Source organism: Phacochoerus africanus, chromosome 5 (assembly GCF_016906955.1).
Source record: "Phacochoerus africanus isolate WHEZ1 chromosome 5, ROS_Pafr_v1, whole genome shotgun sequence".
NCBI lineage: Eukaryota > Metazoa > Chordata > Mammalia > Artiodactyla > Suidae > Phacochoerus > Phacochoerus africanus.
Window position 1 is genome coordinate 81,409,600 of NC_062548.1, and position 121,896 is coordinate 81,531,495.

The following is a 121,896-nucleotide window of genomic DNA, read 5'->3' on the forward strand; positions in this document are numbered from 1 at the left end:
GTGACCAAGAAGCAAACGTTAAGAACTGCTGGCCCCCAGGGCATAAAACTGTGAGACTGCAGTGGGGGGGGGGCGGTTACTTCACACTAAACACTGGCTTATTCACAGACGGGTGGCCATTGACTTTCTGGAACAACATCCCTGTGGCTCCGGTGTCAGCGGTTTGGCTTTGCACTTCCGGCCATCCTCCCATTTCTAATAGCCTGCCTGCCTCCTCTTCAGCCCACACAAGAAACTGACTTCAGAGTCTTCTGATCAAGCTTGAGTGTGTTTGCAAAGACTTTCAGGTGAGGAACCACTGACTCCAATTCCTAGGCACCCAGAGAGGTTAGGACTGGGCTGTTCCCTGTAGACCTATTCTGAGAGGCTCCAAGCTGCCCTTTTATTTTTGTCTTTTTAGGGCCTCACCTGCAGCATATGGAGGTTCCCAGGTGAGAAGTCAAATCAGAGCTACAGCTGTCGGTCTACACTACAGCCACAGCAACGCCAGATCCAAGCTGAATCTTCAACCTACATCACAGCTCATGGCAATGCTGGATCCTTAACCCACTGAGAGAGGCCATGGATTGAACCTGCAACCTCATGGATGCTAGTCAGGTTTGTTTCTGCTGAGCCATGACAGGAAGTCCACAAGCTGCCTTTTTTATATATATATATATATATTTTTATTTTCCCACTGTACAGCAAGGGGGTCAGGTTATCCTTACATGTATACATTACAATTACATTTTTTCCCCCACCCTTTCTTCTGTTGCAACATGAGTATCTAGACAAAGTTCTCAATGCTACTCAGCAGGATCTCCTTGTAAATCTATTCTAAGTTGTGTCTGATAAGCCCAAGTTCCCTATACCTCCCACTCCCTCCCCCTCCCATCAGGCAGCCACAAGTCTCTTCTCCAAGTCCATGATTTTCTTTTCTGAGGAGATGTTCATTTGTGCTGGATATTAGATTCCAGTTACAAGTGATATCATATGGTATTTGTCTTTGTCTTTCTGGCTCATTTCACTCAGTATGAGATTCTCTAACTCCATCCATGTTGCTGCAAATGGCATGATGTCATTCTTTTTTATGGCTGAGTAGTATTCCATTGTGGATATATACCACTTCTTCCGAATCCAATCCTCTGTCGATGGACATTTGGGTTGTTTCCATGTCCTGGCTATTGTGAATAGTGCTGCAATGAACATGCGGGTGCATGTGTCTCTTTTAAGTAGAGTTTTGTCCGGAAATATGCCCAAGAGTGGGATTGGGGGGTCAAATGGAAGTTCTATGGATAGATTTCTAAGGTATCTCCAAACTGTTCTCCATAGTGGCTGTACCAGTTTACATTCCCACCAATAGTGCAGGAGGGTTCCCTTTTCTCCACAGCCCCTCCAGCACTTGTTATTTGTGGATTTATGAATGATGGCCATTCTGACTGGTGTGAGGTGGTATCTCATGGTAGTTTTGATTTGCATTTCTCTTATAATCAACAATGTTGAGCATTTTTTCATGTGTTTGTTGGCCATCTGTATATCTTCCTTGGAGAAATGTCTATTCAGGTCTTTTGCCCATTTTTCCATTGATTGGTTGGTTTTTTTGCTGTTGGGTTGTATAAGTTGTTTATATATTCTAGAGATTAAGCCCTTGTCGGTTGCATCATTTGAAACTATTTTCTCCCATTCTGTAAGTTGTCTTTTTGTTTTCTTTTTGGTTTCCTTTGCTGTGCAAAAGCTTTTCAGTTTGATGAGGTCCCATGGGTTTATTTTTGCTCTAATTTCGATTGCTTTGGGAGACTGACCTGAGAAAATATTCATGATGTTGATGTCAGAGAGTGTTTTGCCTATGTTTTCTTCTAGGAGTTTGATGGTGTCCTGTCGTATATTTAAGTCTTTCAGCCATTTGGAGTTTATTTTTGTGCATGGTGTGAGGGTGTGTCCTAGTTTCATTGCTTTGCCTGCAGCTGTCCAGGTTTCCCAGCAATGCTTGCTGAATAGACTTTCTTTTTCCCATTTGATGTTCTTGCCTCCCTTGCCAAAGATTAATTGACCATAGGTGTCAGGGTTTATTTCCGGGTTCTCTCTTCTGTTCCATTGGTCTGTCTGTCTGTTTTGATACCAGTACCACACTGTTTTGATGACTGCAGCTTTGTAGTATTTCTTGAAGTCTGGGAGAGTTCTGCCTCCTGCTTGGTTTTTGTTTCTCAGGATTGCTTTGGCGATTCTGGGTCTTTTGTGGTTCCATATAAATGTCTGGATTGTTTGTTCTAGTTCTGTGAAAAATGTCCTGGGTAATTTGATAGGGATTGCATTGAATCTGTAGATTGCTTTGGGTAGTATGGCCATTTTTACAATATTGATTTTCCCAATCCAGGAACATGGAATATCTTTCCATTTCTTTACATCTTCTTTGATTTCTTTGATTAAAGTTTTATAGTTCTCGGCATATAGGTCCTTTACCTCCTTGGTCAGGTGTATTCCGAGGCGTTTGATTTTGTGAGGTGCAATTTTAAAAGGTATCGTATTTTTGTATTCCTTTTCTAATATTTCATTGCTGGTATACAGAAATGCGACTGTCTTCTGAATGTTAATCTTATATCCTGCTACTTTGCTGAATTTATTAATCAGTTCAAGTAGTTTTTGGGTTGAGTCCTTAGGGTTTTCTATGTATCGTATCATGTCATCTGCATAAAGTGACAGTTTTATCTCTTCTCTTCCTATATGGATGCCTTTTATTTCTTTTGTTTGTTTAATTGCTGTGGCTAGGACTTCCAAAACTATGTTGAAGAGCAGTGGTGAGAGTGGGCATCCCTGTCTTGTTTCAGATTTGAGTGAGAAGGCCACAAGCTGCCTTTTTGACATGCAGGTTCTTCTGGAGAAGTGCTGTTTTCCTGATCATTCATGACTATGAAAGGTAGTGAATTCATCACTACCTTTCATAGTCAGCTTCTAGTGATACGTGCCATGTGAATACCTAAATGTCCTGCAGCTAGAAAAGCCTCCCACAGAGAAGTGCCAACCTGTGCTTTTAATGATGAGAATGTTGTTTTTTTCATTGAGAGAAAATTCACATACCATGCAATTCACCCTTTTAAAGCACGTTGTCTAGGAGTTCCCATCATGGCACAGAAACAAATCCATTTAGGAACCATGAGGTAGCAGGTTCAATCCCTGGCCTTGCTCAGTGGGTTGAGGATTCAGCATTGCTGTGAGCTGTGGTGTAGGTCACAGACGTGGCTCGGATCCCATGTTGCTGTGGCTCTGGCGTAGGCCGGCAGCTGTAACTCCGATTAGACCCCTAGCCTGGGAATCTCCATATGCCAGAAGTGTGGCCCTGAAAAGACAAAAGACAAAATAAATTAATTAAGTACTCTGTCTAGTAGGTTTTAGTATATTCACAACATTCTGCAACCATTACCACTAATTCACAGAAAATTTTCATCACCCCATAAAAAAAACCCCATAGACTCCCTAGCCCTTGGCAATTGACTTTCTGTCTCCATAGATCTGCCTATTCCGGACATTTCTTATAAATGAAGTCATGCAATATGCAGTCTTTTGTGCCTGGCTTATTTCACCTAACATGATGTTTTAACAGTTTATCCATGTTGTAGCACGTATCTGTACTGCATTCTTTTTTTATAGCCAAATAATATAGCATTATATGGATATATGGTATTTTGTTTATCCATTCATCAGTTCATGGACATTTCAATTGTTTCTGTCTCTTGGCTATTATGTACAACTGTGCCATGAACATACCTAGGAGTGGAATTGCTGGGCCAGAGAGTAACTCTATGTTTAACTTCTTAGAAATTATCTGTTTGCCAAAATTACCTCACTATTTTACATTGGCATAGCAGTGTATGAGGTTTCAAATTCCTTCACATCCTTGCCAACACTTGTTAGTGCCTGTCGTTTTGATTATGGCCATTGTAGTAGGTGTGAAACCAAGGCCATATTAAAGTCTCTGTTTTTACAGAGAAAAATCTAGGTTTGCAAAGAAACAGGTCTGTGAACCACCTACTGACCATGACCTGGAGTATAAGAATATTATTCCTGATTTAATCACTACCAAGCGATGGTGTCCCATGCAGGGGACGTGGACTAGCTTGGCTCCTCTTTGCCACAGGAACAGTCATCCATTGACTTGCATGGTGTTTCTTCTTTAATGTGATGCTTGCAGATGAAAAAGCTTTTGTCTCCTCCAGCAACCCAGAGGTAGTAGGTCTCTTTAATCATTTTTGCATTGTGTGCTTCCTGTCACACCAAGGTTGAACAAAGTCAGGCTGGGACAAGAGGCTGCTTGAGTCACAGCCCACGTATGGCCCCTCCAGAGGCCAGGCTCCCCTGCAATCTCCAGCCAGCTCTTCTGGCTGACCAGGCTTCACTGTGAAAGGTTAGTAGAATATGCACAGCCCTGGGCAGCATTTGGAGACTAGTGGAAAACACACATGATTAAAACCTGCAATAATCGTATAGATCTATATTTCTTAACTTTCAAAAAACTGTCTTCTATGGAAACAACCTAAATATCCATCAATAGATAAATGGATAAAGATGTGGTATTGTGGTATGTATATACACACACTGGAATATTATTCAGCCATTAAAAAGAATAAAATAATACCATTTGCAGCAACATGGATGGACCTAGAGATTATTATAGAAAGTCATAAAAAGACAAATATCATATGATATCACTTATATGTGGAATCTAAAATACGACAAAAATCAACATATCCATGAAACGAAAACAGATTCATAGACATAGAAAACAGACCGTGGTTGCCAATGAAGTGGGGGTGAGGAGAAAGGATTGGGAGTTTGGGATTAGCAAACTATTATATATAGGATGGATAAACAACAGGGTTTATCCATAGGTAACTATATACAATATCCTGTGATAAACTACAATGGAAAAGAAGATGAAAACATATATATGCATAACTGAGTCACTTTGCAATACATTAGAAATTAATACAACATTGTAAATTGACTATACTTCAATAAAATTTAACAAAAAGAGCAACCATCAAAAAAGCAAAACAAATCTTCTTTAGATCAATTTAAAAATCTCAAGGCCACTCCCGACCCAGCTGATACACTGAGAAGCAGTTCTCATCTGTGTCTCCCCTTTGCCAAGAATAGCTTGTTGAATTTTATATTTTGTACTTTTGTTATAAAAATACATTTACCCTATAAAATTATGTTATAAACTTGAATCATCCTTTAAGAACACCCATGTTTTTGCACACATTGAAAATATTCCCCCCTAAGGGTAGGAACCCTGCCTGAGAACCTAGGAACTTCAGCATAGACTGTGACAAATAGGTGATTTGGCATATTGATGCAGAGCAAAAATTTGGAGCCGAGCAAACAGGTTCAAATCCAGGTGCTGCCATTCAGTAAGTTGACCACAGGCAACTTCCATAACTTTTCCAGATCTTATTTTTTTCTTCATCTGTAAAATGGGAACACCATGCATAGTACATCTATTCCATGGGGATCACCAGGAGAAGCTGGATCAGATAACATGCACATAGAACATTTCACTCATAATGAACTCTCAGCAAAGGAAGCCACATCAAAACCTGTCTAACATAGAATATAACCGGTGACCACATGGAACAGAGAATTTTTACGATGCACTATTTTCACATCTCAATTCCTTTGGGTTTCTCAGTTTCCTCTTTTAGAAAAAATAGACCTCACACCCACTTGTTTTTCTAGAGGAGGATGACCATTGACCAAAAAAGAGGTTAAGAGGCTTCATATGAGCTCTTCATGGCAACAAAGCCAATAAAATACTATTTCCACGGAGAGTCACAGAACATGAATGGTAGAGCTATAGGACTGCACAGGACCTCAGAGATATGTTACTCTCTTCTGATTGATGAAGAAATCGGGACCCAGAGAGGTGAAAGTCCCACTTCCTCGGACCTCAGAGCTAGCAGTGCAGTCTCTATGAACAGCACCTCCTAGAGGTGGGCAGTGCACAACCACATCCTCCTGGCCCCAGGGATGGAATCAGGTGGTTCAATAAGAGGGCATCTCAGGACTTCCGGGGATGTTGGCACTTTGATTCCCACTCTTTCCCACTCCCTGGAATAATGAAGCCCAAGAAGCTGCCGGTGCTATGGGAGATCTGCCTGAGGAGAGAGGTCATCTGGAGGGGAGAGGTACAGAGTCTAGATGGCTTGGTTCAGTCCCTAATGATCCAACCACGCCTGAATGTAGATCTACCCCATAGACTGTTTTCTGTTCAACTGTTCGTTTGAGCCACTGGGTGTCAGATGTTCTGTCTTGTTATAATTAATAGAGGAGCTAAAAGTGCAGGGAGGAAGATTTCAGATTATAAGGAGGAAGATTTCATATAACAAGAGCCTTCCTGGACCAGGTTACATCAAAGGAGGATCCAAAAGAGAGAATGGGAGTAGACATGCTGGGAAGGAAGAGATAATTCAGGGAAGGAAAAGATCTTGAACAGGTGCCTGAGACAGGAAAGCCTGTGGTGGGGAGTTCTAGTAAGTAAATTTGGCTAGAATGTTGAGTACGTAAAGGGAGGAATGGGAATTAGATTGAAGACGTAGGTTCCTACCAGTCTGAAGTTTGTTTTGTTTCTTTTTGGCCATGTCTGTGGCATGCAGAAGTTCCCAGGCCAGGGATCAAACCCGTACCACAAGAGTGATAACCTGGATCCTTAAACACTAGACCACCAGGGAACTCCTGTGAAGTTTGTTCCACTCCTTATTACCTGTACACAAAACAATCAGAGCTGAGTTTCAGAAAGAATTCAGTAAAGAAGAGAGGATGAGAATGAAGTTTGAGACACTGTGTGGGAGTCTATGAGTAACTGTCCAAGCGAGAAAGAGTCCATGGCTTCTAGGCTGACCATTGTCCCAATTTTCCCAGAAGTAAGGGATTTCCCAGGATGTGGGACTTTCAGTGTTGAAATTAGGACAGAGTTTGGCAAACTGGAATGGTTGTTCACCCTAAACCATAAGGGAAAAGACTGATAAATTTCACTGAGTAAAAACAACATGGCCAAAAAAATCAAAGTGTCAGTATTTTTCTCCAGAGGAAATTAAAATAAATGAAAATCTCTTTGAGACTTTCCGATTCCTATCATCCAACCTCCAGGTGCTCTGAACACCATCAGCACCAGGAACCCCACCACCCCTGAATTCCCAAGTTCTGACATCCTACTTTAACCAAAACCATTCATATTTTCAGCACTCTTCTGCCCTTTCAGAGTCCTCCAATTCCTTCACTGCCCCTCTTCCTCCTGCCTGTTTTCACCCCCTTCTATCCAGCCAAGACCACTTCCTCAGTCACTCCAACAAACTCAGTCAATACCATGCCTTTTGGTCCTCTGCCCTTGAAAAACTCTGGACTCTGGGTCAGTTTCACCATCTGGCCCCCTCCTACATAAAGCCTGTAGAGAAACCTTAGATGAAGGCTCAGTACTGCCCACTGATGCTTCTTTCTGCTCCTTTTTCCCCACACAACTCTTCAAGCCCTGCTCTACTGCCCATCTGGCTATGTGACCTTGGGCTAGTTGTGATGATTAAATGAATTAACATGCATAAACACTTAGCACAGTGCTTGGCATGTGACAAGTACCCCCGAAGTGTTAGCTTTTTCTGACACAAGGATTTTGACCACACACTTAGAAAGGTTGAATCAGTGTTTCAAGTGGTGTAGGTCACAGTAGTGTTTGACAAATCAATCACATGAGGCAACAATGCACTGTGCAAAATTTTACTTTTGCAAAAATTTAAACAGATATTTCATCAAGGAAGATACAAATAAGCTCATAAGAAGCTGCTCAACATTACTAGTCACTAGGAAAAATGCAAATGAAAACTACAATGATCTCCCATTACACACATGCAGAATGTCTAAAATTAAAACAAAACAAAACAAAACAATCTTACCAAGTTTTGCCATGGGTGTGGAGGAATCAGAAATCATGCAATGCTGGTGGAATGTAAAATGTTTGGAAAAACAGTTTCACAGTTCTTTTCCTTTTTCATTTTCTGGCAAATTTCTTAGAATTTTAAATACAAACCTACCATAAGACCTAGCCATTCCACCCCTAGGTATTTGGCCAAGAGAAAAGAAAGCACATGTCCACACAAAGATGTGTACACAGATGAGCATAAGTTCTAACTGTAATAGCTCAAAGCTGGAAACAAGCCAAACTCTTTCATCAGGTACATGGATGATACACAAGTTGGGATTTATCCATGCCGTGTGAATAAGCTATCGATACAACACAACAATGTGGATAATTCACAAAGTTATTATGCTAAGTGAAAGAAGCCAGGCAAAAAGAGTACACATTGCATGATTCCACTTATATAAAATTCTAGAATGCAATTTATGATGTTGAAAGGCAAGTCCATAGTTTCTTAGTAATAACAAAGGAGGTGGACAGGGCAGGAATAATTACAAGTGAGCTTGAGAAAGCTTCTGAGGGTGATGGATGTGTTGTCTCAACCGTGGTGGTGGTTTCATGGATGCATACATAGGTCAGAACTTCCAAACTGTGTCAGTAATACCTTAACAAAGCTATTAAAAATGACTTTTGCAGATTAAAGTCTCAGCTTTTAGGAACACCAGCTGCAAAAGAGGGAACCTGGGAGTTTCCATTGTGTCTCAGAGGGTTAAGAACCCAACATAGCATTCCTGAGGATGTAGGTTTGATCCCTGGCCTCGCTCAGTGGATTAAGGATCCAGCATTGCTGCAACCTGAGGCATAGGTCACAGATGTGGCTTAGATCTGGTATTGCTGTGGCTGCGGCCTAGGCTGGCAGCTTCAGCTCCTATTCGACCCTTACCCTAGGAACTTCCATATGCCACACATGCAGCCCTAAAAAAGGAAACTGGCTGACTTGGCGGTGAAATGAGTGTCACCTTATTGTTTAAACACTCCAAACCAGTGAAATAGAAATCTGACAAAAATCAATAAGAATTAAAAAAAAGAAAAATGTATAATTACTATTTAGAAAATATTTCTTACAGTTCTTATAATTACATACAGAATAATAAACACTTAAGACACAAATATTTTCCAGTGCTAAAACATCTGCCCTTTGAACAGTCTTAAATAGATTAATATTTCTAAATAATTCTATATTAATTTAACAATAAACCTAGGATTAAGAGAGAGAGATTTAAGATAAACATAGCTCCAAAAGAAAAAAGATGAAATGAATGTTCCAACAGCAATTAGCATCAATTTAGTAAAATGAAGATTAGGACTCCTTGAAGGGAAGCCAACCCTGGGGTTTCTCCCCACTCTTGAATCTTCATATCAAAGACAAACTCCTCCTTGGTTTACTCAGGCCTCTTATAAAGAGCAGCAGCTGCTAACGAGCTCCTGGCCACGTGAGACAAATTGTAAGTAGATGGCTGCTAAGAGGTTGTTTTTCCCCAAAGGGGAAAGTGTGCCAAACCTAAGGAGGAGAAGGCGACCAGGAGGAAGAGAACAGGCTCATAACAAAGTGAAACAACAATGAAGGGAAAGTGTCCAGGCCACAGTGCCTGAGTGCCCTAAGAAGCCCCTGGGAACTGACACAAATGTTTTCTATAGGAGAGTCAGAGGCAGAGAGCACAGCTGCCAGCCAGCCCTGTGGCGTGGGTGAGCCGCCCTGCCTTCCATGCCTCCTCGGTTTCCTTGCCTGTCAAATGGGGGTGCTGGCACCCACCTCACAGGGTTGCTGAGATGCTCAAAATTGCCAAGAACCTTGAAAGTGTTTCAAAAACATTTTACAAATTAGCAACATCTGGGCACTTATCAGAAATCAGAACTTGGGGAAAGTAAGCCTTTATCAAGCTTCTCCATACTTTTTACAATAATATCCCACCAACCAAGAAGGCTGAGCTTTCATTTCTGCCTGTTGCATGATGAGAAGAAATAGGTATTTGTCTTATTTCCCTGTTGTGCAAACTCCTACGCCTCTGGAGACCTCAGTCCACTCCCCTGACCCCGCCCCCCGTGATGTGCTTATGTGAATTCAGATTAACTGAGCCTGGACTCGAGGACTGAATTGCGGTTGGTTTTAAGGTCTGTCTGGAAACCGCCTGTCCCACCTGGGTGCTTCCTCCTCTTCCCTCCCCCGAGTTGAAGCCACAGGCCCCCATGCCGGTCCTAGCCAGCCGCAGGGCCTCAGACCATCCTGTCCTACCTCTAGCGTATGTCTGTGCCAGCATCCTGTATTTTGTTAAGGGAGCAAGAAAGTCCCTATCCAGTCTCATTCCAGAGTCTCTGTCATCACAACCGGCCCAGGAGCTCCAGGCTCCTAGGTTGGGGACTTGGCAAGACTTTCATTTCCACACAGCGCTCACTTCTCCTGTCCCAGATGCAGAAAGTGGAGTCTGGCCCTGAATTCTGGCCAAGCCTCCTCTGTAAGGAGACGTGCCCAGTGAGCTGACGTGACCAGTGAGGCCCTCTGGATAAAGCGGGTTTCTCAACCTCAGCACTGCTGACATTCTGGTTCAGATAATCCTTTGTGGGGGATGGAGGGTGCCCTGCACATTGTGAGGGTTTAGCTTCATCCCTGGCCTCTATCCGCTAGATGCTCCCCTCCCCTGAGCTGTTACAACCCCAAATGTCCTCAGATGTTGCCCAAATTGTTCCTGATTAGGAATCACAGGGATAAAGCTTCTCTGACCTGCCTCCCAGAGCCCCTGTCCCTGGAGACCCCTGTTGCCCCTTGAATACCATCTGTCCCTGGTCAGTGAGCACAGCCCCAGAGACTGACTGGCTAGCCTTCTGCTCCGAGGGACATTTGTTGAGTTTTTGGCTGCCCAGCCTCTGAACTCTCTTCCTGGATGTGGGAAATCCCACCCAACATGAAGGGGAAGCAAAGGTCACTGGGTGGAACACAAAGACCACCGCTGAGGACAGGGCCTCTCCCAGCTTCTCTTGTGGTTGATGTTCACACCTATCCAGGTCCTCAGAGCACGGAAATGCCTTTTTTGTTTTTTCAACAATCTGTGTTAAAACCCTTCTAGAACACAGAAGGCTTGTAAGGGAGACTCCAGCTCACCATTGCCACCAGAGCATGGCTGCCATGGAAACTTGTGGAGAGGGCATGTATGTTAGCGTGGAGCTTGGAGGACCTTGGGTCCAGAGAAGGAAGAAGGATGAACCTGCTTGACAAGCCCTGACTCCAAAGAAAAGCTGTTCTTCTTTAGCCCAGTGATTTCTGAGGAGGAATGGAAGACCAAGAAAGCACGAATGGGGTGGGGGGGGTGGTTGGGGAAACCAATAGATTTTACTAAACAAGAGTGAACGTGAAACAATGCCTGAGTAAAATAAAACTGCTCGAAAACTGAGAAAAACAGTTGCAGTAAACAGAACATGCAAGAGTTTGCTAGTCTTAATGTATAAAGAATTATTTGATGCGCTAAGAAAAATATCAAAATACTTGATGGAAAATAAAGACAAGTGACACATCAGCTTATTTGTTGGAACAAAAATACAAAATACAGGTAAACCAAAGAAAAATGCTTAGGTACATGCTGGGCTGCACCCTGCAGGCCTGCAAGCCTTGCAGTTACCCAACCTCGAGAACAAAGAAAGAGCTCAGGGACAGTGACAGAGACATCCATGGCTTATTAGGCAGGGGGATCTTATACAAAGGGTCCTGGAGTGACACCCCCACCGTGTGTGGCAGATGAGACATGGCGGCAATCATCACTACCCAAGGGAGAAAGAGGCTACCATTTAAAGGGGAAACTGACTTCAGGTGGGCTCAGTTACCAAGAGCTAACTAAGCCCTATAATTAAGAGGACTGTATAGTTGTGTGAGTGAAGCAGGGCCTGGTGGAGCAGGGGACGTACAGAGAGCAAAAGAACAGCCATTTCGAATGGCCTGACCATACAGTACATTAGAAATGAAACAGGGCGTTCCTGTTGTGGTGTAGTGGAAATGAATCCGACCAGCATCCATGAGGATGCGGGTTTAATGCGACCTCAGTGAGTTGGAGATCTCCTGTTGCCATGAGCTATGGTAGCTTGCAGCTACAGCTCCAATTCGACCCCTAGCCTGGGAACTTCCATATGGCAGGTGAGGCCCTAAAAATAAAAAAAATAAAAATAATTAAAAAAAAGGAATAAGAAATGAAAGAAATCAAAATTCAATGATGAAATCTCATTTTTTCCCCACATAGATAATACGAACAAACACAGCACTCAGTGTTGGCTATGCTGGGCTGACCCTGGCCCTGTAGCTCTGCAGAAGGAGGGGGGTTGTGCCATTCTCTGGAGAGTGGCTTAAATGCCTGCATTGTGTTCTTCCCATGGGGAAATTCCTCTTCTAGGAAAGGAGGAATAACCAGCAATGCATTTCAACTTGGCCTGCTGGATTTGAGCACAGGGGCTGAAGCCCAACTACCTAAGCCCAACTACCTGGGTCAAATCCTAGCTGTGCTGTTTGACCTCTCTAGGCCTCAATTTCCCCGTCTGTTTACATGGGTCTTGTAAAACGTTTTAGGACTGTTATCCAGAATAAATATTTGTTAATACTTGCAGAGCACTTACAACAGTGCCTGGCACATAGTGAGCAGCAGGTTATTAGCTATAAATGCAGTGTTATCTATAAGAGCTACATACATACACAAGGAAATAAATCATCCCATATTAGGAAAACAAATACATCATGGTACACTTAAACACTATTGTTTCATGTGGGCACTGAAACAGTACTCTAAAAAAGTATTTCAGGGAGTCCCCATCAGGGCTCAGCAGAAATGAATCTGACTAGCATCCATGAGGATGCAGGTTCAGTCCCTGGCCTTGTTCAGTGGGTTAAGGATCCGGCGTTGCTGTGAGCTGTGGTGTAGGTCTCAGACACGCCTCAGATCCCAAGTTGCTGTGGCCCTGGTGGAGGCCAGCAGCTACAGCTCCGACTCAACCCCTAGCCTGGGAACCTCCATATGCTGAGGGTATGGCTCTAAAAAGACAAAAAAAAAAAAAAAAAAAGATTTCAAGACATGGTGATGACAAAAACTAGTAAGCCTCCCCACCATAATGAAAAGCACGTTATGTCCGATATTAGAAAAGTTTAAAACTTTGAACGAATATCATGATCTCTATCCCCCTTTTTTATTTTTTAAATTTTTTTATTTTTTGTCTTTGTAGGGCCACACCAGCAGCATATGGAAGTTACCAGGCTAGGGGGCAAATCAGAGCTGCAGCTGCTGCCTACACCACGGTCACAGCAACACCAGATCCTTAACCCACTGAGCAAGGCCAGGGATTGAACCCATGTCCTCATGTTCAGGTTCACTAGTCAGGTTCATTACCACTGAGCAACTATAGGAACTCCTTACCCCCTCCTTTTCTAAAACAGATTATTTTTAGAGCAGTTTTAGGTTTACAGCAAAACTGAGCAGAAAATATAGAGAATTCCCGTTTACTCCCTGTCCCCCGTCAGGCACAGCCCCTCCACTAATCAACATCTCCACCAGAGGGGTACATTTGCTACAACTGATGAACCTACATTGACATGTCACTATCACCTAAAGTCCAAGGTTGACAAGAGGGTTCACTCTTGGTGTTATACCTCCTATGGGTTTTGACAAACATATGATGACATATATCCACCATTATCATATCACACAAAACAGTTTCATTGCCCTTCAAATCCTCTGTGGTCCACCTATTTATCCCTCCCTTCCCCCTAACTGCTGGCAACCACTGAGCCTATTACTGTCCCCATACTTTTACTTTCTCAAGAATGTCATATAGTTGGAGCCATATACTATGTAGCATTTTCCAGCTGGCTTCTGTCAGTTAATAATATTCATTTAAGATTCCTCCATGTCTTCTTGTGGCTTGATAGCTCAATTCTTTTTTAGAGTTGAATAATGTTCCATTGACTGGATGTACCACATTCTTCTTTTTGGCCTCACCCGTGGCATGTGGAAGTTCTGGGGCCAGGGAGTGAACCCGTGCCACAGAAGCAACCCAAGCTGCTATAGTGACAACACTGGATCCTTAACCTACTGTACCACAAGAGAACTCCATTTTTTTTTTTTTGTACCACATTATTTTTATTCATTCACTCACTGCAAGACATCTTGCTTCCTTACAAATTTGGGCAGTTTTGAGTAAAGCTGCTATAAGTGTCTGCAAGGGAGGTCCTGCTGTGGCACAATGGGATTGGCAGCATCCCTGGAGAACAAAGATGCAGGTTCAATCCCAGGCCTGGCACAGCATGTTAAGGGTCTGGCATTGCCTCAGCTGTGGCATAAGTCGCAACTGTGGCTCAGATCTGACCCCTGGTCCAAGAACTCCACATGCTGTAGGAAGGCCAAAAAAGAAAAAAAAAAATCTGTGTGTAATTTTTGTATAAACCTAAATTGTCGATTAATTTGGGTAAATAACAAGGAATGCAATTGCTGGATTACATGGTAAGAGTATGTTTAGTTTTGTAAGAAACCTCCAAATTGTCTTCCAAAGTGGCTGCATGACTTTGCATTCCTATCAGTGCAACAGGGAATGAGAGTCCCTGTTGCTCCACATCCTCACCAGCATTTGGTGTGGTCAGTATCTTGTTTTAATTTGTAATTCTCTCACGAGCATGACCTCTTTTTAAAATTAAATTTATAATGTGTCTTCAAACTCTTTAAAATGTTTGCTTTACTTGTTTACTTGTTAGTTTTATATAGAATCTCTTTTCAAGAATGTATTTTGGGAGTTCCCGTCGTGGCGCAGTGGTTAACGAATCCGACTAGGAACCATGAGGTTGCGGGTTCGGTCCCTGCCCTTGCTCAGTGGGTTAACGATGTGGTGTTGCCGTGAGCTGTGGTGTAGGTTGCAGACGCGGCTCGGATCCTGCGTTGCTGTGGCTCTGGCGTAGGCTGGTGGCCACAGCTCCGATTGGACCCCTAGCCTGGGAACCTCCATATGCCGCGGGAGCGGCCCAAGAAATAGCAACAACAACAAAAGACAAAAAGTCAAAAAAAAAAAAAAAAGAATGTATTTTACCGGAGTTCCTGTAGTGGCTCAGTGGTAATGAACCTGGCTAGTATCCATGAGGACACAGGTTTGATCTCTGGCCTTGCTCAGTGGGTTAAGGATCTGGTGTTGCCATGAGCTGTGGTGTAGGATGCAGATGCAGCTCAGATCCTATGTTCCTGTGGCTGTAGTATAGACGGGGAGCTGCAGCTCTGATTCAACCCCTAGACTGGGAACTTGCATAGGTTGTGGGTTCCGCCCTTAAAAAGACCAAAAAAAAAAAAAAAAAAGAATACATTTTATTTTGTTTCTTATTACTCCATGTGCTTTCAAAATATCAACTTGAATTGTCCTACAAACATCTAATAAAAGTTTGTTTACTTGTAAGTACAAGACTTCCCTCTTCTGAATTCCAACACCATTTCTGGAAGTGGGTTGAGGAAAGAGGGTGTCTGTGTGGAGTTTTGGGGAGAACCTCTTATGTAAATGAGGACTCATAAAATGTTGGGTTGAAAACTGGGAAAAGATAGTAGTTTCAGGTTGCTAGCTCCTCCCTTCGCTTCTGCCCGCAGAATTTTAGTAAACTGCAAAAGTCACATTTTAAAATATTCAGAGATCATGGTCTTATTTCCACACCAATTAGAAAATGACAAGTGAAAACAGCACAGAGAGGTAAGTGACTTGTTGAAAGGCCACACACTTGGTTGGCAGTGAGCTCCCAGCTAGGCCACCTGCCTTGCCTCAATAGATTTAGTTCTGAGCCCTGAGACCAGGGTTTCCAGGATAAACACAAGACTAACCCTAGTGGACAGGGATGTGAATTTCTTTCCAGAAGCTCCTGACCTGCTGGGCCTTCACTGAGCTGCCAGAGCTATTTAACAGTTCAGCTACAATAAGCGTTAAATGGTGCGCTAGGCTGGAAGAATTGACCTGGTTTAAATTTTGGCAGGAAGGGTGATGGGGACTCAGCTAAGGTTGTCATCCGTTTGTTTATCGCTGACCTAGCAAACGAAGAGTGCTGGCCTGCAAAAGTCTTGAGAGCACCTTACAGGGTTTTGCTCCATACTTGCTCAGGGCAGGGATGATCAATATTTGTTAATTGATTAAAGGAAGGTAAAGATTAGGTAGGGGTGTCTTGCCCATGCCCTTTAGCCATTATCTGCGTAGATATTTAAACAACCTGGTGAAAGGGGCTGACCCCTGAAACCTGGAGGTTTTGAGACAAAGGCAAGGCTGACCCTACTGGCCCAGGGGTCTGAGTTTCTTTACAGAAGGACATGAGTCTCCAGTAGCCATTCACGGAAGCTGCTGGGTTCTGTCACTGGGCATTACAGGGACATTGCAGAGGCTGCAGCCATTTGAAAGGCTTGAAGAACAAACTCAAAATGGGCCCTGTTAGGCAAGATTTCATAGCAAGGTTCAGCTGTTTATTGGTGCTGAGCTGCAAAGAGTTGAGAAGGACCCAGCTGCCTTGGTGGAAGGGGGAGGCTGTTGGCAAAACCCATTTAGTAGGCACTCAGGAAAGCCCTCCAAGAGAGGGATTTAATTTTCCTTAGGTCTGAGGTCAATGGCCTGCAGAGGAAGTAAGGGACGGGATTCAAACAGTAAAATTACTGATTGTACTCATGACGACCAGGCATTTGCATCTACGGTATTAAACCTGCATAAGAAAACCTGTGAATCCAATAGGGGAAGGTCAAGGTAATGACTTGCAAAGGTCACCTAGATGGTCAAGTTGAGAGCCCTGATTCCAGCCCATCTGCCCTACTACAGGGCCCAGCTCCTTCCACGATGCCAACATCCAATGATAAGAACATGATTTAGACTCTGTATCAAGACAAAGGGATGATGTACATCTACAAATATAATAAAATTCATTGAGATAAAAAAGACAAAGGGAACTTTAAATGATAAATGCATAAAAAGACACAGGGAACACATCTTAGGTTCCCAAGGAACATTCTGTTGTGGAGTTCCCTGGCGATTCAGCAGGTTAAAGATCTGGTGTGGTCACTGCTGTGACTCAGGTCACTGCTGTGTCAAGGATTTAATCCCTGGCCTAGGAACTTCCACATGCTGCAGGGCGCAGTCAAAAAAAACCAAAAAAACAAAAAAACCATTCCACTATCTTCATAAAAATTTTCTTTCTCACCTTGGAAAACTTGCTTTGGTTATATCCACGTTGCTATGGAAAACAAACTCTCTATATAATTTCATGTATTTTCATAAGAAACAATCTGAAAGGATGCTTAGTAAACTACTAACTACAATTAGCTCAGGGAAGCAGGTGCACGGCTCTGTACTGTTTTTGTGTAAAGGGACCTCACATGTCTTCATTTCCATACTTCTACATCGTTTGACATTTTTATAGCAATTGAATTATTATTTTCAAATTTATATACAGTAAAATTCACTCTTTTTGGTGTACAGTTCTGAGTTTTGACAAATGTATAGATTTGTGTAACCACCACCACAATCAGAACATAGTTCCATCACTGCCATATGATCTAGTAACTTCATGTCTGGGTATTTTCCTGAAGAAAATAAAAGCACTAGGAGTTCCTGTCGTGGCGCAGTGGTTAACGAGTCCGACTAGTAACCCTGAAGTTGCGGGGTTGATCCCTGGCCTTGCTCAGTGGGTTAAGGATCCAGCGTTGCCGTGAGCTGTGGCGTAGGTTGCAGATGCGGCTCGGATCCTGCATTGCTGTGGCTCTGGCATATTTATTTAAATAAATAAATAAATAAATAAAAGCACTAAATCTAAAAAGTTATATGTATCCCTATGTTCACCGCAGCATTATTTATAACAGACAAGATATGGAAGCAACCTAAGCGTCTATCGCAGATGAATGGATAAAGAAGATGTAAAAAAAGGAGTTCCCGTCGTGGCACAGTGGTTAACGAATCCGACTAGGAACCATGAGGTTGCGGGTTCGGTCCCTGCCCTTGCTCAGTGGGTAAACGATCCGGCGTTGCCGTGAGCTGTGGTGTAGGTTGCAGACGCGGCTCGGATCCCGCGTTGCTGTGGCTCTGGCGTGGGCCGGCGGCTACAGCTCCGATTGGACCCCTAGCCTGGGAACCTCCATATGCCGCAGGAGCGGCCCAAGAAATAGCAACAGCAACAACAACTACAACAACAAAAAAGACAAAAAAAAAGAAGATGTAAAAAAAGAAATCTTGTTATTTGCAACAACACAGATGCAACAGAGGGTATTATATTGAGTGAAATAGTGAAATTAGTCAAAGAAAGACATACATACCGTATGACCTCACAAATCTATACATTCCACTTACACTCTCAGACAGAGGCTTCCAGAGTGGCCTGGCTCCTGAAAGAGAATGAACCAAGAGTGGCTTGCAATAAGCCCAGAATGGCTCTCTCTCTGAAAGGGAAGTGAGCCCAGATGGAACAGGTAGAATTTTCCCATCCTGCAAATGCCAGAGTAGCTCACTCCACTCTGATACACACAAAACCACAAACAGCAAATAAGGTTTGCTGCAGACAGAAAATGAGAGGAGGCACAGTCCAAAAATTGTACTTGCACTCCGACTGAGGCCTTCAAACAGATTGGCCCATCTCTCGAAAGAGAGCAGACCCAGAGCAGCTCAGTTCCTGCAAGGGAATGAGCCCAGAAGGAGTGGAGAGAATTCCCTACCTGTGTGCAAGCTGAAGCCCACTCACCCCCAAGCGACACAACATCTTTGAGTCCTGCAGAACTAAAACATCCAACAACTGAAAACAAAAGAGGAAGACTGCTAGAACCAGTCCTGGGGCCACTACACACCAACTCTGAAGAATGAAAGCTTGCATCTACCCAGATCCTTATCCGTGGCCCTATTTTCTACTTCCAAACTATAAAACCCCTTCCTGTTCTCTCCCAAAGGAGGGCCCAGTCTTTAGAAGATAAGCCTGCTATGGCCTCCTTAGCCTGGTAACGCCATAAAGCTATTTTTTTCTCCTTCACTCAAAACTCTGTCTCCGTGTTTCTGCTCAGCACTAGTGGACAGAGACTGAGATTTGGAAACACCAGTGCCTGAGGAACTCAGATGAGGGACCCAGGCTCTTTTCCTTTGTTTCCTCTTTCCCAGACAAGCATGCCAATCAGCCCATCTCAACCACTGGGGCCCTATCTGATTTGTCTGCACCTCCTCTGAGCTATCCAATACCCCCATCAAAATCTGGGCCCGGCCATTTCCACCTATTTATTGGGGAAAGTGACCCTGCCTTGAACTGATGGCAACAGGCAAAGAGCATGGTCTCTGCAGGTTTTGTGCTCAAAGTGGGGCTAACCATGCTTTGAGAGTCTTATCATCCTGCTTGGGACAGAGCAAGGATTATGAGTTACGAGCCTGTGGTGAAGGGGAGAAGTGGGCTCTCACCTACGGAAGAACCCTGGCTCCCAGCTCCCTGCCAGCCTTCTGGACCACATCAGGGTTCTGATGAGCCACTGCCCAGCCATGGCCTGGGTGTGCAGTGAAAGGTGACTTACTGAAACAGCTGAGGACTCCGCATGGGAAGGGATGGGGACAATGAAGGAGGTAATGGGGATGGGGATTTGGACTAATTTCCTTTGGAGTCACAGCCTTCTCTTGAACTGGGCTTATACAATTTGTTAGCTTTTCAGGAGTGTAGGGTCGTGGTTCTCAAAGGGCAGTCCCTGGAGCAGTGGTCTCTGGGCCACTTGGGAATTTGAAATGCAAATTATCAGGCCACCCCAGACCCTCCACTGAATTGGAAACTCTGGAGGTGGAGCCTAGCCAACTGTGGGTTTTTTGTTTGTTTGTTTTTAGTTTGGTGTTTGTTTGGGGTTTTTTTTGGCCACACCACATCATGCGGAATTTCCCCAGTCAGGGATTGAAGCTGCACCACAGCAGGGATCTGAGTCACATCAGTGACAACACTGGATCCTTAACCCACTGAGCCATAAGAGACCTCCCATCTGTGTGTTAAAAAGCCCTCGGAGTGATTGTGACTCAGGGGCTAGAGCTTGAGAGACTTTAGAAAATGACTCCTTAAAAAAAATACCCCACCAGCCCAACCCTGATTGCCTCATCCTCTTTCTCTCTTTCACATACACACCCACCCACACACCCACACACGTACACACACACAAGACTGGCAAAAAGCCAAAGCGTGAATCTGTGGGGTGAGGAGCCGGGGTCACGCCGACGCTGATTTACAGAATCATAAGGCGTCCCTCCCCTCTAGCTTTCCAATAGGGAGCCCTTGGCTTCTACGACGACTTTCACACAGTCCTCATTCAACTCTGTGCCGACCTTACTTTTGTATTCCAGCTGGGCTCAAAGCTGAGGCCTGTTTTCCCATTATCTGACAGATGAATGCTTGGATTGGTGTCTGGGCCGCCGGGTCGTGCTTGGTAATACGAAGCAGACCTGCAAGTCTCAGGGCCGGCTCCGGCTTCCGGCGCGGGAGCCTGAAGGAGAGGAAAGCTCGTTGGTGGCAAAGCGCCACCCTGTGGCAGCAAGGGAAAGAGCCACTCTGTGCCGCGGTCTGCCATGAGCTGGGGATTGGCAGGGACCTTAAACCTTATCAAATCCAAACATAACAAAACGCCCATTTAAAGAGCATTGACTATGTCTTAAGCACCTTAATCACTGCTTTACCTTTTCATAGCCTCAGATTTTCCTAGGCGGTAGATAAGTCAGTCACACAACTGCTAAAAGAGAGCCAGGCTATGAGTCCCTGGAATCTATAGAGGCCACAAACTAAGCACCACTCTGTCCTTCCACTGTTCTTCCCACTCCAGTGGAAAATGCTCCTTATCCTTGAGCTTCTCAAGCTCACACGTGCAGACAGCACCTTTGGCTACTTACCATTGCTTCTTGCATCCTGAAAAGCAAAATGAAGTCTTGGTTCTAGACTTGGAACCTACAGGTTTCTTTTTTCTTGAAAACTCAGTATTTCTAGGTGTTTGCAATAGGGTAATTTTCAAATCATTTAATTCTCATGTTGCTGGTAATCCCTTTACTCAAGTATTGTGGCAGGGCTAATATAACTTCTTCCTCTTGAAAGCCTTAAGCCCATTGATGAGATTATGTGTCTGAAGGGGCAGGTGGGAGGGGTCTTGAGGTGGCAGAGAGTTAGGGATGGAGGGAGAAGGAAAGGCAGGTTTGAGAGGAGGGAGGTGGCAAGACCTCAGAGGTGATGCTCCAGAGGGTAGGTCAAGGAGGCCAGTCTTCAGGCTCTCCAAGATTCCTGTGCCCAGAGCAGGCACTAAAGCCAATAGGGACCGGGTGAACAGAGGAAGTCTGCAGTGGGGCCTGTGTTCACATATGGTCAAAAATCACAGGAGCATCCTGGTACTTTGGTGCTATGGACCAGGAGCCCTGGAACAACTGTGGTGACAGAGAGGTCTGAGAATCACTGAGGGTAAATTCCCACCAAGATGAGGGAGGGCTTTGAGGCAGAATTAAGCTGATTAAAAGGAAATAAAGGGCTTAAATATTTCTTGCTCATAGAGTCTTCAGGCTGAGCTTCACGCCTACTACACACCCACACACACCCACACACACACCCACACACGCTCTTTTAAAACTGTAGTCTCGTAGTACTTTTGTGTCTTACTTTTTTCAACTAGCTTATGTTATAGTCATGATGCAATGTCATTATCTGTACTTACCAACCATGTCCACGAAGTTCCCATGGAGGGTGCCACACATCACTGCATGTCTTGCTTCCCTGGCTGGGAGTGTTTCTGTCACTCTTCAAAGACCCCAAGGGTAACTTCCATATGCTGCGGGAGCAGCCCTGTGGCCCTAAAAAGGGGAGAAAAAGGAAAAAAAAAAGAACAAACCCACATCCTCATGGATACTAGTCAGGTTCATTACCGCCGGGCCACAATGGGAACTCCTTGGCCCTATTATAACCTATTATAACCCCAATCCTGAACCCTAAGCCTCTCAGCTCAGAAGCCAGGGCCAGTTCTGGTCACTCTTCCCTGCATGCAGGTATACCTGCTCCTCTCCCCACACTGCCAGTAGTCAGAGGCTTCTTGGCTGCCACAAGATGTCACCAGCCGTTTGCCGGCTGGATGCATTTCCTGTCCTAGAGGATGGCAGTGACCCAGGCTGTTTCCTCAACCCTGAAATGGAGCTCTTAGTTACCTTACAGGTTTTAAGTGAATTTAACTGGGAGAGGGGGAGAAATTAAAAGTGCTTGTAGCAATCCCAAGGCGGGCACCCATGTTCTCACTCTCCCCCTTCTGGAAATGCAGTGGAACTGCACTTTTCCACCTGCTCAATGAGCCAAAGGAAAGGTACTGAAAGTGACATGGGTCATTTTCAGGTGGCAAAGGCTGAGAGCCAATCCAGAATGTGTCACATTTTTTTCTTCCTGCCACTGTCATCATTCTATCAGCTCCAGTTGTTGAATGAGGCCCACGGGGAAAGCCCTCAAGATGGGCAGGTAGAATGAATAGAAATGAAATCTCTGTTGGAGCACCAAGATCTGGGCATTGTTTTTCACCACAGCATAACCTAACCTACCCTGACCGGTTAAATGTTTTAAAAAGGCTGAACCTACCCCAGATTACCATGGCTACGTATTAAAGCAGAGCGGAGGAGAGTGTACAAACAGTCAAGATCATTTTAGGGTTCTTCTCTATTCCTCGCTCACTGACAGGGGGAGTTCCCTTCGTGGCTCAGCAGTTAACGAACCCAAGTAGAATCCATGAGAATGTGGATTCAATCCCTGGCCTCCCTCAGTGGGTTAAGGATCCGGCATTGCTGTGAGCTATGGTGCAGGTCACAGATGAGGCTCAGATCCGGTGTTGCTGTGGCTGTGGTGTAGGCCAGCAGCTGTAGCTCCAATTTGACCCCTAGTTGGGTAACTTCCATATGCTGCGGGAGCAGCCCTGTGGCCCTAAAAAGGGAAGAAAAAGGAAAAAAAAAAAAGAACAAACCCACATCCTCATGGATACTAGTCAGGTTCATTACCGCCGGGCCACAATGGGAACTCCTGAGATTCAGATGTCTGTGATCAGAGTTTCTTGATGCAGTTTCTGCACCATCCTGGGGATGGGTTGTGTATGGTATGTTTCTTGGACTCAGCTGTGTCTGCACAGAAGTCCAAGACAGAAGAAAAATTTAATTTCTTTTTTAAATTAGGAGGCAAAAAGTGAAACTTTTTTGGCCATGCCCACTGCATGTGGAAATTCCCTGGCCAGAGATCGAATCTGTGTCACAGCAGCACCTGAGCTGCTGCAGCAACAACGCCAGATCCTTAGCCCGCTGTGCCACATGGAAACTCCCAAAAGCCTCTTTGACGAGTCCAGCAGGTTCCAGAAAAGGCTATTTCTAACCTAGCCCAGGGTGCCACAGAGCCCTAACCATGGTAATGATCAACTCTGATCATAACTCCATTCCAGCTCGTGGGTCTTACAACTTCTGCCGGGAACTCTGGGATACGAACATTCTTCCCTGGAAGACAGGTTATGTAAAGGTGAATCTGTATTCCTACATAACTTGCTGCCATGATCAAAACCAAATGAAATCTTGGAGAAACAGAGCCAGAACCTTGACCAATGATGCCTGAGCCCTACGACTAGATTTTTGTAGCTACATAGCCTATAAATTCCTTTTTAAGTGTTAAAGCCAGTCTGGATTGGGTTTTCTAGTACTTTCAACCAAACTTACTGAAACTAAATGTACTGTTATTATCCTCATATGGACTTATGTAATTTTCTTCCTTTCTTTCCTCCAAACACTTTTGCAAACCTATACAGACAATAAATAGAAGGAGAAGTAGAAGTAATGAGTGTGGACAACTTTGAAAAATTGGACTGAGAAAGAGAAAATGGAGTTTGGAATACACTTGAGGAAGATGGGGCCTAGGGTGGTAGAAGATGCCTGTTGTACCCCAGCACCCATCCTCCTTCTTCCGTAGTAATAGAGCCTCTTTGTTTAGTTCAATATCAGAATAATGGCTCCATTCCCCAGCCTTTCTTGCAGCTAGGTATGGCTGTGTTGCTAGTTCTAGGCCATTGGCATGTAAGTGGAAGTTATACCCTTACAAGGAAGGGCTTCCTGTCCTCCTCAACCCTCTTTCCCATTCTGCCAGCAAAAATGTGCAGACAAGGGCCTCACCCTGGGGATGCTGGTGCAGAGAGACTGAAGAGGCTGAGGTCCCAACACCACGGTGCTGCCCCACCAGCCCTGGACACTGACGGGACAGAGAGTAAACTCCCATCTTTTAAGCTTCCATTATTTTGGGTCTTCATAGCAGTCAAAACTACTTTCTCATAATAGTGGGGAAAGAAAGTTCTTTACGTTTTTGTGCTTCATGAATGCTGAACATGTGCCAAGGTCCAATTGAAAGAAGCCAGGAGAAGGAGAGGTTGAAAACAAAGAGTCACCCAGGGTGATGGTTAAGTGCAAGGGTCTTGAGAAGGCAGGAGGAAAGGGGGTGCAGAGCCCAGCTGGAGGGGCCCAGCCTTGATGGCGGGAGGGACACCATCCACTTGGACAAGGGGACGGAAGATGGGGGATCCGGGCACAGGAGACAAGATTGGGAAGAGGAGGTTGAGGCAGTTTCTTCCTAACAGTTTCTGTTTTCTCAGGGAAGCAGGAGGGGAGGTCCTGCATGGCGAGAGAAGAAAATGAAGCTAGGGGAGTTCATATAAGTGTTCAGAGGTTGGTTAGTGGGCCGTGCATCCTGCCCGCAGCTGTCATGTAGTGTTGTCTAAAAGCACAAGAGCTAAAAACCAGACACAGAGAGTTTAACTCACTCCGTCAGGTACCACACAAGGCCATCCCTGAATAGGACTGAAGAACAGCAAGTTTTTTTCTGGAGTTCTCTGGTGGTGCAGTGGGTTAAAGATCCAGAATTATCATTGCTGTGGCTCAGGTTGCTGCTATGGCATGAGTTTAATCCCTGGCCCAGGAATTTCCACATGTTGCAGGCGAGGCCCAAAAAAGTTTTTTCTATGATTTCGTCATTAAAAATAAGAACATTCTTATAAGAGTTCCCATCGTGGCTCAGTGGGTTAAGAACTCAACTAGTATTCATGAGGATGTGGGTTCTATCCCTGGCCTCACTCAGTGGGTTAAGGATACGGCATTGCCATGAGCTGGGGCTTAGGCTGCAGACTTGACTTGGATCCTGAGTTGCTGTGATGAAGGCCAGCAGCTGCAGCTCTGATTCGACCTTCCATTAGCCACAGGTACAGCCATAAGAAGAAAAAAAAGAACATAAAATAGGTTGGTGGCCAATTCAAAGTATCTAATTTATCAGAAAGTTTCAAACCAAAATGTATGCACTGTCTGTAGTTATCAAATTAAAACAGTCTTTTGATAAAAGTGTCAGGATAACAGAGACCCAAATAAAACATATAAGTGTGGCCATTTCCGTTGTGAATCAGGCATGGCCAGACACCATGCTAAGCTTCTCACATGGCTTAGCTCCTGATCCTATGAAATAGGTATTTTTATGCTTGTTTTATAGATGAGAAAAATGAAGCCAGGAATGATGAAATAACCTGCCCTAAATCATATAGCTACCAAAAGAGAAAGCCAGAACTTGAACCAAGGTAGATCTGACTTCAAAACTCTGCTCCTCACCACTGCCCAGGAGGAATAAACCAGACTCTGTCAGTCCCAAAGTTTTGCTGCCCTTCTAGAAAGCTATGGAGACTTTAAGAATACAGGATTTCTGCTGGTCGGCCTGACATCTCAGAATGAGCAGTTGAGAAATCAGGTTAGACAAACCCTCCACTCCCTCACCAGCCCAGCAACTGTGCTAGAGTAACAGTCTGCAGCTCTTTACTTTCTTCTCACTAGTGGATGTTGTACGGAGAGGCCAAATGAACACTACTAAAACATGGCTTTTGTCATGTTACTCTCTCACTCCCCCCTGGCCCATAGGGTAAGGCCCAGACTCCTTGGCCTGGCCCTCAGGGATTCCTCCTATAATACAGGCTGGCTACTGCAGTTAAAAACAAATTCAGCTGCATGTGATAGAAAACCTCAAGTAGCCATTCATATAAATAAGACAGAAGTTTCTCCCTCATACCTAAATGAAGGTCACAGATTGGCAGTCCAGGGATGGTATGGCAGCTCCACCCATTATAGGGGCTATGGCCTCATCACAACATCATTTCTAACGTTTGGCCCTTGTACTCATGGTCTCGGATGACGTCTAAAGGACTCAACCATCACATACATCTCCCAGCCATCAGGATGGAAGAAGGGAGGGAGAAAAGTTAAAAGGAAATTTGTTTTATTTTAAGGGGGTTCTACAAAACATTTCTGCTTATATTTTATTGGCCAAAACCAAGTCACATGAACACACATAGCTGAAAAGGAGACTGGGAAGAGCAACCATTACTCTGGGAAGCCTTTAACTAAGGAATAGGGTAGAACGGATATAAGGATTGGGCACAGAGGCCTCTGGCACTTCTAGAGCTGCCCCATCACTAGGTCTTTCCTTGGGAATGCTCGCCAGCTGTCTGTTCCTACCTCTGAAATATGATCCATTCAGGGACTCCCCCTACAGTTCCCTGGAAGAATCCCAATCCCTATTTCCCCGCTCAGGTCCAGACTTGATCGCTTTCCGAAGCCCTTCCTCACCACCCTGACTTCTGCTTGCCTTCCTTCTTCCTTCTACAGAACCTCTTGGAAAAGAAAGGAGAACCATGGAACGTGCCCAGACCTTAGAGTTACGTCCTGGCTCTTCTCCCCGTCCCTGTGGAGTCTTGGGCACTTTATTTATCTTCCACGAGTCTCAATCGTCTCTTATCTTCAGTAATCTGGAAAAGGAAGCACAGTGAGGCAAGGTCTAAATTAATTTTTAAGAAGTTACTGACTCCTCTCTATAGTTAGAAGGAGAGAGTCATGTTGGATCAAGCCTTTTTGTTATAAGAGGAACAGATAATTTGTCCCTTTTAGTTAAAAAAAAATTTTGTTTTTTGCAAACAGTGCCCCTGCCCTGACTGTAAGAGCTTTATCTTAGACAATTAAAAGGAATAACAGGACTTTGTGCTTGATTTAGCAAGGCTATTCTTCCCTAAGATCCCGTGTCATGCAGCGTTCTGAAAAGGGAGGGACATATTGGCAGAACTACTCAGATCTTAAAGGAGGGAGGGAACTAAGGCCCCTTTACCCCCAAGCTCTCTGAGACTGAAACCTACAAAAGCTCATTGGGATGTCATTGATCAAAGTCCGGTGGTAGGAAAGGACACCCAGGGCCACAAAGGGAACGTTTGCAGGAGGTTATGGGGATTCTGGGATGGTGACCTCCATACAGGTACGAAAAGGCAATCCAGAGACAGCCACCCTGGCAGTGTCAGGCTTTGGGAATTCAGATGTATAGCAATTAAAAGTTCTGCCACCTTAAAACCTGGCCTGTGGCACTACTGTAGGCTGGCAGAGACCTGTACAGACAGAGCAAGTGTGTGCTGACCTATGCAAAACCGGTCTTCAACAGCGACATCTTGGGGTGACAACTGAAACAACAGCACCGTGAACTGGTTTGAGACACAATACCTACCTCTTTGGACTAAAATTATAGGGTTCTAGGAAGGTTTAAGGGGATGGCTCAATAGGCAGATAATTATATTTCCTGATAATAAAGGTATATGGGCATTATTAGTGGTAAAAATAAGAAATGTGACTGTATTTGGGAGTTTCCTGGTGGCCTAGCAATTAAAGAATACTGCATCATCACTGCTGTGGCTCAGGTCGCTGCTATGGTGCAGATTCAATCCCTGGTCCATTCTGCAAGCCATGGGCCTGGCCAAAAAAAAAGAGACATGTGACTGTATTTGTATCCTGAGGGAGTCATACATCATACTTGCACAGTGTCACTCCTGGTCTGTCCCTAGAATAGGACGCTGAACTTGGAGAGAAGGTATTTCAGCTGGCTGTCTATCCTGGCCTGCCTACCTTATGCACTGTCTCCTTGAACTTCCCCACTGTCACTTACAGCTTGGCAGGGGGCCTTGTGATCCCAAGGCAGGGCACATAGGAAAGCCCTAGAAGAAGGAATCGGCCCCAAAAGGTGCCACTAAGTCTCCAACTGATGGAATCCTTTTCAAGGTAATGACATTGCAGTTCATACAACTTTCTGGCTAGTTCCTTTCAAACTAAAGCTTGGTCTGTTTGTGGCTTCTTGTCGTACCCCTGGCAGGAAAGACCCACTTCTCAGTAATCAGATTTTAGAACCATGGGGCCTCTTCTGAAACAGGAAGCAAGCTCTTTTCAGAGTGTTCATTTTATTTATTGCACATTTTAGCAGATTAAGCACTTAGGGTTGGGATTTTTAAAATATTTATTCTTTGGGCCAAAGGAGTATTTTAATAAAGCCAAGTTCTTTGTATAAAGCTTCTCCAAACCCCAACTTAATTCCTAAAGAAGCAGCACGTGGCCCTTGATTATGGGCAGGCCCTCTTTCTATGGAGAATACCAGGGAGAGTGCCAACAGGGGCCCCAACAGCAACCCTTGCCCTGAACTGGCTCACAGATGTGTTTCATTGGGGACAATTCACATGAAAATCCAGATTTCTTACTCCTTTTGAAAAAGCAGGCTGGGATTCTCAGAAGGCAATAATGAGCAGTTGCAGGGGGGAGGGGTAAATTAGGAGTTTGGAATTAAAATATACACACTACTATATATAAAATAAATAAACAATCGAGATCCTACTGTATAGCACAGGGAATTATGCTCAATATCTTATAATTACCTATAATGGAAAAGAAATCTTGGAGTTCCCGTCGTGGCACAGTGGAAAGGAATCCAACTAGAAACCATAAGGTTGCGGGTTCGATCCCTGGCCTCACTCAGTGGGTTAAGGATCTGGTGTTGCCGTGAGCTGTGGTGTAGGTCGCAGACATGGCTCGGCTCTGGCATTGCTGTGGCTCTGGCTTAGGCCAATGGCTACAGCTCCAGTTAGACCCCCAGCCTGGGAACCTCCACATGCCATGGGTGCAGCCCTAACGAGACAAAAGATTAAAAAAAAAAAAAAAAGAAAGAAAGAGAAAAGAAAAGAAACCTAAAAAAAAGTGCATGTGTACTTGGCTGTACACCTGAAACTAATTCAACATTGTAAATCAACTATATTTCAAGAAAAAAAATTTTTTAAAAGCTAATGTCCTGCTCTGTCACTAGAGCTAAGCACTGAATAAATGTTGAATAAAAGAGTAAAGGAATAAATTGGCAGATATCCCTTGTGGACCTAGTATGTGCCAGGTATGGTGCTATACACCAAAAGGTCACAAAGGTGTTAGAAGCTGTGCTGTCAAGGAGTTTATAGCATAAAGAGATAGAAATATTGTGTAGGATGTGCATATGTGTCCATCCAGTATTTTAAACAAATGCAAAGCATAAACAATCAAATGTACAACTTTGCCAGCCTCCGATGCAAACTCCAGCTGGCTGATGGATTATCCTGCCACTCTAGGGAGTTGGCAGTGTTACAGTCCTAGCCCCTCTAAGGCAAAACCACAGTCACCTATTGGTAGCATGTTCGTCCTACATAGTCCCAAGTCTAAACTTGGGAGTTCCTGTTGTGGCTCAGTGGGTTACTAAACTGACTAGTAACCATGAGGATGTGGGTTCGATCCCTGGCCTTGATCAGTGGGTAAAGGATCCAGCGTTGCTGTGAGCTGTGCTGCAGTGTGCAGATGTGGCTCAGATCCCAGGTTGCTGTGGTTGTGGCGTAGGCCAGTGGCTACAGCTTTGATTCGACCCCCAGCCTGGGAACTTCCATATGCTAAGGGTGCAGCCCTAAAAGGCAAAAAACCCCAAAAAACAAAAACAAAAAAACCCTCTGAACTTGTTTTGGCCTTTTCATCTCTCTGGCAACCTGAGAAGGGAGGTGGGGTGGCTTTTTCTCCTCCCCTCCCCATCGGTAGGCCAGCATCGTCCCTCCCCATAGGGAGAAAGGGCAGAATTCAAGATAATGCCCTTGTCTTCAAACACCCAGGTCCTCTGAATGGCAGGTGGGTAAAGGTAACTCTTGAGCTCAGGGGCACTCTGGGCATTCCTCAAAGATCCCCCAAACCGGGGGCTTTCCTGCAGTTCCCAGGACTGTCACTGCGGACCAGGGAATCTGGAGGTTCACCTCCCACTTCCTTTTGGCTGCCCCTTACCATCCTGGCCATATTGAGTGGGATTTAAGATGCCCCCACAACAGTTTCCTTAGAGACTTTCCTTGGTCCACAAGGAAAGCAACACTCCCCTTGCTGTGCACCCTGGGTGAAGGGCAGTTTCTTCCCTCTCTGCCTGGCCCCAGGCTGCTTGAGCTCTCTCAGGCAGACTTGAACCTGGCCCTGGTCCATAGTGGCCCCCAGCTGCAGAGAGCCTCAAATTCATCAATCTCTCTAGGTTTGGCGGGGCGGGGGCGGGGGGGGGGGAGTGACACACCCATCTGATCTCACCTTTCCCTCATCAGGTTTGCTGCACAGCCCTCACCTAAGAAATTCTCCAAAAATCCTATCAACCCTTTTACAGACCCAAGGTAATCAGGGAAACCCCAAAGGTCTTGAAATCTCAAAATCTGCATTTATTGATCTCACCGACTCACTTTAGGGTCTGATATCTCCTTAACTAAATTGTAAAAACCAGAGCAGAAAGAGCCCCGTTTAACATCCCGTTCTAATAAACAACAGGTGCTATTAGAGGGCTATAGACAAACACTTGTATGAGAGCTTAAAGGAGCAGATTTCTTCCATATAGGGAAAGAACCAAGAAAGGCGGCCTGGAGGGAACAGACGTTGAACTAGTCCTTTGAAAAACAGAGGTCAGGGGTAGAGGAGTCCAAGCCAAGAAACCAGCACAGAGAAAGTCCACAGGCAGGAATTGTGCCGTATGGATGGTGTCTTAAGGAACATTCCCATTGCCAGAAACAGATACTCAAATTACTTCAGAAAATAGGAAAGAGCTCCTATGAATACCTCCAGAACAGTGGTTCTCAAAGTGTGGCCCCTGGACCAGCAGCCTCAGTGTCACCTGAGAATGCATTAGAAGTGCAAATTCTTAGACACCAGTCAGAGCCTCTGAACCAGAAAAGGAACTCAGGGCTTAGTTAGCATTCTTTGTTTTATCTATCTATCCATCTATTTATTTATTTTGTCTTTTCTAAGGCCACACCTGAGGCACATGGAAGTTCCCAGGCTAGGGGTCAAATTGAAGCTGCAGTTTCCAATCTATACCACAGCAACAGCAATGCCAGATCTGAGCTGCTTCTGGGATCTACACCACAGCTCACGGCAATGCGGGATTCTTAACCCACTGAGTGAGGCCAGGGATTGAACCTGTGTCCTCATGGATGCTAATTGGGTTCATTACCACTGAGCCACAATGGGAACTACCTAGCATTCTTTGTTGTAACATGACTTCCAGGTGATTCTCACCCACAGGGAAGTTTGAAGACTTCTCCCATGTAGGATTTCTGGAAGGATAGTCAAAGAACTGATAAGAGGGGTTACTTCTAGGGAAAATAATGGGGCCTTGGAGCCCAAAAGTAGGGGGAGGAGATTTTGTAATTGTGTACCTTGTGCATGTATTACCTATTCAAAAAATAATTAGGAACCCTCGTACATGTTGGTGGGAATGTAAATTGGTGCAACCACTATGGAAAACAGTATGGGGTTTCCTCAGAAAACTGAATATAGAACTACCATATGAATCAGCAATCCCACTCCCGGGCATACATCCACAGAAAACTACAATTCAAAAAGATACATGTACCTGTATGTTCATAACAGTGCTATTCACAATAGCCAAGACATGGAAAACCCTAAACATCCATTGACAGATGAATGGACAAAGATGTGATACTGGCGTTCCCAATGAAGCTCAGTGGGTTGAGAACACGATATATTTTTCATGAGGATGAGGGTTCAATCCATGGCCTCACTCAGTGGGTTAAGGATCCAGCATTGCTGCAAGCTGCAGCTTAGATTGCAGATGTGGCTTAGATCTGGCATTGCTGTGGCTATGGCATAGGCTGTCAGCTGCAGGTCTGATTTGACCCCTAACCCTGGAAATTCTATATGCCTTCTTTTTAGGTGTGGCCCTAAAAAGAAATAACAATAAAAAAGATGTAGTATATACATACAATGGAATACTACTCAGCCATAAAAAAGAACAAAATAATGCCATTTGCAGCAACATAGATGCAACTAGAGATTCTCATACTAAGTGAAGTCAGAAACAGAAAGACAAATACCATATGATATCACTTATATGTGGAATTTAAAATATAGCACAGGAGTTCCCATCGTGGCGCAGTGGTAAATGAATCTGACTAGGAACCATGAGGTTGAGGGTTCAATCCCTGGCCTTGCTCAGTGGGTTAATGATCCGGCGTTGCCGTGAGCTGTGGTGTAGGTCGCAGACGTGACTTGGATCCCACATTGCTGTGGCTCTGGTGTAGGCTGGAGGCTACAGCTCTGATTTGACCCCTAGCCTGGGAACCTCCATATGCCACAGGAGCGGCCCAAGAAATGGCAAAAAGACCCCCCAAAAAAAAATATATATATATGGCACAAATGAACTTATCTATAAAACAGAAACTGACTCACAGACCTAGAGAACAAACTCGTTTGCCAAGGTGAAGGGGGGGAGGGAGTGGGATGGAATGGAAGTTTGGGGTTGGTAGACGCAAACTATTACATTTAGAGTGGATAAGCAATGAGGTCCTGCACAGGAAACTATATCCAGTCTCTTGGGATAGACCATGATGAAAGATGATAATATAAGAAAGGGAATGTATATGTATGTATAACTGGGTCACTTTGTTGTATAGCAGAAATTGGCACAACAATGTAAATCAACTATACTCTTATAAAATTTTTTTAAAAATAATCAAATAGGAGTTCCCGTCGTGGCTCAGTGGTTAACTAATCCTACTAGGAACCATGAGGTTGCGGGTTTGATCCCTGGCCTTGCTCAGTGGGTTAAGGATCCAGCATTGCCATGAGCTGTGGTGTAGCTCAAAGATGTGGCTTGGATCCCATGTTGCTGTGGCTCTGGTATAGGCTGGTGGCTACAGCTCTGATTCGACCTCTAGCCTGGGAACCTCCATATGCCTCGGGAGCGGCCCCAAAATGGCAAAAAGACAAAAAAAATAAAATAAAATCATCATTATTCCCTTTTCTCCCTACCTCCTCACCATCTGCTTCCCCCTTCTCCCATAGCTCCTGCAACCCCTCCCTCCTCACACAGCCTTCTCCTCCCAGGCCACCTGGCTTTCTTTTCTCTTCTCTTCTTCCCATTTTCTCTTTCTAGGTCTTATTTCTCTATCTTCTAAGCCTCATTAGGAGAGTTGAGGGAAGGAGTTGAAAACCTGGGAAGTTACAGAGTTCTCCTTGGGGAGCTGGAGAGGGGCAAGAAATCTGTGTATCCCAACAGGCTAATATTTTCAGTGGAGTCCACCTCTACTGAGGAATTCAGAGAAAGCCTGTTTCCATCCTCTTTCCAGATGTCAAACAGGCATTATTTTCTTCTTTTGTTGTGCTTTTGTTTCTGTTCCACTCTCGTGCTGACTCAGCCCTCAGAAGCCTGAACTCTGTCTAACTCCAGCCACAAAGAAACCATGGACAGCTTTGTGGAGCATCTGGAAGATGTTTGGCAGCTGAAACATGTCAACCAAGAAGCCAGAAGGCTGAAAATTAGAAAAGAGTTTTCTTGGGGTCTTAGGAATTGCAATTCAGCAGATACAGATTCAGGTGAAACAGAAAGAGTTCCAGGGAAGGGAAAGAGTCAGGGGCTTATAAAGGTAAAAGCCACAAGGTTGTTAAGTTGTCTGGCAGGAACTAGTATGGACCCTGATGCAAGAAAGAAATATTTGTCCTTGAGGGATAGGTTGTCATGGGTTACTTTAGGGGAAGGGTCTGATAAGTATCTTGAGTTTCTGGAACATAGGGCAGATGTTCTGAATGCCTGAGTTAAGGCCATTAGTGGTCAAAGTTCAGATTCCATCCAGGCTGAGGTGAGGTGTGTGAAAGTCATACTTCCTCCATGGCCTCCCAGTCCCCCTTTTATTTTTTGCTTTTTAAGGCCACATTTGCGGCATATAGAAGTTCCCAGGCTAAGGGTCGAATCGGAGCTGCAGGTGCCAGCCTATGCTGCAGCCACAGCAACCTGGGATCCGAGCCACATCTTTGACCTATACCAGAGTGCACAGCAAAGCCGGATCCTTAACCCATAGAGCAAAGCCAGGGATTGAACCCACATCTTCATGGATCCTAGTCAGTTTCGTTTCTGCTGAGCCGCCAGGGGAACGCCCTCCCAGTTCCATTTTACAGAACATTCTTTGCCATGCTGACTCCATGTTGATTTTCCTTTCACAGGAACAAGAAGAGTCTTTTAGCAGGTCACCCACACCTCAAAGAAAGACACACGGAAGTGGACAATGTTGCAAGAATGTGTATCCAGGAAGAAGGGCAAATTCCTGTGGTGCCTAAACACATCAAAAGCTCAAACATCCCTGCTGATCTGTTGAGGGGCCCTCCAACTGTGTTTGAGACTGAGTTTACAGACACCACCACCACCCCAGGAACTCAGTACCTCTGATGCAGTGATATGCTAGTAAATTAACTTGAAAAAAAACCCTGGAGTTCCCATCGAGGCTCAGCAGTAACAAGCCTGACTAGTATCCATAAGGACACAGGTTCAATCCCTAGCCTTGCTCAGTGGGTTAAGGATCTGGTGTTGCTATGAGCTGTGGTGTAGGTCCTAGATATGGCTCGGAACCCAAGTTGCTATGGCTATGGTATAGGCCTGCAGCTTCAGCTCTAATTCAACCCCTAGAACCCCTAGCTTGGGAACTTCCAAATGCCTTGGGTTTGGCCAAAAAAAATACAACAAAAAAAATTCTGATTAGACAGTATGGAGGTCACCATATGACCCAGCAATCCCACTCACATGTATATATCTGGACAAAACTATAATTTGAGAAGATACATGCACCTCTACACTCACAGTAGCAGTATTTACAATAGCCAAGACATGGAAACAACCCAAGTGCCCATCACAGACAAATGGATTAAGAAGATGTGGTACATAAATACAAGGACTACTACCCAGCCATAAAAAGAATGAAAAAATGCCTTTGCAGCAACATAGATGCAAATAGAGATTATCATACTAAGTGAAGTCAGAAAGAGAAAGATAAATATCATATAATATCACTTATACATGGAATCTAAAATATGACATAAAAGTGAATTATCTACAAAACAGACAGAGACTCACAGACATAGAGAAGAGACTTGTAGTTGCCAGGGGGTGGAGGTGGGAAATGGACTGGGAGTTTGGGATTAACAAGTGCAAACTCTTATACATCAACAGATAAACAAGGTCCTCTACTGAACAGGGAACTATATTCAATATCCTGTGATAAACCATAATGGAAAAGAAAAATAAAAAGTCCTGATTTATGGTGTTTGCCAATTCCTGTCACATAAATACTCACACCTCATGTTAAATTTTAAGCTACCAATGCGTAGTCACAGAACCCAGCATGGGGAAGAGATCCACGCACCAGAGAACAGAGTTGGTGGGCTTCAGAGAGAGAGCGGGAGAACCACACACATTCTCTGGGCCCCAGAAATCAACTGCTGGGCAGGACTGACCTGCATGGTGCCCAGTACCTGTCCCCAGAGAGGAATTCAACATCTTGTGTCACCTTCCAGTCTTGCCAACAGCAAGCCTTTTCCCTGAGTCTCCAACATTTTTTAAAATGTTGTATTCATTGGGCCAACAGATTTTATTGACTTTTTTTTTCCGAGATCTATAAAAGAAATAAGCATTAATTATGGTTTTTCCCTCCTCCAGGATTAGCTGGTCAGTGAAGAATCATAGGAGGGGTCATTCGTAGAAAGCAATTGTTACACATGTCCTGATAGCAGCTAAGTAGGTACACTGTTATCAATAACACTCTTAACCATCAATGTTGATGCTGGCTGCTCCCTGCCAAGCCCTGTCATAAGTATTTCATGCACAGGGTCTCATTCCATTCTCTCAACAGCTTCTCACTGTGGGAAGCAGGTACCTACATTTCATCAGTGATTGTAACCTGTATTGTAACTGTATGCTCCCCTTAAAAAGAAAAAAAAAAGACAATTAATTGACACAAGAGTTTCCGAGTACTTGCAATTTTAATTTTGTACTCACTGAAAGAGTTTATTTACTTATTTATTTATTGGCTGCATCCATGGTGTGTAGAAGTTCCTGGGCCAGATAGAACCCACGCCACAGCAGCAACCTGCGCCACAGCAGTGACAATGCCTGATCCTTAACCCACTGAGCCATCAGAGAACTCCCTGAAGAGCTCTTTTAGATTTACTTAAAGATGTTTGCTGCACATCTTAAAAAGAAAAATACAAGGAAAAGAAATTGGTTACAGTATCCCCAAACTTGCTCACATTTAGAGTCTAATCTTCTTATCACCCTTTGACTCAGAGTCACAGTAGCCCATGTTTTTCCCCGCCTGGTCATCCTACGTGCCAATAGCTTGTTGATGCAGCATCACTAAAAGGAGGCTCCACTACCTCTTTGGGGTTTGTCCCCGGCAGCTGACACCTAGTCAGCAAGTTTTGATGCCCAGGCAAGTGACAACTATGTCCTGACTGCAGCCTGCAAGTTGAGACATGTCCTGATTTCAGAGATGGTAAGATGTGAAAGAGGTGTTTCTCAGAGTCCTTGACAGATGGCAACACCACTTAAATGATTTCCATCTTAGAGATGAGGCTTCGGAAGGTTTAGTAACTTGCCGGGTCACTCCTGCTAAGACGTGGCAGAACCAGGATTAGGACTCCATCCACATGGCTCTTGCCCACCGCCTGCTGCATGTCCTGGGTCCCAAGTGTCTCCAGGCCAGTTCCTGATGGAGGGAACAGGAGAAGTAGGACCACAGACTGACTCTCTCTTGCTGGCCTAACGTGGAGAGAATCTGTGTGGTTTACCAGCAAGAGCAAAGGCAAAGTCCAGCTCTGTTCATGATTAAAAGATGGATTAACCATAACGAAATACCTCTCCTCACCTTAAGAAGGGGTGTAATAAAAAACTAATAGACAATAATAAGTGTTGGTGAGGATGTGGGGAAATTGGAAACCTCATACATTACTTTTGGGAAATTAAAATGGTGGTGCTGCTGAAAAACAACCTGGCAGCTCCTCAAAAGGTTAAACATAGACTTGGAGTTCCCCAGTGGCCTGGTGGGTTAAGGACCTGGCACTGCACTCCTGTGGCACAGGTGTGCTTCAGTCTCTTGCCTGAGAACTTCTGCTCACCTCAGGCTCAACCAGCAAAACAAAACAAAACATAGATTTACCATACAACCCAGCAATTTCACTCCTAGGTATGTACCTAAGAGAACTAAAAACATAGGTTTGTACAAAAACTTATATAGGAATGTTCATAGCAGCATTATTCATTATAGTTAAAAAGTGGAGGGAGTTCCTATTATGGCTCAAGGGGTTAAGAACCCAACATAGTGTCAGTGAGGATGCAGGTTTGATCCCTGGCCTTGCTCAGTGCATTAAAGGATCCAGCATTGCTGCAAACTGTGCTGAAGGTCAGAGATGCAGCTCAGATCCAATGTTCCTGTGGCTGTGGTATAGGCCTGCAGCTGCAGCTCCAGTTTGACCCCTAGCCCCAGGACTTCCATATGCCACAGGTGTGGCCATAAAAAAATTTTTTTTTAAAGTGGAAACAACCCAAATGTTTATCAAGAGATGAGTGGATAAACCAAAGTGATATATCAGAGTTTCCATCGTGGCTCAGTGGTTAATGAATCCGACCAGGAACCAAGATCGATCTCCGGCCTCACTAAGTGGATTAAGGATCTGGCATTGCCATGAGCTATGGTGTGGGTCGCAGATGAGATTCAGATCTGGCGTTGCTGTGTTGCTGTGGCTGTGGTGTCGGCTGGCGGCTACAGCTCCGATTAGACCCATAGCCTGCAAACCTCCATATGCTGTGGGTGCAGTCCTAGGAAAAAAAAAAAAAAGACAAAGTGATATATCCAGTCAACAGAATGATTTAGCCATAAAAAGAAATGAAGTCTTGGGAGTTCCCTGGTGGTCAAGTGGTTAGGATTCTGTGCTTTCACCACTGCTGCTCCAGTTCAATCCCTGATATGGAAACTGAGATCCCACATCAAGCCACTGCATGCTGGGGGGAAAAAAAAAAGGAATGAACTCTTAATACATACTCCAAAAAGATGAACCTTAAACCTTGAAAATATTCTGAATAAAAGAGGCCTGTCACAAAGGCCATGTACTACCTGATTCCATGTATATGAAATGTCCAGAATAGGCAAATCTACAGAGGCAGAGAGTAGATTAGTTGTGGCTGGGGTGGGAGTCGGGGGTACTGATTACTAATAGGTATGGGTTTCTTTTGAAGGTGATAAAAATGTCCCAGAATTAGATAGTGGTGATGGTTGTACAACATTGTGAATATACTAAAAACCACTCAATTGTACACTTTAAAGTAGTAATTTTATATTACGAGAATTATATCATAATAAAAGTCATTTTAATAAAAGAACTTATTACTTCTCTGCCTGCACTCCTATGGGATAATAAAAATGTGACTGGTTGCCCATCAAATGGAAAACACTGATGTGGACAAGACCCTTCTACAAAGGGCAATACACAAGGCTGAGCTTTTAAAATTCACACTCCGTGTGATCTCTGAGGACCTTATGAAAGCGATGTTTGTTTCCATTTCCTCACCTCCAGTCACTCGCCATATTTTGATAATGCTCTAAATTACAGGACCCAGAACTGGTCTTTAATTACAGAGAGCTTTAATGGGGCTTGCTGGCAAATACCATAGAATTAAGGGAGCCACTAATGAAATACAGCCTCGTTTTATCTGTTCTCCAGTGGCAGCTTCTAAAACAATTTCTAAAACTAATTGCAATTAGTACCATGCAAGATATTTATTTAGGATTTTATCTCACGTATTCATTCCATCTCCAAAGGAGTGTTGTACTTGCAGCTGCTTTTTACTCCTTCACATGAGTATGTTCTCACTTTCAATCCACTTCTTTCTTCCCTCTTAGACTCCAGGGAGCCAGAATGTCAGCAGCCTAGGAGGCTGATTAAGGGGCGCGAACATCTCAAACATTTTTGCTTATCCCACCCCCTCCTCTTCCCTGGCATGGATGGAGGGAGGAATGGACACAAGGAATGGAGCAAAACACCTGCTGGTACTCAACCATCTCCTCCAGGAAAGCAGCACTTCTCCTGGGCGAAGCATGACAAGACCTGGCCAGCCTGGCCCCTCCCCTCCATCCCAGCTCCAGGCACACTTCCTCTGCGGACCACTCTCCACTCTCGGAGGGGGCCAGGCACTTCCTCACCTCTTCACGGTGCTTCAAGTGCCCACAATAGTGTCATATCCTCTGTAAAGCCCTCTTGACTCACCTTCCCACCCTAATCACTCAACCCACCTTCCCATTCCAAGCAGAATCCATTCCTTCTGGAACCCCGGGATCCACATCCAGGAACTCCTACTTTGGTTCCCTGATAGGCAGCATGTGTCTTCCCCTCCACAGCAGGACCCTCCAGGGCAGAGGGATGACTTCATCTCCACAGGCCCCCCCCCAGCTCCATAGACCACCATGTGCTGCATGCAGGAAATGGCCCAAAAATATTTGCTTCATGAAATCATTTCAAGTCTGGGCAAAAGAGCCCTTAATGAATCAGTGTCTCTTAAATCCCTCGTCTTCCTGAGGACACTGTTTCATCTGGCTGTGGCCTGTGGGTTGGCTACTTTGCAACAAGCAGGGTTTAATCAGCTCCACGAGGGCCTGTGTGTGCCACACACTGTTCTAGGTGTGGTGGACATCACAGAGATCAGGACGACATGGCTTTGCCTTTGAGGAATTCATCTAGTCATGGGAGACAAGTATCCATATCCCTGGAATGGCAACAGTGGAAAACTGGCTGTTATTTTATTTTGTTTAAAAAAATTGGGTGGCCATAGCATACAGCCACTTGATGCGAGATTTCAGTTCCCAGACCAGGGATTGAACCACCAGGGCTTCAGCAGTAAAAGCTCTGAGTCTGTTTAGAACCCACCTGCCTTGTCAGGCTTTCTTTTTCTTTTTCTTTTTCTTTTTTTTTTTTTCCCTTCCCCGTGAAGCCAGATGTGCGAGTTGGAGGGAGGAGCTGGGAAAGCTGAATTTTTTCCCACCATTGAAGGGAGAATAATCAGAGCTTCCCAAGTAACCCATGAGGGAGGAAGTCGAGTGCAGGGTTGGGAGGAGGAAAGGTTGAGACAAAGTGGCAGAAGACTGCAGTGGATGCCCACCTCACCAGGACTGTCTACATGAGGGGCTGTAGAAACCAGTGAAGGACCAAGAGTTCCCACTGTGGCTTAGCAGTAACAAACCCAATTAGGATCCATGAGGACTCAGGTTCCATTCCTGGCCTCCCTCAGTGAGTTAAGAATCCTGAGTTGCTGTGGCTGTGGTGTAGGCCAGCAGCTGTAGCTCTGATTCAACCCCTAGCTTGGCAACTTCCATATGCCATGGGGGTGGCAGCCAGGATCCAGGGTGATCATGTGAGGCAGATCTGATCATATCGCCTCTCCCTGGACTCTCCCTGCTTACACCTTGTAATGATTCCACTGTTCTTGGATAAGAAACAAAGGATATTTTTGGTCCTGAGAATCAGAAAGCTCTACCAAAACAGGCTTAAAATAAAGGCAATTTATTAGCTCCCTAACAAATAACTGGAATAGAGTAAGCTTCAAGTGCTGCATGACCAGGACTCTAGCACCAGATTCTGCTATTCTCTTAGCTTTGCCTTCCTCCCTAGGTATCAGCTTTATCCATGGCCCAACTTCCTTTGATCAGCATCAAATGGAACACCTCCAGGAAAAAAAAAAGAATATCTGCCCAGACATGTAATAAAATTCCTTCCCTTGGGAGTTCCTGCCGTGGCTCAGCAGTAATGAACGCGGCTAGTATCCAAGAGGATGCAGGTTCAAACCCTGGCCTTGCTCAGTGGGTTAAGGATCTGACATTGCCGTGAGCTGTGGTGTAGGTCACAGACATGGCTTGGATCCTTTGTTGCTATGGCGGTGGTGTAGGCCAGCAGCTACAGCTCCGATTAGACCCCTAGCCTGGGAACCTCCATATGCTGCGGGTGCAGGCCTAACCACCCCCTCCCCCCGAAAAAATTCCTTCCCTTCAGCCTGAGTGAGCCAACTGAGGCCATGTGCCCATTCCCAATCCAAAAATTCCTAGTGATATGCCTATCCACTCAGTCCTTCCCTTCCCTGCTCCTGGTGGGAAATGGGTCCTTGTAGTACAAAAAACACATTGAAATTATGCTAAAATATACAACCGATATTAAACCTAGAATGTTTTAGTTTGGTGATGCTCAACTATGGAAAATACAAAAGAATTATAAACCTTAAAGTTCTCCACTGTCCTTGATGAAGGATCTGAAACCAGAAGTCACCAGGGCCTTGACCTCCTGGCAATGAGCAGTAAGAGCAGAGGGATAGAGCCTGGACGGAGGAAAACAGGGAACCAGGTGTTGCTGGCCACATAAGAGATGGATTCTGAATGGATGGGCTGGAAAAGATAAGAAAATACTGCCTTAGCATCTTCTGCACCCTGGGTGGGATCTCAATCTGCTTACTGTTTTCTTTCTGAAAATGAACTTAACCAACAAAAGAACTGAAATCAGGGACTCAAACACCTATTTGTATGTCGAAAGTCATAGCATCATTATTCACAGTAGCCAAAAGGTGGAACCAAACCAAATACTCATTGATGGATGAATGGATACACAAAACATGTGTACATACAATGGAATATTATTTAGGCTTAAAAAAATGGAATTCTGAACCCTGCTTCAACATGGATGAATCTTAAATATATGAAATAAGCCAAACACAACAAATACTGTATGATTCCACTTACATAAGATTCCTAAGACAGCCAAATTCACAGAGACAGAAAGTAGAATAGTGGTTGCCTGGGACTGGGGGAACAGGTACAGAATGAGGAGTTGTGTGTAGAGTTTCAGAATATGAGGTGATGAAGTTCTGAGGGTGGTGACAGTTGCACAGAAATGTGGATGTACTTAATACCACCAAGTTGTACAGTTTAAAAACGGCTTGGGGTTTCCCACTGTGGCTCTGAGGGTTGCCAACCCAGGGAATAGCCATGAAGATGCAGGTTTGATCCCAGGCCTCAATCAGTAGGTTAAGGATCCGGTGTTACTCTGAGCTGTGTTGGAGGTGGCAGAGGTGGTTCGGATCCCACGTTGCTGTGGCTGTGAGGTAGGTCAGCTGCAGTAGCTCCTGTTGGACCCCTAGCCTGGGAACCTCCTTATGCTGCAGGTGTGGCCCTGAAAAGCAAAAAAAAAAAAAAAAAAAAAGAAAGAAAGAAAGAAAAGAAAAGACTTAGGAGTTGCCTTGTGGCACAGTAGGTTAAAGATCCAGTGTTGTCAGGCAGTGGCTTGGGTTTGATCTCTAGCCTGGGAACTTCCTAATGCCATGGGTGTGGCCAAAAAAAATCCACCTAGCTTTAATGGTGAAGTTTGTTATATGTGTGTGTATAAAGCATTATAATATTTCCTACAGGTTTTTTGGGTTTTGTTTTATGTCTTTTGGGGCCACACCCCTGGCATATGGAGGTTTCCAGGCTAGGGGTCTAATCGGAGCTATAGCAAGAGCTATAGCAACGCCAGATCCGAGCCATGTCTGGGACCTACACCACAGCTCAGGGCAACGCCAGACCTGTAACCCACTGATCAAGGCCAGGGATCAAACCTGCAACCTCATGGTTCCTAGTCGGATTTGTTTCTGAGGGAACTCCCCACAGGTTTTGTTTTTGTTTTGCTTTGTTAGAGGTGAGACCAGGGATCAAATCTGCATCCTCATGGATACTAGTCAGGTTTGTTTCCACTGAGCCACAACAGGAACTCCCTACCACAGTTTTTTTGTTTGTTTTTTTTTTTTGTTTTTTGTCTTTTTGCCATTTCTTGGGCCGCTCCCGCGGCATATGGAGGTTCCCAGGCTAGGGGTCCAATCGGAGCCGTAGCCACCGGCCTACACCAGAGCCACAGCAACGCAGGATCCGAGCCACGTCTGCCACCTACACCACAGCTCACGGCAATGCCGGATCCTTAACCCACTGAGCAAGGGCAGGGATCGAACCCACAACCTCATGGTTCCTAGTCGGATTCGTTAACCAGTGCGCCACGACGGGAACTCCCCTACCACAGTTTTTTAAAAAAGAATTTAGTTCACCTTTCCAGGCATCAAGGTTGATGACAAAGGGGTGACAGGAGATTGTTAAAGAATGATTGTTGGTTGATTGGTCTATCTGAATAAAAGACACATTTTTAGTGAGCTTCATTTTGGTTCCTTGATGATGATAAGATGATAAGCCTCAGCTTCTGGTGGAGGAAGCTCTGAGGCTGAGGCTGCCACGTGTGAGTGGGCTCCTCCTACCCACCGCTGCACAGACTAATCCCAGTGCACCCAGTCCCTCGGAATCACTGCAGCTCTTTGTGAGATGGGCGTGTTTCCCACTCCGTTCTCCGCAGGGAGGAGGCAGCGGGGAGGAGGGAGGGAGGAGTGGTGGTGAGGGGAATTTCCTTCTGTCAGGCCGGAAAACAGAGCTATCCCTACACTTTGAATGGAAAATGTCTCTTTCAGACCTCGATTTAGAGAGTCCCCTCCTGCCCTATTACCAGAGAGATGATGGAACAGCTGTCACCAGTTGGGTCTGACTCATTCCTTTATCATCTCTCCCCACCCCTCTCCCTAACCCCCTCCCTCCAAACCCACCCACCCAGAAAATGCCTGAGCACAGTCGACTATTTTAAGAACCGAATTCCCTGTCGGCATGGCAACTTCAGCTGTACCTCTTGTCCCGACTGCTGCCTGGATGGAAGAAAAGCCACCTTTCACCAGGATTCCAGCAGCCAACAGCAGAGATGGTTTGCAGATCAGACATGGCCAGGGGGTGGATACCTAGTCTCTGTCGCAGATTCTTTGAGCGTTAGCTTGTTTTACAGCCTTTTAACAATGTAAAAAACATTCTTAGCTGATTGGCCATAGAAAAACAGGCCCCTGACCAGAACTGGCCCAAGGACCATAGTTTACCCAACCTTTGTCTAGGACAATAGCAGCAGGTGTTCACACTGACTGAGTTTCTCCTCGTAAAAGTTTGAAGGGTTTTGAAGGGTGAGGGGGCTGCTGGAAAAACACAGGAAAGCATTGTGGAAGCATGATTAATTGATTTTTTTTAATATTAATGATTTTTAAAATTCCCCAAATATCAATATTTTATTATACTCTAAAGGTTTACCTATATTCTTCTTGTGCTTCAAGCTAACGTTTTAGGCCATGCCATCTTCACCATACTCCCTAATAAGGCCTAAGCTTACAATCTATGAGTTCCTTTTGTAGAAAATGGTATTTATTTCACTACCTCTTATCATTCTTCACAAAAAACAGATTTTCTTCAAACATGTTGAAAGAATGTTTCTTTTTCTTTTTTTTGGTAGAATGTTTCTTTTTCATTTGCAAATTTTTCAGGAAAAAAATTTAAATTTATACACACTGTAAATCAACTATACTTTAATAAAACTTTTAATAAATAATTTTTTTAATTTAAAATTAATTACTACACAAAAGTAGTAAGAATAATAAACTCCCATGTACCTGAAGGGCATTCATGTGTAAATGAAAGAAACACTTTCTACTTTCTTAAGACATGGATTAAAACGGGCAAATGGTAACCTTTGCAAATAGTATTTGTATAGAATCCAGTTCCAGGTCACATCTAAAAGCAACTGTTGTGGGGAGGGGTGGGAGAAACATCTGTAGGAAAGAAAAGGGGATCACTCTTTGACGGTTTCCATGGAAACCTCTAGGTTCAGACGGCTGCATTTGCTTATGGGGCAGTGAGGTTCCTGCTAATGGACTCTGGGTCAGAACTGTAGGAGAGCCCTTAGGCTGGTCCCCAAGGATACCTTGTTTTCTCTGAAACTCCCTCCCAACTCCCAATATGCTCAGTTTGAGGATATTCTCATTCTGAATTTCTAGAGTTTGATTAAAAGAAAGACACTTGTGTGTTTGATTCCTCAACTGCAGGGCTTTATTTTGTATTGAGTAAGCCAGGGTACGTGTTCATCTGTTTACCCACTTTGAGGCATTCTGGGATGTCATAGTAGACCACTTGAGTCCTATTTACAATAGGAGGACCCCTATGTCCCCGGAAAAAAAAGCCCTAGAAGAACTGGGTCTTAGGGTATGGACGCTCACACTAGAATGCATGAAGTATGACCACAGTGCTGCGGAGGAGTAAGGAATCCAGCCTAAGCCAATGAGATTCAGAGGGTCCAGACTCACTTTCCCCCTGCTGAAGGATCTTGACCCTAATGTGGAATATCCTTCAATTGCCAATCGCCAGAGCGGCTTTAGACATCAGATAATTTGCTCAAAGCCATATCGGTAAGTAATGGAAGTTTGGCATCGCACTCCTCGGACTCTGATCCAAGCCGCACCACACATTATTTCTCCCAGGCATACACTGTCACCCACTACTGGTTTAAGGGAGGGAGGGAGGAATTCCTAGCACCCATAAAGGGTAGGGACAGAGGCAGAAGCAGAATAGAATTAGCCACAAGTGAGGCTCTGCGTGACAGAAGGCCAAGGAAGACCGAGGTAGATCCTCTCAGATGGGGCCAAAGCGCCGCTATCCCCAGACTTGAGGTCTTAACCTAGTGCGCGTCCCGCAGCTCCAGAGAGAAAAGGCTACGCAGCGGCACGGCCACCAGGGGGCGCGCGGGTCCCGAGATCTTGGGAATCTGGGACGGGGGAGGGAAAGAGGCTGGAGGGTGGGAGCAATACCTAATTTCGCCCCAGGGTGTTACTGGCGGACTGGGAGGACAGGATTCTCCCAGGCAGCTGCTTAACCAAGCTGAAGCCCAACCTTTGGCAGGGAAGGGGAGTTTGTACACTTGAAAACAGTGGGGTGGAGCCTAAGGGACAACATACAATTTGGACAAGAAATAAGGCAGCAGTTCTCAAACTTCTTGATCCCAGGACCCCTTTACAGTCTTAACATAATTGAAGACCTCAGAGAGTATTCTATTTACCATATTAGAAATTAAACTGAGGAAATTTCCCGTTGTAACTCATCGGGTTAAGGACCCAACACAGTGTCTGTGAGGATGTGGGTTCAATCCTTGGCCTCACTCAGTGGGTTAAGGATCCTGCATTACCACAAGCTGTGGTGGGTCACAGTTGCAGCCACGCTTTCTGGCGTGGCTGTGGCATTGGCTACAGCTGCAGCTCTGATTCGATCCCTAGTCCAGGAACTTCCATATGCCACAGGCAGGCTCGGCTATGAAAAAATAATTAAACTGAAATTTTAAAAGTATTTATTCACTTAAAATTACAATGATCAATCTACTACATTAACAGATTTTTTATTTTTTTATTACTCAAGGAATTTATTACATTTATAGTTGTACAATGATCATCACAATCCAGTTTTATAGTATTTCCATACCACAACCCCAGTGCCTCCCCCCACCCCCCGAACTGTCTCCTTTGGAAACCATAAGTTTTTCAAAGTCTGTGAGTCAGTATCTGTTCTGAAAAGAAGTTCATTGTGTCCTTTTTCTCAGAGTCCACATATCAGTGAAAGCATTTGATGTTGGTGTCTCATTGTCTGACTGACTTCACTTAGCATGATAATTTCTAGGTCCATCCATGTTGCTAAAAATGCCATTACTTCATTCCTTCTAATGGCCGAGTAATATTCCATTGTGTATATGTACCACTTCTTGATCCACTCCTCTGTCGATGGACATGTAGGTTGTTTCCATGTCTTGGCTATTGAAAACAGTGCTGTAATGAACATTGGACTACACGTGTCTTTCCGAGTCATGGTTTTCTCTGGGTAGACGCCCAGGAGTGGGATTGCTGGATCAAATGGTAGTTCTAGTTTCAGTTTTCTGAGGCATCACCATACTGTTTTCCACAGTGGTTGCACCAATTTACAATCCCACCAACAGTGTAATAGAGTTCCTTTTTCTCCACACCCTCTCCAGCACTTATTGTTTATAGATTTTTTTGATGATGGCCATTCTGGCTAGTGTAAGGTGGTACCTCATAGTGGTTTTGATTTGCATTTCTCTAATAATGAATGATGTTGAACATCTTTTCATGTGTTTTTTGGCCATCTGTATGTCTTCTTTGGAGAATTGTCTGTTTAGATCTTCTGCCCATTTTTCGATGGGGTTGTTTGTTTTTTGGTATTGAGCTGCAGAAGATGTTTATAAATTTTGGAGATTAATCCCTTGTCAGTCGATTCATTTGCAAAGATTTTCTCCCATTTTGTGGGTTGTCTTTTCATTTTGTTTAGGGTTTCCTTTGTTGTCCAGAAAATTTTAAGTTTGATTAGGTCCCATTTGTTTATTTCTGTTTTTACTGTCAATACTCTTAAGAGATGGATCTAAGAAGATGTTGCTGTCGTTTATGTCAGAGAGTGTTTGACCTATGTTTTCCTCTAACAGTTTGATAGTGTCTGGTCTTATATCTAGGTCCTGAACCCATTTGGAGTTTCTTTTTGTGTATGGTGTTAGGGAGTGTTCTAATTTCATTCTTTTCCATGTGGCTGTCCAGTTTTCCCAGCACCACTTATTGAACAGGCTGTCTTTTCTCCATTGTATATTCTTGCCTCCTTTGTCATAGATTAGTTGGCTGTAGGTGCATGGGTTTAATTCTGGGCTTTCTATCCTGTTCCACTGATCTATATTTCTGTCTTTGTGCTAGTACCATACGGTTTTGATGATTTTTGATAAAAACTCTATCTATATTTCCCAAAATAAAAAGTTAGTAAGAAATGAGGCACCATTTTACATTCCTGAAAATTTTTTAAATGTTTAGCTTAATAAACGACAGATGGAATCTCATATCTGCTCCTGGACTCACTCTATTGTGCTATCAGCCTGAGTTTTCCCAAAGCACACAGCTTCGTATGTTCAGGAGAGTAAAAAAGGGAAGTAACATCTTATTATGAAAATAATTTTAATCTTGTGGACCCCCTGCCCATTTTGACATTGAATAGAAATTACAGTGCTGTTTTCAGCTAAGAATCGAGAGGCTTCTTGTAAAAGGAAGGTTACCCTAGGTAGGAAGAAAGCTAAGCTCGTAATTTTGCCTTTTTTGTTTGTTTGCTTTTGTTTAATGGCTGCACCTGAAGCATATGGATGTTCCCAGGCCAGGAATTGAATCTGAGTCACAGCTGTGACCTATACCACAGCTGCAGCAATTCCGGTGTAGGTCAGCAATGCCAGACCCACGCCACAGCTCACGGCAACGCCGGATCCTTAGCCCACTGAGCAAGGCCAGGGATCAAACCTGCAACCTCATGGTTCCTAGTCGGATTTGTTTCCGCTGTGCCAAGACAGGAACTCTAATTCCAGATTCTTAGCCCACTGTGCTGGGCCGGGGATCATATCCTTACCTCCACAGGGGCCCAAGCTGATGCAGTCAGATTCTTAACCTACTGTACCACAGTGGGCACTCCTGTCTTTTTTTTCCCCCTGCCTGCTGCACCTTTACCTGGGAATTTTGAAAGACAGAGGTATATACATCCGTAAACACATCCACCTATGCCTATAGTAGGAAGATGGTAGAAAAGTACAGAGAAGTCAAGTGGGCAGTGGTGGGAGTTTGAGAAGACATGAGGATCTTGCAACGCATAGTTCTGGGGTCGGGGAGGAAGATTGTCACCTTCGTTAAAGGAGACATGTAAACCCTGGATTTAAAATTTCAGTTCCCAGGAAGGGGTCTAATTGTTTAAAGGATAAGGGAAGTAAGGCCAAGGTTGTGCTCGTTCTGAATTGGGGCCAAATGTCTCTTTGTGGCACTCAGACTGGAATACACAGGCTGCAAAAACCTTTGAGGTAAAGGGTAGTCCTGGGCCACTTACAGCAGAATGAATCAGGCTGCTCGTTCAACCTTTCCAGGGCCCACCCCAGATCTACCTAAGCTCTAGGCACTGGGCTGTCTTAAGGGTTGGGCCAGAAGACTCCAAATTTTAAATATGTACCCCCAAGTGACCCCAAGGTGCCTAAGTACCAAGGGCCTCTGTAGAGTAGGTGGAAGGGGGTAAAGGAGGCCAGTGGCTCCCAAGCCTGGCAGTTCAAGGATGGGCCCAGAGTTTTAAAAGCCAGCCTGCACCCCTCATTGATGTGAAGTGGGCCCAGGAATTTGTATCCTTAGGCCATTCCCCAGGTGGTTGCGATCATCACTCAGGATAGGTGTCCTTAGAGGGAATTAACTGGGAAGAAAACTACCTGATCTGTTACTTGATTCTGGAAGTCTCTCCACATTGCCTCTTCACTGAGACTGAGGCATTCTGACCAGACTCCAGAGGAGCCCTAGGAAATGGAGATGCTGAGACCATTGTGGTGTTGTCTCCCCCGCCCCCCAGGCAAGATTTATTGAACTATAATTGACATATAACATTGTGGAAGTTTAAGGTGTACAACATGTTAATTCGATTCTTATATACCCACAATGATCACCATCAGAGCATTAGCTAATATCTCCATCACATCTAATAATTAGCATTTATTTTTTGTGGTGAGAACATTTAAGATCTATTCTCTCTTTTTTTGCTTCTTAGGGCCACACCCATGGCATATGGAAGTTCCCAGGCTGGGAGCTGAATTGGAGCTACAGCTTCTGGCCTACACCACAGCCACAGAAGCTCCAGATCCCTCATCTACGACCTACACCAAGCTCACAGCAATGCTGGATCCTTAACTCACTGAGCGAGACCAGGTATTGAACCACACCCAGTCAGACTTGTGACAAACTATCACATCTCCCACCTGTTCTTCAAACGACTGGCTCATCTTTCCCTGGAACTGCCCCTTCCCTATTAAGATGGTACATAAGCTCTCAAATCTCATCTCCTTTCTGGGTATTCACTTTTTTCCCTATGACACTCCTGCCCAAGTAATGTTAAAAATCAAGAAACGTATATACCGCTTGTCCTGTTAATCTGCCTGTTGTAAGTTATTTCACAGACCCAGCTATGGACCTAGGCGGGCAGAGGGCCTTGGTGGGCTTTCCTCTTCCACATCCCCATCCAGTCGTTCTTTCTTTCATCAAATATGTGTTGAGCACCTACTACGCCAAGTCACATGCTGAGTATTAGAGATGCCACGTTGAAAATGGAACCTCAGTCAGGTTGTCAGAAGTTGAGGGAAGGAGCCAAACACTCACTCCTCAGCTGCAGGCAGAGCGCAGCCTGTTCCCCAGAATCCTGGCCCATCTCAGTGGGCTGAGGGAGGGAGGGTGGTATGAATGACTAAGGATATTTCTGGGAAAAAGTATTCATCCATGGCAATTTCTCAGCACGTCTGGGAGGGACAACAAGGTTCTGTGTCCTGGGAGTGCCAGCATTTTTGAAGCACAGGCTCTTACATTGTTCATATTAAGCTTTACATGCTTTGTGGGAGGCAGTGCTGTTGCCTCCATTTTACAGACGAAGAAACTGAAACTGAGAGATGAATCAGCTTGTCTAAATCCCTCGGGAAGAAGAGCTGGAAGCAAACCTGGAGTCTGACTTCAGAGCTCTTTTTGTAACAGCTCGTTGTCCCAGCTCTAGAGAGATGGGCTTCACTGAAAAAGCTGGTAAAAACTGCCAGGGCTGTTTCCCTAGCTTCTTAGTGGGGTACTGGAAAAACCAGCAGAGCTGGCACTGGGGACTGCCAGTGTCAGCAGCAGAGGGAGGGGGCTTTGGGCAGCTGCGGAAGATGGACGGTGTTGGTGGCCTCAGCAATCAAGGTGGGCAGGCAGTTGTCCCCTCATGGCACAAGAGCTGACATTTTATCAGGTGCTTATGGTGTGCCAGACACTGCATAAGTACTTAACATGGATTGTTTAATATTTACAACTTCCATTTATATAGATTAGAAAACTGAGGTCCAGAAAGGTAAGGTAACTTTCCTGGGTCACACACACATCTGATAAGTGTGGGTTTGAACCCAGGCACATTGACTGCTGGACTTGTATGTTTCAGTGCTGAGCTATGCTGCCTGTCCTACAGGCGAATAAGGGATTTAATATCTTGGAAGTGTTGACTTATTGGTAGTGTGTCCAAGGGAAAAGAGGGCTAGTATCGGGGTTGCAAAAATGACTACAATATTTTGCAGTGCCTTTCATCAGGAGTTGGAATCTGCTTCCCCATCTTTTGAGTCTGTCCCGGGCTGGTGACTCAATTAAACCAAGAGAATGTGGAAAAGCAAGGGTGGTCTGTTCCCAGCTTAGACCTCAAGAAGCCTTGTGGCTTCTGCTCTCCCCTTCTTGCTAGAGCAAGAAGCCTGGGGTCGGCTCAACTGTTGGTCAGTGGTCCACTCGCCCTTTCACCCGAGCTGACAGTGTGCTAACCACCAGATGTGTGGGTGAGGCTATCCTAAACCATCCAGGGACCTGCCAGCTCACTATAGACACATACACAGGCCCAGCAGAGCCAGGCTAGAAACCGCCCAGCTGACCCACAGAGTGAGAAGCAAATAAATACATGTTTCTTTACTGGGTGGCTTGTTGTGTAGCAATAAATACAGCAGAAAATAGCTCAAAGAGAAGGAAGGTATGAAACTGGAGGAACTCCCACCAGACAGTATGGATAGGTGGAAACCCTTCAGGCAGGGAAAAGAGATTCAGAGGAAAAGAATGGGGGGCTGGGGGAGAACTGCCTGTTTTCTCAGAAACCCAGCACCCTCACCTCTTCCGCCTTCCATACTCTTCTGGGGAGAAACTCCAGCTAGAGAAGCTAAACCAGGAGTACTCTACTGCCCACAGGAAGGTGGCCACCTCTTGACAGACATGCTGGTGTTTGCATGTTGGGCAGAAAGAGGATCCAAGACGGTCCTGTGGACCTGGGATCCTGTGTGCCATGGACTGGCTCCAGCGCTCTCACTGGAGTTCCCCCATCCAGAAAATAAGCTGTGTGAACCTCAACTTAGGTAGCAGCTGTGAGGATGAGGAGAAGCTGGCCAAAGGGCAGAAGTGTGTAGGATGCAAAAGGAACTAGAATACTAGGGGCAAATTGAAAGAGAGGGAATGGCTACTGGGGGTGGGGCAGCCTAAAATAACACTGCTGTTCAGAGTACAAAAGGATGCCCCCAGGAACTAATAACAGGGGGGAAAAGATTCTTTTTAAAAAATAATTTAATATTACTTATTAATAATATTAATGTATTAATAATACATTTAATGATACTTATTAAATGTTACCGCCATACATAACGTATATACCATGGTTGAATCGTGTCTTTTGGTGGTGACCTTGGTGATTTTTTGACGGAGCCGGCCACCTGCCCTTGTTTTAGGGGTTACTCTCTTTCGAGGCATTTCAATTTTTAAAAGAATCAAAGCAGGCAGCCACTGAGAATGGAACCAGGATTTTTAGCCCCTTCCTCAGGTTCTTGGCCTGGGTACTACCCCAGAACCACAAAAAGCCTCTCCCAGGATCTTGGCGTCGCACAGTTTGAATTCCCTTCCTTCCAAGAAAGATCCCGAGTTCCTCAGCCTCAGGGAAGCTGCTCTCCGCGCTCCCTCCGGAGACTGAGGGTGGGGACGGCCGGCCCCCCGAGAGCCCACCAGAGGGCGCTGCTCGGTCGCCGGGAGCCCCGCGTCCGCCTGGGCGTGTGGCCTGGTGTGGGCATTTTTGTGTCGTTTAAATGCCAGCATTGATTGCTCATTTCTTTCCCAAACATGTTTCTAATTTACCCGGTATCTTTTCTAAGTGAAAAACTTAAAAAAAAATGCATACTGAACTTTAGTTCCAGGAAGAGCAAAAGGGGTCTAACACCAAAAGCAGTTTTGTCCCGGAAACCTCTGGGACTGGAGTCAGGACAGCCAGCATGGGCTCACCAGATGCTACTCACCGGTTAGGACAGAGGCACGTGGAAACAAGCACACCGAACCTCGGTCCTGCAAATGCCCTTGTTAGCAACCAACAAACCCGTAGCTTTTTGCTACAATAGACGGGTTCGTTTCGGCCAAGTTCAGGAGCTGGTGGCCGCGCGGGTCGGTGGAGGGTCCGTCCACCTATGGCCCTCAGCGGCCCGACAGCCCCAGCTTCCCGCCTGGCCCCTAGCGTCGTATGGCGCCGAGGGTCGGGAGGGGGGCGGTGGGGGTAGGGGTGGGACCAGGGGTGCGTGGTCGCGGAGGTGGGGGGGCGGGCAATCGGGGCGTTCGGGGCAGCAGTACCCGCACAGGGTGAAGGCAGGGATGCAGGGGCAGGATGACGAAGAGGAGCGCGGCAGAGGGAGGGTCCTGTCTGGTGGTGGTGGCGGGCACCATCCCTAGGGCTTGGATGGAAGCCTGACAGCCAGAAATAGAAGTCATCCGCGAAGAGACCTAAAGACACGTTAGGCTGCTGGGAGTTCTCTAGGAGAGAAAGCTCCTAATCTCGGGGTGGGGGCTGGGGAGGGAAGCTGGCGGGGGGCGGGGGGTGGTATCTGATTGACAGCTGGGTTCTCTTGTTTCAGACCAGGAAAAAAAAAAAAATCCCCTGTCCCCTGGGGAGATGTCTCAGTCACTTTTCTCCTGCAGGAAGCTGCCTCTTGTTGGAGCCTCCTGGGATTGGCAGAGTTAAAATCCTTTAACCCAGGATGCCTTGGGCCTTTTGTTCCGCTCTGACAATGGAATTGGGTGGAGGGGGCTGGGAAGGCAAGGAGCTGGGTCGGGGATATCCGTAGCTGGGGGTCTGCTGAAGCTGTGTTCAGTCACAGGGTGAAAAAAAGCAATTTCTTTGTTCGTGTGCGTGTGTGCGTGTGTGTTGGGGGGAAGGTGTAAGGAAACACGGGGCACCAGCGCACTAACACGTGTATGAGTGCCTGCTGTGCAGCTCAACAAACCCTTAATTACCCAGGGAGATCTTCCAAAACTGGGAACTCAATATTGGTCCCTAAAAGGTTGGATAATGGGTTTTTCTTGCATCTCGCTCCAAGGGGACCGATCCCCAGCTCCCTTGGGCTCCCAGATTCTTCTAGATGTCTTTGTCTTCTAAAATTCTGTGCCCCCAGGGGACAGCACTTAGTTAAAGACACTCAGAAATGTATACCCTTCAGCCATATTAATCATCTTAAAGCCTTTACTTTGAACATATCGTGTCCTTGATTCATAATTGTCAGTGGCACCCACTAATTCAAAGGAATTGGAGTGACAGCATTCAAGTGTTCAAACCCTCTTACTGTGCAGGCTTTTCTCCTCCCGCTCCCCTGTGTGCCATGTGTCCTCCCTTGTAGCCAGCCTAGCCCCTCAGGGTCCCTGAATTTGCCAGCCTCCCTATCTCTGGCCCAGCAGTTGCCTCTGGGACACCCTCCCCATCAAGCTGGTCACTTCCTTCTCCATTCAGTTCTAGCCTCAGTCATTCAATATGCATTTACTAAAAGCCCCCCATATGCAAGGCATGGCCCTAGGAATATAACAGAAAATACAAAAACATGCCCTTAATGGGAGGGAATAAAGCCAAACAATTTCTGATGTTGGTAAGTAGCTAATCATTGTGATGTAGCTGTGGTGGGGATGGGGTGCTAGTGAGTGCTGCTTTATTTAGCCAGGGAAGGCTCTTTGAGACCTTCTCTGCAGAGGAGGAAGGAGGCAGCCACGTGAAGATCTGGGTAGAGTGCTCCTGGCAGGAGGGATAGTGAGTGCAAGAGCTCTGAGGCAGGAATGCACCTGTTAAGTTCAGGAGACACCAAGAAGGCAACTGTTGTTGAAGCAATGTGAACGAAAAGAATGTGAGGGCTCTTGAGATGTAGGCAAGGACTAGACCATCATGTCCTCATGGCCAAAATAAGGACTGTGAGTTTTATCTTGGTTGCAGTGGGAAACTTTTGGAGGATTTTAAGCCAGGAGAGAAGAGATTCCACTTACGTTTTAGAAAGATTACTCTGGTGGCTTGGCAGAACAGGGACAAGGAGCAGAGGAGGAGCAGAGCAGTGAAGATGCAGTTGCAGACATTCTGGCAAGAGAAAGTAAAAGCAGGGCGGTGGCTGTGGGGATGGTGAGGTTTCTAGACCTGTGACATAAGAGAACAGTCAAGGATGACACTTGCATTTTTAGGATAACTGTGTGGACAGGATGCCCATGCTGGGGGAAAGGGATAGACAGCAGTTCTGTTTGGCCACACCAAGACCTGTCAGACGCCAGGTGGGTATGTGTACTCAAGCTTGAGTCTGGAGTTCAGGGGCATCTCTCCTTCGGATTTAAATTGGAAACCCAGCATGTGAACAGTGTTTAAAAGCCATGGGCCTGGATAATTCCACTTAGGGAAAAAGTAAAACTAAAAGAAAGGGCAGAGACTGAAGCCATTACAACATTTAGAGATCTGGTAAAGGAAAAACAAGCAAGCAAGACTGAGATGGATGACCTGTGAAGCTGGAAGAAAAAATGGTGATTCTGAGGAAACGCAACAAAGGGTCTGTTTCAAGGAGGAGGATGTATCAGTTAGCTATTAGTAGGTAACAAACAACCACAAAAAAAATCTCAATGACATACAAGAGTAAATATTTATTTTACTCACCATCTGGGAGTCAGGTGGATAAGGCTGACCTTTCCTGGGTCTGAGTCTCCTCTAGATACACATCCCTCATCATCCTTGCACCAGTAGGCCAGTTAGGGCAGTGGTGATAACACTGGCACAAGTAGGCAGGTAGAAATGTCTCCTAAGACGTAGGCTTAGAACTGTACCATGTCACTTCCTCCTACCTTCACTTATCCAAAATGGGTCACACAGCCATGTTTAAAGTCACGAGGGACTGCAGAGTCACACAATAAGAACTCAGGGAGGAGTGACAAGCATTAGGGCCAATAATTCAATCTATCATGTTGTGGTCAAACATGTTCAATGCCACAGGGAGACCAGAAGAAATGGGGACCATGAACTGGTCACTAATCTAGTCAAGATGTAGGTCCTTGGCATCCTAAGATTGACTGCAAGGGAATGGTAAGGAAAAAAACCCTGGAGCCGGTGGATGTGAGAATGGGAGGTGAGGAAGAGAAATGTGAGTATATAGACAACTCTCCCAGGAGCATTCACTCTGAAGAGGGGCAGCAAAATGGTTCAGTCAGCAGAAGGAAATGGGAATTTAAGGCTAATATCTGTTTAAATTGAAGGACATAGTCCTGTTTGGCTTCAGTAGGAAGGATAGAGTAGAGAGGAAGAAATTGATGATGCATTAAAGAAAGGGAATGCTTGTGCTGGTGAAAGGGGAAGAGGCCCAGGACATAGATGGAGGGCTTGGCCACAGATGGGCGGAGGGAACACAGAGTGCAAGCATTCTAGTGGCTTTGGTGGGAGGAAGAGCAGGCAGTTGGTCCAGACTGACAGTGAAGGGGGGTTGAAAATATGCAGAAGAGAAGAAAGAAATTGCTGCACTATGGAGACAGCGGAAAAGGGATTTTCTAAGAAATGGTAGTAGGATTGCCCAGCAGTTCAAATCCCTCTGGAAATGTATGCACATAAATTTGATGTGAGTCCATTGAGAGTAGCTGGGCAGTTTTCTTCAGCAGTGTGCAAACTGCTTGGTTGCAGGTGTGAAGTAAACAGTTTGATTTAACCACAGTTGGGTTTTCGCCAGGTGATTATGATAGAGAGAGACTGGTGTTAGGAGTTAAGAGTGTTTGCAAGGGAGATTTCCCATGTTGGATCGTGGACTCTCAGCTGACTAAGTGAAGACCTGAGGGGAGATAGTCAGGAAACAATACAGCAATGGATTGGCGGTCTCAGGCAGGAGAGCTAGTGGAAGAACCAGAGTGAGTAAATGAGCTAGCAGGCTGGCAGGTAGTGGGATATTTGAATCTGGGATTTTAGAGAAGATGTAGACATTCATGATTCCCAGGTCTAGGGTGTGATGGTGAGGCTAGGGTGGGACAGAAGATGTATTACTAGGGCCAAGATCATAAACATTGATGTTGAAGTCCCCAAGAATGATGACAGTGGAGGAGAAAGAACCCAGTACTGAAATCACTACAGGATAGAGGAAGTGACCAGTAGGATAAGGTGACACTAACTAGAAGTGGGGTCACCTTATTATTGACACGTATTTCAAAGGAGCTGGGTTTTTTGTTTCTTTTTGTTTGTTTTTGGCCACAGCTGTGGCATGTGGAAGTTCCCAGGCCAGAGATAAAACCAATGCCACAGCAGCGATGAAAGCCACAGCAGTGACAACACTGGATCTTAAATCGGCTGAGCCACCAGAAAACTCCAAGGAGCTGGGGGTTTTTTTGTTTGTTTTTTTGTTTTAGTCTTTTTGCCTTTTCTAGGGCCGCTCCCATGGCATATGGAGGTTCCCAGGCTAGGGGTCAAATCGGAGCTGTAGCCACTGGTCTACACCAGAGCCACAGCAACTCAGGATCTGAGCCGTGTCTGCAACCTACACCACAGCTCACGGCAATGCCGGATCCTTAACCCACTGAGTGTGGCCAGGGATCGAACCTGAAACCTCATAGTTCCTAGTTGGATTCGTTAACCACTGCGCCACGACGGGAACTCCGGAGCTGGGTTTTTGAAGGAAGATGGCGAAGCAGCAGATTGGAAGCTTCACTGGTGAGTGAGGAGACATCTCCAGTCCTAAAGCATGGCCTGAGGAGAAAAGAACTTAGTTGAAGAGGGCTGTGGACCGGCAGTGTCCTCGAGGGCCAGACCAGCCTTCAGGAGGACGGCTTTAGCCTTGGAGCAGATGGAGACTAGAGGCAGTGGGAGCTCTTGGGAAGACAGGGCAGGCTTGCGGGCTGCAGTGGGAGTGGGTAGGGGACATTCGACAGCGTCAGAAGGGGATAGTTCTGAGGCCAGTGGCTTCGAGGCATGATGGGATGGCTCTCCCTCACCATTGGCAGGTCCCCCTTCCCCGGGGGAGGTGCCAAGGCAGCCACACCTGGCCTCTTTTCGGCAGCTTTCCAGATTACGCCGGGGATGGGGGAGGAGAGAGACTTCCTTTTCCAGGAACCCCTATAACTTTGGTTACTCATGTTTTCTCAGGCCTTATCATCTACTTCCTGGTGTCTTCAGCGTTCTTCTTCCGTGTGGATTTATTTCCTCAGTTAGAGGCAAGTTTGGGCAGAACCCCAGCAATGCCACTTTACACGCACCCAAGTCCAGCACAGCACCTGACACGTAATGAGTTTTCACAAATGTTTGTTACAGGAGTTGGATACAAGCGCGGTCATGGTTTCCCTTTAAGGCCAAGAATGGGGCCTGTCCTGGGGGGAGGGGGTCCTTCCGCCCGAGGCCCCCGCCCCCACACCCCCTGGCCAGCTGCCGCAGCCGCCCCTCCCCCACGGCCGCTTGGGCAGAGTAACCTGACGCCTGGGCCCGCGCCCCCTCCCGACCCGGGGCTCAGCGGCCAATGGCGGTGGCCCGAGCCTCCGCCGGGAGCCGCGGGAGCCGCGGGGCCCTCCCGGCGCCACCCCGCGGGCGGGAGCTGGGGCACCCGGAGCGAAGGCCAGCCCGGCTGCGAGCCCGCCCTCGGCTCCAGCTCCCAGCCTGTGCTCTCCGTGCCCTGCGTGCTGCGCCGCCCGGCCCAGCCCAGAAACACCCGCTCTCTCTCCCGAGCGGGGGAAGCCAAAGGCTGTGCCAGGGGACTGATGAGCGGCGCAGATGAGCCGTGCAGAACGCGACACCCAGAGGGCCAAGTCAGGACGGATCCTCAGCCCGGGAGACAGGACGCTTGGGTTTGGGGGGCCTTTAACGGGCTGAGAGGGGGCAGTCGTGGAATCTCTGAGCCTCGATTTCCTTATGCGTGGTTGAGGCTGGTCCCTGTCCACCTCGGAGTGGGGTGGTGAGAGGACCCAACTGGGCGAAGGGTGTGCACGTCCTCTTGTATTAGCCAGAGGACAGCCAAAATCCAGTCATTGGGACCCGTCAACTACCCTCGCGGCCCCAGAGGAGAACTGCAGCTCCTCCTACCCACTATCGGGTTCCGCCCACCGTCCAGGGAATAGCCTGGGTTCAAAGGAAAAGCCTAACACAACTTACCAATACACCCCAGTCTGGACTTTCCCTGCAGCTCCTCACTCCCAAGGCAGAAGTCAGCTGGGGGGGTTCAGCAACCTTGGGGGAAGAGAGCCGGGAAATATATGCTGGGCTGGAAGGATGGAGCACAGGCAGGGCATCCTTCCAACTACCTACTTTATCTCCTGTACATGTACTAGAGTGGAAGAAGTGTCAAGCGCAAACCCTCAGTAACAATGCCTTTTTCCTCCTCTAGTGATTACAACTACACTCCTGCCAGTTACTGAACACAAGCTACAAATACTCAAGTATTTACCTGTATATTTTTGATCCTGGTACCTTTAAAAAAAAAAAACAAAACAAAGGAGAGCTCGGGAAATACATTATAGTCTGAACGAAGAGAAAGGAAGTTTTGTCAAGGATGCATTACTTTTTTTTTTTCTTTTTACAGCCACACCTGTGGTATATGGAAGTTCCCAGGCTAGGGGTCAAATTGGAGCCACAGCTGCTGGCCTACGCCACAGCCACAGCGATGCCAGATCCAAACAGCATCTGCAACCTACGCCACAGCTTGCAGCAATGCCAGATCCTTAACCCACTGAGCTACGCCAGGGATCAAACACATCCTCATGGACACTATGTCAGGTTCTTAATCCGATGAACCACAATGGGAACTTCAAGGATGCATTATTTTAACAATCACAGCTTTCTCACACCAAGGCAGGGCATGGGTCATCTATGGTGATGAGGGCATGTGGGGGCACCTGAGTTCTACACTTGTATGTCCAAGTCCTAAACAGGCTCTCAAGTTGGCTCCTGGAACCTGCAGCCTTGGCTCACACCCTTTCTCCATACTGGGCATCCAACCCTCAGGCCCCTTGCTGGGGCACAGTGTCACATGGTAAACTGTTCTCTTTTCCCCTGGAATTTGGACTCCAGGGCCCAGCACCCTTTCAGGCCCTCTGCCTCAGGTGAATCCAAAGGTAGGACATGAGGGGGAGTCTGAGAGAGGGTCCTTAAGCAGGGAGGGGGAGAGGCACCCACCAACCCAGGCCTGGTGTTCTTCAGGCTTCCAGAATTCATTCGCTTCCAGACCTTTCAGCCTTGCCAAGCCCTTATGCGAAAGATCAGAACAGCTGGAAATTCCTAGCAGGAGAGGCCCAGGTACTGAACAGGTATAGGTCTGACTTAGAAACAGGGGCTGGGGCTGTTCAGGTTTGACATTCTTGTCTTTGCCAGATAGGCAGGAACTGCTTGCTTTTGGAAGGCAGTGACACCCCTGAGTCTGGGCTGAAGCTGCGGTAAACCCAGGACAGAGGGCTGGGGACAGAAACTTGGAGCCTCCTCCCTCCCAAGCCCCAGGACAAACGACACAAAGGGCCACCTCTGCTGGCCAAGCAGAAGGAGATGGGCTGACCCAGGAGGGCCGAACTGTCGCCCAGTCAGAGCCAGGTGGCTGCAAATGCAACACAGGCCTAGAAGACTCCAACAGGCACTGAGTCTTTCTCAGAGCCAAGAAATCCTGGCTAGAAACTTGACTACAGAGCAAGGCAAGGCACTGGGAAATTCTTGAAACCAGGCGAGACCCCTGGCAATGTTGGACTCCTGACAAACAAGGGGCTGAGCCAAATGCTTTTTCCCTGCCTGGCCCAGAAACAGAAACTGAGCTGGCCAGAGAGGATCCAGGGGAGGTGGCAGAGGAGCCGAGAATGGACCTGGGCAGGAAGAGGAAAGGTGGCAGCAGGGTTGTTTTTACCCGGCTCAGACTCCAGAGTTCTCACACAGAAAGTCTGCAGAGGGGAGAGTTCGTGTGTGGCTTCCCACACAAGGTCACTCAGACCCTGTGGAGGCTCTTACAAGGGGCTCTGGAAACTCCACCGTGGCAGCCTGGAGTCACCAACACCAAATGACCAGGCTGCAGGGGTCAGCTTCTGTTTGGAGAAGGGGAGTTCACAGGGGCAGCTGCTGAGGGAGGCCAGTGTCCCTATCTCCACTCCCACCCCAGGCAGTGGAGAGACTGCCCTTGGCCCTCAGGACAAGCTCAGCTGTTGCACTGCAGGCTCAGCCCGCTTTGTTTTCTTTTTTTCTTTTTTACAGCCGTACCTGCGGCCTATGCAAGTTCCTAGACTAGGGGTCAAATTGGATCTGCATCTGCAACCTACAACCGTGTGGCAAGACCAAATCCTTAACCCACTGATCAAGGCCAGGGATCGAACCCTCATCCTTATGGACACTATGTCAGGTCCTTAACCCACTAAGCCACAACAGAAATTCCCTGCTTTATCTTAAATGACTCTACACAGTAGCATGTTATGGATAAAATTTATAAACCTACTAAGGAATGTTTTTTTTTTTTTCCATAGTTCTCGTAATATGTGAAGGGGGTTACTTTTTTAAAATTCTAAAATTAAAGAAAAAAGAGAAATCATCTTGTATTGAGGATGGATTCAGTCAGTGTCTCACTTCTCTTTATCCTTTGCTAGATCTCAGAAAAAAAATGAAAAGAAATATGCCACAGCATGAAGGATTCTTGTTAAAAGAAAGAGCTTTCTGAATATAAAACTAGAACATGCTCTATAAAAAGAAATTCAGACAAAAAGTATAGAGAGAGCAAAAAAAATCACCTATTAGTCCTACCACCCAGTGATACTCCGATATCATTTTTGTGTATTTTTCCCATACTGTTTTCTATGCCTGCAGATACATGTTTTTACATGGGCTACAATCACTAATATCAGAGTATCTTACCAGCCTTCTTCCTCCTGCCACTGAAGAAAATCCTAAATTTGCCTATTTGTTTTCCCCTCACTTCTCTCTTCTGGAGAAAGGAAGAATTATTATTTGCTGAGCAAAGCTAAATTGAGCTGCATAATAAAGGGATGCAACTGAATGAGATGATGTACAGAGTAGGGCAAAGCTTTGTGGATTAGAGTTCAGTAGAGTATTCGAACTGCAGCACATTCAAGACTCTGGAGCAGCTCATAGGACATAGAGAACTGGGCTTGGAGGACTGGGCTTCTGAGATGGGCTGAAATGGTTATGACCTATAGCCCTTTTAGTGTTCTTCCAGAAATGTAATTAAATAGTGGAGTTTATTTTGTATTAATTTTGGCCATTAAGAGATGCATTAAGTCTTTATAGAGAAAAATGTACAGTCTCTCTCATTAATAAGGGTTACTTTTTTTTAAAATATGTGGTCGTACTATATTTCCTTTGTATATCCTTTTTTTTTGGGGGGGGGGGGCTTTTTTTAGGACTGCACCTGTGGCATATGGAGGTTCTCAGACTAGAGACCTAATTGGAGCTATAGCTGCCGCCCTATACCACAACCACAGCAATGCCAGATCCAAGCCGAATCTGCAACCTACACCACAGCTCACAGCAATGCTGGATCCTTAACCCACTGAGCGAGGCCAGGGATTGAACCCCCAACCTCATGGTTCCTAGTTGGGTTTGTTAACCACTGAGCCACAAAGGGAAGTCCCTATCCTTTTTTAAAAATTAAATTTCATGGGAGTTCCCATCATGGCGTAGCAGAAATGAATCCAACTAGGAACCATGAGGTTAGGGGTTCAATCCCTGGCCTTGCTCAGTGGGTTAAGGATCCGGCGTTGCCATGAACTGTAGTGTAGGTCACAGATGGAGCTCGGATCTGGCATTGCAGTGGCTGTGGTATAGGCTGGCAGCTGTAGCTCCAATTAGGTCCCTAGCCTGAGAACCTCCACATGCCACGGGTGTGGCCCTAAAAAGCCAAAAAAAGCAAAAAACTAAATTTCATGGTCAAGTCAATAAATGGAGATGTTTGTTATCCCTTTAAACAGCTACATGGCTATCCTTCATTCATCTTCTGCATAATTTATTTGACCCATCCCCTGTTGATGATCATTTATGTTACTCCATGTTCATTGCTATCAGCAATTACCCAGAGGCTAGCCCTATGTAGATACATCTTTGCACTCTTGCTGCATTTCTCCTTAGGATATATTTCTAAAAGTGTAACTGAAGGGTCAAAAGAAAAGAATGTTCAAATTTTAATGCACAGTGCCAAGTTGCTCTCTGTAAAGACTGAAGAAATTAAAACGACCACCTACAGGGCTGGATTCCACTCTTGAATGTAGTTCCATTGGCAAGGGAGGTCCCAGTGGGCCAAGTGGGCAGAGATACTTTGAAAAGGAGCAAAGCCATGCCACAGGGTTGGGGAAGAAGGGTGGGTCTTCCATGGAGGATGGTAAGAAAGGCAGTGAAGCCTCTATGGAAATTATTTTTGCTACCCAGGATCCTTTCTCTCAGAAAATTGCCCTTCCCCTTCCACAGTACTCCATTCAACCTATGGGCTTTGGGTGGTGCCAACCTCACACCCTCTCTGAGACCCTCATCCTGCACTGGCCCCAGGAGTGACCATTTGACTAGAGCCAAACCAGTCAAAAGTCTCCATACCCTGGTCAGGGTGATTGGTCCAAGCCAAGAAGTCCTTCTTGCTCCCTGAGCATCACCTGACACCAGAACTGGCAATGGTCCTCTCCTCTTATCCTGTAAGGGATGTCAAGAGAATGGGAAACTGAGAGATGGAGACAATCCCATGACAGCTTTGCTGAGCCCCAGGACCTAGACATGTCTGAGCCAGCAGGGTCCATCCCAGATTTTTGTGTTTACCACAAAAATATCTCCCCCCCAACAACAAATAAAATAGATTTTATTTTTTAAGCATCAGTTTTTTAAAATCGAGGTAAATTTCACATTAACCAGTTATTGCATGCAGTTCAGTGGCATCAAGTACATTCACAGCATTGTGCAACCACTGCCTCTAAGCAGTTCCAAAGACATTTTCATCACTCTGAAAGGAAGCCTTATAGCCATCAGGCAATCGCTCCCTGTTTCCTCTTCCTCTCAGGAAGCTTCACATAAGTGGAATCGTACCTGCGATCTTTTACATCTGGTTTCTTTCACTTAGCATGCTGTTTTCAAGGTTTATCCACGTTGTAGAATGTTTAAGCACTATATTCCTTTTTAAGGCTGAAAGATATTCCACTGTAAGGATATACCTGCCACATTTTGTTTGTCCATTCTGATGAACATTTGAGTTGTTTCTATCTTTTGGCTATTATGAATAATGGTACTGTGAACATTTATGTGTAAGTATTCGTTTGCATACCTGTTTTCAATCCGTTGAGGTACATACCTGGGAGTGGAATGGCTGGGTTGTATGGTAATTCTATGCCCGTACATTCCTTTTCTAGTTTAACCCAATGGGAAGTGACTTCCTCAGGCCTTGAAGGACACACCAGCCTGGCCAAAGCAGGGAGCAGTGAGGAAAGTGTTTGTCCTAGAAAAAGTAGGCAAACAGTGGAAGACATGGGAAACAAAGCAGACAGGGAGTACCTTTCTCAAATGGGAAACACATGAGAAAGTCTTTTCTGGACAAGTAGCAGAGCCACATAGTCTGGAAGACCCACAGAGAAGAGGAATCTTAGAGCAGCTGCTTTGGCAATCCAGTCTGTGAGAGGAAATGCCCCTCCTTCCTTTTCTTCTTCCTTCTCCGCTTCCTGCCAATGCCTGTGCAGGATGCACTGATGGGGAGTAGTCTGGAAGGGGAAGGACACAGTTTCCTTTTTTTATTTTTTTATGTTTTTTGGCTGTGCCCAAGACATGCACACGTTCCCAGGCTAGGGATCAAACCTGCACCACAGCAGTAACCAGAGCCACAGCAGTGACAATACCAGATCCTTAACCCACTGAGCTACTAGGGAACCCCCATGTTTTCCTTTTTAAATGACAAGGATGTTTTTCACTCTGTGCCTCCTACAGCTCTACCAGGGATCAGTTTCTCCATTGTAATGAGCCACAGGTGAGCCTCAGGACCACATCTGAGGGTTGCCAACCATCTTCAAACCTGCCCACTCTGGAGTTCCCATTGTGGCTCAGCAGTAATGAACCCAAGTAGTATCCATGAGGACTCCGGTTTGATCCTTGGCCTTGCTCAGTGGCTTAAAGATCTCGTGTTACTGTGAGCTGTGGTGTAGGTTGCAGATGTAGCTTCAATTCAACCCCTAGCCCGGGAACTTCCATATGCTATGGGTGCAACCCTAAAAAGCAAAAAAAAAAAAAAAAAAAAAAAAAAAAACCAAGCCAAACCAAACAAAAACCTGCCCATTCTGCCTGGGACTCCAAGAAGAATGAAGTCCCTGACCCAGCTTAGAAAAAAAATCATTGGAGTTCCTGCTGTGGCACAATGGGATCAGTGGTGTCTTGCAAGTGCTGGGATGAAGGGTCAATCCTGACCCACGGTGAGTTAAGGATCCAGCATTGCTAAAGCTGCAGATTATGTCGCAACTGCAGCTCAGATCTGAATTCCATGCCATGGGGTGGCCAAAAAAAGAAAAGAAAAGAAAAGAAATCATTGAGGTCTTTGTTCCTGTTCCTTTATTCCCACCACACACCACTCTTAGCATCCCCATGTCATCAGCCCATTTGGCAGGGGGATCAAACTGGAACAATGGAGACCCATGTTTCTGCTCACTCTAACTGAACATGGGTTGAGATTCTCCTCTGAGTCAGTATTTCCCCCACTGTGGAATACACTTCAGGTAAGAAGTAATTCTATTGACTTTTCTTCGTGTTGAACACCTTCTGTATGTGTCATAGTGGGTAAACTCCCAGGCAATGGAGAAAGAGGTGGGCAGGGACTGGGGGTGGTGGGGCACTGGAGATATTAATAACCCAAGGCTCCTGACCCTAAGGCACAAGCAGCTTGGGTGAGGAGATAGACGTGTATCCAGAGGAGACAGCTGGCAGCATGAAGCAGAGCAGACAAAATTACAATGGTAGGGAAATTTGGTTTTAGATCCCTCCTAATGAATAGGTATTTACTTAGTTTACTATGTATTTAAAAAAAATTAACCAAAGTAATACCTTCATAGTTACAGCAGCACCAAGTTGCCAGCCAAGTGAGGGGACCACCTTGGAAGTAGATCTTCCAGCTCCAGTCAAACCGTCAGATGACTGCAGCTTCTGCTGGGATCTTAACTAAAACCTTGTAAAAGACCTTGAACTGGAACTGCCAAGCTAAGTTTCTCCTGAATTTCTGACCTACAGAAACTGTGTAAGGTAATCAATGTTTATTGTTTGAAGCAGTTAAGTTTGGAGATGATTTATTACACAGAAATAGAGAACTATCTGCTACTATTATTTTCTTGGGTCAGAACCCTGAGCAAAGAGGCTGGTGAAGGAGATGAACAGTATTAACTGAGGATGCCTTGCTCATAGCTTTTGTCTAATGAAATGGGCTAAGGACCTTTTGGACAAGTTACATAGCTTCTCTTGAAATGATGTTTCACACCAATCTAAAGTGTGCTCCAGAAGCCAGTGGTCTCGGGAAGGAGGTGCTCAGGCTGACAGACCTCACTTGCATCTGACCTCAAGTGCTCAGGTGACAAACATTCGAATGAGAGTTATGGGGCTAATGATCTAATACAGTTCTCATTGTTAGAAATTGATAGAGCACTTTCATTAGAAAAGGCAGGAGTTGGAGTTCCCGTCGTGATGCAGTGGTTAACGAATCCGACTAGGAACCATGAGGTTGCAGGTTCGGTCCCTGCCCTTGCTCAGTGGGTTAACGATCCGGCGTTGCCGTGAGCTGTGGTGTAGGTTGCAGACGCGGCTCAGATCCCACGTTGCTGTGGCTCTGGCATAGGCCGGTGGCTACAGCTCCGATTCAACCCCTAGCCTGGGAACCTCCATATGCCGAGGGAGCGGCCCAAGAAATAGCAACAACAACAAAAAAAAAAAAAAGAAAGAAAGAAAAGGCAGGAGTTCCCCTGACATAGTGTCTTGGGGATGCAGGTATGAAACCTGGCCTGGCTCAGTAGGTTAAGAATCCGGCATTGGCACAAGCTGCAGTGTATGTCACAGATGTGGCTCAGATCCAGCGTTGCTGTGGCTGTAGTGCAGGCCAGCAGCTGTAGCTTTGATTTGACCCCTAGCCTGGGAACTTCCATATGCCACACTTACAGTCATAAAAAGAAAAAAAGAAGAAGAAAAGGCAGTCCTAGCTGCACGTTCATTTGAGTCTGGCCCCTGTTTCCAGCATGTGGAAGCTCAGCCTTTCCCATGAAAACACGGTGAAAACCTCTGCAGTATTTTACCAGTGAAACTGGCTTCCTTCCCTGTCACCAGGAGCTGGACGGAGCTGAGGGTACACGACAGCCGCATTTCATCAGCTAATGTGAACTCATGTCCAAGAAATCCCCACCCTGCTCTGCTCTTGGTACCTGAGATTCTGGGAAATCTGCTCTATTTTCAGCCTTTAGGTTTCCTTGTCATTATGAGAGCAGAGCTCCTCGGAAACAGGTGGCCACTGAGAAGCTGAAAAAAAAAAGAGGAAGATGAAGCGAGAGCCACACATCTCAACCTGAAGACTCCAGAAACCTTGGTCAAGAACCCTCTCAGCAGTCGCCCTTTGGAGACATCTACTGTTTGGGGGAAATAAGTTTTGTAGGGCTTCTCTCAGTGACCAAATGGCCAGCCAATTTGAACCCCTTCCTTGAAAGAAATTTGATATAAAATGTTTCAAAGAGTGCTTTAACACTTGTTTATTTTTTGCTGCTTATTCCTTTCTTTTCTGGTTTTGCTGCTTAGAGACATCTTAAATCCAGCAATATCTCCCTCTCCATGGCTAAAAGGAAAAGCTCATTGAAAAACGACCACTGTTCAATTTCTTCCCACCTCTTGGGAAAAGCACACAAAACTCAAGCTTGAACCTTTTAAGGACCAAGGTGCTTACAAATCATTCCTCCTCCAGCAGAGGCTGAGAGACAGTAAAGGAAAAATCCGGCAAACTGGTTATTTAAAAGCCTTCACTTAGCATTTGATAAAGGGTGACTTTTGGATTGACTATTACAACTGACTTCCAATTCTCAGTAGAACTTCAGCATGTCTAGGCACAGCTTAGAAGGTAAATGAAGAAACCAACATTGAAAAAATTAAACCTGGGTTTCTTAGAAATAACCTCAGTTTGTATAAATAAGTGGACTCTTCCACCATCCCCTTAGCCTCTACTGATGTCCTCTTGCAGTGGACAATATCATGCCATAGCTGAGGGTAAGTGGTGTCTGAATAAGGTGTCCCTAGCAGGGCCTTAAGACACGGCTGGCAATGAAAGAAAAGCAAAAAATGAAATCAAAGTAAAACACTGCTGATGCTTCTATTGCAATTTGCATCACATTACCCATAATGATTTGTAATTTTACATTTAAAGCTATTATCTTTTGGCAGACACCTTGACTTTAAATAAGTGTCTGTTACCCCAAGGGGCTGTGGCAAATTTTACTTTGAAACCCATGGTAAGATCCAGAGTGAGGTTATCCACACTGGTGTGCAGCTGGCCTGAGGCTGTGCCTTGCTCTTGGCTCTGCAATGTGAGGATGTGCCCTCCATCAGCATTACCATGATCACTGCTCTGGTGGCCTGTCCAGGGCTTTAATGTACCACACCATCCATCTACTCTCATTTCTTTCTGAATAGAAAGAATTGAGTATGGAGTTCCCTGGTGTTAAGGATCTGCAGTTAAGAATCTGGCATTTTCACTGCTGTGGTTCGGGTTCGATCCCTGACACAGAAATTTTTGCATGTCATGGGCTAAGCCAAAAAAAAAAAAAAAAGAATTGTAGCACTTACCTTCTTCCCTTGGTCTCCCTAGGACTATCTGATAAGGGCAATAAGGGGTCATCTCTTGGTTTGTGACCTCTAGGAACCTACATACACTTAAAAACCATAAGTAAGGAGTTCCCGTCGTGGCTCAGTGGTTAACAAATCTGACTAGGAACCACGAGGTTGCAGGTTCGATCCCTGGCCTTACTCAGTGGGTTAAGGATCTGGAATTGCTGTGAGCTGTGGTGTAGGTTGCAGACTCGGCTCGGATCCTGAGTTGCTGTGGCTCTGGAGTAGGCCGGTGGCTACAGCTCCAATTTGACCCCTAGCCTGGGAACCTCCATATGCCTCAGGAGCAGCCCAAGAAATGGCAAAAAGACAAAAACAAAACAAAACAAAACAAAACAAAAACCCGCAAGAAAGTCCCCTCAAAAGCTGCTGGCAGAATAAGAAGTTGGACAGGTTCCAACTGGAATGCCACTTCCGTAACCCCATACACCTTTAAGTGACAGGAGACTGAGGAATGAGAGGGGGTTATCGCAGATTATTCTGATATTCCTGTCGGAGCCTAAAAGCCCCTTAGAGCAAATGACCACACAAATTCAGTCGGAATTTCAGGCAGAAGCAAACTGAGGGGTGGGGCGGGGGCTATTTCTACCCCAACACATATTCTACACCCAACAGGTACTGATATAGTTTAAAAAAATATGACAATTACATAAGTTACACAGCCAATGTCTGGCACAGAGTAAGCCTATCAGTTAGCTCTTTCTGCTTAACCATTCAGAATTTAGTTGCTTAACGGAGTTCCCATCGTGGCTTAGTGGTTGGCGAACCTGACTAGCATCTGTGAGGATGCGGGTTCAATCCCCGGCCTTGCTCAGTGGATTTGAGGACCTGGCGTTGCCGTAAGCTGTGGTGTGAGTTGCAGACGCAGCTTGGATCCCGCATTGCTGTGCCTGTGGCATAGACCGGCAGCTTCAGCTCTGATTAGACCCCATATGCCACACACACACACACAAATTTAGTGGCTTAAAACAGCAGCCATTATTCAGCTCATGGCTCTGTAGTAGAGTGTATTCGTCTGGCTTTGTGGTCTGCTGCCCCACTGGCAGGTCTGCCGTGGCCTCTGCTGGGGCAGCCCATTTGCTCCACGTGGCCATCATTCTCAGAAGGCTAGCCCAGCCCATTCCCCTGAGTTCCCAAGAGAGAAGAAGCAGACATGTTCTTTGGAGGCCTAGACTCAGAACTATACGAATAACACCCACTGCATTCTTCTTGGCGAAGTGAGTCCCTGGGGCAGCCTGAATTCAAGGAGGGGAGAAATTAACCTCTGCTCTTGTTGGGAAGGGTTGCAAAGTCCTCTTACAGAGCAGTAAGCTAAGGGAGTGGTGAAGGATTGTGGCCATTTTTGCCATCTACCACTGTAGGTAGCAATAAACTCTGTGAGCATGTATAATTCTCAAACATTTCCAAAAGGAATTTTATTTCCATGTTAGTTGACAAATGAGGATGAAAAGATATGGAAAAAAAGAACATCAGAATGGTAAGAAGGTTAATGTACTTGCTCCCCCAGTAGCCAACCCTGCTCCCTGGGATCCCTCCCCCAAACCTGACCCTGACCCACCTCCCCAACCCTCATGTAAGTATCCAGCTGCTCAAGGCTAGAATCCTGCCCTCTAGACACTGGCATGTGGTTAAAGAGACTTATTCCATCTTGTGGCTCCTTGTCTAGTAGTCCTGTTCCCTTGCGACTCACTCATCTTCTCTATGGTGTTTCAGTCTCTCTGGGCAGAATGGAAGCTCTGCTCTGAGAGTCAGAGGTTCATTACTCTGATGTGGAATCTTATTTCCCTCTTATTTGGGCATTGGTAAGAGGTTAGTGACACATGGCCAGAGTCCGTGAGATCATACTGTTCCTCATGCTGGCTGGATATTTGGAGGCATGAGGAAACTCAGCCTTGTCTCAACATGTGCTGACTAGCTTCTGTCACATTTTCAGGTTAGACAAATCTGTTTATCAATTTCCCTTCAGGGGTAGTAAATGCATTCTCTTCTTTCTGATTCCCACCCCCAATGCCATTACATACATGTACACAACACACTCATGAGAACTGCATTGTTTTGTTTCCTCAGCAGAACAGACACTATTGCTTTTCTTCTCCATCCCAAACTCCATTTTCCATAACCACGTTCTAGCTTGGGTGAGCACGTGACACCACATGCTAACAACTGTGAGATGTAGGCAGTCAGTCAAGTTGGTCAAGTTTCACTTAAAAAAAAAAAAAGGCTGATGAGCCTCTGCCCTTCCTCCTTCTTCCTGCCTGGAACATGGATAAGAGACCAGGAAGTACAGCAGCCACCTTGTGACCATGAGGACTAAAGTCATGAGCTGAGGGATGGTAGAGCAAAATTATAGAAGCCTGGGTACACAATGACTTATTCATGCAGATGTAGCAGGACATTAGTTTAAGTCATTGTTGGTTGATTTTTCTCTTATTTGCAGCCAAACAAATTCTTTACTGATATAGGCAGGACCCTTGTTGGTTTCAAAGGAAAGTGGATTCACAGACATGTAACTGAGAGAGTATTTTTTTTTGTCTTTTGTCTTTGTTGTTGTTGTTGTTGTTGCTATTTCTTGGGCCGCTCCCATGGCATATGGAGGTTCCCAGGCTAGGGGTCTAATCGGAGCTGTAGCCACCGGCCTACGCCAGAGCCACAGCAACGCGGGATCCGAGCCGCGTCTGCAACCTACACCACAGCTCACGGCAACGCCGGATCGTTAACCCACTGAGCAAGGGCAGGGACCGAACCCGCAACCTCATGGTTCCTAGTCGGATTCGTTAACCACTGCGCCACGACGGGAACTCCTGAGAGAGTATTTCTAAAGGAGTTCCAGGAATAGATTAGTCCAAGAAATCACTGTCCCATTTCAGGCTTCAGGCTTTTTTTCCTTTTTCAGCCATACCTGCAATATATGGAAGTTCCTGGGCCAGGGATCAAATCTGAGCCGCATATGTAACCTACATCACAACTGTAGCAATGCCAGATCCTTAACCTGCTGTACCTGGCTGAGGATTGAACTAGCAATGTCACAGAGACAAGCCAGATCATTAACCCACTGCACCACAGCAAGAACTCCTCAGGTTTCAGGTTTTTACTATAACTTTATGGAAGGAAAATAAATCAGTATCAAGAAGAGTTAAAATGCCATCACCTGAATCATACTATTAAATTTTTCTTAAATCTCAGATGCCATCCACTGTAAGGTACAGCATTATTTTATGTATTACTATGAAAGAAAAAAATGTTCTTATAAGACATGCCAATGATTCTAAGATGCATTCACTCTGATTTCAGATATTTTATTATTATTGTTATTATTTTATTTTATTTTTTTTTGTCTTTTTGTCTTTTCTAGGGGCACACCTGTGGCATAGGAAGTTCCCAGGCTAGGGGTCTATGCCAGAGCCACCGCAATGCAGGATCCGAGCCACATCTGTGACCTACACCACAGCTCATGGCAACGCCAGATCTTTAACCCACTGTGAGAGGCCAGGGATCGAATCTGCAACCTCATGGTTCCTAGTTGGATTCATTAACCACTGAGCCATGACAGGAACTCCAGAGATTTTTTTAAATTGGGGGTCAGGCTCTTAGAATTAGTGAAATATGGCATATATTTGCTTCCTTGATTACTGCCTGCATCCCCACTAGGTCAGAGACCCTGTTTGCCTTTATTTCTACTGAATCCTCCATACCTGGAATTGGGCCTGGCATAGAGCAGGCTCCATAGATCTTGGTATTGAATGAGTCAAGGGTCTAGTCCCTGCCTTTCCAATAACTTGCCACACCACCCTGGCTGAGCAAAGCATTACCTTTCTCTGTGCCTCTTCTTAGTTCAACTGAACCTTACCAGAATTGAAGAAAGAAAAAGCCCCACATAAATGCAAAGTGGACCCACACTCTGCATCACCATGGCAATGCCTCCCAGTGCCTCAGATGGATGCAGAAAAACCTTATTTTCCAACATCCCTAGAAACCCCTCTTTCCCCAGAGCCCAGTACCTTCCAAGGCTCAGAGATTAACCCTTTCCAGCCAAGCCTCTTCCAACACTCTGGGTTACAAAATGCATTCCCTGCAAATGAATAGGAGGTGAGGAAATATGCAGGATCCCTCAAGGAAAGAGATGGTATTTTGTAATTTTCATGAATTTCTCCAGGAAGATGACATGCCAGTGTGTCACTGCCACAAAAAAAAAAAAAAAAAAGTTTTTTTTTTTTTAATTTTTGGCCATGCCTGCTGCATGGGGAAGTTCCCAAGCCAGGGATCACACCCTTGCCACAGCAATGACAATGCCAGATCCTTAACCTGCTGTGCCACAAGAGTACACCACAAAATATTTTTAAGTAATATCAGTCTGCATGATATATAGATTAGATAGATAGATAGATAGACAGACATGACATATAGACCAGATAGATAGATGGATAGTCTCTCCTAATCAAAACCATTGAGCTGGTGCAAGGCTCTCTCTGCCCCTCTTGCTACAGGAAAACCTTATTCAGAAATAATAAAGATAATAAAAATAATGACTCTCATATAATGAATGACAGATCCTTTGCATATATTCCCTCATTTAAACCTCAGCAAAATTGTGTGGGATAGGATGTATCATTATCCTCTTTTTACAGATAGAGAAACTGAAGTATAATGATGTTAAGTCACAATAGGTAGCAGAACCTGGCTTTAAATCCAGGTAAGGTAGCAACAGAATCTATGCTCATAACCATTATGCTTCACTGTCTTGCAACTACTTTACACTGAACACTTAGTTGATGCCAGGCTCTGCCTGGCACAGACAAGAATGAAGCCCATTTTCTGACCTGGAAGGGTTCCTGCTCTGGTAGAGAAGACAGACCTTCTGGCAGACATGGGTAAACAAAGGGTCACAGGAACAAAAAAGAAAGAAAAAAGGCCCATGCCTGTGGGTAATCAAGGAAGACTTCACTGAGGAAGTGGCTTTGAGTAGCACACTGAAGGTAACATAGGAGTTTGCTTGGTAGGCAAAGGGGGGAAGGGCATCCCAGGGAGCAGAAGTTTCTTAGAGGCTGGATCTAGGGAAAGGGAGGAGGCAAAATGCAGGGCTGAAAATAAAGGAAGGAGCCCCAGGGGGAGGTAGACTTCCTGCCTTGGTCAGGAAGCCTGAGAAGGACTTACACAGTGACGAGGCAGGCTTGCTTTGCATTTTAGAAAGAGCTCTCAGATAATTGCGTAAGGAATGACTGTGGTGCAAAAAGAGAGTACATACTTCAATACCGTGGAGGATATTGTGAAGTGGAGGAGAGGAGGGTGAACAGACTTGTAGACCAATTTGGCTTCAAGCATAGAAAGGAATGGACATCCATGCCTACAAATCACTCACACTGACTGGATAGGCCTTCTGTATGTTCATGTGAAATGACAAGGGTCTCTGGCAAAGTGGCTGCTCCCAATCCCAAAATACCATCTCTCTGAGGCCACTTTTTCAGGGCAGCTGTGGTGGGACTGTGTGTAAGCTGATGATAAGCAAAGAAAGCTATCTGCTGAAAGAAAAGACTGAAGTAGACACAGGCAGGAGAGGTGAGAGACCAAGGCACCCCAGAGAGTCAGAAAGAATTGGGGATACAGGGTAAAATTTTTTAAAAAATTGGAGAGAGTAGTTGACTGAGAACTTTTCAGTTCCTTAAGGCCACATCATACCTGCAACCAAGTTTCATGCAAATTCCAATTTTCTAGTAAGTCTTTCTTTTCTTTTGTCAACTTGAGTGAGTTTCTATTTCTTGGAATTAACAAATCCCTAACACAGCCTTACATACTGTCCTTTAATTTCCTTTTTCACTTCTAGGTTCTCTTTAAAACTATAAATGCTCCTGAGGAAGTAATGCTTACATCACTAATACTTTAGGATAGATGACTTTCATATCTTCCTGAGTGGTGGAAGTGAAGGAAGTAGCCAGCTAGTAACATGAGCTGCAGGGAAGAAGATGCTAAAGGGGTGGACAGTGGCTATGAAAAATTAGAGACAGACCTTGTAGCCTTTACGAATTGCACTGTGGCCCAGCCCAGTGTGCAGAACACCCTCACTGCCTTTCAGTCTCCAGGGGTGGGCCATAAAATTCCTGGAAAGGGCTCTTCCAAAGCACAGGGGAATACAACAAAAGGTAAAGAATTAGCTGCAAGTCTGATATCTTCAGACTGGATCTGTGAGCTATTCCTAATTCTGCAAAAATTCAAGATTCTTATATTTGCTCTAAAAGAGTACAGTGTTTCTTCGTTCTATTGTACCAAAAACTCACCATCTCACGCTTGAGTAGTTTCTCCCACCTTCTCACATCCCGGACAATAAACTGTTAATTCATGAGAAGAAACTCAGCATTCTTAGTTATCTACCCAAACAAGTGGCTTTTTCAGTGGCTGGCTTTTGGGAAGTCCATCTGAAACACCTACACCCTCAAAGAGCCTCCACCAGCAAGTGTCTAAGCCACATTCTTGTTTACTTGGACTTATTTATACTCTTTCTAATTCTACAAGGGGTCTGAGGGGGCTGCCAACTTTCCGTGTCATCAGATCACTATACCAAACTCATAGCAAGCCCTGTCATATTTCTAGAGAGCTGAAAATATAACAATGACTAAAATGAATATAACACTCACCGAAGGTAAGACATTGTGCTAAACAATTCGTCCAGCCTATGAGAAGTACTACTAGGTCCCACTGAATCCACACTACCATAAATTGTGGGACGTACCATTTTAGACTGCTAAGAAAGAAAGAAAGAAAGAAAGAAAGAAAGAAAAACCTGTCAACTAACTGGAAGACACAGTACCAGTCAGAATATGCTAGATTGTGCTACCAAAATATAGAATCTGAAAGTTCAATGGCTAATGAAGAAAGGTTTATGCTTCTTTCTCCTTAAATGCCCACTGGCTACAGCTTAGCTCCACATCCCCTTCACTATGAGATGCAAGACCGCAAAACAGCCTCTGTCTGGGCGTTTGCTGGCTTTTGAGGTGAACCTTTTAAAGCTTCGGCTCAGAAGTGATACGTGTTTATCACTACTCTTTATTTTCCATTGGCCAGAAAAAGTCCCATAACCACCCCTGGGCTCCTCCTCTAGGGAGAGGCACTGCAGCCAACGGCAGTCAATTTCCTACTCCTGTGTCAGTTGAGAGATATATCCTGGTTTTAGAGACTAAAAGCTGAAAAACAGTACATCCTGGAATTGATAAAATATGGAATTTCCCCCAGTAGCCATGTGAGGAATAGAGGCTTAAGTAGGTCATATAATGGCCTGAGACCTCAGAGTGGCAGAGCTGGGCTTCAGCCCAGGTACCACCAAATCCACCTTTAACTTGGCCAGAATAAGCCCTCGTGGAGGAGGCAGAATCTTTCAGGTCTGGGGAAGACTGAGGGCCCCCTAAATTACTCTCTATTTATTAATCTCATTTTATTTTTTTACATTTTATTTTATTGCAATTATTTTATGGCTGCATCCCTACATAGGGAAGTTCCTGGGCTAGGAATCGAACCTGTGCCTCTGCAGTAACCTGAGCCAATGCAGTCCAATTCTTAACCCACTGCACCACGATGGGAGCATCCGTTAATCTCTCTTTTTAAAAGACTCTTTTCTTTGAACATGTGTTGAGCCAGCACTGTGCTAGGTACAACCCTGAAGAATAAGTCTTTAGTTCCCATAAGCAAAATATCCCAGGTCAGTCGGGGGTCAAAAGGAAGATTCACAGAAGTCAGCTATTAGCTGTGCAGAGAAAGGCATGCACTCAGAGGCTAAGATACACGTGACCCCTCCAATACAGGGCTGGCCCTGTCATAAATCCTCCCATGAAGAGGACTATTTACTCTAGACAGAGGCCTGGTGCATGTGGGTCGGATGCCAAGAAGTGAGTGAGCTGGCCATCGGAATGTGAGTGTGGGTGGGGTGGGGGGAAGTGGTCAACACTGAGTCACAGAGGGCTGAATTGGGGAGGTTGGTGGGGCCCCACCTCAGTTCAGGAAGGAGCAAGGTTGGGAAGAGTCAGAGGTTGGGTGGGGCAGGGAGGAGGCAGAGGGCTGTCTCGGGCCCCAGCAGGTCCCTAAGGTGGCTGGCAAACAAACTGTTTTTTTTTTTTTTCTTTTCTTTTTAGGGCCACATCTGAGGCTTATGGAGGTTCCCAGGCTAGGGTCGAATCAAGCTGTAGCTGCTTGCCTATGCCACAGCCTCAGGAACACCAGATCTGAGCAGATGCAACCTACACCATGGCTCATGGCGGAGGTCGGATCCTTAACCCACTGAGCGAGGCCAGGGATCAAACCTTCATCCTCATGAATACTAGTCGAGTTTCTTATCTCGGAGCCACAACAGGAACTCCGCAAACAAACTCCTGATGCAAACACTGCCCCATGTAAACTACCCAGGTTCCAGCTGGCAATCCAGAAGGATCCTTCTGGGATGTAAACCAGGGTGCTGGGAGAACACCCAGTGCTGTGAGAACACCCGGAACCTTGCCTTTGTTTGGTTTGAAATTCAGAAGCTGCTAGCTGGGGTGTCCAATACTTATTTTGAAAAGTCAAGATTTAGGGTCTTTGGAGCTCCCTGGTGGTGCAGCAGGTTAAGGATTTGGCATTGTCACCATTGTGACCCCAGATTCGATCCCTGGTCCTGAAACTCCTGCATGCCACAGGTGAGGGGGGAAAAAAAAGATTTAGGGTCCTTTAGTTGCCTCTCCTCCACAGAGCAAAGATCTCAATGGTGAGCACATTTTCAGACATTTTAAAAATGGGGGAGTTCCTATCGTGGTGCAGTGGAAACGAATCCAACTGGGAATCATGAGGTTTCGGGTTCGATCCATAGCCTCGCTCACTGGGTTAAGGATTCGGGTTGCCATGAGCTGTGGTGTAGGCCAGCGGCTACAGCTTTGATTAGGCCCTTAGCCTGGGAACCTCCGTGTGCCGTGCAAGTGCGGCCCTAAAAAGACAAAAAGATAAAAAATAAATAAATAAAAATAAAAATGGGGAGTAAGAAAAGCTGAGGGTTAGAATGAAGTAGAAAGAATAAAATGGCTAGAGGGGATGAAGACAAACTGAATGTGAAGTAAAGCCAGCTAGCTATAGGATGACATTGCTGGTTAGCCATGGTAAAATCAGAATGTGTAGTTCCAGCTCTGTATTATAAAGTGGAAAGGGATTACTTCGGAGGAAGTGTGCCGGAGGCCACTCAGATAGCTGCTGGCCTCCTGCCGAGCTCTGAGGACAGGCTGTCTGGTCAGGGTCCTGCCTCCATCAGCAGAATCCCAAATGCCCCTCTCAGGGACCCCTGGAGCATGGGTTTACTCACACACTCCGCCCAGGGGGGCCCCATCTCCACACTCACCCTCTCAGACCTCCTCTATCCTTTCTGGCACTGTTCCTGGTCATGCCTCTCCTCTCCATCCATCCAGACTGCCCCCTGAAATTATTCCAGCCCTCACTACACAAGTACTAGATGATCATTCCTGGGGCCCCTTTGGCTGCAGAGGGTGGGGGTCTGGCCTGCACTGGCTTAGAGGAAAAAAGGGGGATTGTGATGACTCATGTAGGGACTGTAGGGGAGGAAAACATTTTTCTTGACACTTTAGGGTCCCTGGCTGGGTCTGACAATTAAACTGACATAGAGAGGGAGTTCTGTGGTGCAGTGGGTTAAGAATCCAACTGCAGCGGCTCAGGTCGCTATAGAGGCTTGGGTTCAAACTCTGGCCTGGCACAGTGGGTTAATGGTCCAGCATTGCTGCAACTGTGGTGTAGGTGACAGCGGCAGCTATGGTGTAGGTGGCAGTTGCAGCTTGAATTCAGTCCCTGGCCCGGGAATTTCCATATGCTGCAGGTGCAGCCATAAAACAAAACAAAACAAACAAACAAAAAAAAACTGACAGAGACAGATTAACAGAAAAAAGCACACAAATGTGTTTAACATAAGTTTTACAGACAAGGAAGCCCTCATAAGGAAGTGAAGATCCAGAGAAATAGACCTGAGTACTCTCCGCTAGCATCGATGCGGGGCAGTCAGGGAGGGAGAGCGCAGGCTAAGGAGTATGAAGTGATGTAGTAAACTCAGGGGGAGCTTACAAGCCTGTTAGGATTCTTCTTGGGGACCTTTCGTCTTTGGAGATAAGGATGCTCCTTTCCTCCAGGTAGAGGGAGGGCACCTTCCAGCACCTCTCACATGAGAGTTTTACGAAGGGGTGGGGCCATCAGAGTGACATTCCTGCCCTGTTGTTTTCTCAGACTCCTTCAGCTTAAAATATTCAGTATGCCAAGGTGTATAGATTGGGGTAATGTGTCCTGAACCCCATCATAACCAGCGATGGAAAGTTGCAAGCTAGAGCCAGCAGCCCTGGTTGACTAGGGACTTAAACTCCGTCTGTGTGTCTATCTCTGCCCGGTGCTCCCTGGTATGTTTTTCTCTTTAGGTTTTTTTCTTCCCCATGTAAGACTGGAACATGGCCTTGCTGCTCCCCACTTCTTCCCTTACAACCCTGTAATCAGGAGAAGAACCCCTTCCTCTCCTGGCTGGTAAAGGGAGCACCCCCAGCAGCCTGGACTATGAAGTGTTTGAAGAGGATCTAAAGGCAGACGGTGATGGGAAGACTGGGGCAGTCTGGGCCACGCAGATCATTATTGCCATGTCGTCTGCTAATTGGTGCAGGTGTTTGTTAATCTTGAGGCCTCAACTACACCATAAACTCCTCATAGGGCATCCTCTCCTATGCTTGTTCTGGGGTCCCCAATAAGCAGTCCCTCAAATGTTTGCTCACTGGTTAACTCTCAAAACCAACAAGCCTGGCCAGGACCACTAATCACTGAAACAAGACCTATCTGTGAAATTGAGAGTGGACCCACAACCCTCAGGAACTTCCGGGTTTTCTTGGAAATCCAGACTAATCAGGGGAAATCCAGACCTCCTCCTGTTGCTGCTGCTGCCTGCCAAAAATAAAAGGGTCCTCTCCCCCTAGCACTCCTCCCCTCCCCCACCCCAGGAGAAGGAAAGACAGCTTTTACAGGGAGGTCTCCGAGGACCATTCCAAGGATCCATGTTCATTTACCTCCCACCAAAGATCCTGACATTAAGGGCTGGAATAAAAACGGTCAGCAATGGGGGTGGTAACAGGAGCACTCATTTTAGCAAAGATGAGACCAAAGTGTATCCCAGAAGACAGTCAAGGGTTATAATTTGTCCTTTAACTGTCCATTTGAGGAGTGATAATTTCCATGACTTTCAGCTTTGTAATCACTCTCATTTCCCACCCGCTATCCCAGGGTGCCCAGCAGTGTCTCCTTGGCTCATAGCCAGCCTCTCCTCCCCACTTCCTCCACTGTCTCCTGAGAGCTGGTCTACAGATTCAGAGGGCAGGTTACACACACTCCTCAGTCTGTGAGCAGTTATTGATTAATCTGTCAATCGATAAGTACTTAGTGAGCATCTGCTATATGTACCAGTCATTGGGCTGAGGGCAAAGAGAACCCCCAAGAAGCGTAAAACTGGACCGACTCTCTAGCTATGTCTACAGAGAAATCCCTAAAAACAGATGATGCTGGACTGGATGGTCTTGAAGTTTCTTCAGGACACCAATATTATGTGGCTCTAGACTAGGCGATTGAGTTTGGGCCTGGCCCTGATGCATGAGTGGGATCCAGCTACCTGCTAAAAGGTGAGTGAGATGGGAGAGGGGGTTATATCCCAAGAAGTGGGAAATGTGAGGAAGTAGGAAAATATTAGGTGTGTTCTAGGATTAGGGGGTTGACATGTTTTGGCCAGAGCAGAGGATTTTTAGGAAGAAATAATAGAAGGTTTACTGCAATTCTGGTTAGAGCCAATGCGTATGTAATGTATGTCATAGGCAGAAGAGAGCCGGTAAGAATTTAAACAGATAAAAAAACAAAGTTGAGGGAGTTCTCCTTGCGGCTCAGTGGGTTAAGAACATGACTAGTATCCATGAGAATTCAGGTTCAATCCCTGGCCTCGCTCAGTGGTTTAAATGATCTGGCATTGCTGTGGCTGTGGTGTAGGCCAGCAGCTGTGGCTCTGATTCGACCCCTAGCCCAGGAATTTCCATATACCACAGGTGCAGCCATTAAAAAAACAAAACAAAGTTGAAGTTGGATATTCATTATAGCATTCATATTCCACTTGCCCACTGCTGCATCTGTGATGGACACTACTATAACCACTGCCCCCCCCCACTTTTTTTTTTTTTTTTTGGTCTTTTTGTTGTTGTTGTTGCTATTTCTTGGGCCGCTCCCACGGCATATGGAGGTTCCCAGGCTAGGGGTTGAATCGGAGCTGTAGCCACCAGCCTACGCCAGAGCCACAGCAACGAGGGATCCGAGCCGCATCTGCAACCTACACCACAGCTCACAGCAACGCCGGATCGTTAACCCACTGAGCAAGGGCAGGGACCAAACCCGCAACCTCATGGTTCCTAGTTGGATTCGTTAACCACTGCGCCACAACGGGAACTCCCCCCCCCCCCACACTTCTTTCGAACAGAACTCTAATTTTGTTCAAGATTACTCATTCCCAGGGTTCCACTGTGGCACAGAAAATTAAAAATCCAGGGTTGTCATTGCCAAGGCTCAGGTTGCTTCTGTGGCATAGGTTTGATTCCTGGCCTGGGAAATTCTGCATGTTGTGGGTGTGGCCAAAAAACAAAACAAAAAGGACAGGACTACTCATTCCCCCATACAGCCATGTGCCTCAAGGGAAGCTGGCCTCGCTCCATGTTCTGGAGTAACCCTGGTTGTCCTATCTTCTCAACCTCTAGCTAAAATGAGCATGTGGCCAAGTCCTGGCTAATGAGCAATGAAAGAAAGTCCACTAGGGGACCTCTGAGAAAAATGTTGCTTCTGAGAGAAACTCATAAGACGAGATGGAGGGTCTTTCTCTTTACTCTGGACATTGTCATGTCTGGAGGCGGCCATTTCGCCTCCAGTTGAAGGATGAAACCAACAATGAAGGTAGCAGAGCACAGAGATGGAGAGAACTTGATTTTTTTATTATATTGTTGAGCCACTGAATTAGCCACCATAAAACCCGCCCTTTTGCTATATGACTTAGTACATTTCCACATTGTTAGCTTGAGTTAGGTTTTTGTTACTTGTGACCGAAGCCTTGCTTCTTCCTCCCAGCTCTTTTTCCCCATTAAGCCCACTCTCCACTCTCATCAGGAACTTCAGACCCATGACCCCTCTGGCTTCTTCAGTTCTCTCTACTCTTTCCTGTCATTATGGTCTTTCATGTCATCCCAAAATTTTTTTTCTTTTTTACAGCTGCACCAGCAGCAATAGGAAGTTCCCAGGCTAGGGGTTGAATAGGAACAGCAGCTGACATCTACATCACAGCCACAGCCACACCAGATCTGAGCTGTGTCTGTGACCTAAGCCTCAGTTTATGGCAACACAGGATCCTTAATCCACTGAGTGAAGCCAGGGACTGAACCTGCATCCTCACTGAGACAATGTCAAGTTCTTAACCTGCTGAGCCATAACAGGAACTCCCAGAATTCTTGCAAAGTAGTTCACCTTCACCCTTCCCCTGACAGCTACCTCTAATCCTTGTATTACCCACTAAGGCCCCAGCTACAGGTCAATCCAATTCTACCTTTGCTGCTTCCCCAACCCTGAGATAGAGTAACAAAGTGTTATCCAGATTCACCTGAGACTGCGGGGCTTCCTGGGATTCCAGACTTTAAATGCTAAAACTAGAACTATTCTGGGTAAACTGGGATGATGGGTAGCCCTAACAGTGGCTGCTGGGGAAACTATCTAGCAATGTCAATGGCCATTCCCAGTGTATGGCCTCCAATCTCCACCTTAGCTTACTCTGGCCTGGGAGTCCTAGTGCCCAACCTGGCTAGCCTGGCACCAGCCACATCCTTCATGGCAGTGCTGTTTCAAATCTTCATCATGGCTCTCAACCTGCCTACCTAGCTCCCATTGCACCCCCTTTGAAAGTGACTTCCAATTTCACAGAGAAAGAGAGATGATTCCCCATAAAGCCCTTCGTCCTCCTGCATGCTTGCTCAGAATGAATCTCCTTTCCTGCTGCTAAGGAAAACTTTCTCCAACCCAATGCATTTATTGGAAATCCAGAGGCCACCCTCCTTTCCTTGGCACCCACCTCTAGCTATCAAGCTCTTTCCTCCCCTCCACAAGAATACAAATCTCACTTGCTATCTGTTCCTAATTTTCCCTTCAACCAGGACTCTGGTCCACCACTGTTTTTGCCAAACTCTCTAAGGACCCATTACAGGACCTGTCTCAAGCCACAAGGAGCTGCCCAGTGTGATCCTATCAACCAGCGCCTCCTTGTTATTATTATTATTACATATAATATTATATCTTATTATTAAGAACCAATAATCCCGTCCAGGTCTAATTTGGTTGTCTCCCAGCCCTCCATTAGCTGCCCCCATCCCCCCAGGAGGGGTCAGTAGTGAGTGAAAGTTGTTGTCATGTTGCCATAGGATGGGGCTGATGACCTTGCTTCTGGGCTTTCTATCCAGTTCTCTGGGCAGAAATCCGAAGAAAACACTCTGGCTACACAATTGGTCTTTCATTAGCATCTTTTCTGGCAGTCTCAGGGAGAATTTAGGACTGAAGCAACTGGAAACTGGATTCTTCTCTGCCCTCTTCCCCCATTTGGCTCCTCCTACTCCTGTTCCTGGGGCCAAGAGACTCCAGACTAGGAGAAACAGTGTGTTAACTTGGTTTCCTAGGTGCTCCCCACTGCTGACCCAGTCTCCCCACCCAGACCCACTGGAGAGTCAGTCGTGTTAATTGCTTCTGGGTCATTCCGATCACCACTCTCCACCTCCTTCCCCCAGGCCCTACCCCCAGGGTGACTCATAATTTTTCCTGTACAGCAGCAGGCCCTTCTGGGCGTGCCCCCTTAAGTGGCACGTGTCCTGGTCATTGCTGGCATGGTGCATGGCTCACCCGGGTGTGTAGCCCAAACTAGCTACACAACCTGTCTGAGCCCTCTTTGGATGTCTCCCAGTCCCCACACCATTTTTGGAGTCATTTCTCCAGCCTTCTGATGGAGGAAAACACTGCATATGGAATGGGAAGATAGATGGCCCAAAGAGCTGGCTCACTACCCCTCAGCTCATTTTCCACCAGGGCAGGGGAAACGGATCTTTTCAGACAAGATCAGGCATGTTCAGGATGATATGTCCATAGATGAAAGGGATCTTCTCAGTCAATCAAAAGGACAGTATTGATCAGTGTCCCCAAACTGTTAGAGTGGTTGGGGGAAAAGGTGGATAAGAATGCCAAACAAAGGAAGAACCCTTAGTATCATACTTGCCATTAATTCCAGGACAGTGACTGACATGGTGGGGACACAAATCAATCAACCCGGGCTAATTTAAGGTTTATGACCATCAGTTTCTTACTTCCTGGAATTCTAGAACTTTAGAGTCAGCGAAACCATAGAGAACACCCATAACCGTCAGTCTTCATTTTAAGGAAGAGACCTAGAGAGTCAGGTAACTTGATTGAGGACGTGCTGTTGCTGCTATTAGTTAATGATAAGTCACATCTGGAACCTAAGTCCCCCAGTCTCCTTACACCTATTGTCAAATGAGCATCTGCTGGGCCTCATCTGCCAGGTGGGGAGTCAGTGGGTGCAGGGTAAGCTCAAAGGAGCTGGTATCAAGGAAGCATTAACCAAAGGAATGGGTTCTCCCCTAGGTTAAGAATTTTATGTAGAAGCAAATTTGCGTTTCGGTGGAAAACTGTATCATCTCTACGGATTGTGTATAACACACCCTGCTAGGTTAGGAGATTCAAGCTCTGTCCACTGTCTTTTTGTTTTGTTTTGTTTTGTTTTTGCGGGGGTCGGGGGGTGCAGGCCCGCAGCCAAGGCATATGAAGGTTCACAGGCTAAGGATCGAATCAGGGCTGTACCCGCCAGCCAGCCTACACCACAGCTCATGGCAACACGGGATCCTTAAGCCATTGAGGGAGACCAAGGATCAAACCCAAGACCTCATGGATACTAGCTGGGTTTGTTACCACTGAGCCACAATGGGAACTCCATCTGTCCACTGCCTTTAAGCTACTTTTTCAACTCTATAAATTGTTAAGTAATTGAATGATATGTAAATCCTGTCCTATCTGGCAGAGATTTGACTTCTTCCCTCCTCACCCCATTGGCAGGGAAAAAAAACCCACTGCTGCCTTCATTTGCATTTCACTTAAACATTAAAACTGCATGTAAATTTGTACTGTTTCTACTTTTCCTTTGAACCAGTTATAACATCTATCTGCCTATTTCCATTATATCATTTGAGCAAAGTAAATTCTTTAACACCTGTTCATTTTTTATCTTTTTATAAAAATCACGATTTTACTTTGTCCACTAGGCCTGGCTATCCCATAGTGTGGGGAGATAAGTAGCTGCTGGATGAATCTGTTTCTGTGTCCAAGTGAATCCAACCGGAGCTGCTCTTCTCTGGGTTTGTAAGGGGGCAGAGTGTGTCTGAGGATGGCAGATAGACTGGCCCAGGGTGAGTGACCTGGGTCCTGCATCCACTCTCACTGAATGGTGTTTCTCTTTTAACACTATATTCAAAAATTGTCAGGGAAGAAGTCCTACTTACTTCTGAGAGCAGAAGGTCCGCTTCGAGGAGAGGCAAAGAGCCAATCCTAGAAGCAAGGCTTACATGGGGCAAGGAAATAGCCTGGCTAGGAACCTCTTTGGGTCATCATTTCTTTCTTTTCTTTTCTTTTTTTCTTTTTTTGCTTTTTAGGGCTGCACCCACGGCATGTAGAAGTTCCCAGGCTAGGGCTGAACTGGAGCTGCAGCTGCCCGCCTACACAACAGCTACAGCAATGCTGTGGGATCCAAGCCACGTATGCAACCTACACCACACGTCAAGGCAAGGCCTGATCCCCAACCCACTAAGCAAGGCCATGGATCAAACTCATGTCCTCATGGATACTAGTCGGGTTCATGACTGCTGAGCCATAACAGGACCTCCTGGGTCATCATTTCTAAGTTTGTATTCTTTTCCCTGTTTTTTTTTTTTTTTCTCATGGCTGGTTAGTACACTGAAGATAAAAGAAGTGCTTGCCTATTCCACTAAAAAGAGAGGGAAAGGGAGAAGGGGATGAGAGGAAGTGAGGGGACAAATGGAAACAGGAGAAATGAGAGAGTGAGAACAAAGGGAAGGATACAGAGGAGTTCCTGTCGTGGCTCAGTGGTTAACGAATCCAACTAGGAACCATGAGGTTGCGGGTTCCATCCCTCGCCTCGCTCAGTGGGTTAAGGATCCGGCGTTGCAGTGAGCTGTGGTGTAGGTTGCAGACGCAGCTCGGATCCCGCGTTGCTGTGTCTCTGGCGTAGGCTGGCAGCTACAGCTCCGATTAGACCCCTAGCCTGGGAACCTCCATATGCCACAGAAGCAGCCCTAGAAAAGGCAAAAAGACAAAAAAAAAAAGGGGGGGGGGAAGGATACAGAGAACAGGGCAGGGCAGTTTTCCCACTATGGTGCCCTGGGCTGCAGAAAATGATCTGAGACACAACTAAATAAATCGGATAGTGATGAGGCAGTCCCCTTGTCACTCATGATTGTGAGGAAAAAGCCTGAGTTTGGTATTAGTCTGTCTTCAACACCTCTCTTAACATTTCCTCTTACCCCAGGGTAGGTAGAGCTTGGGCTCAGAGCCTGCAGTCACCAAAAGTATCCAGCTGGAATTTCACACCATTGTTCTCTTTTCATTGTACTCATTTTACTGTTTTATAATTTCCTCCTATTTATAGCAAAGAGTACTGGTTTTCCACTGATTTTAAGTTTCTTTAAAAGTAATTTTAGGAGGAAGTTCCCTTCGTGGCTCAGTGGTTAACAAACCAACTAGGATCCATGAGGATGCAGGTTCCATCCCTGGCCTCACTCAGTGGGTTAAGGATCCGGTGTTGCTGTGAGCTATGGTGTAGACTGCAGACACAGCTTGGATCCCGCACTGCTGTGGCTATGGAGCTGCAGCTCCAATTTGACCCCTAGCCCAGGAACTTCCATATGCTGTGGGTGCAGCCCTAAAAAGACAAAAAAAAAAAAAGTAATTTGATTTAGTTTTTAGAAGGGAGTCAAGAGAAAAAAAAAATCAAGCGATATCCAAAAATTAAGTAAATATCAGGACATGCAAAAATCATATGGGTGGCAAATGATTGGAAATAGTGGCCAAGTTAGAGAAGGAAAGGGAAGAAAGCTCCCTAACACAGTTTGTATGCCCAAAGCACAGTGAGGCCGAATAAACTGAGACGTTGGTGTCTGGAGCAGAGAAAGGTTTCCCGTGGGGCCAAGCAAGGAGAATGGGTGGCTTGTGCTCCCAGACTCTGAACTCTCTGGTGGTTATCAGGGAGAAGTCCCCCCGACCCCCAGCTCCCAAGGCATGTGGAAATTCCAGGGCCAGGGATCAAACCTGAACCGTAGCAGCAATCTACAGTGACAAGGCTGGATACTTAACCTGCTGTGCCACTCAGGAATTCTGATAAGTTGTTAATTGGCAAAATTTGGGGTGAGGGCTGCAGGGTGTGTGACTTTCTTCTGATTGGTTGGTGGTGAAGTAACAGGGTGGTGATCCAAGAGTTTTGTGCTTGGCCTGAAATTACCATCCTCCACCTGGGTGGGGGCCTTAGTTCTTGCAGAAGAGCTCAAAGGTATTGTTATGGATCATGGATATTCGCTCCTGAGGAGCCAGGACCTTACCCCAAGGCTGCACTATTGTTTCTTGACTGCCCCTCCCTAGCTTCTCCATTCCCTCCCACTCTGATTAGCAACCTTTTAAATCTGCCCTTTGGAACTCAGGGAAGGTCTAGGAGGCTGAATGATGCCTATCTCCTACAAACAAGAAATGGGGACCGGGAAAGGATTTGTACCAGGGAAGGCCCCTCAGGGTCCTGCTCCATTTTAAGAAGACAAAGAAGAAAGGAGAAAGAAATCAATACGGCGAGGAAAGAAGAGAAACTATGCCTGGGAGCTGAGGGACACTGGAGGACGAGAAAATGAGCGCCAAGACAAGTGGGGTGGGGGACTGACTGGCTTTTGTATTTGGGGTCTGAGGTGAAGATAGGAAGATGCAAGGAGTCCGGTGGTGTCTTAAATGTATCCTGACTGCTTTGCAAACATTGGGAAGTTACTCAGGAAAACCAGCCATGGTTTAGGGTGGCTCTGATCCTTGAGGAAGGGAAGCGGGGGGATCTCTCATGGACTCTCTCTTTAGGCCATTATAGCTACTTGAGTAGACATCAGTTCATTTTTTTTTCTTTCTTCATTGGTATTCATTAATCATCTTATTTGTTTGTTTGTTTGTTTGTTTGTTTAATGGCTGCACTCTTGGTATACAGAAGTTCCTGGGCCAGGGATTGAATTCAGACTGCAGCTGCAGCAGCACTGGCTTCTTTAACCCACTGTGCCGGACTGGAGATTGAACCTGCACCTTCGAAGCAACCTGAGCCTCTGCAGTTGGATTCTTTTTTTGAAGGGGGGTCTTTTTAGGGCCACACCCATGGCATATGGAAGATCCTAGGGTAGGAGTAGAATCAGAGCTATAGCTGCCAGCCTACGCCACAGCTCACAGCAATGCTGGATCCTTAACCCACTGAGCAAGACCATGAATTGAAGCCGGCTCCTCATGGATACTAGTTGGGTTCATTACCTCTGAGCCACAATGGGAACTCCTGCAGTTGGATTCTTAACCCACTGTGCCACTGTGGGAACTCCTCATTAGTTATTTTTCAATGTCTAATTTCGAGAACTTGTTCTATGAAGCCTGAATTTGCATGCCGAGGCATGAAATTACCGTCTATAACTGAAAACCTGTCTGCTTCGCTACTTAATTTAGAGATATGCTGGTTGGCACAAGTCTTCTGGTGCCAAAAAATCTTTCATTTCTGAACCGCCTAGCCAAGCTCAATGAAAAATATAACCATAAATACTCATTCCAATGACTCCCCAGGCCATAATCACACAGCTTTTATACTGCATTTACTCAGGGATTCCCCAGCCAAAATCATTTTGCTCACTCTTCTCCAAGGTCTTTGGAAATGTCTGTGTCCTACCACCATCTGCTTTACTGTGCACCCCCCTCCTTGCAGACCATGTACCTAGATGCCTGGTTGAAGCTGTTGGCCCCATATCCTGTAGTCATAAGCCTCTGGCTCCCTGGCTTAGCACAAAGTGATGCTCTTGCCAGAGGCACTAGGGGTGGAAGCCTCGGGCTTATGGCTTTCACAGTAGGAGTTCCTTGCCATTGGGGTTCAGATTTCTAGGCAGAGCTATTGAGTCCCTGGCAGGGTGGATTTGTAAAGCTGATGTGCATGGGGAGAAGGGAAAGGAATGTCTTAGATGGATAGAGAGAGACACAAGTGGAAGGTCACAAATTATAATTCTCTAACCCCTGGAGTTCACTTAGTCCCCAGTGCTAGTCCTGCTGCCAAAGGCCAGGCATAGACTAGCCAGTCCCTACAAGGAAATGTGAGGCCCCTATCTGTGCTTCTCAAAACTGGCTACAAATTAGAACTAAATAGGAAATTTTAGAAATACTGACGCTCAGAGTTCCTGCTGTGGCTCAGTGGGTTAATGATCCGGCTTTGCTGCAGCTATGGCATAGGTCACAGCTATGAGGCTCAAATTCAATCCCTGGCCTGGGAACTTCCATATGCTGTGAGTATGGAAAAAAGGGGAAAAAAATTACTGATGCTCAGAAGATGGACATTTCTCCAAAAACAAAATACAGAATGCCAATAAACACATGAAAAGATGTTAACATCGATAATTATAAGAGAAATGCAAATCAAGACTACAATCAAGTGCCACCGCTCAGTGGGTTAAGGATCTGACCTACACTGTGAGCTGTGGTGTAGGTCACAGACACAGCTTGGATCTGGCATTTCTGTGGCTGTGGTGTAGCCTGTCAGCTACAGCTCTAATTTGACCCCTAGGCCTGGGAAGTTCCATGTGATGTGTGCCGCCCTAAAAAATAAAATAAAATAAAATAATTAAAAGTCTATGAATAACAAATGCAGCAGAGGCTATGGAGAAAGGGAACCCTCCCATACTGATGGTGGGAATATAAGTTGGTGCAGCCACTATGGAAAACAGTATGGAGGTGCCTCAGAAAAGTAAAACAGAATTACCATATGATCCACCAATCCCACTCCTGGGTATATATCCAGACAAAACTATGATTCAAAAAGCTACATGTACCTCTATGTTCATAGCAGCACTATTCACAGTAGCCAAGACATAGAAGCTACCTAACTGTCCATCGACAGATGAATAGATAAAGATGATGTGGTACATACAGACAACGGAATACTACTCAGCTGTCAAAAAATGAAATAATGCCATTTGCAGCAACATGGATGCAACTATCACCCATGAGATGATATGGATGATATCATACCAGAGGTTATCCACACTAAATGAAGTAAGTCAGAAAGAAAAAGACAAATACCATACAATATCACTTATGTGTGGAATCTAAAATGTGACACAAATGAACTTATTTACACAATAGAAATGGACACACAAACATGTGGTTACAAAGGGGGAGGGGGTTGTAGGAGGGATAGAGTGGAAGGTTGGGGTTAGCAGATGGAAGCTATTACATATAGAATGAATAAACAACAAGGTTCTACTGTATAGCACAGGGAACAATATTCAATATCCTAAACCATAATGGCAAAGAATACTTAGGAGTTCCCTGGTGGCTCAGCAGGTTAAGGACCAGCATTGTCATTGCTGCAGCTCAGGCCACTGCTATGGCATGAGTTTGATCCCTGGCCCAGGAAATTCCACATGCCTTGAGTGTGGCCAAAAAAGAAAAAAAAAATTAAAAATTGTTTTTAAAAAAGAAAATAATACTTTAAAAAAAGAAAGTGTATATATATATATATATGCATATATATATGCATAACTGAATCACTTTCCTATACACCAGAAATTAACACAACTTTCTCAGCCTTAGCACCATCTTCTGAGAGACCTCTGTGCCATAAGAGTGGAGGAAGAAGCCAGTGTGCAGGCTGAAGTGCAAAGAAGAAAGATGAGGCAGAGGTCCAAATCAACTTGGGAGCCACTGGAGCAGAAACAAGGAAAGCCAGAAGCCAGGGGTGCTGGTACCATTTGCTGGACTGAATGCCGACTGTCTAGAACATGTCTCAGTGGATCTATAAAATCTTTTGTCATTCTGATCACCTCGACCACTTTGAGACCCACCTTGCTCATGTCAAAATGGTTCTTTGCCCTGGATCTGTGACATTCTGGACTAGTCCTGTTCTCAGTTTTGCCTGAATGTAACACGTGTACAATAAATCACTTTCTGTTTTAGCTGAAAAAAACAACACAAAACATTGTAAATCAACAATACTTCCATGAAAAAATAAGTAAATAGAAAAAAAGAAATACTGATACCCAATCCCTGCCCAGACCATTTAAATCGAGATTTGCAGGGGTTGGGGGGCGGCATGGGGATGTTAGCTGGGCTGTTGGTTTTTGTTTTTTTGATTTTTAGGTCTGCACCCTCAGCATATGGAAGTTCCCAGGCTAGGATCAAATTGAAGCTGCAGCTGCTGGCCAACACCACAGCCATAGCAACAGCAACTCAGCATCTGAGCCACTTCTGCAACCTATACCACAGCTCATGGCAACGCCAGATCCTTAATCTACTGAGCAAGGCCAGGGATCGAACCCACATCCTTATGGATACTAGTCTCAGATTCATGTCCTCTGCGTCACAACGGGAACACCAGTATTTTTCTTTCCTTCTTTTTTTTTTTTTTTTTTGTCTTTTTAGGGCAGCACCCAAGGCACATGGAGGTACCCAGCCTAGGGGTCTAATAGGAGCTACAGCTGCCAGCCTACACCACAGCCACAGCAATGCCAGATCCGAGCGGCATCTGCGACCTATACCATAGCTCACGAAACCTCATGGTTCCCAGTCGGATTCATTAACCACTGAGCCACGACAGGAACTCCTCCAGTATTTTTAAATTAAGGTAATTTAGATATAACAAAGCACACAAAACGTAAGCAATACAGCTTAGAGAACTTTTGCACCTGGGTAACTAACAGTGAGGTAAATATTCAAGACATGGATTCTATCAAACATATAAAATTCTATCAAACATATAAAGAGGAATTGGTACGCATCCTCCTTAAACTCTTTCAAAAGGTTGAAGAAGAAGGAATACTCCCAAAGACATTCTATGATGCCACCATCACCCTAATTCCAAAACCAGACAGAGATACCACCAAAAAAGAAAACTATCGCCCAATATCATTGATGAATATAGATGCAAAAATTCTCAACAAAATCTAAGCCAACCGAATTCAACAACATATCAAAAAAATTATACACCATGACCAGGTAGGGTTCATCCCAGGTTCACAAGGATGGTTCAACATACGCAAATCAATCAACAACATACACCACATTAACAAAAGAAAAGTCAAAAATCATATGATCATCTCAAGAGATGCAGAAAAAGTCCAACATCCATTCATGATCAAGACTCTCACCAAAGTGGGTATAGAGGGAACATTCCTGAATATAATCAAAGCCATTTATGATAAACCCACAGCAAATATAATACTCAATGGGGAAAAACTGAAAGCCTTCTCACTCAAATCTGGAACAAGAAGGGATGCCCACTCTCACCACTGCTCTTCAACATAGTTTTGGAAGTCCTAGCCACAGCAATTAAACAAACAAAAGAAATAAAAGGCATCCATATAGGAAGAGAAGAGATCAAACTGTCACTGTATGCAGATGACATGATACGATACATAGAAAACCCTAAGGACTCAACCCAAAAACTACTTGAACTGATTCATAAATTCAGCAAAGTAGCAGGATATAAGATTAACATTCAGAAGTCAGTCGCATTTCTGTATACCAGCAATGAACTATTAGAAAAGGAATACAAAAATACGATACCTTTTAAAATTGCACCTCACAAAATCAAATACCTCGGAATACACCTGACCAAGGAGGTAAAGGACTGATATGCCGAGAACTATAAAACTTTCATCAAAGAAATCAAAGAAGATGTAAAGAAATGGAAAGCTATTCCATGGTCCTGGATTGGGAAAATCAATATTGTAAAAATGGCCATACTACCCAAAGCAATCTACAGATTCAATGCAATCCCTATCAAATTACCCAGGACATTTTTCACAGAACTACAACAAACAATCCAGACATTTATATGGAACCACAAAAGACCCAGAATCGCCAAAGCAATCCTGAGAAACAAAAACCAAGCAGGAGGCATAACTCTCCCAGACTTCAAGAAATACTACAAAGCCACAGTCATCCAAACAGTGTGGTACTGGTATCAAAACAGACAGACAGACCAATGGAACAGAATAGAGAACCCGGAAATAAACCCTGACACCTATGGTCAATTAATCTTTGGCAAGGGAGGCAAGAACATCAAATGGGAAAAAGAAAGTCTATTCAGCAAGCATTGCTGGGAAACCTGGACAGCTGCAGGCAAAGCAATGAAACTAGGACACACCCTCACACCATGCACAAAAATAAACTCAAAATGGCTGAAAGACTTAAATATATGACAGGACACCATCAAACTCCTAGAAGAAAACATAGGCAAAACACTCTCTGACATCAACATCATGAATATTTTCTCAGGTCAGTCTCCCAAAGCAACAGAAATTAGAGCAAAAAGAAACCCATGGGACCTCATCAAACTGAAAAGCTTTTGCACAGCAAAGGAAACCCAAAAGAAAACAAAAAGACAACTTACAGAATGGGAGAAAATAGTTTCAAATGATGCAACCAACAAGGGCTTAATCTCTAGAATATATAAACAACTTATACAACCCAACAGCAAAAAAACCAACCAATCAATGGAAAAATGGGCAAAAGACCTGAATAGACATTTCTCCAAGGAAGATATACAGATGGCCAACAAACACATGAAAAAATGCTCAACATCGCTGATTATAAGAGAAATGCAAATCAAAACTACCATGAGATATCACCTCACACCAGTCAGAATGGCCATCATTCATAAATCCACAAATAACAAGTGATGGAGGGGCTGTGGAGAAAAGGGAACCCTCCTGCACTGTTGGTGGGAATGTAAACTGGTACAGCCACTATGGAGAACAGTTTGGAGATACCTTAGAAATCTATCCATAGAACTTCCATTTGACCCCCCAATCCCACTCTTGGGCATATTTCCGGACAAAACTCTCCTTAAAAGAGACACATGCACCCGCATGTTCATTGCAGCACTATTCACAATAGCCAGGACATGGAAACAACCCAAATGTCCATCGACAGAGGATTGGATTCGGAAGAAGTGGTATATATCCACAATGGAATACTACTCAGCCATAAAAAAGAATGACATAATGCCATTTGCAGCAACATGGATGGAGTTAGAGAATCTCATACTGAGTGAAATGAGCCAGAAAGGCAAAGACAAATACCATATGATATCACTTATAACTGGAATCTAATATCCAGCACAAATGAACATCTCCTCAGAAAAGAAAATCATGGACTTGGAGAAGAGACTTGTGGCTGCCTGATGGGAGGGGGAGGGAGTGGGAGGTATAGGGAGCTTGGGCTTATCAGACACAATTTAGAATAGATTTACAAGGAGATCCTGCTGAGTAGCATTGAGAACTTTGTCTTGATACTCATGTTGAAACAGAACAAAGGGTGGGGGAAAAAAAATGTAATTGTAATGTATACATGTAAGGATAACTTGATCCCCTTGCTGTACAGTGGGAAAATAAAATAAATAAATAAATAAATAGGAGTTCCCGTCGTGGCGCAGTGGTTAACGAATCCGACTAGGAACCATGAAGTTGCAGGTTCGGTCCCTGCCCTTGCTCAATGGGTTAAGGATCTGATGTTGCCATAAGCTGTGGTGTAGGTTGCAGACGCGGCTCGGATCCTGTGTTGCTGTGGCTCTGTGTCCCTCTGAAGGCTCCTTTCTGATACATATATATAAGAAAAGCTCTCTGCCCTCCCACTACACATATGTATGTATGTATGTGTGTATATATATATATACACACACACGCTATATATATATATATATATATATAGCGTGTGTGTGTATAAAGGCCCATCAGATCAGAAGCAGAGGCAGCCAGCACCTCTCTTTTGAACTTTTCTGGTCCTCCCAACTGCTGGTCTAGGAGAGGACAAAAAATTCTTCCTTTCCTCTATCTATCTTGTGTTCATTGGCCGGGGCTCTATAAATTAGACTGATAAAGACAGAATAACAAGAGAAAAACCAACAAGTTTATCAACATGTGCACTGCACATATACACAAGAACAAATGATAAAATTTTAGAGAAGTGACAAGACAAAGGAAAAGGATATTGAGGTGGGCAAATATTGGGAAGGCAAATATATGGGGAAACTACTGGAAACCAAAGATGGTATTAGCAAGGTTTGTTATGGAGATTCCTCTGGTGCTCAAGGTTTAATTTTTGACCTTCCGAGAAGGGGGTTGAGGGGACACCTTTACGAATTTAGGTTCTACTTTTTTAGGCAAACAGGGAGAACAGAGAACGTCTCTTGTATTTGCTTCATCTCTATTGACTTTAGCTCAAAATAATTCTTATGCCAAAATGGCACATTTTGGGGTGGCATAATGTGCAACCCTTCACAGAGAAACCTTGTCAAGTTCCACCTCTTGGGTCCCTTCACTTGGTTTGAAGAGAAGGGAGACGCTCCCCTAGAATCTTCACTGCTAACATTCAGAACAAGTTGCTTGAAGATGAGTGCCTGACAGAATCAGAAAAGCAGAACTCCAGTAGGTTTTTTGTTTGTTTGCTTTCAGGGCTTCAAGCCACCTCTTCCTTATTATGATTATGATTATTTTCAATTTAAAAGCCCTGCCTAGAAGGTCCAGCACCTTTCTTTAAAAAGATACTCTTGTTACCCACTCTTTGAATTTGGGGGATTCAGTTGTGCCTAACATAAGAAAAATCTCAAACTGCCTCCCTGACACTGTATTTTTGTGTGTATAGTAAAATATACATAACATAAAATTCATCATTTTAACTTTTTTTTTTGTCTTTTATAGGGCCGTACCCGAGGCACATGGAGGTTCCCAGGCTAGATGCGTCTGCAACTTACACCACAGCTCACAGCAACGCCAGATCTTTAACCCACTGAGCAAGGCCAGGGATCGAACCCGCAACCTCATGGTGGTCGGATTCGTTAACCACTGAGCCACGACGGGAACTCCCATTTTAACCATTTTTAAGCATACAGTTCAGTGTGAAGTATCTTTACATTGTTGTGCAAACCATCACCGCTATTCATCTTCCAGAGCTTTTTCAGCATCCCAAACTGAAATGGTACCCATGAAATTATAACTCCCCTTTCCCTCTTTCTCCTAGTCCCCGGTAACCACCATTCTACTTTCTGTCTCTATGAATTTGTTTATTCTAAGTACCTCATATAAGTGGACACACAGTATTTGTTCTTTTGTGTCTGGCTTATTTCACTTACCATAATGCCCTCAAAGTTCATCCACACTGTAGCACTCGTGGCATGTGGAAGTTTCCAGGCCAGGGATCCAGGGATTGAACTCTCACCACAGTGTAACTGAGCTATGGCCCTGTGTGGAGACTTTGTGTCCTCCATTTCCTGTTTTTAGGAAATAAGCTTCAGCCTCCATGACCTTCCCTGAGTTCCAAAAGGTAGGTTCAAACAGTTGCTAATTAGGAAAGGGAGGGGATACAGAGACCAGGGAGAAGCAGTGCAGCCTTGGGGCAGGGTCCCTGTTCCAACTGGAGGAACATACACGACAATATATTTGAGACCTTCTGCAGAACTAAAAGCCCCAACAAATGGTAAGTGTTAACTACTGGATGAAGCATTCTTCATTCCAAGGAAGAAGGCGGACCACCAAAACCAGTCCTGGGGCTGCTAAACATCAGCTTTGAGAAACAATGCAAGCTTGCCTCTACCCTGATCCTTATCTGCAGCCTATTTTCCACTCCCCAAAGTATAAAACCACCTCCTAATCTCTCCCTAGGGGGTCACAGTCTTTAAGGTGTTACCCTGCTGTGGTCCCCTTTGTTTGGCAAAGCAATGAAAGGTATCTTTTTCTCCTTCACCCAAAACGCTCTTTGGCACCACAGACAGAATTTTGGCAACAACAGCAACAACTCAAGCCTCTGCAATGACAATGCACATGGAGGTTCCCAGGCTAGGGGTCAAATCAAGAGTTGTAACTGCCTGCCTACACCACAGCCACAGGAATGCCAGATCCCAGCCATGTCTGCAACCTATACCACAGCTCACAGCAGTGCCAGATCCTTAACCTACTGACTGAGGCCAGGGATCAAACCTGCATCCTCATGGATCCTAGTTGGGTTCACTAACTGCTGAGCCATGATGGGAACTTCTCCTGTCCTCCTTTCTAATCCACCACCTCACTAACCCAGAGCACCTGGGCCTTCTTGCATATTGGCCCCCCTCTTTTTCTTGAGATCAACTCCACAAGAGAAGGGGTGGAAGCCTTTGTCTTCCACAAAAGATCTTGCTGCACCATTTCCTCCAGGACAGGGAGCATCTCTAAGCTTTTACATTCAGGACAGGGAGCATCTCTAAGCTTTTACATTCGATGACCAAGAGGAGCCACTCCAAGTATCTTCCTAGGACAAAGAAAATCTCCCCAAGATGACTTCCTGCTTCTACCAAGCCTCAGAAACAGCTGTTAGCCTTTAAATTGCTGCTTCAAGGGGAAAAAAAAAAGTTTTGTTTAGCCAAAGATCCTACTATATCACAGCCCTGCCAGACCCATTTGGCCTTGGGTCTGAAGTGCATGGAGCAGCATGGACAGAGGTTACTTGGGTGTGCAGGGGCCACTGTCCCATGTGGACTGGGGAGAGGTCCATTTTACTCCACCTGAGGGGGTCCACAGAGTGGCTCACATGGTAGTAAGGACCTCAGGGAGCGAAGGCTATAAAGCTGGCAGCTCCAGGACTGGCAGCCTCAGATCCCGAGGTCTCTACCCTGAGGCTGGGACCTCAGCCTCTAGCAGGAATGGCAGCATCTATGCTCACCTTGGCTGTGAGGACCAAGAGTGAACTCATGTGCTCCTCTGGGGCCTCCAAAAATCTCACTGGAGGAGGCCCGAGATTCTGGTTATTCAAGTGGGGCCTAAGCCAAGGATTTTTGAGTTCTGACTGCTCAGGGAATCTTTTGGACTGAAGAGGCCTTGGAAAATTCTGATTCACCCAGATAATAAAAAAACAAAAACAAAAACAAAAAAACAATATATAGTGAGACAGATTCTTGAAAAAGTAGCTTCGAATCTTCCCATTTTCTAAAACTTCAGTCAGTTTAATTTGTTTCACACTCCCCAACTCTTCTTGCTCCAGAGGTGCTGATAGAAAGTGAAATGGTCAGGATTCTGAAAGCAAGGCCAGCCTCTAGAGGCAGGGTGTAGACAAATGGGAATTGTAGGCCCCAGAACAAGGAGCTAGACTTGTCAAGACTTTCCAGCCTTCTGGTTTGCATAAAGCAATTCTTGTCCTGAGTTTGAAGCTGCTAAGGCAGCAAGAAAGAGCCTAGTAAATTAAGTCTGTCTGCTGGTGGCCAGAATTGGTTGGGCATTTCTAGGGCCACCACCTTCTCTAGAAGCTTTTCAAGGTCAAGGTCTCCTCTCATGTTCTCAAATGAGAGCCATCCAGCTATTCAGGAGTGGCTGCCTTCTCTTCATCAAAACAGGAACTAGAGCCCTGAAGAGGAGGCAGGCATGGGGCCTCATCAACCCTAGCCAAGAACAGGGTGTTAGAGACTCATAAGCTATTTACATTCATCTTCTCCAGGCCAGACTCTGCTCCCCAACAAACTTCAAGAGAGCACCTATCTTGTGCAAGTCACACTCCTGTGCCATGAGGGACATAGCAAGAGATTAAGGCAACAAGAAATGTACCATCTGGTAGAGGAAAGAGTTAGACACATAAAGTAAGGACTCAATGCCCCCAAAAGAAGTGTAGGGGAGGAAAGACTTTCCCTCCACCCTCCTAGATTCATTAGCTGAGTCTATAAAATAAATAGACAATAGGCAAATTAACAGGAGAAAAAATACACAAACACTGGAGTTCCCGCTGTGGCTCAGTGGTTAACAAATCTGACTAGGAACGCTGAGGTTGCAGATTCAATCCCTGGCCTTGCTCAGTGGGTTAAGGATCCAGCATTGCCGTGAGCTGTGGTGTAGGTCTGTGGCCACAGCTCCGATTTGACCCCTAGCCTGGGAACCTCCATATGCCGCAGGTGCGGCCCTAAAAAGACAAAAGACAAAAAAAGAAAAAAGAAAAAAAAATGCACAAACACTAATTTTTTTTCTTTCTTTCTTTTTTTTTTTTTTTTTTTGGTTTTTAGGGCCGCAGCCGTGGCATATGGAGATTCCCAGGGTAGGGGTCCAATTGGAGCTGTGGCTGCCAGCCTACACCACAGCTACAGCCACACAGGATCTGAGCTGTGTCTGCGACCTACACCACAGCTCATGGCAACGCTGGATCCTTAACCCACTGAGGAAAGCCAGGGACCGAACCCGCAACCTCACTTCAGATTTGTTTCCACTGCACCAGGACAGGAACTCCAACAAACATTAATTTTTAACATTACGTGGACATGGGCATCACAGAGGGGAGAAAAGTGATGGGATTTGAGAGTGTATGTGCCCTCTTATAGGGGAAGGGAAGGGGTATACAAGTCCCTTAGGGGAGAGGAAATGATTTTTAGGAAAGATAAATGGGCCCTTAGAAGAACAGAAGACAGAATAATTTGTGACAAAGTATGTCTGGGTGTGATGTGGACTTCCAGTCTCTTCTGTGATAAGAGCTGATCTTCCTAGGTTAATGAAACAACTTCCTGGGGGAGGGGATTTATGACAATTGAGTTCCTTTTGGAGGATCTGTCTTCCGGCAGATAAGAAGAATTCAGAAAAGCTTCTCTCTGCATTTCAAGCGCCTTCAGCTCAAAATAATCAATACACTGAAGCAGTATATCTTGGGGTGGCAGGTCCTGAACTCCTTCAAAAGCATGATAGAGAATGCAGAAGTAATTCTCCAGCTGTGTGGGATGTTGTTCGATTAAGGCTGCTGCATTGTTTTATACAACTTTGGTATTCTTTTAAATAACAGCAGAAACTAACATCATAAAATTTTATTAGGGTCAGATGTGTGCTAAGCACTCTAAGTGCATTAATCTGTTTCACTGGTTTAACAACACTAAGAGGAAAGTACTATTATTATTATCTTTGTTTTACAGATGAGGTTAAATGCTGTTTAGAGATGTCAAATGCTATTCCTGAGATGGTCCACCTGGTAAGAGAGAAACCAGAATTACAGCCCAGCTTGGTCCAATTCCAAAGCTTGAGCTGTTAGCCTGATGCTATGCTAGATGGATCTATAGCAACGATGAATGGAGCTCTGAGGAAGTGGGTGCTGATTCTGGTATCAGGGCTATCCAGCCTGTGGACTTATGTCTGTACTTCATATCTAAGCCTTGGATTTCCTCCTCACTTTTTTTAATGGTTGAACCAGATGACTACATATGTGCCTTCCATTTCTAAAATTTTCTCTATCTAGGATTTTTGAGCTCCTAAAATGAAACTATCTCATGCTCACTCTTTTAAATGCTTAAATCCCAAAGGACATTTAGGAGGCAAGTAGGCTGCTCTTGCAATCATGCCTCTCTGACTTCTGGGAAGGATGCTAAAAATGTCTGAGTGTCATGACAGGGGACAAAGGCAGGGGTACAGAAGGGGGGAGCCACAATAACGCTTGGAAGGAACTCAACAAACTCACGCTTTTATGCAGTGTATATTAGAGTTGAATGCTATGGCAAACAGCCCCCCCCCTTTTTTTTTTTTTTTTTTTTTGCTTTTTGCCATTTCTTGGGCCGCTCTCACGGCATATGGAGGTTTCCAGGCTAGGGGTCCAATTGGAGCTGTAGCCGCCGGCCTACGCCAGAGCCACAGCAACTCAGGATCCAAGCCGTGTCTGAGACCCACACCACAGCACACGGCAACGCCAGATCCCCATCCCACTGAGCAAGGCCAGGGATTGAACTGGCAAACCCATGGTTCCTAGTCGGATTCGCCAACCACTGCGCCACGACGGGAACTCCAACAGCCCCCATATTTTAATGGCTTAACCCAAGGAAAGTTTATTTCTTACTTAGGAACAGTCCAAGCCAAGTGTCCTTATTCCATGTTTCTCCTCCAAAGGGCTTCTCAGGAACCCAGGCTCTTCCTGTTTGTAGTTCTGCCTGACTCCTAGGTCCTCAAACTACCTTGCTTCCAGTTGTCAAGAATCACATGAGAGGCTTTTAGGGTGCAAGAAGTAGCATCTTACTTTTGCCTCATTTCACCAGCCAGAATTGGTCACATGATCCCATCTAACCTCCAGGAGAAGTTGGGAAATTCAGTGTGAGCCAAAGGAAGCTGACTCTGATGAATACATAGTCCATAAGTAGTCAAGTCAACCTTTAAAAAGAGGGAGTTTCTGTCATGGCTCAGCAGTAACAAACCTGACTCGTATCCATGAGGATGTGGGTTCGATCCCTGGCCATGCTAAGGATCCAGCATTGCCATGAGTTGTGGTGCAGATCACAGACATGGCTTGGATATGGTATTGCTGCAGCTGTGGCATAGGCCAGGAGCTGTAGCTCTGATTCGATCCCTAGCCTGGGAACTTCCATATGTCACGGGTGTGGCCCTAGAAAGACAAAAAAAAAAAACCCAAAAAACTTTAAAAAGAAAAGAGGGAACTTACTTACCCTACCGGTCATGGAGACACTCTACTGCTGTCCTCTGGATTGTCCATGTCCACTTTCCCAACGTGGCTGTTCACAGTATTAACCTGGTGTCCCTGGGAGGGAATAAAGTGAACTCTTCTCCTATTACCTTCTCTCTAAAAGAAGGTAATAGGACTTCTTCAGTGTCTTGTCCTAGGATAAAAGGTAATAATAATAATGGTAATTAGCATTTATTGAATACACCTTCTACATCAGGCACTTACATGGATTTTCTTTGAGTGAGGGCAGATCTCAAGGTCTGGATAACATATGCGGAAGTGAATAATGCCACTTAATTTACCTTTTCTATAAAGAGCTTTAATTTCTATTTCTAATGCCCATTCTGATCATGTCAGAAGCTTAATGTCACTTGATTTGGCCCCTGCTCTATTCCAGGTTTTGTCTAAGTTCCCAGGTGATGGGGAGTAGCTGGGATTCAGCGTCTTGATTATTCATCTATCCTTTGTGACATCTGCCATTACATCCTCTCAAATGACAAAATAAAATAATTTGAGTCTGATGTCCTTTATTCAAGGGAAACCAACCCACAGGCTGGGGGAGTTGCAGTGCCTCACAAGCAGCAGGGCCCTCTTCCTGAGGATGTTTGGGCCAAAGCGAGTTTAGAAGCATTAAAAGAGGCAAAGCGGAAAGGCTGTGATTGGCTAAGAGGTCAAAGACCCTTATAAGGCAAGCAGGTCCTGTTTTCTAGGGCAAGATGAGCCGGCTAAAACTGAGTTGGAGGACTGTGATTAGGTGGTATTAGGATTCCTTGCCTGGTGTTTCCGGTTGACTGGTTTAAATCTGTGACATGGGTGGGGCTCCTGGGAGAAGCCTCCTTTCTGTAGGTTGCAATGTGGCGAATTAACTGTATCAGTCCAAGTTGCTGGACTTGACGTTCCACCTCAAAGCCATGGTCTCTCTGGCACCTCAAAATCACCTCCCACTTCAAGAGGCACAAGCCAGTTTCCAGCACCTTCAGAGAGCCACCCCACCCCCTTCCCCTGCCAGGCCCTTCAGTCTGACAAACTCCTCCTACTAGGGAGGAAGCCCCTTTCTCAGGGACCTACTACCAATGCTTTGCCTCCCTCTGCTTTTCTCTTCCAGAATCTGGACAGTTCTTGTATGCCTTGTTCTCCATTTTTCTATTTCCTCTTTTTTTTTTGTCTTTTTGCCTTTTCTAGGGCCACTCCCGTGGCATATGGAGGTTCCCAGACTAGGGGCTGAATTGGAGCTGTAGCTGGCGGCCTACGCCAGAGCTATAGTAACGTGGGATGCAAGCTGTGTCTGTGATCTACACCACAGCTCGCGGCAACGCCAGATCCTTAACCCACTGAGTGAGGCCAGGGATAGAACTTGCAGCCTCATGGTTGCTGGATTCATTAACCACTGAGCCAAGATGGGAACTCTCATTTTTCTATTTCTAATATTTACGGCACAAACTTGATGCTTCAGTTATTCAAGGGTTAAATTTTTGCAGTTCAAAAGATCTCATTCTTACCACTCCTACAAGTTTTCTGGTTTTTCTGCCTATCACTCCTCCCCCGAGGCAATAAATGCTACTGACTTTGTGGCGATAAGGGAAGATTACAGACAGAATCTGGAGCAGAGCAAGGGACTCCAGGAAATAAATATAGGGGGAAATTGTAAATATCTCAAAATATTTTTCTGTCCCGATCTCATTTAAGTCTCAACGACCACCCTATGATATAATAGTGATACACTCTTACTATCTCTATTTGACAGATGAAGACACTAAGCTTTATTCTTTTTTTTTAATTAAAAAAAAATGTTTTTTGGCCATACCAGCAGCATGTAGAAGTTCCCAGGCCGGGTACTGAAGCTGCACCACAGCAGTGCCAACACTAGATCCTTAACTACTAGGCTACCGGGGAACTCTAAGGTTTATTCTTAAGCTCTATTTTGCCAGGACATTTTTTGATGTGTGGTGGGCAAAAGGTTTAAAGATCTTTTTTTTTTTTTTTTGGCTTTTTAAGGGCTGCACCTGTGGCATATGGAGATTCCCAGGCTAGGGGTCCAATCGGAGCTACAGCTGCTGGCCTACACCACAGCCATAGCAATGAAGGATCTGAGCCACGTCTGCAACCTACACCACAGCCCAAGGCAACACCGGATCCTTAACCCACTGAGCAAGGTCGGGGATCAAACCCGCAACCTTGGTATTCCTGGTCAGATTTGTTAACCACTGAGCCACAACGGGAACTCCCTAAAGATCATTTTGAATTGGTAAAAAAAAAATGAGGAGAAGGTCTGTTTAAAATAGCTATTCACTGTTATTACCTTTAAGCCTCAACACCAACTGCTATGAAATTTTGTCTAATGGAGACAAGGCTTAGATTTTCTTTAGCAAACATTTAAGGGCACTTGAAATTTTTAAGAAGCCTATTATTTGGAATGGATAAACAGGTTTGAGAACTATCCTCTTAATTAACTCCCTCTTGCAATCTCTCCTAATGATTAGCTTATTAGAATTAGAAAAATCCTTTTATTTACCAACTGTATGAACATAAAGTTTGCTTAATCATTCAGTAATCATTCAATAAATATTGACTGAGGCCATTTCCAGGCCTGTGTCTAAAGAGTAATTAGGTTTTAAACTCTCTAATTTGAAGCATTCAGATTTTTTAAGCTGCCTCCTCAGGCCCTCACCTCTAAAATCTTTTTTCTAAAATTTAATAGTGAAATTTCTTCATTCTGTGAATGCTTGAAGCAGATAACTGATGACACTGGAGGTGGGGTCTGGGAGCCTCTCTGGATAGAAGGTAGGTGGGGCTGGGGAAGAGGTGCTTAGAATGAGAAGAGGATGAAGGCAGTGCCTGGCGAGGCACAGGCACCAATGGAGTGTTTGAGGAATGACTAGAAGATGCAGTGGTGCTACAGGAATATGACAGCCTGTCCAGGCCCTACTGAGAAGACAGCCATTTCCCAGGGAAGGCCCCCTCCTCCGACTGGCCTTGACTGAACCTCGATGCCCCAAGGATAACTAGGTTTGCCTTGAGTCCCGCTGAAGACCATTTGCATCTGTGTCTTATAGCTCCAGACAGCAGAGTAGAGAAATCTGGAGAAGCAAAGGACATAACTGCAGAGATGAACCAAAGATGATTGTGCAGATAAATGGGTCTTCAGAGAGGCTGGGTGACTGTAGGGACACTCGCCAATGATGGGTGGCAGGAGAATGACGGGCTCTCATTTCTAATAGGAATCATGATAAAAAGTTATATTTGAAGCTCACAGACCTCTGCTCAGGATTCCAAATAGCACTTGTTAGAGAGCCTCCAAAGAATGCCTAACCCATGTGCCCAGGTTCAGTTAGGGCCCATTATCTTACGATGGACGAATCAACCATCAGGAGGGAAACCTGGTATCTCTGAAGCTCTGCAGGCATTGAGCTCAGTGGTGCCTGAGATGTCCATCTTCTATAGGAAAAACAGCTGCTTTCTGTGGGCAGAGGGAAGATTGGGGCCCCTCCTCTTGATCTTGGCACAGCTTGCACTGGCATCCTTTTTTTTTTTTTTTTGGTCATGCCTGTGGCATGTGGAAGTTCCAGGCCAGGGATTGAACCCAAACCACAGCAGTGCCCCCGAGCCATAGCAGTGACAACACCAGATCCTTAACCCACTGCACCACCTGCAAATCCGATAATGTGGTGTTTTAAGCCACTACATATTAGGGTGTGTCTAGAGTATGACCTCAGATGAGATCAAAGATTTAGTTTCCTTTTGTAAAATGGGCAAAGTAGTGGTATCCTCTTCATAGAATGATTGTGTTCTGAATGGAATAATGGTGCAAGTGTCAGCACAGTGCCTGGCACACAGTACGTCTTCAGTAAACTCCAGGCTCCTTCTTGCCCCTTCTCCAGAAGGCTATACATTCCAGGTGTAAGTGACTCTTGGCCACTGCTCCAAACTTCCTGGGCAGACACCCAACTTTCCTTAAAGGGAATGCCTAGGATCAAATTTGAAAGTGGGGTTGGAGTGCACTTGATTTTTTTTCTTTCTGGGACAATCTGTGACCCCTTTAAGAAAAATATCCCCACCTTGTATGAATGAAAGTGTGTTTCTTTTCTTCCTCCTCAATTTAAGATATCAAGGAATTAAGTCTTCACTTCTCTCTCTCTTTTTAAACAAGAAATATGCTTGCTCATGCTGAAAAGTACCGGCTTGAAATAAAACAACTCCCCTTCTGTTTCACAGCCAGCAGGTTTTCTGCACCACCCCAACCCTGCAGAGCTACAGACTGCACAGCGGGCAGACTTTGTTGAACAGATGAACAACTGTGGCTTAATCTGTTTTGAGGGGAAAAAAAAAAAAGTCCTGAAGCAATTGATAAACAGGAGGCTGAGGTCAGAGTGAAGGAAGAGTAAATGAGGCCAGATTGGGGACCACTGAAACGTAAGCCTCTTTCATCCCCTGCACTGAATCGGGTGTGTGAGTGAGAGTCAAGACTAATCTGCTGGGGAAAGGAATGAGAGCCTCTCACATTGCCTGAGTTTGGAGTTATGTTTTCATTATCATTCAAAAGTATTTTAAGATTATATTTTGTATTCTTGTACTTATTTATTTTATTTTTTCCCTTAAGCTTAAGTAACAGAGCAGATGAAACTTTCTTTGTTTTGCTTTTTAAGGCTGCACTGGTGACACATGGAGGTTCCCAGGCTAGGGGTCCAATTGGAGCTACAGCTGCCTGTCTGCACCACAGCCACAGCAATGCAGGATCTGAGCCTTGTCTGCAACCTAAACCACAGCCCACGGCAACACCAGGCTCTTAACACACTGAGCGAGGCTGGAGATCAAACCCGAAACCTCCTGGTTCCCAGTCAGATTTATTTCCCCTGTGCCACAATAGGAACTCCCTTGTACTTATTATTCAGAAAATTTTTGGAAGTGAACATAGAAAAGCGCACAAATCATAAGTACAGACCAGTGAGTGTTCACAAACCAAATATGTCGTGTAACCAGCACCCAGGTCAAGAAAAGAATATCCACGGCATCAGAGAAGCGACCCCCAACCAACAGACCCCGTAAGGAGAATGGCTATCCTGATTTAAATCCCGTTATTATTTTTAGTAGCTCATACACATTGATGTGTGTGCTTCTGGAGACATTCTACACATCTACAGGAATATGGCTGTTATTATTCTGTGCAAATGTAGTAAAATGTACTATGCACACTATGTAGCGTATTATCCACACTGTTCCGCCTCTGCCTTTTTCACATTTATCTTGGTGAACCTTCCATAGCACTACATAGAAACAGCCCGCTTTCTGGAGCAGTCACATTGTAGTCCACTGGCTCAATGCACCACAATTTATTTAATTTTATTAAAAGGCAAAGAGGTTGTGTCCAACATTTTCAGAGCTGGCTTTTTAAAAAAGTATTCCAGAGCTACCTTTGTTGTCCTTTAGATTTAAGGTGGCAGCTAGGCACTGCTCTTTGGAAGCCTTAAAAATACAACTACTTCTTACTCTATTCTGAATTGTGTTGGGTGTGGTACCGCCTGGGGTGGTCGATTATTTTATTGCCTTGTCCTGTTAGGACTCAGTTATTCCATGTTTGAATGTGTATCCAGGAAGTGGAAATAATGTCCCCAACACCCCCACTTCCTTTTCTGGCAAATGTGTGTCCGGCGGCGAGTGAATCCAGCTACTTTCAGCCACCCCCTCCCTTCAGTCAGTGACTTAGCTGGCATTGTCCAGGCTGAAATCTGGAGATTTTAGGACATGGACCTTAAGAGGGCTTCCAGACAGGACTTGTCTGAAGAACTGTTGTTCATGTCAGCTAAATAAAGCCTTCCTTTTCTGCTTTCCTTTTCTTTCCTCTGTGGCTTCTTTTCATCCCTCACTCCCAACCCCAGCCCCAGTCTCTGGTCTTTTCCTGCTCTGAAGTCAGCTCTCAGAGTCATTTAGACTTAATGTGAGTTCAAGTCAGTGCCTACTTCTTGTTCCTAGTGGTATTTGCCCTTTAAATTTCTTACCTACCATAATGATAGACAAAAAACTCTGCCCTCTTAAGACTTTTCGACTCCCTGACAGCAAGGACGGTTGTGTATTCAGGGATGGGGGCAGTCTCCTCACCCCCGTCCTCCTTCACTACCTGAATCATGCCTGTCTTCTCCCAGCCCTCAGAGGACAGACAGGAAGTGGCAGGCCAGGCTGGTTCAGGACCTCAGGAGAATGTAGGAGTGTCTCTGTATGTGTTTCCAATGGTGGAGGGGCAGACGCCACCAGAGCTACAGAAACATGTCTTCCAAAGGCAGGGTCATAGGCAAGAGTCAGGGACAGAGCAGCCCTTAGTTCAGCATCAGAGGAAAGTCCTTAGGGGTGTCGCACCAGGAGGTAAGGATCACTGAATCACCTTTCAGAACTGGCAACCACATCTTCTTTGGGCCTAAGTAACTACCTCATAGAGTTGTAATGCAGAATAAATGAATGGATATATAGCCATGGCAAGGGGTCTTTAAATGTTAGCTCTAATTATTATATGAGGTGGCCCAGACCTAGCGGCCCCACTTCCTGTTACCAGGAAGGGACCAGATTGGCTTGTCGTCACTCCATTTGTCCTTCTCCAATTTGCCCTGATCTCCCAATTGAGCCTGAAGGGACAGTCCAGGCTCTTCCAGCTTGACCCGTCTTGCTAGTCTCTGCAGACCCCTTTACTTCCCTTCCTCTTGCCTGCCAGGGAGCCTTCAGTCTTCACTCTTCCTCTGCAGGACCTTCACTGCCTTGACTTTCTTCCACAAGGGGCAAAAAGCCTACCGCATTCAAAGAGAAAATGCTTTCCCTGGTGATTTTGTCTCTTTAGTCCCTCATCTTTGCATTGTCCAGGCTCCTTCCAGACTCCCAATTCCAGGGTCTTCCTCCCCCAGCCTTTTGCATGTGCCAAGGATAAAGTCTGGGATAGAAGAGAATGATGCATAATCCTGACTCCTGGGGACTCTGCTGAGATCAGTGACAGTAATACTTCTCCATCCCTTGGCACCTGTTTCTAATGCAGGAAGATAAGGGCAATGAAACTGAACCTTTAACATTGTGAGGACCCACTTCAGACCTGGTTCTGTTCTAGGTTCTTCACTGTCATTTAATCTTCATGGCAGCCCTCTGACGTGGGTGTTTGGACGATTCCGTAGATTTTCAATTGAGGCTCAGAACAGGTTTATATCATCTCATCACTGCTGGGGAGCACAAAAGGGATTTGAATTCAGGTCTGCCTGACCCCAGAGCCTATGCATGTTAAAGGAAATTTGAGCCAGTGGAACTTGATATCATAATAACATTTTGCCTTCTGTTTTGTATTTGAATCAACTAGCCCAAGAGGCATTGTCTTCCACTTTTGAACTTGGCACACACAATGTCTTAGTCAAGGATTTCAAGCTTTGTCTTGTCCACACATAGGTTGATTTTGAAATAGCCATCTTGTAGACATTCAAAAGTATCCTTGCCAAGACTCACAGAGCATGTTTATTTTCATAAACTTCTGAGGTCCAGAAGTCCAGAAATAAATCACCCAGAGGACAGCAGGTATTAGGGATCTGGTGGTGTCCAGGGCTCCCTGTCTCCAGTGAAGGACTCATCAAGACAGAAGCATATTACAAAAGGCTCTGACAGAGGCACTAGTGGCTGGAAAATGGCACTTAATCGTGTGAGCATCTAAAATGGCTTGAGAGTTTTATTCAAAGTGAGGGATGCTCACCGTCACCTGACCTAGAGCAACAGCACTCAACAGTGCTCTTTTGTAGCTCCTAAACTGTCACACATTCATGAAATGTCTAAGCAGAGGCTTAGTCTTTCCTTCTACCCCAAGTCTTCCCAACTTGTTTCCCTCAAGTGTTAAACTATTTCCTCTCTAAATTTTTGCCTGAAGCCTTGTTTTAAGCATAGTCTGCCCAGTGATATCTCCAGTTTTCTAGTGTACAGAGGAATTGCTCTGGATTGAGTAGTGTTCCCCTTCCCTTGTCCAACCCCTCAAAGTTCATGTCCACCCAGAAGCTCAGAATGTGATCTTATTTGGAAATAGGGTCTCTGCAGATGTAATTAGTTAAGATGAGGTCATCCTAGGATAAGGTAGGCTCTAAATCCAGTGACCGGTGTCCTCCTAAGAAAAAGGAAAATCAGATGCACAGATGGTGGAAGGAAGAAGGCCATGTGACAGTGGAGGAAAAGAGAAGAATGATGCATCTTATCTGAAAGCAGACCATTCCTAAGAAATATTTTGTAAAGCAAAGATCATGTAAAGCAAAGAAGCAATGACCTTAGGATACATCTTGCTAACAAATGCCCAAAATAAATCGAGATAAAGCACAGATGCTCACAGACACACTTCAAAGCTGTGGCAGTTTGATGCTGAGATGCTGAGTATAGTTCCTGGGGAGGGAGCTTGGCGGTACCATTCTTGCTGCTGCAACAGCTCCTGAAAAACCAATGCTAGAAGCTATTCTGTCTTTTTGCCTTTTTTTTTTTTTTTTTTTTTGGTAAATCTCTTTAGGTTTCTTTCGGCTAGCAAAAACAGATATGAATGTAGGTCTTTCATAAAAGTGAAATGGCATAAGGTGAACCTTTGAAAAGAGGGGGATACCTGTACAAGCCAAAGAACACCAAAGATTGCTGGGAACCACCAAAAACTACAAAGAGGCCAGTAAGGACTCCCCACTAGAGCCTTCAGGAGGAGCACTGCTGGTCTTGACACCTTGGTTGCTGTCTACTAGCCTCCAGAACTGTGAGATAATGAGATGATACGTTTCCAGTGTTGTAAGCCATACAATTTGTGGTAATTTGTTATGACAGCCCTAGGAAAGGGACTCTCATTTGACTTTTTAAATAAAAAGCTTCCCTTACTCTGAACATTTCCACGAGCTTTTCTTGTTTTTAAACAAGGCTCTCTGAGCCTCAATTTTCTCACCTAAACACTGTGAATTAATCCGCTATTGCTGCATTAAAACCACCCCCCCCCACTCAGCAGCATAAAACATGATCATGTGTTCCCACACTTGAAGGTCTGAGGGGTGGCTGGGTGGCTCTGCTCCACCTGTTCCTTGCTCTGAGACCTGGAGGCCTCCTCGGCATCTTGTGATGGCAGAAGCCCAAGCTGACATTTACAGCTTCTGTTTGTGTCACTGTAACAGAACAGGACCCTATGGGGCCTTCCCAGGATGGACTCCTCACCACATCCTCTGCTCTAGCTCCTCTCTGAAATACTTAGATAATAGAATCTGATGCACATTTCCTGAGTTGTTTTGCAGATGCTAAAATCCCCTCCAAATTGAAGAAATTAACTATCTGATGACCATGAACACGGAGCCCCCAGATCTATTGGAGCCTGAGCCTTGATTATGTGATACCACCCTGTTACCTCACCATCAACCCATCAGAGAATTGTGCACAAGCTGATCACATACCCTGTAGCTCCCCTCCCTCACCTGGCCTTTAAAAATGCTTTGCTGGAGTTTCTATTATGGCTCAGTGGGTTAGGAACCTGACGTAGTCTCCGTGAGGATGTGGGTTCGATCCCTGGCCTTGATCAGTGGGTTAAGTATCCAGCATTGCTGTGGCTGTGGTGTAGCCCTCAGCTGCAGCTCAGATTCAACCCCTAGCCTGGGAACCTCCATATGCCACAGGTGTGGCTCTAAAAAGATAGGGAAAAAAAGAAAAGAAAAGAAATAAAAATGCTTTGCTGAAACTCATTAGGGAGTTCAGGTGTTTTGAGCACTAGCTGCCCTGGCCTCCTTGCTTGGTGCCCTGCAAAAAACGCTGCACTGTCCTTTACCACAACACAGTGTCAGTAGATTGGCTTTACTCTCCACGGATGAGTGGAGCCAAGTTTGGTTTGGTAACATCACTGCTAACATCCCACAGGCCAAATCAAGTTACTAGGCCAAGTGTACTCTGGTCATAGTAGGAGGGAGAAAGGAGGAATAGTTGTGCAATGATAATTCTAACTATCACAGATGTGATAATACCTGCTGCTACACTGTGTGTCCCCCAAATTCATAATGCAAACTTAATTCCTAATGCGAAGGTATTTGGAGGTAAGCCTTCTGGAAGTGATTAGGTCATGGGGGTGAAGCCCTCATAAATGGGATTACTGCCCATATAAATGGGGCCCAAGAGACCCAGAGAGCTTCCTCTCCCCTTCTGCCATGTGAGGACATTGGGAAAAGACAGCCATCTATGAACAAGGAAGAGGGATGCCACCAGACACCAAATCTGGTGGAGTGATATCCATTTAAGGAAATATATATATATATATATATATTTTGTCTTTTCTAGGGCCGTGCCCCCGGCATATGGAGTTCCCAGGCTAGGGGTCCAATTGGAGCTATAGCCACTGGCCTATGCCAGAGCCACAGCAACGCGGGATCTGAGCCGCGGCTGCAACCTACACCACAGCTCATGGCAACGCCGGGTCCCCAACCCACTGAGTGAGGCCAGAGATCAAACCCCCAACCTCATGGTTCCTAGTTGGATTTGTTAACCACTGAGCCATGACGGAAACTTAAGGAAATAAAAATTTAATATTTATTTTCTGACCTTGTCCTGTCTGGTTATTAATTTTTCTCATGCTTTCTCTCTATGGAGGTTCTGTCCCATCATGAAACTGCCACTCAACCTCTCACTCTTTTTCTTTTGGCTTTTTAGGGCCAAACCTGCAGCATATGGAAGTTCCCGGGCTAGGGGTCAAAATCTGAGCTACAGCTGACAGCCTACACCACAGCCACAGCCATGCAGGATCCGAGTTGTGTCTACAACCTACACCACAGCTCACAGCAACACCAGGTCCCCAACCTACTGAGCAAGACCAGGGATCGAATCCACGTCCTCATGGATATTAGTCGGATTCACTTCTGCTGAGCCACAATGGGAACTCCAACCTCTCACTCTTTTGTGGGATCATTATCCTGCTGATCATGTGGTCCAAACAAGTGACAGGGACAGCCGAGGCTCAAGGGGAGGGAAGCAGACTCCACAATTTCGTGGGAGGAGTTTCTGCCATGGCACAGCAGAAACGAATCCGACTAGGAACCATGAGGTTTCGGGTTCAATCCCTGGTCTTGCTCAGTGGGTTAAGGATCCAGCGTTGCCGTGAGCTGTGGTGTAGGTCACAGACGCGGCTTGAATCTGGCGTTGCTGTGGCTATGGTATAGGCCAGCAGCTACAGCTCCAATTGGACCCCCAGCCTGGGAACCTCCATATGCTGCAGATGTGGCCCTAAAAAGCCAAAAAAAAAAAAAATTTGATGGGAGAAATAACAAAGCTGTTGTGGTACTTTAACCCAATACAATACACATCCACTCATGCAGTCTGCACCCCAACCCCACAAGGTGGGTACTGTATTACCCACATTTGAAAGTAGGAAACAGAACAGAGATGTTACAAACTTGGCTAAAGCTAGTCAGTTGGTCAACAAGAAAGCTGTAATTCCAATCTAAGCTGTTTGGAAGCAGGGCCAGAGCACCCATTTTGCCTGGTACTCAGCCAATTTCATTTTCTCCTTCCCTATTGATCCTGTTTCTTCAGCTACTTAAGGGCAGGAAACTGGCACATCTTGTACCCCACTAGGTACAGGCTTCTCACACATACACTCACAGGCACATAAGGACTTGTGGTAAAGTGTCCTTGAAAAAATACGTGGTGGAGTGATACTCATTTAAGGAAATATAAATCAGTTTTGGTTTTCTGACCATGTCCTGTCTGGTAATGAAAGTTTTCTCATGATTTCTTTCATTATTTTAATTTCTTTGCTTTTCTTTTTATGGCCACACCTGTGCCATACAGAAGTTCCCAGGGCCAAGGGTCATATTGGAGCTGTAGCTGCCGGCCTGTGCCACAGCCACAGCAACGTAGGATTTGAGCCATGTCTGTGACCTACACCGCAGCTTGCAGCAATGCTGGATCCTTAACCCACTGAGCGAGGCCAGGGATCGAACCCACATCCTCATGGATACTACTTGGATTCTTAACCCACTGACCCACAACAGGAACTCCCTCATGATTTCTTTCTACAGAGGTTCTGACCTGTCCCTGGAAGGGCCACCCAGCTTCTATATTCTTTTGGTCTTTCGACTCAAACTCATTTCTGGCTGCTAGTCTTTTATTCTCAGTAATGGGTCCAGGGTTCCCCACTCCCACTGCAGGCCCAGACTAGCCTCCCAGTATGAACACTCTGCTCTGCCTCCACTGGGGCTTCACAGATATATGTGGCAAGTTACAAAACTGTGCCCAGCAGGAGTGGAGGTAGCAGCTTTCCAAATCAGGATCTTGTCTATTATAATGCATTTGAACTTAGGTGGGTTTTTTAATCCCTGTGTGTGGAACACTGCTCCAAGGACTGGCCTGTAGTCCTGGGTGTGACACATTAGCTTACATAATCACTTAACTGGAGCCACTTCCCACACCGTGACCTGTGAGAAGAGTCTGAGGTCAAGACAGACTTGCAGACAGAAATGGATGCGTGCCTTGTAAACAAAGTAATAATTTTAGATTCATTCACTTGTCCAAGAAATGAGTACTTGTTATGAGCCAGTCACTGTGCTGGGCACAGAGGACAAAGATGAATAAATTAGATGCAGGAGTAAAAATTCTTGCCCTCCAGGAGCCCACAGTTCATTGTAACAGTTATTACCTACATTTTATACCTGGCCATATAAAGTCTAAAGATGTTAACCACTATATATGTTCACCAATGAGGCAAGGTTTTCCCCCCCTAAAATTATTGCCCCCACCCCCCAAAGAGGAGAATACTTTATTTTGGGGTCTGAAAATGAAAAATGCACTCTTATGTGCCTCCTTTCCTACCAACACTTAATACTTCTGGTACTTCTGGTTACCAGATGTGAGGGTTTTTGACACATCAAGCAATTCTGTGACACCAGCTGGGTGCCTAAAATTCAACTCAATTCTGACATTACTGGGGAACAGATCTCACAGGTTAAGAGCTCAACCTCAAGACTGCCCCCAATTCAGATGCCAATGGCAAATCTAGGTAGTCACCTGTGCTTCTGACCAACTGTTTATAAATCAGAGGTTTCGGAGTTCCCGTCGTGGCGCAGTGGTCAACGAATCTAAGAACCATGAGTTGCGGGTTCGATCCCTGCCCTTACTCAGTGGGTTAACGATCCAGCGTTGCCGTGAGCTGTAGTGTAGGTTGCAGATCCTGCGTTGCTGTGGCTCTGGCATAGGCTGGAAGCTACAGCTCCAATTCGACCCCTAGCCTGGGAACCTCCATATGCCGCAGGAGCGGCCCAAAGAAATAGCAAAAAGACAAAAAAAAAATATATATATATATATATATAAATCAGAGGTTTCCAAGACCCCTTCCTTGGCTTCCATTATTTTGCTAGAGTAACTCAAGGAACTCAGGAAAATACTTACTAGATCACCCATTTATTATAAAAGGGATATAACTCAGGAACAGACAAATGGAAAGATGCATAGGGCCAGTTACATGGGAAGGGGCACCAGAGGCTCCATGCCCTCTCTGGGGGTGTGCCACTCATGGCTTCATTACATATGCATATTTGATCAATGACTATAACCTTCAGCTCCTCTCCCTTCCTCAGAGGTCAAACTGGTGGGAGTGAAAATTTCATCTCCCAATCCCAAGGTTGGCTCCCCTAGCAACTAACCCCCATCCTTAGGTTATTTTGGGGCTTTCCAAAAATCAGCTCATTAACATAACTCAAGTGTGTCTGAAAGGGGCTTATTATAGGAATAACAAAAGATACCCATTTCACCTTTACAGCTATTATCACTTGTGAAATTCCAAGGGTTTCAGGAGCTCTGAGCCAGAAATGGGAACAAAGACCAAATATATATTTCTTAACATAAATCACAATACTACAGGGTCCTTGCAATGCCTCTCATGTTACACAATGCTTTCTAAATTCTTAGCTTTGGAAGCTTTGAGAGATCACTAACTCAGTACAAAAGTAGGTGAGAAAATGTAACACAGATTTGTTAGTTATTCCTGAGGATGTGACTTCACATTTGCAATGCTGGAAGTTGCTATAAACAAGCCTTTTATGATCACTTTAAAAAGCAGAACAGTGAGTAGTTATGTTGGAGAGACCAGTGAAAGCATGAACTGACTAATGCTATTCAAATGGGCACTTTGCGGTTTGGGATAAAATTTCCAGGGAAAGCATCCCATAAAAGTTTCAAGAGAAGCTCCAACAATCCAGATGGAAGTGAGAATGCCTAATAAATGAGTCTAGTCATAGTGATAACCACTCTGATGACCAAGAGGTGCGTGAAGAGTTTAGGCTTTTTTAATGAAATATGAGAGTGGGGGGAAAAAAGCCATTATTTATAAATTAACTTTTTATATTGTATAAATAGTATTAAACATGTATGTGTAACTAAATTCATATATTGAAAAAGCACATCACAATTTTATCTATCTCACTAGAAGTTTTATGCGCTTAGGTTGACCAAAACATTACGAGAGGTTGCCCTGTTGGAAAGTTTAGTGCTGCCTTAGGTTTGGTGCCAACTTCTACTTGGGCACATGTGTTGCCCAAAGTCAAACAATTAGGAGGAACAGAGCCAGATCTGTCTGACCCACCCACATGTTTGCCTTAATTCCTCCATCAGACCATTTCCTTCATAAAATCTGAGACAATGGTCCCTGTCCCCACTGTCCATCTATTTCATTCCATTTCAATTCAGAGCATTTATTGAGCCCCCAATATAATGGAGAAATGGCTTTTCAAGTCTGTAAATCGCTTTTAGTACTGAATTAAAGGAGAAGACACTTACATTTTACTGAAGATTGAGGAAAAAGAGTAGTTTTGACTAAGAATAGCACTGGATTCAGGCCTATGTAGGCCATTCTCCCCGTTATGCAATGTGAGTTCTGGTCTTCTCTGTCCTCTTAGGACTAAAAAAAATGCCTTGCCTCAGCCCCAGTAGGACAGCTGCAAGGAGCAAATAAACATGCAGTTTCTTTCTGTTAGCTGTAAATCTTTGGATAATAGGATTTTACATTTTTCCTGAGACTTTTCAGTATCACATAAATTTTCTTTCTTTTTTTTAAATTGAAGTGTAGTTGATTTAGCGTTTCAGGTATACAGCAAAGTGATTCAGTTATATACATATATATTTTTTCAGATTCTTTTTTTGCATTATAGGTTATTATAAGATACTGACTATAGCTCCCTGTGCTATACAGTGGGAACTTATTGTTCCACATAATTTTTTTATGTGAAAGCATGTATTGTCTTTAATCAGGAAAAAAAATCAGTAAATATTCATTTCTGAAAACACACAAGTATTGGGTTATAGAATTTCAGTTTCACTTGCCAAATTTGCATTGAGTCTATCTCACATTTAACCTGTCTTTTTTTTTTTAGGGCTGCACCTGAGGCATATCGAGGTTCTCAGAATAGGAGTCAACTTGGAGCTGTGGCTGCTGGCCTATACCACAGCTCACAGCAAATGCCGGATCCTTAACCCACTGAGCGAGGCCAGGGATGGAAACTGCATCCTCATGGATGCTAGTCAGAGATGTTTCTGCTGAGCCACAACAGGAACTCCTTAATCTCTTTCTTTTTTATTCAAGATAGGAGAACCAAACACTCGTCTGTGGGTAATACATGCAGGGTACACCCCTCAGGATTGGCCTGCCACCCAGGCCCACCTTCTCCCAAGGGACCCAGAGGACCATACATGGAGGAAAAGTAACAGGAAGAGCTTGAGCCATGTCTTTGGGCGGAGGAGTGTTTGTGTGTGTCTATTTTCAATATTACTATGTCTCTCCCAAAGATTCTCCTTTAAGGACACATTCCTGCAGATATATTAAGTCTGTGAAATGAAGTGGAAGACCCTGTGTGACTGAAAGCAAGCTATGCAACCTCTCTGAGCTGGGTATTTGCTCATCTGTAAAATAAGTGGTGGGATTCAGAGAGAAAAAGAACATGGCCCAGGAGAGATAGATTCAAATCTTGACTACTACTTATTGCTGGACAATGAGTTTCTTTGTTTGAAAGCAGGCTTCTTGTGAAGATTAAATATAATGTATACTCGATATACTATATAATATATACCGGTACATTTTATATGCTAAAAAATGTTAGCAATGGTTGCTAATACAATATATTTGTGAAATGGCCTATTGATTTTTTTTTTTTTAATGGAAGTTCCCAGGCTAGGGGTCTAATTGAAGCAACGGCTGCCAGCCTATGGCACAGCTGCAGCAACGCCAAATCAAGCCAAGTCTGAGATCTATACCGCATCTCATGGCAACGCTGAATCCTTAACCCACTGAGCGAGGCCAGGGACCAAACCCGAATCCACACTGATACTAGAAGGCTCGTTTCTGCTGAGCCACAATGGGAACTCCTTTTTGGCCTATTGTTCTTAAAGCAAAACCACAAATCACAAGGCAGCCAGCTCAACTGTGCAAGCTGTATTCTGCACAACTCTAGGGGGTGCTGTCCACATGGAATACAATACCTGGTGGCATTGAAAATTTTTGATACAAATGTAATTTAATTTATTTATTTTGGCCACACCCAAGGCATGTGGAAGTTCCTGGGCCAGGGATCCAACCTGAGCCACAGCAGTGACAATGCCAGATCCTTAACCTGCTGAGCCACAAGGGGACTCCTGCAAATTTTTAGATATTTCTTTAATTAAGAGTAACAGAGAGGTAGTACTGGAATTTTCTTGTTATTTAGGTTCAGCTGAGCACCACCCCCCACCAATAAAATATGTAATAAGAACATTCTTTTAAAAAAGAAACGTGCTGCAAAATCTAGGCAGAACTTGTTAGATTTAAAAAACACAAATGACACCCTTACACACGAGCAAAACCAGAGTTCTGTCTTTCTGAGCTGATCACTCACCTTCAGGCATTCATTCTAACTGTGAGGAGTGAATATACTAGTGGAGGGTTGCCCTGGAGCCCTCAAGCTAATCTTTCTTCCCTTCAAGCCAAGTGAGGGGACCCAAGAGGTGGACCTGGTGTGCAAGGCATGGGTTTTCTGCAGTTAGGAGACTGGAGGTCAAAGCCTTGCTGCCAACAGTGGGGCAGAGCGAGGGGAGGGCTGCAGAAGGTCTTAGGGTCTGCAGCAGAAAGGAAAGAGTTGAGCTGTTTTCAAATATTTTTTGGCCACGCCCACAGCACAAGGAAGTTCCTGGGCCAGGGATCGAACTCACATCACAGCAATGGCCTGAACTACAGCAGTGACAACACGGACCCCTTAAGCCGCTGTGCCACAAGAGAACTCTGCAAATTCCTTTTTTCTTTTTTTTTTTTTTTTAGGGCCACACCCATGACCTATGTAGGTTCCCAGGCTAGGGGTCTAATCAGAGCTGTAACTGCCAGCCTACCCCACAGCCACAGTAACGCGGGATCCCAGGCGAGTCTGCGACCTACATACACCACAGCTCCCCACAGTGCCAGATCCTTAACCCACTAAGCGAGACCATGGATGGAACCTGCATCCTCATAGATAATAGTTGGGTCTGCTCTGCTGAGCCGCAACAGGAAATTCACTCAAATTTCTTTTACGGTCTTTTAAGCTCTGCTTGCCAGGGCAGATGACCACAGGGTGTGGGTAATCAGTGGTCTATGTCGGGGGTGCTCTATCAACAAAGGTGGGAGCCACGGGGGAAAGCCGAGTGCACGCCCACTGGCCCCCTCCCCTCCCCAAGTCTCAAAAGAGCTGGACAAAGCAGGAGGGCTCACCTGTGAGGCAGGGAGAACAGGGGCAGGGCACGACCGTTAAAAGGAGCACACAGCCGTTGAGAAAGACAGGATTCAACGAAAACTGGGCAGAAGCGACTAGATGCAAGATGGCGGAAGATTGGACTCCGCCGCCCCGGACCTTGAGCCTCATTAGGCACTCATTGTAATACATTAGCATGTTAGCTGACACGCCCACCAGCGCCATGACAGTGCCGAAGCCTAATGGCTGAATTTAAACGGCAAAAAGTGGGCAACGGCTGGATTCCTGGAAACCCCCCTTCTTCCTGGCCCCCCCATAGTTGAAATAACCCTCCCACTTATTAGCTTATGAAATTATCCAGCCCATAAAACCAACCCCCCCCCCACCAGCTTCAGGGCTGTTTTTACGTCCTGCGATGAACGGCATTCAGCCTATGGAATGCGAGTATCTCACTAAATAAACTCACTTCCACTTTCCTACTGACTCACTGTTGAAACGCACTCCTGCTCAAAGCCAAAGACCCTCATGTGGACGCCGGTCCTAGGAACTCAGTGGAGACTTGGGACATGACCATTCTGTCTCCCTCATTCTCCTACAACCCCTGTGCCACTTCCCAGTGGCCCTCTACACTGGCCCCAGTCACGCAGACAGCTTCTGCCCCATCCTGGAGGAACCAGAGGCTGGAGGAGGGACAGATCAATAGAAAAGTGCGAGACTTTTAGGATTTCCAAGGCTAGGAGAAGGAAAGAAGCTTTGGTCTAAGTGAGAGAGTGAGGGTTTGAGGCTGGGCTAGCAGGAGACTCGAGTGACACCTGAGTAAGTTAAGGCTGCAAAAGCAGTAGGATCCATGCTTCTGATATCACTTGGCTGTGGGGGGAGCCAACATAGCAAATGTAACAAAAACAGAGACTTTTCCAGATTTCAGTTCTCAGCCCAACTGGACTGGTGATTGGCAGTGCTGCTTCTGGCCTCTCCCACTCCAGCTTCTTTCCTTCCAGGTTCCTGGCTGTGCTCTCTGCTCCAAGGATACGCCTCCATGAACTGACATGCACTCGTGTCTCTCCAGGTAAAATGAATGTCTCCTGAGGACAGGAACTGTGTATTTTATCATCCTCAACCCTTAGCACAAAGGGCATTAAAAGTTTATTATCAAAGAAGATGAGAGACCAGAGGACACCAGAGACACTGGAGTACCAGAGGCACTGGTGTGGGTACCAGAGGGTACCAGAGGCAAAGTGTGCAGAAGATGATGGTGGGGATGGGGAGGAGGGAGGACAGTAAATGGAGATGACAGATAAACAGACAAGGTTCATGGTTATCTTCTCCCTCCTTATCTGAGGCAGCCAGGAGACTATGCTATGAGATTTTTAGGAATGAGGAGAAACCATGCACTTCCTTCATAATCTCCCCCAAACCACACTTCTTTGACTTAAAAGCCAATTAAAAACTTAACAGAACTATGATAAAAGCTATGTTTGTCTGGCCTTATATTAACTGGAAATACCCAAGAGTACTACTCATCTACTTTCCATGAGATTAACTGTCATAGTGATGACAAAAGTTGCTGACAGATTTTGAAGTTCTAAAGTCCTGGTCATCTCAGAAAGTCCAAGTGTCACAGCTTCAGAACTGGGTCGTAATATATATGACTGCACATAGAGTCTTCAAATGGTTGCTCTTGATCAGTTCAAATAGTTGAGTGATCTGAACATCCCATTCCCTATCCTGTCAGATAGCAAACATTTTTCGTATTTGGTGGTCAGTCTCACTTTCAAGAGATGCAGAAATAGAGGGAGAAAATTTCCTCCCTCCAGCGCTCAAGTAAACCGTCAAGCCAAACAAACCTCTCCAGGGCTGACTTCCGATGAGTGATGTTCACCATAAAACAAAATGATGAAGCTACTTGAAGGCATGTCTCCCTTTTCTATAGACATTTATAGAGAGATGTCTCGGGAACTTGAGAAAAGTGCCATTTCCACCCCCACCCCCAATACCAACTCCCCTACAATTTGTTGGCAATTCGCAGAGTACACTGAGGAACTGAATTATTTTATTTCAAATGTGTAGAAACATGTTCTCAGAAAACTGTTCGGTCTCTCTGTAAGTCAGCTTCTCTGATCACATGGGGTTTGTCCCAGCTGGGCAATAAATGTTAGTTGATCTTTGTAGACATCACAGAGTCACTAAATCCAGTCAGTCACTTGTCCACCCAGAAGGTGTGAGTTTATGTGACTAGAATTCTTATGCCTACAGGAAGATGAATGTCCACGGTGGATTGATATATAGGAAATTATTAAATGTTGAGGGGCAGGGTGAGGGATGGGAAGGAGAAAAGAGAAAAAACAAACAAGGGGGTAATCTCTGAGAATTAGGAAATCCCGATCTTTTCTAAGCCTCAGATCTTTCCGGGATTCTATCTGGCTTTCATTTCTAACTCCTTGTCTTCCAACAAAGAGAATAAAGATGGTATTAACACTAAATGTGAGTCCTTCCAGAAAACCAGAATGCCTCTCTTCCCCCTCTTCACCTAGTTGCAGAATTTTCTTTTGCACTATTAAAAATGGCATGGGCCACCTTTCCTCCAAAAACACATGAAGTTGCTGCATAACTCTTTTCCAAATAATTAATCTTTCCAGTGGAATCTTTCAAAGCCCCACATTTCCTGTTATTTTATACAGCTGCAATTTGTAACTGGAGCTCCTGCCCGGTATTCCATGGGCAA

The 121,896-nt window shown here is 45.3% G+C and overlaps 1 long non-coding RNA gene across 2 annotated transcripts; it reads right to left on the reverse strand.

Annotated features, from left to right (window-relative positions):
* Positions 1–57,417: 57,417 nt before the first annotated feature.
* On the reverse strand, positions 57,418–119,307 carry LOC125128013 (uncharacterized). Of its 2 annotated transcripts, XR_007135113.1 has the most exons (7): positions 119,195–119,307; positions 101,477–101,647; positions 67,224–67,317; positions 64,136–64,279; positions 63,394–63,486; positions 58,981–59,055; positions 57,418–57,588 (listed from the first exon to the last, which is right to left on the reverse strand). It is a non-coding gene; the product is annotated as an uncharacterized LOC125128013 (long non-coding RNA). The 2 variants fall into 2 exon arrangements; XR_007135114.1 differs by lacking the exon at positions 67,224–67,317.
* Positions 119,308–121,896: the final 2,589 nt, after the last annotated feature.